Source organism: Sinohyriopsis cumingii, chromosome 6, assembly GCF_028554795.1.
Source record: "Sinohyriopsis cumingii isolate HCF-2022 chromosome 6, ASM2855479v2, whole genome shotgun sequence".
Taxonomy (NCBI): domain Eukaryota; kingdom Metazoa; phylum Mollusca; class Bivalvia; order Unionida; family Unionidae; genus Sinohyriopsis; species Sinohyriopsis cumingii.
This window is the reverse complement of record NC_142966.1, coordinates 82,735,584-82,879,762: the sequence shown is the minus strand read 5'-3', so window position 1 is coordinate 82,879,762 and position 144,179 is coordinate 82,735,584. Positions and strand designations below refer to the sequence as shown.

The window sequence follows — 144,179 nt, the reverse complement described above, 5'->3', positions numbered from 1 at the left end:
TCGATAATAGCTCTGCTTCTTTATACCTGCTGTCGATATCGACAATGGTCAGGACATATTTGTATGTTACTCCGTCGACGGTATCGTGAGGAAGAAACATCAGATCCGCTTGATGGACTTCGTTGGGGACACTGACGGTGAAACTCGCGTATGGTATTTTTTTAGGTGGAGGGAGATATATTTGCCAAATTGCCTGTTTTGATAGCCACGATTCAGCGATGGATTGTTTTACCGATGCGGCTTTGGCGAGTTTGGCGATCGCTGATTTTCCTCGCCAGAATCCTCGCGGAGAGGAATATATCTGCTCCATATTATTTACCAGCGCCGAATACTAATTTGCCTTTCATCGCGCCTTTGATCAGCCAGGATGCTAATTTCTCTTTGAATTTTTTGTTGGGAATCGCGTCTAATGCGTGAATTAGCTTGATATCAGCAAGATGCCTTTGTTGTAAATCTCCGCTGCGATATGCGAGGTCGTGGTCATAACAAGCTCCATCGATGACGTTTATCAGATTTTCACCTTGCTTTGGTTGTTTATTATTATCGAGTCTGATATCGAGCCTTGTTCCGGGTCCGCAATAATTATATCGTGGTAGATGCTTCTCTCCGGGATATTTCGCCCAGGGTAACCCAGGTAGATTTTTCATGGAGGCTGCGATATCTCCTCCGGTTCTAGTTTTTTTTTACAAATCTGAACTTGCGTGTCTTACAAGCTTCGCATTCTCCTGCGATCGCATTCCTGTTGTTGCGTGTGACGATTTCGGTCGGATTTATCGTAGCTGTGTGTGTGCGACACTTAACACAATATAGATCCATGTATTTTAGTAACATGAATGTAATTGATTTTTCAGCCACGAAGCGACGCGAACAAGTGAAACATCATGCTGCATTACCGAATTCGATTAGAATGATAATCATTGGTCCATCGGGATCAGGTAAAACACAATTATTGCTAAATTTGATTATGCGATGGCTGAAATGGGATAAATTATATTTGGTTGCACCATCCGTGGACGATCAGCGTTGTTACCAAGTGCTAAAGGAATTTAGTGACAATACCGATGAGGGCACGATCGAATTCATCACGGATATCAACGAAGCTCCTTCCGTAGATAATTTGGACGGTGACACTAATAATCTTGTTGTATTCGACGATGTTATGCTGGAAAAGCAGACCAACCCGGCTAGAATATTTTCGCGTGGCAGACACAAGAATACCGATGTTATTTACGTAACACAGAGATATACGCAGATTCCAAAGGTGATCAGGGACAATTGCAACATTTTATCCGTGTTCAATGGCGTAGATACACACACGCTGAGAAATATCCATCAGACCTGGTGCAACGGTGACATGGATATAAATAAATTTAAAAATTTGTTCAGCCGCGCTCAGTCAACGCCGCATGGTTTCATCACGATAAATCTGCATGATCCACGTAGTCGGTATCGTATCGGTCTTGATCAAATTTATTCATGAAAAAAGCAGCCCACGCGTGACAACAAAAAACAAAAAATTATTCCACATAATTTATTTCCTGTCTCGGATACTATATTTTATGACACACTCGGTATACCTACCTGATGCATTGAGTCTGGAATGCGCGAAAATTAGATCTCGTGGAAGGCTTTATTTTTGCTTTCTGGGCCTTCTACGGAGAAAGTTCGCGTAGGAGCGTTTATTTTGCTTGGAAAAAATGGTCTGTTAAACTTCCCTGCTGCTTGCTAGCTGAGATGATATCGTGTTTACATACAACAATTACGTCAGACAAATAGATAGTTTAAGCATTTTATTTTCATGCGGATGTCCTTAGCATTAAATTACGCTACATTTGTAATATTCCAAATGTGAGATCTGTTATCACATTTGTAAAATATTTATTCTACATTTGTGAAGGTTATGATCGTGTTAAGTATATCTAGTACAATTTATAACTGAATTGAATCAAATACATAACAAAACATTCGTTGAGGCCGATGTTATGCGTACTCTTGTATGCGTTTTAATAATCACTTTTAAGTTAATGCTGTTTCGCGCTTTTTCTTAAATCTTAATACGCCGATTGAAGGAAGTGGTCAGTTTGGTTAAAAGTGTATCATGTATTGGTTTTATTTTTGGGGGTGGGTTGAGTGGGGTATATTTCTCATTTTACTATTATTTTAGCATATAACGTATCTTTGGTTTGAGTTAGCCTTATGTGCATATATTAAACATGCATTTAGCTCAGTCCTCCATCAGTAAGTGTCTTTAGAGTAAAACCATTATATATATATATATATATATATATATATATATATATATATATATATATATATATATATATATATATATATATATAACATGAACTAAGTTTAACTTTTGTTCCTTGAAATCAGGCGTACGTCAGTCCATATTCTAATTTGTGTCTAGTTACAAAAGGCCCCCTTCAAAGTACAAAACGTCATGAATAGTTTTTGTCTGTTTTAAATAACGATATTGTGTGAACACAATTGTACGCAAAAGGTACACAACCAAATTGTTTAAAAGAAAACTCATGTCTTTAGTGTTCATAAAATAATCATGTTCTCGTTCTGGAATTACTTCAATGACATATATTTGTGAAAAATGAAGCTTCAGCTGTCATGAAAGGGAGCAGTTTGGTTAAACAGTCAATGTATTTTTTTCAGGCGACAGAAGAAACGTAAAGAAGACGACATCCACATTTCTGATTTACAGAATAGGCTGACAAATCATCTGTATGGAGATACTGAAGTATGTTCGATAGACGAACAACATCAAGAAATAAAGGATGTATCATTGATGGATAATAGCAATGAGTTGGCAACAAGGTCTAAAGAGCAGCAGTACACCGTCGTTATCAAGGTCAAGAACGTGAAAATGTCTAATGCATTCGACGGTACAGCAATGGAGGCGGGTGATAGAAAGGCAGCGGTTGAAACCTCAAATTACGATATAATAAACGATGAATTGGAACAAACTTATTCTCTGCCAGGCAAAAACAAGAAAGATACCTCAAGAGTCCCTGAAAGAGCAAATAAATATGGCGACGTTTCCGTTGACGATTATGACAAAATTGAGTTCGAGATGAAAGGCGCAATTAAATCTTCCAATTATGCCACTGTACAGGCAGTGGAAGGAAAGATAGGAGACAAAACATATTCACATGTATCCAACCAATTAAAATCTGTCACCACAGCTAGAGTTACTGCCAATGAGTATTCCCATTGTAAAGTCAATAGTAACGATATGATAACAAATGATGATGATTACTCTCATGTAGACCTTGACGGGGACTGTAACAAAAATCCAGCAGCAAACACCAAGGAAGAAGATGATTCGTATAACCACATTCCCTTTGAGGATACTAAACATCCAATGATACATGAAAAGGCAGTAATTCTTGAGAAAGAACCCGAATCGTAGAAAAATCCCCCAACATGCTTAGATGACAAGTCACTGGACCCGGAGAGCAAAACCTGCCCCTTGAAAAATGGAGATACTGGAGTATGTTCGATAGACGAACAACATCAAGGAATAAAGGCTGTATCATTGATGGATAATAGCAATGAGTTGGCAACAAAGTCTAAAGAGCAGCAGTACACCGACGTTGTCAAGGTCAAGAACGTTACAATGTCTGATGCATTCGACGGTACAGCAAATACAAATTCGGAGTCGAGAAGACCAAATGTACTGCTCAATACACCCATTAATTCCGACTAAGACTTATAAATATATTTATACGTTTGTGACGGAAAGTATGGACCCATAGTTGTCAGTTATATACAGCCAAAGATACAAATAGCCAGAGTATCTCCAACTGTCTCATGCCTACACATGTAGGATTTCATTTTCTTCAACAAGTATACGCTTTTGTAAATAAGACAAATATTCCGGTTGTTCACTCTCATTTTATTGTATGCTGGAATAAGGCAGTAGAGAATCTGCTGCTGCATCTCCCCTTCCCTGCCCCATGAATCCACCTCCGCTTTCAAGTGACCCTTGTCACCTGTTAAAAGTAGGAATACAAGTGTGACCCTGTAACCCATGGTGACAATGTTTCCGTAAGATGACTAAATAAACAACAACACGAATATACAAAACAAACTATAAAATGTATCGTATCATCATCAGCATGAAATTATGACATTGACCTTCATATCCAAATATTAATGAGACATCTATTACTATCAGTAATCGGGGCCCATAGTGGCCGAGTGGTCTTGTGCGCTCACCGTCACGGATCACTGCCATCTCACCTCTGTCGGCGTGAGTTCGAGTCTCGGATTCGGCTAATGTGGTTATGTGAGAAAGTTTGCCAGTAGCTTCTCGTCGGTCGGTGGTTCTTTCCGGGGTTTCCCGGGTTCTTCCTCCATTTATACTGGCCGCCATGTATAGCCTATCTTATGCTGAAAAATGGCGTTAAACCCTACAACAACAACAACTATCAGTAATAGTAGAGAGAAAATATAGAGTGACAAAGAAAAGAATGGCAATTGAAGTAGTTTGTATTCGGATTGTAATAATGGCAAGACAATGGTGATGATAACACTAAAGTAACACAAATACATTTTGTAGCGCGATCTTGTGCTGGCATGAAATCATTGAAGTAATTGCTACATGTTTCAACCATAGTCGATCCAACTCCTCCAGTACGGTTGAAAACGATGAAATATCCCTTGTTTTATCCCAAATGTGTGCCAGCGATTATCATCATCCTCGTCGTCGTCATCGTCATCATCATAATCATCGTCGTCGTCATTTTTATATAACTTGAAATCAATATTTTGTAACCAGAATTTTCTTGATTGCAGACATTGAATAAGCTAAGAACATTTAGAGCTACTTGTTTAGACACCATTTTACCCTTTGCTAAATTATGAAAAAAAGGTTAAAAAATTTCTTACAATGAAATGTCGCATGAAACATTTGTAGTATTCATAAGATATGCATTATAAACGGCTTATTTTTTTTTATCCAAGATAAGTATATTAGATTAGCTCCAGGCCCAAATTCATCCAACTTCTCATGTTATAGAACCAGTCTTTACTGAAAAAACTATTTAAAAAACCCAAATCCCTCAGTTATTCTATATCACCTTATCGCATGAGTCACAACTTCAAATTTGGCAGAAATATTACACGAAAAGTAGTTTCCACGATATTACTCATCAAATTTTATAGAACCTTCTGAGCCTTGAAGGTAAAGAATTTGAGGTAATGACTTCATATCACCTATTAACCAACATTAATCGAAAATATGAAGAAAAAGTAAAACCTGTTCCAAGAGAAGTAGAATCTAACAAGCAATCATGGGACGATATTCCCATTTCTTCTTTTCATTGGATCAGAAAGTTAATAATTAACATTTAAATGTCTACCCATTCATACTAGACCCTTTAATTAAATATGTATGGGATATGATAAATGCATCTGGGTCCACCAATGAGTAAGTCTTCCAGTGCAGCTCCGTTCATTCCAATGAAATGTTTATGTATTTTGGAAAGGAAACACAAAAGTAATCAGGATCATGTTTATTGTGTTTGTTTGCGTTGCTAAAAAGCAGGATATCGATAAAATAAAATATCGTAGTTACTCTGAGCCTTGAAAACTGGTACATTAAATCTGCTTGAATTTGCCTTTGTTAATAGTAAAATAGCAATGCAAACTTGATGAAACAAAGTGCAGTAGCCCTTTTCGGTAACCTAATAATAATAATAATAATAATAATGAGGACTTTGTATAGCGCCTAATCTTTAGAAGCTCTAAGCGCTTTACAACATTAGACAACACCTATAAGATAAAAAACATATAATGATATGATTACAAAAACAAACGACATGAAATTAGAAAACATTAAAAATCGTGCTCAGAATATTTAAGGTAGGAAACATTATTAGGTCTTTACGTTTGTTCTTGCAGTCGAAATAAGTGAGTTTTGAGAGCCCTCTTGAATGGGATCACTGTGTCTTTGTGTCTACGTTCAGTGGGCAATTCATTCCACGTTGCTGGGCCCTGGTATGCAAAAGAACGATGTCCATATGACTTTGTTTTCATACTTGGAATAATGAGTATACGATTGTCAGAAGAGGAGAGTAAGTATCTTGCTGGTGTTTACACATGGGTGAGGTCGGATAGGTATGTTGGACTAGAGTCCGACAGTGAAACGTAGCACAGAGAACAAATTTTGTGTTTGATTCTGGATCGAATGGATAGCCATTGTAGGGTACAGAGCAGCGGGGAGGTGTGCTCTGATCGTGGTACTCTAAGTATGATCCGAGCAGCTGTGTTTTGAACTTTTTGAAGTTTCTGGAGCAGATATTGAGATGAACCAGACAGAAGTGAGTTACAATAGTCCAGTCTTGAAAGTACTAATGAACAAACAAGTGTTTTAGTGGCATCAACTGAAAGATATTTGCGAATTGAGCTGATACGTCACAATTCAAGATATGCAGCCTTGCATATGTTCATGACATGTTGGTGCAGTGTGAGAGTACTGTCCAGAGTAACACCTAGGTTTCGTACGGATTGTGTGAATCTAATGTTGGTGTTGCTGATATTTATTGTTTGAGGTAAAGGATGTGAATGAGAAAGTCTTTGTGTTGTGATCAGAATGGCCTCAGTTTTATCATCATTCATCTGCAGCTTGTTACATATCATCCATGATTTCACATCAGAAATGCACCTCTCTACACCTTGAATGGTAGCATCAACTTCAGTTGGGTGGCTAGATTTGTATATTTGGGTGTCATCAGCGTACAATTAGTGAGACACTGGATGATGATCTATGACACTATAGGGCGACTGAGTGTACAGAATGAAGAGAACAGGTCCAAGAACAGACCCCTGTGGAACACCACAACATAGATTAACTTGGCTGGAGTGTATTCCATTTGCAGATTCAATTTTTATCATGTAGCAGCAGAGAGGGCGAACAGACCATAGAATTCCGACAAACAAATAAAACAAACAAAAAAAAATAAAAACGTAGAAGGTCCAGATTTTCACAAATAAACGTTTCCTGGGAGGTTTTTATTTTTTGTTGAAACCAACCCCATCAATAAAACCCTATCGAAAAGGTGGCTGAAAAATAAAGTACTCTACGTGTTTATTTATTTTTTTGTTTAATTACTGGACGACCAACATTGGTAGGTGACCTCTCTGCTGCTATTAATTAAAAGATTGTTATATTAAAAATAAATGGTACATCCAGAATCGCATACTGCAAGAATAGCACGAGAACGATTAGAAGCAATTAAAAAATTTCTTCCCGTGCGAGATTCATTTAGAAAACATCTACAAGCGCAACAAGAAGCACAAGTTGAGTACGAAGAAGACACTAAAAAACTGTTTAAGCCCGTCACTGCAGCTACTGAACAAGTTACAACAGTCATCAAAGAGGATCTTCTTCCGGTATCAAAACAAACAGCAGAACAAGCTGAAAAAATAGCAAGAAGAACTAAACAAACAAAGAAGATTTTACGAGATCTTCCACCTGGCATAGCCAGGGAAATAGCTGCGGCTCAACCTCCACCTGTTGGTGAGGAAATACTTGAAAGTATTGGAAAACTTCGTGCTGAAGTCGCCGACGTGCAAAAAGAACATACACCTAAACCAAAACCAATAAAAGAAAACGTGGAATTGATTGCAAGATTTAAGGAAGGTTTTGTCGAAGATATTAGAAATACTAAAAAAGAAAAACTACCTGTAAAAATATTAATTAGTATATTTAATAAATCTAGCATTTTAAAACCTCGTCATGAAAAAGTAAGTGATGATAATCTTATTAAATGGATATATCGTGTATACAGAAATAAAAAACAAGCTAGAGATGATGATTTGGAATATAGAAATCTTGATGAAGAAGTAAAAAGACTTTATAGAGAACAAATAAAACAACTAGAACAAGAAAAATTCTCCCAGTATCAACTTCCTCCACCTTTACAACGTAAACAAATTTCTGCGCCGGCAATGTCATTTACGCCGGTAGATACACCACCTGAATTTCAAAAAAATGACCCCCCGGTCATCACTGAAGTACTTGCTCCGGTAAAGCAACCACCAGTATTTAAAACACCTCAAGATGAACCTAAAACAGGATCTGGTTTATGTCCTGATAATATCATCAATGACGTGTCACGGTTAGAGGTTCTCATAGGAGGAAAACGTGCCGGAAATAATTCACCAGAAATAATTAATGAAGCATCTGATATTTGTCGGCGATTATTTCAGGGTGGTATCATGGATATCGGCGTTTACCGAGAACTTATCGATGAACTTGCTGATGACTAGTTGTTAGATAAATGGTAAATTAAAAAAGATGATCATACATAATAATCATCGCAAACCTGTACAGGTCAGAGCGGTAAACTCACGATTACCAATCTACAGAGCTACTTACGGAGATGGACTTGGTGATGTTGTGCGGGGATTATTTACAAGGATAGCTCCAAAAGCAATACCTGTTGCAAAACAATTATCGATGAAAGCTATTGATATTGTTCGTGATAAAGCTCCTGGAGCAATTGTCAATGTTGCTGGTAAGGCGTTCTCGGCGATCAAAGAAAGACTAGCACGATTATTGCGACGAAAACAACAATCACCGGTGAAACTGGCAAGTACTGAAATTATGCCAGCAGATGTCAGCAGAATAATAAATCAGGCTGCAAATCAAAAACTAGCGGCGATATCTGAAGAAGCAGAAAAAAATATAAAAGCAAATTTAATAGCAGGAAGCGGTCTTCGTCGACGATGATCATCATTTGAAAAATGGTAACTATAATAAAAATGTTCAGGCGCGAATCAGACCCAGCATTTGATATGGAGGCACCTGTCCTTAAGTACGAATCTATACGTGATTATCAGTTTTATTCTTATGACGCAAGACAACCAAATCAGCGGGGGAGAATCGAATTACAGGTTCATGATACAAGTAGATATTTCTTGCCGGCTGAGGCATTTATTGAAGTAGAAGGTAGACTTGTAACGAATGTTGTAGCTAATACGCCGTATGCTGCTAATTTACGTGTTGGTTTTGTCAACAACGGAATTATGGCGTTGTTTGATAGCGCCACATACATGACTGATGGAAAAAATGTTGAATCAATTCAGAAGGATGTTGATGTTGCTACAACAATAATTGGTCTGGCGAGATATTCCGACGACATTACAAGATCGGCTGGTCCAACAATGATGTTTGCCAAGGATATTACCAACAACGCTGATCATGTTCAGTATACCAAAATACAGACACCTCGAGATACTGCATCTGATCCACAACCAGTTGATTTTGAACACGCAGACAGACCAGGTGCTGCTTTTGATATTATAGGAAGCGTTAATGCGACTTACAACCTAGGATTTGCAGCACGCCGAGCAGCGCTGTTAGGAAATGATAGAAATTTTTCGTGTGCAATTCCATTATCTCACATCTTTGGATTTTGCAGAAATGTTAGAAAGGTCATCTTTGGAGCTAAACACACAATTGTGCTCGTAAGAAAAGGTGATGATAATGATGCAATCTGGCGAGGTGCTGGTGTTGCTGATGGTAAAGTAAATATATCAAAACTTTCACTGTGGATGCCAGTAATGACTCCATCTATTACTGAGGAACAAAAATTACTTTCTTTTATGGATCAAGGCGGTAAATCATTGCTATCATGGTTAACAGTAACCACAGATGTTATTCAAAGTAATGTTAATGGTTTATTTACATGGCATATAGCATCACAGCAAGGTGTTTCTACACCACGACATATTTTTATTGCGCTGCAAAATAATGACCGGACGAATAATCAAGAACGTTCACATATGATATTTAACAATCTTGGAGTTAATGAAGTTTTCTTACGGATAAATGGACATCAAGAACCAGCCGAGGATATATTGTTAAATTTTGATCAAAATCATGTAGCGCGCGCATATCATCGTTTAATGTCATTCATGGGACGTGATCAAAATATAGATACTGGTTTGCAAATATCACAATTAGATTTTACAGGTCTATATCCGATTTATTATTTTTCACTAGAACATCTTGATTTATCCAAACAATCTGTCGTTGATATACACTTTCGAGCTCGTGTTACTAACCCACCAGGTGCTGGTGCCTTCTACAGAGCAATCGCGGTCGTACTTAGCGATAAAGCCATATTACTTGAAGGCGGTAGTGGTCGAATGAGGGTCGTTGATGCAACGGTGGAAAATCTTTAATCGCGTTATTTAGAAAAATATATTTTATATAAAAATGTCGTATGGTCATGTTAATGTTACTCTGACTCCTGGTCAGGTAAAAAAGCTTCAATCAAAAACCGCCAACAAATGCGGAACTAAAATATCACTAAAACGAGATCAAATTGGTGGTGGTCCAAACAAATTATCGTTGACAAACAATCAGATTAAACATTTTAATAAAGCCCAAGATCAAAAACTGGAGTTCAATTTCATCTTTCCCCGAGCGCCATCAAAGACATGGTTAAAACGGGTGGTATATTTCCACTTCTTGCGGCTATACCTGCATTACTTGCGGCAAAGATAGCCTCGCTACCTGCATTAGCCGCCGCTGCTGCACCAGCATTAGCAGGAGCTGCTGCAATGGGCGCTGCTGGAGCGTTAGGTAAGGCCGCAGTAAAGAAAGCAACTGGAAGTGGATACAAAAAAAATGGACGCGGTCTAAGATTACCCGGATCTCGTTGGGGGAGAGGTCTGAGGCTTCCACGTTAGATACTTCAGCATCAAATTTTGATTTACTTGATGCTGCTAAAAAAATTAAAAATAAAAAACTTCAGAGGTGTTTTCATGCGAGATCAATTACCAAAACAACCAAACAAACTCGAAACAGGTATTATTAATCTCGATGAACGTTCTGGACCCGGTACTCATTGGGTATCATACGCGGTTGATCCACGTGGAATCGTTTATTTTGATTCGTATGGGTTAGCTCCACCTGCTGAATTTATCAAGTATGTCGCACCACTCCACACGAAAGTTTGGTATTCAACGCTACCCACACAAACAATGACAGATCCGCCAATATGCGGCCGTGAAGTAATTAATGTACTCGACGCTATATCAAAACCATCCAAACCACCACATAAAGTCGTGCATGATTATACAAGTAACAGATTCGTTTCGCGTAAAGCGTCTTAAACAACATGTCTTATTATAATGGTTGATATTTACGGAAGAAGATCTTCACGCGTTAAGAACAAAACCGGCGATGTTGATCTGTCGAAGTATGCGACTAAGGATGACCTCGCTGATATTATGAACCTGGCTGGAGTTGACCCAGATGAAGTTGTTATTTTTCAAGATCGATATGGTAAACTAAAAACGAGCAATATTAAATGGAATGATATAGAGTACTCGGTGCAGCTACAGATAATATTCCTGTGTTTACTGACGGCGGCAGAATCAGAGATTCGAGTGTATCATTTACAACCATCAGAGATGAAATTGGAAGAAGCGTTGCTAATCGTGTGAAAAATACCGGCGACACAATGACGGGTGAACTCAGCATGAACGGAAACAAAATAGTAGTTTTAAGAGATCCAACATCCGACGAAGATGCTGCAACGAAAAAGTATGTTGACATTAGCTATGGTACAGTAGATAATAAATTATCCACATTACGGCCTGAGTATGACGTTCACGTGGGCGCTTTTGGAAGATTTCGCAGAAACCATCAAAGAACCACAGAAGAATTCCAAATATCCAAATATTAATGAGACATATATTACTATCAGTAATAGTACAGAGAAAATATAGAATTACAATGAAAAGAATGGCGATTGAAGTGGATTGTATTCGGATTTTAATAATGGGAAGACAATGGTGATGATAACACTAAAGTAACAAAAATACATTTTGTAACGCAATCATGTGCTGGCATGAAGTCATTGAAGTAATTGCTGCATGTTGCAACCATAGCCGATCCAGATCCATCGTCATCATCGTCGTCGTCATCGTCATCATTATTATCATCGTCGTCGTTTTTATTTAACTTGAAGTCAATATTTTGTAACCAGAATTTTCTTGATTGCAGACATTGAATAAGCTAAGAACATTTAGAGATACTTGTTTAGACACCATTTTACCTATTGCTAAATTATGAAAATAAGGTTAAACCAATCTTTACTGAAAAAACTATTTAAAAAAACCCAAATCCTTTAGTTCTTCTATATCACCTTATCGCATGAGTCACAACTTTCAAATTTGGCATACATATTACACGAAAAGTAGTTTCCGTGATATTACTTATAAAATTGTATAGAACCTTCTGAGCCTTGAAGGTCATGATTTTGAGGAAATGACTTCATAACATCTATTCACAACCATGGGTTTTACATGGACAAACATTAATTGAAAATTTGAAGAAAAAGCAAAATCTGTTCCCGTAGAAGTAAAATATAATAAGCAATCATGGGACGATATTCCCATTTTTTCTTTTTATTGGATCTGAAAGTTAATAATTAACATTTAAATGTCTACCCATTCATACTAGAGCCTTTAATTAAATATGTATTGGTTATGATAAATGCACCTGGGTCCACCAATGAGCGAGTCTTCTAGTGTATCTCGATTCATTCCAGTGGAATGGTTATATATTTTGCGTTTGGAAAGGAAACACAAATGTAATAAGGATGATGTTAATTTTGTTTGTTTGCGTTCTTAAAATGTCGTATATCGATAAAATAAAATATCATTCGTTACTCTCAGCCTTGAAAACTGGTACATTAAATCTGCTTGAGTTTACCTTTGTTAATATTAAAATAGCAATGCAAACTTGATGAAACAAAGTGCAATAGCCCTTTTCGATAACCCCTTAATCTGCCCTCCCTTTCTGAACTCTTCAGTGTATGGAGGTTGAGATAAGAACATTTCCGGTAGGTATTGCAGCTGGTCCACATTCATCAGTTGCATGATATAATGATATAACTGAAATTATTTTTCTCGTCATGGGCAAACGTTTCAATTGAACGCCCTAATAAATGCGAGATAAAGTAATTAACGGATAAATGTTAGGCACAATGGATACAATCATGTGTTAAAGGGTATGTATATCAGATGTGCAGATAATTGTAATTGAAATTTGAAAAGAAATGTAGTAGAAGAAGATAATTTGGAAATTAAATAAATAGTGAAACACAATTCCTTGGCAAATCAACGACAATAACAGTACAAACAAATAAAAAAGAATTAAAATTAAACTGAATGTTGAAATTATTATTTTATTCAAGGATGTCAATTATGAACCTTAATTAACGATTATGTTCTGCATTATGGATAAAGATTAGAATATGAATCTGCTTGTGAAATCCTATGTTGACCTTCCTTAATTAAACCAATGGCTTACAAACAAAAAAATTACTGTCCATTATGTACCTTATTTTCATAGGGCGAAAACATTACACTATAAAAAAAAGTTCGGCGATGAAGATTATTTTATGAGTTATTATTTCAATTTGCATACAACGACTGCGTACGTTCTCAAATGCTGACCTTACATACAATTATTAGCGTCAATTTTGAAATTAATTTTATTTCATTTAGTGAAAATGAAAAATGTATGCATCTGATTATTAAAAACTTATTTAGATTCTTTCCTCAATGAAAAAGTCCAAAACAAATAACACTAATTTTCATTGCTAATTTTATTTCCAATCATGTCAGTTTTACCATTGCGTATTTTATTTCCTTTGCATTCCATTAATCATTGCATATTTTAGTCGAACGGATCTATAATCGACTGATCACGTATCAAAGTTATTTTACAAACGGTGAACCGAATATTGTTTTATATGTGGGCACTTCTCCGTCCTTTAGCTCTGTTAAGGTATCGGCCTTTGAAGTGTCCCCTACATCCAATCGAAAATGTAAATAAAAAAATCTTGTTTCTGTATCCGATTGTTGTTCTGCAAAAAAAAATGCTTTGAAAAAAACAACATATTTATAATTTTGTTCAGGCGTTGCTGTTTTGATATTCGCATTTTATTACTTTACGATGGATTGCACTCACAAGGTCTCTGGATCTGGTCCTTTTGTTTTCTTTCCCAGTTCTTGTTTTGGACATACGTCTCCTCATAAACTAGGTTTTGTGGCTGGTTTCTATATAATGGTCCCTAAATTTCAGTGATTTTGGCCAAGAATTAATATAAAGTCCTGTGTATGTTATATGTGTATTCTATGTTGGTTTGATCATGCTATATCGTGTTTGTGTTAGGACTGACCATTTTATATATTTTAATTTGCATGTAACTTTTTAATTTACCTTTTGTATTACAGTAATTCTTTTTATATTGTGACGAGACCGCAGTTTTCTTATATTGTATTATATATATATATATATATATATATATATATATATATATATATATATATATATATATATGTAGAGAGAGAGAGAGAAATTTTCTGTTTTGCGTCGTTGTATACATATGTCTTTGAAGGGTTAGAAATCACTCAGCACTATGTCTTAGTTCACATAACTAAACACAAAATACTGGTAAAAACGGTAAAAACGATATCAGTTGTCTTCTTGCCCAGCGGCTTAGTTACCTACCTGATGTAGTAAATACCTAATGCGAGAGGGAGATAACTAGGTTAATGAAAGCGTAGATATGATTAGTTCCTTAACGGGACGCTTGTCATTCCATTTCCTAACCCAAATTGCATAGCAATGTATCAAGTTTTTGTTAATGATGATTCTTTGAGCAAGATTCACTCCTTGATTGGATGGTATTCCATTTCATTTCGTGAAGAAAACTACATAAAATGTATCCCTTTTTTGTTATTTTGTTTTTGCTGAATATTGTAGTAACTGACTTGCATGTGTAGTATTAAAGTTTGTCTCAAATATATTCTGTTATTATTAAGAATTTGAATTTACCATTATATGCTTAAACAATTACTAGGAATAAATTACACAAATAAAAGCCATGCTTCCTATTAGCCTTTTCACATTGTGAATGTTACCTTTTGGACCTCATACATTCGAAAAGTTAACAGAGAGATTGGCACATTGTTTCCTAGAAAAAAGCCAAGATTTCCAAATCATCCAAATTTCCCTCTTATAGGTATGCTGGTCATGCAAGCACATACCATTTTCGCAGCAAGCTCATTTTGTTGGAAAAACATATTTCAAAACATACGTTTAGTTTTCCTTTATCGTAAAATCATTTTAGGCTATTTTTCACAGAATATGTTTATTAATAAGGGAGGAAAATATTCGGCAAGTTAGCTTAAAAAGTCCTTGAAGAAATAACGATAAATGAGTTACGTGATCTTTTCAAAATCGAAATTTTAGGAAAGATTGAATTCAATTGCATATTTTTATGATGAGTTAGTCGCTGTAAACAAACATTTGCAAACAACTTACGATCTTTAAATAAGAACAAAATCAAAGAATAACAAATAAAATCACTTTTGACGAATGACTGCCTAAAACTTAATATATTTCCAAAAGGCTGTAGACGCAACGGCTAGTCAGGTACAATCTAAAGAAATGTTGTTTTGTAGGGTTTAACGCCATTTTTCAGCACACGCTATACATGGCGGCCAGTATTAATGGTGGAAGAAGAACCCGGAAAAAACCCGGAAAGAACCACCGACCCACGAGAAGCTACTGGCAAGCTTTCTCACATACCCACATTGGCCGAATCCAAGACTCGAACCCACGCAGACAGAGGTGAGATGGCAGTGATCCGTAACGGAGAGCGCTTTAGACCACTCGGCCACTCGGGGCCCCAATCTAAAGAAATGGATTGAGGGATATTTTATTGTACAAAAGAAACGTATATTTTCTTTTTTATTTGTACCATGTCTAATACAAACCTATCCGAAACACAACTGCGTATGAGAGAATTGAACTTCAATGATAACAAATGAAACAAATGCTTAATCTGACACTATCAAGTGAACAATTGATTTAAAGGTCAAGTGAATAATTCGAAATCGGTGAAACTAAATATAAACAAATACAACTACTACTAATAATAAAAATTACTGTGAATGACTTATAATTCATGTGATATAACAATGTATATTAGTGGCGGTAAGACGTAGCTGTTTGTAAATAAAAATTGCTAACGAATTAGAGTACAATCATCATTGGACTAAAATAATATATATTCCGGAACAAAGTCATCATTCACCAAAAGAGGCATAACAAATAAGGATTGTATTTTATGCTAGACTGTGAAGTACTGGAGTTCCCAAGTAAAATAGAAGTGCAAGATAATTGTGGCTGCCTCACGTCAAAACCAAATCAACCAACGCTCGAATATATTTGTCTTAATGTGTTATTTTATTAGGAACTGGGAAGGATAATTATGTAAATGTTTATATTTGCAGTGTGAATAATCACAAAAACGCAGCAGAACATAAACTGTAATAGCGAACATTGTGTGGGATTCAGTAAGAAATATGTTACTTCAATCTGTTGTATATACATCATGTTAGCCAATACGTTTGAGTATAAAATGAAAAGAAAATTTGCTTGTTAGGATTGAATAACGGATATATTTCACCTCGAATACAATTTGGTAATGCTGGATTATGTTTGACGGGCGGTTGCTCGCGTGTCGCTGAAATTTCAATTTATAATCATGCGTTTATATTGTGTTCGATGCTAGGCGATCACGGATACAACTACGCTAAGAGCAGCAAAAACGAAAACGTTTAGGCATCTGTGTAAACTGCGACATAAAAAATGTAAGTCAAGTGGTGGTAATATTGCTGTGGAGCTTTTAGGGCTAAGTATCCAAGGGAAAAACGTCTTCCGCTATATCATTACCGTTCTCCTGGAACACGATTTCATATCCGATATGCCGAAACAAATCAACGAAAACCAAGCGAATTTCCAGTGAATGAGATTGATCAAGCGTGCCACGCCCATACAAGTCGATAACAAAATAAAAACATGCGAGAAACGTTCGCCAACTGGTTGATAAGATCGGCTTTGGGTGGTCCATTAGCTGTGGGGGTTAGAAACTAATTGTCCGGTTATAATATAATGGAGTCGACTTATTATAGTGCAAGGATATTGTAAAGGTATATCCGCGGTTAACAAACTCGCCGTTGGCGCGGGTTTCTTGCGTGATGTTGATGCAGATTGGTTGTCCCGACAGGCAATATGGCAAATTTAACCACCACCACCTAAAACGATTCACCATGGACTGCCAACTGTCAGTACTCCTAACAAAGTTTCTCAGGCAGATATTTTGTTTTAACAACATGATACTATCACTAGCACACGCAAAATACAGACTCGTACATACAAATACGCGCTGACGTGTCGTCGAGGTTTCGAGCAGATACAAGTAAACGGAAACTCTATCAACCGGGCCGTCTGGTGGTCTACGATGGCCAATATTGCTACAGGTTGATCCAGAGAAAGAATTCCGTGGCGCAGTATCATCGCTGATGAAACAACATAACGTTAAATTCAGACGCGGACATGCCGCCATACATCGCGATTAGGCAATCGTTGAACGATTTAATCAAACACTTGCTCAGCGATTTTTTGGACATCAGTCCGCCCAGGAATTACTGAGGAAAGAGAGATATCGCGAAAGCGTTGCGAGACTACCTCACGTGCTAGCCGCGTGAAACAGCGAAGTTACAAGTGCAGCTCCTATGAAAACCTTTGATGTCATCGGGACAAAACACTACAGGTTAAGCGGCGCGTTTCGCCAGCGAGACTGGAGCTGGACAGCAACGTGTCGGTCAGGTATTTATAAGAACCCGGTGAACTTGAAGGTAGTAGAAAAAGGAGCAACTGATCCTGTCTAAAGTGAAACCAACATTTCTAGCGTCGTGGAATCTACTAGTAGGAATGCAATATACAGACTAGAATATGTGTCTCCTCAGTGTAGATTTATCCGTGAACAATCCGTGAACAATTACAAGTAATTCCTGAAACATTACCACAAAGGTTGGATTAGCCTTGCAAAGGACACTTCCTCCTCTACGTCGTTTACATTCAAGACACGTCAGCGCGAATTTTCGCATGTGTAGCCGAGAACACTATCTAATCTGCCCACGGTGAATTGTCTTTCGTCATTAGGAAAATATTTCCACAACATTATTGTGTTACAGCAGGCGCAGTTATTATTTTGTCTTTGCTTCAGCGCCATGATAAATTCTGGATCAAGATCAACCTGCGTTTATTTTTGTGTCATCTTGCTGAGAGACAGTTACATTTTTCTTTACCGTGCCAGGGATTGGCACGAGGGGGACTGGCCATCTGCTAGACTCTTGTGCATTGTGGTTGATTATACACCATCTTGGAATTGTCGTAGACAATTGTTTGTATCTGAAACATTGCTGTAGCTCGAGATTCTGCCAAATATACTAAATTTCACTATTCGATATCATCGTCGTCAATCTCAATATTGGTATCTGAGAGTGTTAGTGTCTGCTATGAATGAATTGTTATTGCATATCGTAGAGTACAGAACGATGGTTGTACATAAGCCTGCTGGGAAACAACAACTATGTCATTAAGAACGAGGTTTTCCTGCTGCATAGATTACGTTACTGGAATATTAACGAGAATATTATGGCGACGAGTATCCGATGAACGATAACGTACTGGAACTGCCAACGTTAATTTTTTCCTTATGAATTTCAAATGATATTGGCTGATTTGAATCACGAAACATTTTTAAGGACGCAACATTCAGACTATTTGGGCGGTCATTGATTGCTGTTTCTGGAATAACACTGCGCATTATCTAACATAGAATCTTGTCTGGCTGAAGTCTAATCCACACTGTCAGCTCTCGTAATGATTCATCGCTAGGGGGTGATCTATCAACATTTACTCGTAAACGTCAACGTGATCTCGAAGCCATTTATTTGGCGATTCTCTTGTAATCGGAGATGGTTGCCCACGAACGCCATGAATTTTTTTGCTGGGCGTCAGGAGTAGCTGTAGGCATTATTGCAAAACAATTATTCAATAATTCATCTATGTCGAATTGTGAATCGACGATGGTATATTTTAGCGCTATCTTTTTGTATCTTATGGAGAGGTAGCACACAATAATTAAACGACAATTCCGATTCTAGATTACTCTGAAACAGCCAGATTGAGACTGTCTGGCGCTTACTAATATTATAAAGTTCCTCAAAAATATTGCAGTGGTAAAAACTAGCAGTTTTTTCGGCGGAAATTTTGTTACACGTGCTGTCCAAGCATGAGCGTTTTGGTCAATTATCACTGAAGGGGCGCATTTACTGCGATAGTTGCCGCAGATGTGCACAACCTCGTAGGGTATTGTTTATACTACTATCGGAAACTTTAATCGCTTTTCCAAAACTGCGATGTCTTCCATGCGGGCTCCACTGTCGTTAACACGCTCTGTTGATTCGTTCATTTTGTATTCTTGATTCTGTTAATCCTTTTCCTCGTCGGGCATTCATAAGATGTTGTCTGACCCGCTGAGCTACACAATTAAGAAACCAGTTAGTATCGTTTGAAGAGCATGAATATTGGACTCGTTTGAGCCATAAAGTACGTAAGCAACATCAGTATTAGGATATCACTTTTCATGATATGGCCTATTGATGCCTGTCAGCATTCCCGGTGCAGAACATTTTTTTCTGCAACGACGATATGCAGTCCACGTCTTCGTGATTGTTAAACAGCTTATCCTGGATGATGCATGTTGGGACATCCACACCATCGTCTTCAACAATAAATTTAATTCTACATAAATAACTTGTATGACCAGCTACACGATCAGTAATCATCCCCCGGGTTGGTCATTCATTGTAGCATCAATTAAAATACTGTCGTGATCTATCCGGAACGTTAACCAAACATAAGCTGCACCGTCCCGCTTGAACTCGTCCTTGGCCATTCCGATATATTCGTGTAATTGTAAATGAAAAGTCGTGCATTTTTTTTATATTCTACTTTATCAAAATGAAACCTGTCTGCATCTGGTTTAATCATAGATAATCTTGCAAACTCTTCCCTCGTAGTTTCTAACGATTTAATCTGATTTCTCAAAATTTCTAGGTCAACTTTTGACTTAACAAGTGCTCGTCTAGCGTCGGTGAGATTATAACACTGTTCTTGCAATTGTTTTGCTACAGTCCATCTACCCATTGTACAATTAAGGCATGATGTTCTCTAATTAAACGTTATCCCGGAATATTATATAATAATGTCACGAGCACAAAATACTTGTAAGAGGCTTACACTTGGATCGACAACCCCATGTGGAAAATATTGCTGTAATGAGTTAAGAATATGATTTAGCGAGTGTCTGGCGTAGACACTTAGGGCCAAAACAGAGCATGAAATGAGGGATGGGGGTATTGGGAATGTCCGAACCTTGTGTTCAATGTAGTGATAAAAAATACTGAGCGCGAAAACGATATTATGTAAAAAGCCGTCATGAGCACGACGAGGTTAGAATAAAAGACGACACATATTATCTCGACAAAAAATCACAGATTTGTTCGCGAGAAAATCCAGGAAGAAATCGTGATCATAGTTTTAGTAATATGAAATTATTAATTGAGAAGTAAGTAACGTACTGCATTTTTTTTTAACCTCTGAACTTACAACGCCCGGACCTCGACAGGATTTTTACTGCTCTAACTATAACGTGGAATTACGCATTTAAGTTTAATGACCTGACAACATATAACTGTACAGAGATATTTTCATTAATTTTATTGGTCAGTGAACATTTTATCAAAACGCTAAACTGCACATCTGGTATGGTTTTAATTAGTCGCTGACATTGTGAGATAGGCCGATTTTATTTTATAACACTTGTAACAGACGCTAGTGTTATTGATTTGGCAATGTAATGTATATAGTCATCCATAAAAGACGTTATCGACCTAGAGTAGCTAAAGGTAGTAAATCCATGTGGGCTGTATGATTTATACCGCATTTAAGTTCAATTACCTGACCACACAGTAATTATACAGATATATTTTCATTAATATTACTGATAAGAGGGTATATATCAACACGATAAACTGCATACATTTTGTTTGAATCGGTCTCTAGCATAGTCAGATAGGCCGATGTTTCTTTTTATAAAAACTTGTAACTGACGCTAGTGTTATTGATTTGGCAATGGAATGTATAAAGTCACGCATAAAAGACTTGTTGTCAATCGATTTAGAGTGGCTTAAGTTATTAAATCCAGGTGGATCTCTAGCAGAGCGAGAACAACAAGAGAAGGATATAAAAAACAGAACTAAAATGAAAGAAATAAATATCCTTTATTGTGCTTATTACACACTGAAATTAGCAGAGATATCGGTGCAAGTATTTTTCCTTTTAGCTATTTTGTGATATTTAAAATTTGTCTGTCAAGAGTAATCAGTGCAAGTAGTTTTCCTAGAAGTTTAGAATGGTTGAGTAATCAATGCCAATATTTTTGCATTGAGCTCAGAAGGATGAGCAATCAATTTCTGTGGTTTTCTATTGATCTTGCATACAAGGCTCGGACTGTTCTTTTTGGCAACAAAGAAATCAACATTTTCCAAGGCCCGGATCGTACGCTCCCCCAAATGATCGGCTGCCCTCCTCCCGCTGCTGCCGCAAACACCGTGACCAAAAGTGATTAAACAGTTTATGCGTACTGCATATTGAAAATTTGCGTTTCATGTGCATAATTAATTTTAGAACAAGTTTTAATTCGCAGTTACTGAGCACAAACTTACTTTTACCTCCGACTGACTTTAAACCTTATGTAAATAGGCGTCACACATGTCTATTTTAAGAAAAACGTCGGCTGGTCTATCGTCTCAGTAAGAAATAATATTGGATGAGCTAATGTGTCCTTCAAAAAGCAAACAATCAATAATTATAATGCATATTAGGGTCTCATCCAGCGGACAAGAAACATACATAACTGTTGAATATAATATTTATGTTTGATGCACAAATTTAATTTCTACAGAAAAGTAAGCCGGATGCATACAATCAACTACCTGTTTTGGAATGGACCATACACTCATAAATAATCCACTTGCAGTTAAAACCAAGATGTCATTCTCATCGAACTATTGATAATGCCGACTGCATCATCAACATAACTAGACATAGGGCGTGGTATGGGTCACATGGGAAAATCATCTCATTTTAAAAATATGGTATTATGGGACTTACGGGATTTTAATGTTACTATGTCACACAGCTATCAGACTAAATGGTGATATAGGGCTTGTGGGACGGGACTCAACGTTAGAATTTAATGTTTAAAGATCAAAATAATTAATCTGGAAGGTATTATTGGCGTTATAGGAATGTAACATTATGGGCCACTATGGGTCATGTGGGAATTTAAGATGGTGGGCTGCTATAGGCTCTACTAGTAGTGAAGATGTTGATAATACTACATTCATGCTATTTCGCAACCAGACTATTGCAATGATAAACAGATGTATAAGGGGAGTGGATGGTAAGGGGTTTAGGTGGGTAGAATAATGAGGACTAACACCTAATGACGACCCATTATTCCTCTTGACCATTCAAAACATACCCTTTCAAACAATAATATAGAGAGGAAAGAATAGTCATCGGGTGATTACTAATACACCTCTATGTTGTCACACAGACTCCTTAGCAAACATAACATCACACAGTCACCAATAAAGTGGAAGGGAAGTATAGAAGCTACCCTTTACTTACACGCTAATGCATCCACACCTACATCATATTACTCGTGCATTCAAACAGACCAAAGAAAGCGAGAAAGAGTATTTCATGTTTTGATTTTTAGAATACAAGCGCAGAGAAATGCATCATATATACATGCATATATGCGTACGTGCGTACGTGCGTGCATGCGTACATACATACATACAAACATACATACATACATACATACATACATACATGCATACATACATACATACATACATGCATACATACATACATACATACATACATACATGCATACATATTTTGGCAATACTTTAAACCAAGATGGCCGTGAAAAAGACATTATAGATGACCATGAAAATGGAATTTTTTAATGACCACACGCTGGCCGTACTTCCCAGAATCAGCAAATACATCGAGTCACTGGTTTCAGCTTCAAATATTAATGGATACAGAAAGGTTATAGCAAGCATAGCTAGCCTCAAATGTCCAATACCCTCCTGGTCTAAAATATTCTAGTGCTGGCAGTGGTGGATGTTTCTGTAGCTTTTGCTGTTGTGGCAACATTAACCTTGGTGTAACATCTCAGATTGTTCTTGTTGGAGATGATGCTACTCAATCGGTTGGTGCACCAACGCAGTTCTTTCGGTCCCATCTAGTCTACTTTTATTTTTCATTTTCATCTCCCAGGACATCTTGTAGCAAATGTTTTGCTATTTTCGTTAAGTACGCACCACTTTGTTTCACAGATCTATGTCCACTTCGAAGACGATTTAACTCTTTCACCCGTTCCTGTAGGTGCTTCAGTCTATGCAGTGTACAAAAATCCTCGCTATTCACACTCGATCTTATTTTTGTCGACGATAAACGGCAAAATTAGCGAATGCACAGTTTTATATGCCAGAGACGAAGGTTTGAATCTAAATATGCCTATGTCTAATAGAGAAGACGGAACACATGTCAGTATGATTTGTTCGGACGTGAATACAAAACATCCTTTCAGAAATTCAAAGCAGATAAAATCACGAGAATGAAAGCTCATCCACGAATTAAAAATATGAGACAGAAAATGACCATGAACACACATTTATTAACACATTCAGAGTTTTTTTTATAAACAGTGCCTAATAAATCATAACCAAAATAATCAAGGCGGAAGAATAAGCTAGTCCACCGTCTTTAATTTTTAAACCCCACTCTCCCAAATAAATAAATAAAAACAGAAAAAAAACCACGTGTACAGATGAACTTATTGGTAGTGCTGGGATCGTTGTTGAGTGAGACCTTGGTTGCAGTTATAAATTATGGGTTTGTCTTGCAATGGACTCAAACTATTTTTTGCGCTAAAGAAAACAGATAACCATAATGAAAATAATGATAATTAAGTGAATGTTTGGAAACTTTTAAAACAACGTTGTACACAATATCACACCAAATATCTGCATGGCCATTAGTTCACTTGTTTCCACTGCTTCTATACAACTACATGACAAAAATATTGGATACATTAGTTTCTGAAACTCCACTCATTATAAATAGCTAAATATTTACTTTATGCTAGCTACCTGTGTTTGATTAAAGTCAAGAAGAACTGACCTTCAAAACGTCTGCGAACATTATTATGATACAAATAATTCAGCTCGTCTGAGATTTTTAGATACAATATTACTTTGTAAAAGTTTTACGTTTTTTGTACAGATGAACTCCAGCTGGATAATTTACAAAACTGTCATTCGTAAATGATCATAATGGTTCAGTTTGTTTTGTTTTGTCCTAAAAACATGGTGTATTCCCTTTTTCACTTCGCTGTTAACATCTACTTCAGTCCGTTATGAAAAAGACAAAACTAATTATTCACATTCAGTGTCCTCCGGAGTCAGAAGTATCTGGGAATTGTCAAGAGAGGTCTCCGAAACTTTCCGCTTTCTATTAGTGAATCTCATTTTCTTTGCTCGGACTTCAGGGAACTCTGATCTTGTTCAGGTGAACTAAGATTGCACAGCAACTGGTTTACGTCGTCTCTACAAGGGCATATTTCCTGTACAATAAAAACAATAGTATAAGTTCTCTAAGTTGATTAATGAATGTAAATAAAACATTATTTTCCATGGTTGTTGAAAGTAAATATAAAAGTGTGTTTTAAAACGCGGTTATAGAACTAATTATGATAACAGATGAAACTGTGATCCTGTCGGCAAAATTATTTTTTTCAATTAGGGCCAATTATAGAACAAGACTCTCCTCACTCCTGTTTCAACTTGGCCAAATTAACACTGTTCCCTCACGCCATTAACCTTTCCTTCCTCACACACAAACAGACACACATACACATACTCAATAACATACATTATTAAACATATTTTGTTCCTAAAGATTAAAATATTTTTTGTGTAATAAAACATGACAGAGCGCAGCTTAGTAGTTTTAAAGTTTAAAAACATGACTCTCGTCAAAGCTCCCTATAAAACTTTCAACCCTGTTGCATTGACGAATAGATTGATAAGAACTATTTCCTCGTTTCATATGCAAATGGAGGCATTTTTGAACGTTTGTTTTTGGGTTTCAGACTTTTTCTCCAACATCATATTGACATTTATTGACGTCTGTAATATTTAGTAAGTCATTAGGACACAATGCAAAAACAGAAAGTGTTGTACTGCCAGAAATTTGAAGATTTTTAAGGTATGCTGTTGATCGATGTTTGCGCATTTACCGGCGTTAATGTCACAGGTAAATGTTACCGGCGACATTGTATGTCATGTCTATGGTAAATGTCACTTGTGCTATTTTCGGGCGAGTGTGACCTTTACAGCAGTTGCGATGCTTTCTTTTCTGTTCTTCTGTAAAAGCGCTTGATTAGAAATTGTACTTGAACGAACACTGTGGAAAAGGTATCGTAATCAACCATTATGGACAGCTATCAGGTCTATGTCCTTTATAATTCTTGCTTTTTAACTGACGATAATATATTTTAATTCAATCAAATGTTAAAGGACACAAGTATGTAAGTTCATGTTTTTTCTTCGACTCTAGGATTGTCGAAACACTGTTAGTGTTTGCTTTGAAAGCCATAAGTGCTCAGCATTACTAACAGATCAGTCTAGTTTCCATCCCCAAGCTCTTTGACTGGAAATAGTAATCGATATTTTATAATTAATAACATTAGATTAGTTCACTAAATGCATAATGTAGGCAAATGAGATGAAGATTATCATCAAACATTGCCCTATATCAAATTACCTGACGTAAAGAATGAAATATTCCTAATAAATGAGAGAATGTTTGCAGCATCTTCAAAGAATCTGCAACGTTAAATTGTAGAGGATTTGCGTCTTAAGGACAATTACATCGAGTTTCCCATTTACAACACGCCCAGTTCCAAGTATCGAAAACTAACATTTGTTCGCAAAGTCAAGAAGAAGAAGCCATGCTATGAAATTGTCAGTGAAGGTAAAAATTAATGGTATGTTAGGAAACAAGTAACCAATGCCCACACTAATATGGGCCACGCTCTCTTAGAGCATGCCAAACCAATAGACCGTCGATACTTTATTATAGATATGATACAGAGAACATTATTGTTAAAACACTTGTCATTCTGTAGAAGCAAACAACCAAACCAATGTTTATTTACTTGCCCTACCACAGCAGAGTAAACTGATTGCAGTCATGTTTTACATTTACTATTTAATGCAGACTTGGAGGATTCTTAAGAATGAATAATTAGTCCTATAATGATGAGATCAGAAAAGACATGCTAAGGGAATGCAAGACAATATAAAAGAAGAGGGTTGTTCAGAAAACAAATGCGACCTTTACGTATAATCAATATATTGTAAGATGTATATCTTTTAAAAAGATGACCTAATTGTGGTGTCTGCAGATCATTAATGAGGGATTGTGTTTGCAATCATACATTATTTCCCTTTCGGACGAATGATTGTGTAGATTCTTTCTAAATGCAGAGGCTTTCAGAAGACGGAAGGTACCAATTAAGAGACCATGTTGTCACCTATAATCATTTAAATAAATATTAATTGAATCCATATGATCTTTTTCTGCACACTCCATTCAACAGTTTTAAAGAGAAGATATAATACATCTATACTCATAATTACGTAACATAAAGACAGCAATGGTACAGTTTGAATAAATTGATGAGCGGACACATTGCTATTTGAAAGATGTAATAATAAAATGTATTTCTTTATCAACGTTCGGTATCATTTATCTGTGTAAACTTTAACATTTATATATGCCCTTATAAATTCTCCCTTTGCCAATGCTCATCGTCTGAAGATCATATCATTATGAACAAAGCGATTTTACTGTAGAGCTTAAACCTGTTCTAGGAATGGGAGAAACGTAAAGCTTGTGCATGGACTTATATAAGAATATGAGGATCATTCAAAAGAATTCCTGAAACCAAAAATATATTTTTTATCAGATATTTGGAAATCACTATTTACCTCTCAGTCGATATTATTCAGAGTAGTAAAAATAATGCATTGTTTAAATAAAATAATTCTGAAGTTGTGACTTTGGTCCGAATATATTTCATTCTATGTGACATGGAGTTTTTGTTGTAAACCGTTTGTTTAATTTACTGTCCGCACAATCAAAAACAGGGATTTCTCACAGACATCGATAACAGAGATTTTCCCTAGTCATTTATGTTTATGAAATAGACAACACATTGACAAATACTCTTTTTCAAGTATGTTACCACTGTGTGGTACAGTTTTACAATAATGTCGTTGTATTAGCATTATATTGCAAAAGCATCCTGCACGATTTATTCCATTCCGGGCATTCGAGCTATACTTTGGGTTCAAATCATATATATGCCATTTCTCCTTTTCGTCGAAATTATAGAAACAGTGTTGGAGAATGTTCGATCGGGATAATTGGGAAGAAAATAATATCAATTTTATCTTTCAATTAAAAAAACTGTCCAGTATGTACGAGAGAGAGAGGGGGGTTGGGTTAGAAAGTGATAAAGAGGGAGGTTGACAGCAAACATACTAGTATTGCCTGTGCAGGTACATGAGTTGCCAAACAGTGAAAACATCGTTATTTATTGAGTTTTTTCTCAACATTGGGATAGCAGAAGAATACATTTTCCACAGATCACGTAAGACTAGTAGGTAGATCGTTTACGTGTTGCATTTTGTCCAAGATTGTAAGCAGTTAGTTTTTCAGGTGTAATAAACTCAATTCATACTGGATGCTTAATGCTGTCTAACATTTAAATGCTCAACGTTTGTTCCGGTGCATGCTACCACATGTTTTACATGTGAATTATTGGTTACCGTTGATCTACAAAATGTATCATTGTTGTATTTTACTCTTTTGCCAAATTATTGTCTATGCTTAAACCGTTTTCTTTCTGTTACATTGGTACAGTGATGATCGACATTTATCAAAATCTTTGGAGCAATGAGTTCGCTCCCGCAACGAGGTATGTTATATTATTTGAAATCGTAATATCTGAAGAAAAAAAAACATCGATAAATGGTCTTGTAATTTTACAGTTAACGCCAAAGACTTCGGACAAAGTGGCAATAATGGTCGCTAGTCACATATCGTTTGAGATAATAACAGTTGGTTAAATGTGAAAGCATGCAATCTTTCTTTAGATAAGCAACAAATTATTAGCCGTGAAAGAAGACGATCGCAGCATGACATTTATCAACAATATATGTTGTGGCATTCAGTACAAATTGAAGAGTTTATTCAAAGTTCTGAAAGCACTGAGCAATGACGAATATTGAATTTTATGACAAAGAACTCAGTAGGGACAACGATGTTAAAAATTTCATTGGCCACATTAGGAAAGTAAAATCAATTGAAAAATATTGTTTTCTTCATTATTCTGAACTTTCACAGGTTATTCATAATGTCTAGTATAATTTTTATTCGTGTGACCAACAATCAATCGAAATTAGGATAATCGAGTACCCAAATGAGCGTTCAAACTTAACATCGATATTGCTATACATGTGAGCGAGGATGGGTCATGCAATATAGTACGTCTTTAGAACAGATCGCTGCGATATAGTAAGTAATCCCTTGCTCGCTTGTTTTTCTAAGTAAAGGACTGCGACAAAAAATACTCTTAGGTTTTTCTTTGTCCAAATGTTTTTATCGAATACTCCATTTTAAGATCTATTATTCTTGTGGGCAAGCATCACATCAATTCCGGCTGTGAGAGTTGATAAGATGCGTTTGTCATCAGACTACATTAATAAGGATATGCTATACTTATGATAAGGATTTTATGAATACGGGCTTCCTTCTTTGCATGTATGATCCGGGGTGATGTTCACGCTCATAGTGTATGCAAACCCGGGGCGTTATGGTACATTTGTTCATATTTGTTCACATATATATTCACTCTTGTATCGTTCTCGGTAACGACAGAGCGTTATATTGCTGTTTGCTAGACGTCGCAGTTATTGACTGCATAATTTATAAAACCGGTAGACAAAAATATACACTTGCCAATTAATTTATCGAATGTTTCTATGTGGTACTAAGGGATACGCAATACAATTTATATACATAATATCAACTATATTCAACAGCGGATGTATGAGATATAATCTTCACTTACAGCTACCATTTGAACAAAGGTAGTCAATATGATGGCCATGAAAATATTCATCTGGATATTCCTTTTCTGCACATTGGAAGGTAAGTTTAATAGCATTAATAATACGATTAGTAATACAGTGGAATTTAGACTTTACAAATGAGAAGCTTTGGCATCACCAGTTTTAACGTACGGAAATTAACTTATATAATCTCACAGTGGAAGCAATGAAAGATAATTGGAGTACTAGATATGTATTTGCTATTTAGGACCATTAACAATGTTCTCGTCTTCAATGTTGACTTCAGTGATCTTCTGTGCAAGAATATCTCAATCCCATTGCCGGAATTAGACAGCGCATGTTGTTCTGGACTTAGAGAATATCTATTATTTTCTTCCGATGAACAAAACAGAAGGAACTGAGTTTATGGTTTGTTTGTGTATCTGTCAGAAGGGATACCTAAAGCAAATGTTAAAATTTAGTTCTACAAACAAATAATAAGCAAAAACTTGAGTGTTCTTCTGGTTTCTAAAATAAAGCAAAGATTTTCTATCAGACCGAAAAGGTTTTAGAATCATAACTAAAACAACTTCACAACCGCTTTCTTTCCAGAAACAAAAATGAACATGTACATCGATAGGTTATGTATTATTAGCATCTGAGCATATATATATATATACTCATATAGTGAAGGGCACCAATATAATCAAAAAGGTTAGAGTTGTAGTAAGTCAGTTAAGACATTTGAGCAATTGAAATGCAAAAGGACAGACATGGACCACTCAATGTTTTTTTAAAAAAAAAAAACAATATCCGACGCTACCTGAAGAACATAGTGATATTTGAGGGTTAAATCCCACCTATTTTGCTATTTTAGAATCAAATGAAAAATCTTGTATTCTCATAAGATGCACTTTATGTAGGTATTAAGGTGCAGAGATACTAAAGTATTCATTGACAAACAGGTAGTCATGAATACAATGTGTATGTGTGTGTGTATGTTTGATGTGGACTTTTAACGTAGCTTTAACAATTTTTCAGTCATATCGCTACGATGTCTGCCGTGTGGCAGTTTATAGTGATGTCTAGCACTGGGGCATCATGCCGCAGACATGTATCATGATGTCCCACCCAGTCACATTATCCTGACACAAGGCCAACCAGTCCTAACACTAACCTCTTAATGCTGAGCGCCAAGCGAGGGAGCTGTTAGCCCCATTTTTGTAAGTCTTTGGTATGACTCGATCAGGGATCGAACCCACGACCTCCCGCATCCGAGGCGGAAGCCCTAACCGCTAAGAAACCGGAGCGGTCTATGAATAAAATGATAACGCCCTACTTTGCTCAAGACTTAAATTTAGCTCTCTTTTTTATTAATCAAGTTATTGGGGCTCTACTGCATACATTTCGAAAGTAAATTAAATTCGTTTTCGTTTGACAAATTTCTAATTAATAAAGAGAACCATCAAGAGGTAAATGAAACATTCTTTACGAGAACCATATATAGCTCACTTGGGATCGAGTGAAATAACTGTAAAAGATAGTAATTTTGCAGGTTAAGCTTGGTTGGGAGATTTTTTCCATTTTGAATTAGACTCTATGTCCTCCCATGTATTATTTTGGGGGAGTGGACTATTTCTGCACCAAATATATAAACTTCTAGCCTCCATACCCAAAGAGAACATATGATATTAAATTATATTAACTGAAACAATTAGCCATCTTAAGGTAACACAAAAAAATATTTCTGGTTTGAAAATAAATCCAAGTCCCCCTCCTTCCAGACAAAATAACTTGTTTGTCCCTTAGCAGATAGCATTTTGTTCTCCACACTTATAACAATTGTAGAAAATGTAAATAATGTTTATTTTATTTGTAATGTTTGACTTAAACTGCACTTATAGATTTTTAAATATATTTGGTTGATATGGATGCATACGAAACAACATTAAGTAAAACATCTCACATATTAACATTTCTTGAACGTTTTCCAACATTAAATGAAGTGGATTTGTAGAAGGTGTGAAAGTTAGGTTTCTCACCTATCTGTCTAGGGGATCGAGATACACAAATTTGTATGCAGACTATGACATAATAAATATTACATACAATGCTTTCATAAAAATCTTACCTGTGTATGTGTTAGTGGGGACGTGAAAATATGTACTGTGGTACCTGGTTGCAATGGCGTTTTAATTGTTGCTATGGTAGCTCTCAAAACAAGAACTTGCCTGAAAATACTTATAGAATGTTTAACCAACTATAGTTATTTCTTTAGATGTTAAAGTCTGTTTTTGTTCCGTTACATATGATCTTAAACTTTGTCACTTCATTAGTTCATGCATTACAGTTTATATATATATATATATATATATATATATATATATATATATATATATATATATATATATATATATATATATATATATATATATATATAAAGAGAGAGAGAGAGAGAAAGAGAGAGAGAAGGTGAGAGAGAGAGAGAGAGAGAGAGAGAGAGAGAGAGGTGTGTGCCTGCCCATTAAATGTAAAATTCGTTCTTGGACAATATTAACAATTTACAGCTTAAGAGCCAGGGTCAACTTCACATCATCAGAGACACAACTTAAGCACTGTGTTAGACATACGTCTAATTTGTTTCCTCTTTCCCTTCAAACCTATATATTGTTTTCGAGTGGGTATATCAACACTCAACAGTTTCCAAGTTGTGACCCAGGGACAACATACATACTGGGACTATCCCCGGGCAAGACCAGAGACTGCAACCAAAATGTCCAAGGATATGTCATTGTCCTGGCAGTGAAGATGACACAAACCAGTTTTCAGATTTCCACCGCTAGCACTTCATATATTTAGATTTTTGTAGAAATATTAACCATCCATTTTAAACCACTGTGAATATCGAAAGACTACCCATGGCTATACTGCAAAGTTTCAAGTATGTGTCTTTAATATTGTAGGAGATACATTGCATCGCTGAAGGTGGGACATACAAACGTTTCAGGCAGGAGAAAATAATCCCACCTTTCGAAAAGGAGCATGTAGATAGAAGTCACTGTTTATATTTTTTTAACTTTAACTTTATCATCCTCAATGATAGTTATTAAACGATTTCATATATATATATATATATATATATATATATATATATAGAGAGAGAGAGAGAGAGAGAGAGAGAGAGAGAGAGAGGGAGAGAGAGAGACAGAGAAAGAGAGAGATATTAACCATCTGTTTGAAACCACTGTGAATATCCAAAGACCACCCATGGCTATACTGCAATGTTTCAAGTATGTGTCTTTAATATTGTAGGAAATACATTGCATCACTGACGGTGGGACATACAGACTTTTCAGGCAGGAGGAAATAATCCCACCTTTGGAAAAGGTGCATGTACATACAAGTCACTGTTATTGTTTTTTTTTAACTTTAACATTATCTTCCTCAATGATAGTTATTAAACGATTTCAAACGATATCAAAAATTTGAGAAAAACATAAAATTGGTTCTCAAATACACCTTTAATGAAGTAGCTTTTTCATGAAATGCAAACATAAAAAGCAAATTTACATACCTTTATTTCTTAGTATAATGATATTACTAAAACCTACACACAATACTACATCAGCAAGAATTCTTTAAAGAAAATTCAATACTAAGTTTACCTTAATAACAACTATAAACAACAGAAGCTCTGAATAAATCATTTTCTATCTATTAATATGATGAGACAAATGTCTTCCAATTTTTCATAAATTTTGCATTTTCCATTCAGTTGTCGTGAAAAAGAAAGGTTGTGAGGAATATGTAAGTAGTGAATGGGAAAAATGAAATGACACATAGCAACGTATGCACGTTGCAACTGAATAGTATTATTGTTATTATTGTTATTATTATTATTATTATTATTATTATTTCCTCCCCTTTTGTATTTGAAAAAAGTGAAAACATTTAACGTCTGTGGCTCTTGTATGAAACGGTCTGTAGGTGATTTTGTGGCATTGTAATAGCCGACTCCTTTATTACCAAGCAAGGAAATTTGACTTCTTCCTTACAGATGATAATTTTATGACACTCTTGCTTACTATGTATTCCAAAAATACAAATGTTAGCAAACAAGAAAACTTTATTTCTTCCCTACAGATGATACTTTTAAGATACTCTTGGTAACTATGTATTCAAAGAATGCAAATGTTGGCAAAGAAGAAAATTTGGTTTCTTCCTTACAGATGATAATTTTAAGATAATCATGGTTACTATGTATTCAAAGAATAACATGCTAGCAAACATGAAAATTTTATATTCTTCTTACAGTTGATAATGTTAAGATACTCTTGGTTACTACGTGTTCGAAGTGTAAAATGCATGCAAACTAGAAAATTTGATTTCTTCCTTGCAGAAGATAATTTAAGATACTCTTGATTACTATGTATTCGAAGAATACAAATGTTAGCAGCAGAAAAACATGATCTTTCCCTACATATGATAATTTTAAGATACTTTTGGTTACTATGTATTCGATGAATACAAATGATAGCAAGCAAGAAATTTTGATTTCTTCCTTACAGATGATAGTTTTAAGATACTCTTGGTTACTATTTATTCTAAGAATGCAAATGTTAGCAAACAAGAAAATTTGATTTCTTCCCTACAAATGATAATTTTAAGATATTCTTGGATTACTATGTGTTCATGGTATACAAATGTTAGCAGACAAGAAAATTTCATTTTTTTCCTTCAGATGATTTTTTTTAGATTCTGAATTATAATCTATATCATGCTACTGAATACCAACACTGCTTTACATGCAACGATTTATACGAAACACCACTTTCCTCTTTCTAATAACACAAATTTAAATGAATTTTGTAAACATAGACTAAAGCCATTCTTTGGAAACACTGTTGTCAAAGTATAAATATGATCATGGTAAAAATATACATAGAATCCTTTACTAAAACAGTTACACTGCTATAAGTGTTAAGTAATGTTTACAATGGGTCTATACAGACGAAATAGGTTTTGATTATAATACAGAAGAATCACTGGTAGGTCTATGATACGCTCGCATGAATAATTATGTTAAACGATGATTTTATGACACTCTGCTGAACTCATCTGCAGTCCGTACCATTCTCAGTAAAGTGTTGAGTAAAGCAATTGAAATGTGATTTAGCGGTAATATTTCTTTGAATTAAGCAATATTAATGACGTAAGAAACCGTTCTTGATTATGTAGATAGCATGCACTGCAGACATGCACTTAGTTAAAGGTCAAAATGATGAAAGTATAAATTTACAACTTCAGTCTCCACGCTAATTTTCAGTAAAGATACCTGTATTCATTATATTGAATACATATCCGTTTCTCTATCATTAATGTAAAATATCATTGTGATTTAAATTTGCTGCAAATATCGACTGGAAATTAAAATACTATCTTGGTTCTAGGGTATTGACAATTCAGCGTTTATAGTGGTTTTTGAAAATCCAATCTTTCTCTCATATCAACTTACTTTATGCCATTTTCATGTAGGTTTGAAGCGTCTATCTCCATTATATATTTTGTCCTGTCTTATATTTCTTCTTTCGTCGCCGTCTTCTTGATCCAAATAATCCCGTACGTACCTGCAGCATAAAAACTGAAACTTTGCAGAATCGTCCACATTTGTGACTATTCTTCTTGTTTTAAACTTACAACATTGACTTTATTAAACGCATGTAAACATTTTTCAAATTGTCCTCCATGTTCAATTCTACGTGCAACCTTTTCGTTTTATTGTAGTAACTAAGACGGTAACAACAATAATATAGCTTTCCCAACGCCTTGGAAAATCAGGATTAAAGATGCCCTTGATTACTTTGAGAAATTACTCTTGAAAACTTATTTTGCATGTAAATAGACGATTTATCTTTCATAAAATAACGAGAGAGGTGATATAAGAAGGAATAATCAATAAATAAATAATCAAAAGAGGAAAAGGAGAAGACTATAAACAAGATAAAGTATAAATAGAGAAGTAATATCAGAAGAAGAGAAAGTCAACAATGGATGGATTAGTAAAGAAACAAAATTTCACCAACCTCGCGAGGAAGCAACAGCAATACCGGAAATAATAAAATTAACAGGCTGCAATAATATTTGGTAATGCAATGTTTGTAAGATAGTGTACATTGGATATACAGTGTTAAAAGTCAAGAAGCCTATTGAAAAGGGGGTGGAAAAAAAATAAGACAATAATATTAACTAATATGAAAAGGTTATAAACTCATAAAAGTCCATATGTTCAATAGTAATAAACTGACAGCATTTATAAACTAAGGAATATGAAGTCAGTTTTTCCTTTTCATTCAGATTTGTATTTTCAGTCTGTTTTTCATTCTAGTTCGTTTTCTTTCAGCAAGGCAACGACAGGCGCCACCGTCTTATAATAGCCCTATCCTTCTTTTTCTCATCTTCGAATGTAAAGAAACTTTCCTAAAGCATTATTTACAATCCCTTTACAACGGTTGGGGTTGATCTGGGTCCGCCCTGCATCCTTACTCTTAGGGTAACTTGATAGATGTTCTTAGCACCAAAACTATTACTGTCGGATAGCCTTAACAATCTTACAGTGATGGTAGATTTCTCTTTTACATCGTACTGCCTTTAAAATGCAACTATTTTCATTAGTTTCAAAAGCGTGAAAAGAAATTGGGGTATCCATAATTTCACTCACACTTAAATAAAAGCTGATAATTAGCTGGATATACTGCATGCACTGACTAGTTCGCTCAGCCGGAAAAGATAAAAAGTGTTGGAAAATACAAGAATTAAAATTCAGTTTTCAATATATCTACATATATCTAGTTCCTCTCCTGAAATAGTCAATTTGCTGCAACAATTGTAGTAAAGAAGCATTCAATTATCTGTAATGACAGGACAAATGATCGAGAGCGGTCACTATCTACTAATCAGGCCACGATACTGAGAGTCCTCATTTATACATGTTTTGCAATCGTAGCTGATTTATTGTACAGTATATATTGTTCTGTTACAGTAAATCACCCTACTAAGTATAGTTCTTGTCTCCATATAAAACAAAATGTGTCATCTTCATCTGGGTGTTGTATAATCATTGTTTTCTAGGCGAGGACGCTAAGACAATTAACGGAATCGTTGGATTATTCATGGGTAATTATATATATGCATCACTATCGTACAAAATTTTCATTTTCATTGGAGAAGGTGAAATTGTAACGTACTGGTGCTGTAATTGATATTGATTATACTATTAATCCATGTATGAAAGACCCCTCAAACGGTCTCTAGCGGATAACCATGTGCTGAGCTTTCAAGATCACTGTTTCTTTGATAATTGGTATTTTCTGTCTTGGAAATATGGCAAGTGTTGTTATTAGTAGTGCAATGATATGCTAAATGAAAATCTCATTGTGTAGTAACGTGTGGATTGGTAAACGAGTCCTTCTGATTGGTAAGTGCATGATTTGTCATTTCTGATTGCCTGTAAATCTTTGATTCAGCTGGGGCACAATGGAGATGTTTAACAGTTAGAAGAAAACAGGTTTGACGTAACACATTTCTGGTTATTACTGAGCTTTCGGTAGTTTTGATAGAGTTATAAGTTTTGTTGCCAGTGATATGTACAGCTGGTTTGTCTGGAACATTGTTTTCTATTATGCATATATATTTTCCTCACGTTTAACTTTTAACAGCATTTAGAAGTCAAATTTGGCAAGTTTGCGTTCATGGCCTATTTTCCCTTGTGGCTTAAGCTTTCTTGCCACAACTGATGCCAGTAAAATTTTCATTTCTAAGTTATTTGTTTGTCTCCTCCAAGCAATATTTGGTAAATTTCTGATCGTGCCGGTGTTTGTTTGATTGTAAAACCCCTCCATCGAGCCAAGCAGAAGAAAACAATGGTGGTGTCCCTTGATAAAGTAGTTCCTACCGCCTGGACACCTTGACCTAGACCACCTAACTGGGACAACCGGACTGTGATATGAAAGGTAAGGTTAGCGAGAAAGCAAGATTTCTCTGTCGCATGGATGAGAAACTGGAGAAACTCTAGTATCTTCAAAGGAAATGTATATTAAGTTATAAATTCTGTATCACTAGGGATAATAACAATGAGTTGGCACCAAGGTCCAAAGGGCAACGGTATACCGTTGTTGTCAAGGCCGAGAAATAGAAATAGTCTAATGGAATCGACGGAGAAACAAAAGAAAATTTGGACTCGAGTAGACCAAATCTACTGATTAATACACTTAGTAATAATGACCACTGCCAATAGACTTATAATTATTTTTATCTGCTTGTCACAGGAAGTATGAAACCATATTTAGAAGATAAATAAACCCAAAGATAAATAATGGTGGCATCTCCAGCTGACTTTGGTCTGCAAATGTTGTCAGATACAAGGATGCGATTAAAATTCAGTTGGGCAGCCGTTAGGAAAAAAAGCGATTGGAAATTCTCTGGAAACAAAACAAAACAAAAGCAAGCAAATCGTTACACACATGCAAATCAACAAAACGTCTTTGAAGTAATTGATGACTGTTGTGCACGGTAATACAGACCCCTAACGTAGTTACACATGTTTTGTCTGTAAAATAAAGGTACATTGTACTCTTAGAAAACTTGATTGCCACACAAGTGAATTTTTACCTTCTGAATGCTAAATCGTTTTAGGAAATTTATTTGAGTACCACATAAACACACTGAAGTGTAAACTATTATACATGTGTACAGTTCTGTTAACTCGTTGTATTATGAAATTCTTTAACGCTGGAGAAGATAAAAAAAATGTGTTATTTGACTCTAATGTACGTCATAGTTAGGTTACAGTTTAACCATAGGTAAATCCACATTTTGTTATATGGAGTAAGATGATGCTTTTTAGAATAGCATATAAGTCACTTCGTCAATAATCATTGAATATCAATAGAATTAGCGGTTGTAACGAAAGAAAAATAGATGAAAAGATTAATGGATAGATACATCTACGGAAGACATCTGTTACGTAGTGGACTAAAATTGCGCTGATCAAATTCCATCTCTCAAGCTCGCTGTCTGTTGTGGGACTCTACCTGACTGCTTACATGTTTCTTACGTTAAACTTGGAAGTATGAATAGTTGGGTAGAATCTTTGTACTACTAATGCAAGGGAAGACAGACAGTTGAGCATGCCTTTTCCCAAAATTACTGGATATATATATACAATGCTATTTATCTCAAATCGTAACCCATATAATCACCATAAAAGTAAAATATATTACCCCCCAACCCACGTCTAGAATCCGTAACGAACTTTAATTTATTACCTTGATATGTTAAGAATATTAAGACATCATGAAAAGTTAGCAAAGCATAATTACTATATACTAGATGTATTCCATCGATGGTCTTTGGGGTTCATTTAGATCGTATGTATGACTGGGTTCAATGAAACTCAAAAGGAGGAAGTTTGTTAAATGTATAGATTTACTATTGGAGTGATTGGTTCCCTTCATACAAATATTCATTACAGGGATGAAATAGTCGGTAACATATTCACATAGAGATGAGGATATAATACTGATTGTTAGGATTTTGTTTCTATAAATAGTGTTAATTTTCTATTATCTGTTCTTACTTTAACATTTTCTCTAAACCTATATAAATTCCCTTTTAAACATTTCTTTTTAAAAACGTTAGCACTTTTATCTGCACACTCACCCCGAATTTTGTACCTATTGATAGGTACATTTAGACTGCGACCACTGTTAATATGTTGGAGTCTTGCTTACAAGCAGAAGCAGATCCAAAACTATCTTATGGGTTGTGGGGCAATGGGGAGAGGGTGGGGGTCAGGTACATAGACGGATATGCTTGATGTTCTGGTTGGTTCGCGCTTATTTTAGTTCATAATACTTTTGCGGGTGAGGGCTCGTTCCGTCTTCGCATCCTTCGTAACCGGACGATCCAAGCTTTATTTTGTGTATATTCTGAGCAAACAACCTAGGTGCTATTCATCATCCTATGTAATTGTAATTATTATAATATCATATGCATATTTTACTAATATGTAAAAGAACTCTTTATTGTATAAATATTTTTTCTTTCTGAGGGAAGGTGTTAATTATGTTTCATTTTTTATATGTGCTTAACTTTTGTCCATGATTGCATGTTGTAAACAGAATGTTTAGGTAGCTAACTATTGTCCGTTACTGTAGGTTGGAAACATAATGTTTACGTAGCAAGAGTTCAATACCAGTCTTGTTTACAATTAGACTATGATTTTACATTGCAGTGATTCATATTCTAGTGCGGGGTATGTCAAGTGAAAATAAGTATAAATAGGAATTTGATGAACACATAAATCATTTTTGTTCTATATCGGTCTGTTGGAATCCATGACCAGAATTTGAAGATATTCTGCTGACATCAGATATAATTCTAGATGAATTATTTATTTAAAATATTCATTACAATTACCAAAAGGGCTTGTTGACTTCTGGGATTTTTGTGAATTCATTCGAATGCTGTCTCGATTGCACCATTGTGTTATATCAGGATATTCATGACTATTCGATATCGTTTGAAACTTTCTCTATTTTATGTACTCGTGATCGGTTATTTAGGATTCACTGGGATTTAGTTCACAATTCTGAAATTTTCATTTTGTACTGTAGCGAAAAACCGAACTTCCTGATTTTTTCTAAAAGTGTTGGTTTCAATTCTTTCTGTTACATATTTGCTGACCTAGAGTCATGTTATTTCAACATGTTTAGCTCCCTGTTTCTGAGGAGTTATCAATAATAAATCTGTCAATTGTGAATATTATCCGCAACATCATCTCGGTACAGTTACATACGTTATGACGCATTCAGCATGTCTATATATACTGCTGGTGACATTCTAAGGATATATATATGATATAACATGTTTTCACATCTAAGAGATCCCGCTAAATCATGAAGACGATTACATAAAGTAAACCACATCACAACATAAACTATCTTAATAAGTCTTTTGTCAAGGTACCCAAATTATCATTATCGTGGTTGGAAAATTACACTCAATACATCATACTTTGAAGCTGATTTAGTTATATGATTTCTTATCTTGATATTTATTTATTTATTTATTATCGAAGTATGTAAAGAGCGAAATGAAAATTGTTGAACAATTTTAAAAACGACGAGAATCATGGAAAATGTAATAATTATTTTACTGAATATATTATGACGGTTAATTCGTTTGAGTATATTATTCTCAAATTTGTAAACATAATATATACTGCATGAGATAATAACTATAATAACTGTTTTTTTTTATCTAAATCTAATCTATTTGCATGCGTATAGAATCATTCACACGTGTATATAGCATAAGTATACTTCTAGGTAATAGTAGCGCGTTACATTTTTAGTGTGCAATATTTCACATGTAAAAACATACACACATTCAATTTAACGTTATTATACAAATCTTTTCTCTTCAGGATCAATGATCGTACGAGAACACCTAGCATATTGTAAGAGCATTATGTTGTATGATGTATTTATTCTATCAAGGACTTTCATACGATCGCCAATAGCAGCCGACCGAATACATCATCAAAGTAACATAAATGTGTACATTTACACAATTTGTACGTGACGGCTCTACATATTAAAGCAAGATAAATCTGTACATGTACACATTTTGCTCAAGTGTGTAGGTGACGGATCTACATATTAAAGTAAGAGAAAGTTGTACATGTACATGTTTTACTCAAATGTGTACGTGTACAAATCTTTCTAACCCGCAAGTAAAACCAATAACGACATTCCTTGTGCGGTAATAAATTAGAAACAACAATTCACCTTTCTGATAAGGACTTAACCTCTCGGTTTATTTATTTGTTTGTCTGAACCAGATTACACTGGTCTATGATAGCAAGAAAGCGGGAGAAAATCTGCATTCTGCTTTAATTGAAGGAAATTGCTTCATTTAATCTACAAGTGTTAACTATGAAAGTTAATTGGAGTACTAGAGAGGCATCTCCTATTGAGAACCATTAATACTATTTCCTCTCCCGTCTCAACTTAACGGATCTTTTGAACAAAAGTATATCAATCCCAATGCATGATATAGAAGATTGTGTATTTCGTTGTCACCTGGGGAATGTCTGTAAATGCATTCACCATAACCAAAAATAATTTAATTTATGCTATATTCGCCCATATCCTATACAAGGTACCTTAAAAATGTTGTATGTTACGTTTGAGGGCAAGTAATCAGTGTAAACTTCAGGAAATGGTTCTAGCACGCCAGTGCGGAGAAGTACGACGTACCAGTAAGAAATGTATTGTCGGTACGATCTTATCAGAAAGACGGAGTCCAGGGTCGGTACCGTACCGCTTCGAGTTTAAATCTACTTGCGCCACTGACTTTAGGGTTCGTACGTGATTGATCGAAACGGTGTTCAAAACACGACTGAAACACAAATCACATCATACGTCTTTACATTTATATATATATATATATATATATATATATATATATATATATATATATATATATATATATATATATATATATATATATATATATATATATATATATATATATATATATATATATAGGGATAGTTCTGGCTTTTAAAAGTTGTCGCCCAAACAATCGCCAACCTTAATATTTTGTCGCCAATTTTCAAAACATGTCGCCAGATCAAGTAGTGAATATTTTTGCCAAGTACATTAATGAATCTTGAAAAAGATGGGATGCTTATTAGTTTATTGACAACAAGCAATACAGCCATAATATCGCAAAATAAATCATTGCATGACTGTTTTGCACTACTTCCATTGTCACTGCATCCAGCATCACCGTTAATGCATAGATATGACTGTTGTCACCTGAAATAAATGCATTATCAAATGTAAAATATATACTTTCCTGAACCTACAAACACTCTCTCTCTCTCTCTCTCTTTCTCTCTTGTTTCCCAAACAATAGTTTTGTAAGGTACTTTAGTTAATGACATTTTAATACTAAGACCCTATGATCGTACAACTTGCAATGTAAGATAAGTGACGTATAATGCGACCGTTGATTTAATGCATTCAGGAATTAAAAGCCCCCCTGCCCCCCGCACCTTTTATGGCTAGCGTCACAAAGTTCATCTCCGTCAACCAGGAGTTCAGAAATGTATTTTTGCCACGCTTTACATGCTTTGCTAGAAGGGAATTGATTCCTAAATCCCAAGAATGATCACTGAATGCTGTAGATTTTTTCTCGACATGCAAACTAGATCTCCATTTTCACCAAAGAAACTTACATGAGTCAACACCTGGCATTAATGTACCGTATATATTAGCATTAATTACCATCATTAAATTAAAAGCAGGAATGAAGAAGCATGTCACAGTGCATATGTGCCCCCCAAAAAAACCTCATTCAGAGGGGGCGAATCCCACAACTTTTAGAAACCTCCAAATGCCGAAATAAGCCCTTTATAAAAACGCGTTGACGCTTTGTTGTAAACGTAATTGTCGCCGTTGTTGCTGCGTTTTTTTTGTCGTCGTCCCCAGAAGGGGCTAAATCCCACAACTTTTTAGAAGCCTCCAAACGCCGAAATGGAGTGCTAACACTACGCCGTTGTAAACGTAATTGTCGCCGTTGTTGTTGCGTTTTGATGTCGTCGCCCCCTCTGCTGCTGCAAATTGAAAATTTAAGTTAACAATAATGGCCAATTCCGCTAGATTAGCTCGAGAGCGACTCGCGGCAATAAAAAGTTTTCTTCCTGTACGAGAACGTGTAAAACAAAAAGTACAAGCGCGGCAATAAGTGCAGGAAGAATTTGCAATAGGTGCAGAACAGTTATTTAAACCCGTCACAACAGCTACTGAGAAAGCTGCGGCGGTCACCAAAGAAGCTTTACTGGGGGATCCAGCGGACAGAACAAAACCAGGTATTCTTCCAGTGCTAAAACAAACCGCCGAGCAGACTGAAAAAATTGCTACAAGAACTAAAACACAAAAAATCTTTTACAAGATCTTCCAACTGATATAGCTGCAGCTCAACCTCCGCCCACCGCCGAAGAAGGCGCTAAAGCTGCTGCACCCAAAGCAGCAAAAGAAAGTGTTGAACTGACTGCAAAATTTGATTTTATTAAACTCCTTAAGAACACACCAGAAGAAAACTTACCTGGATTGATATTAGCAGGTTTATATAACAAAGATAAAATTTTAAATCCAAAATATAAGTCCACAACTGATGACAATTTTGTTATATGGGTGTATCGTGTATACTATGACAAAAAGTCGATCAAATTAAACGATCCAAAATTTGCAAAACTTGTAAATGACATGCAGGTGCTTTACAAAGGTAAACAACCGCAAGATCCTCCACCTGCCTATTCACCGCCTAAGCAAACTTCGTCATGCAGAAAACAGATAAAAAAACACGAAGAAGGCCTAAAAATGCACCAGAGGGAATAGTAGTACCACACGTAGATGTGTCTGATCCATCTTCGCCGTTGCTAGCTGAAGGTGGTTTACCCCCTGCGAGTTTGGAAGAATATGATATATCTTCGTTACAATTTCTTCAGCGGCCCCCCGTGGCTTCGGAAGTTAATTCGTCTTCGCCGTCGTCAACTTGTTAGCAAAATAATAAATGAAAATGCAAATCGAAAACTAGCGTCGCTAAATGTACCTTCCAAAGAAATAGAAAAAAAATATAGCTTCAAGTTTAATAGCGGGAAGTGGTCTTCGTTTTAGATAATAATACATTACAATAAGACGTTTCAACGCGTATCCAACGTAGCATTTGATATGGATAAACCAGTCGGAAAGGATGAATCCTTGCGCGATTATCAATATTATTCCTATGACGCAAATACACCTAACGTGCGGGGAAGAATTGAATTTCAAATTCATGATACGAGTAGATATTTTCTACCTTGTGAAGCTTATATTGAAATTGTAGGTAGAATCGTAAAAGAGGATGATACTGGATATATAATAGGCGATCGTGTTGGTTTTGTTAATAATGGTGTGATGGCGTTATTTAGCAAAGCCACATATTCGATTGATGGAAAAGAGATTGAGTCGTGTTTAAACGATATCGACGTTACCACGGCAATACTTCGTCTTGCAAGATATTCTGATGATTACACAAGATCAGCTGGTCCAACAATGATGTTTGTAAAGGATACATCTGATCATCCCGAACGCAGAAATGTAACGATGAACGCGGCTGGGGATGCAGTTGCATCCATGAACGAAAATTTTAACTTGGGTTTTGCCGCGCGTCGAGCGATGCTAAACGGCAATAAAGAGTTTTCTTGTGCTATTCCACTATCTCATATTTTTGGATTTTGCAGAGATGTCCGAAAGGTTATATTTGGAGCTAAACATACAGCAGTACTCGATAGAAAAAACTCTGACAACGATGCAGTATGGCGAGAAATTGGAGTTGATCATGGTAAAGTAGTGTTAAGAAAATTATCTGTGTGGATGCCAACAATGACTCCATCAGTCACTGAATAACAACGGTTACTTTCTTTTATGGATCAAGGTGGAAAATCATTGTTATCATGGTCAGCAATGACAAAAGATAGCACTGCTGTTAACGCCGCTGGACTGTTTACGTGGCAATTGGGATCACAACAGGGAGTGTCAGCAGCGCGACATATATTTATCGCGTTTCAGGTAAATTCTAGAATAAATAACCAAGAAGCAAATCCACATTTGGAGTTTCTGAGGTTTCGCTAAGAATAAACGGCATCAAGAATCTGCTGAGGACATTAATCTAAATTTTGAACAAAATGATGCTGTACGGGCATATTATCGATTGATGTCTTATGATGGCGTGATCAAAACGTTGACACTGGGTTGCACATATCCCAGCGTGATTTTGCAACGTTGTATCCGATCTATTACTTTTCGTTGGAACATTTGGATTTATTCAGAAAATCTGTCGTTGATGTAGTTATTCGGGCTCGCCTAGCTCGAAAACCAGCAGCAGTAGCTGGTCCACCAGCAGTTCCTGGAGGTGCTAGAGCAATTGCTGTTATACTCAGCGATAAAGCAATGTTACTTGAAGGTGTTGGTGGTCGAATGAGAGTCCTTGATGTACTAGTGGAAAACATGTAGACAATTAGATCAATCACATTAATTCTAAAATTGTCATACAGTCACGTTAATGTCACTTTGACTCCTGGTCAGGCCAAGAAATTACAATCGAAGAACGCGAGCATATGCGGGACAAAAATAACTTTAAAACATGATCAGATTACTGGCGGTCCAAACAAATTATAGCTGACTAAAAGACAACTTAATCATTTCAATAAAGCGAAACAAGCGAAAACTGGAACTCAACTTGTTTTTCGTCCAGCCGCGGTCAAAAACATGGTTAAAACCGGTGGTATATTTCCTCTTCTCGCAGCAATACCAGCATTGATAGCTGCTGCCGCCCCAGCTGTTGTCAAAGCCGCCGCGCTAGGTGCTGTTGGAACCGCTGCTGGAATGGCACTTAAAAAAGCGACAGGGAAAGGATACCAAAAAGAAGGACGCTGGTTAAGACTTCCAGGAACTCCACCATCATGGTACCCAAAACGGTTTTGAAAACACAAAGTGTTTTAGACATCACACCGATGTCCAATTTTGATTTGCTTGATGCAGTCAAATAATTAAATATAAAAAAAAAACTTCAGAGGTGTCTTTATGCGAGATCAATTACCAGCACAACCGAAAAACCCAGAAACTGGAATGATTAACCTTGATAACCGCGACGGACCTGGAACTCAATGGGTTGCTTATGCAATTGATCCGCGTGGGATTATTTATTTTGACTCGTACGGGCTAGCGCCGCCAGTTGAATTCCTCAAATATACAAAAAACATCACACTGTGAAAGACAGGGACGAAAATTTGGCACTCAACGCTGCCAACACAAACACTGACCGATCCTCCGATATGTGGTCGTGAAGTATTAAATGTTCTCGATGCGATATCAGCGTCAACCAAACCACCTCACAAAGTCGTGCACGAGTATACCACGGGTCGATTTAAACAGTTTCCTATCAAATAATGGTTGATATTTACGGAAGATCTCTTCACAACAGAAAAGTGAAGCGCACCGACGTGGATTTATCAAAATATGCGACCAAAGATGAAATCGATAATCTTTTAAGTCTGACCGGGATAGACCCAGATGAGGTTTTATTTTTCAGGACCGACACGGAAAATTAAAAACCAGTGATATCAAATGGCATGAAATAATTCGTAGGGTTATTGAAGCTACTCCGGGTAACATCCCTATGTTCACTGATAGCGGGAAAATCAGAGATTCGCAGCGCTTCGAGATGATACGCAAAAAGCTGCAGGGGAACGAGTAAAAAAGACCGGTGATACAATGACACGTGAACTGAGCATGAACGGTAACAAAATAGTGGTTTCAAGAGTTCCAACATCCCCGGAAGATGCCGCAAAAAAACAATATATTGACGCTATTGACGGTAAACTAATCACGTTGCGGGCCGAGTATGATGTTCATGTAAACGCGTTTGCAAGACTTCGAAGAAACTTTCAAAAAGCCGATGATTCCACGGATAAGTTCTTTGGAACTCCTCCCGTCATCGATATAAAGCTTTTTGATATCAAGACCAACATTGACACCGTCAAACAAACACAGCAAGATATCGTAGCGGGGATTCCTGAGATCGTTAAAAAAACCAGTTTGATTAAAATCTCATCTGGAGTTACTCCCGGGCATATTACCAATATAGTATACACAGTATCATCTGGATTTGCAACATGGTCTAAACAAAACAACACCATCAAATATACAGCAACAGTCACTGGAGCGTATATACTGTCTGTATTCAGTGCCGCTAAATTTGAAATCTTCACAACGTATCGCTGGTGATATTCCACCGACAAGTATTCCGGGGTCATGAATATCATATTAAACAAGGGAACCGAAGAGTCATTTATACTGGAATCCGCCGACAAGAAATTAACCGCAACATCCTACTGGTGGTGTTTGGAATTCGTAGCTGCAACGACTCAATTGGTTACTGCGTAAAATAATAAAATGGCATTAATAGCAGCATCAACGACTACACTGGATGCGCAACAATACAGATATGATCAAGTACGCGAATGGCAATCAGAGTTAAAAAATACCATCAACGAATGCACAGCAAAGGTAAAAAAATACAAACGGCGTGTAACCATGTTAGACACAATAGTGTATTCAGTGTCCGCGATAGTTGCATCCACAGGAGTATTATTATCAGCGCTAACACCAGTGACAACTGCAATCGCGGTCACAATTACATTTTCAACATCAACGACAATTGCAGGAGTTGCTAATATTATCCCGAAAAAAATCGTGTGCGCTAACAAAATTGCACGAATATGAAAAGTTAAACAGCGCGGCCACGAGCACCTACTCGAAATTGTCGTCGTTGATATCATCAAGTCTTGACGATACAACAATATCAGATTCCGAATTCGCGCAAATGACAAAGATGTATGAAGGCTACACCCAAAGTACAAAGTAGTTCGATTTGAAACGACAAAAGATAAATAATGACGGAATTACTTCAACAGATAGTCGCAAATACAAAACCGAAACGAACTTCAATGATAACTGTAACCTCATCTAAGCCAGAATTCAGTATTAATTTTCCAGCTGCGATTCCAGTAAGCGAGCTCGCGTTAGCACAATTACGAGTATATCACAGTTGGCTCAATATGAGATCAAAATCGTTCGGTGGATTGCCAGCAAATAATTCACTGGTATTTGCATATAAAAATAAACTGGAATGTCGTTGGGTTACCAACCGGGTCTTATCAAATCGAAGAAATCAATGAAGAATTACAACGTCGAATAAAAATATCACAACAAAGGAATATAAGATAGCAATAACTGTTTATGAGCCAACGCTGTCTTCTGCCATCGAAATAAGCACCCCAGACTACGCCGTGGATATATATCAGAGTTCGATCAGAACAGTGTTAGGATGGCCTGAAGTCGCTCCACCGGCACCGCCAATACCACCGGCGCCAATAAGGTCTGATTATGTCACTGACAAACAATCATATCACGGAATTATCTCAGCATATCAACTGCGCCTGGACAACATAAAAAGTGCAACGTTGGCTAGTAGGATTGGTTATGGTTACAGCGGGGATGAGATTCGGTGGTCATTTATTTATGAACAAGATCCCGGAGGAAGTGACGCTTTTGCTCTTGATCTACCAGATATTATTCTCTTTTTTAGAGAAATTAATGAGTTACATAAAACACAACTAGAGCAACTACGGCAGCTCTTCCAAGAACACCTTTTTGATATAACAAGTTCACGCAGTGAAATCATCACCCGGATTGAAATATTAAATCAACTTGCAGCCGACATGGAATATATTAACCAGCGAGTAATTCAGGCAACAATCAATTACGCTGGCGACCTCATTCACCTTAAGCAAAAATTTCTAGCTGCATATTCACTGACAGAAGCCACGTTGCCGAATTTTAAATTTCCCGGATATAACGCGCCCGAACTAAGAAAATCCGTCGCCGACCTCATCAATGAGTCCTTTGACGACATACTTGCACAACACAGGCGAACACTACCGGAGCCAACTATCCTCAGACACAATAACAGTCGGGTCAGCGATGGCCGGCATGTATCCCCGGGCATCGTAAATATAACAGAAGTGGTCGCGGTCAATCTTGTGTGTGATGTCATTGATGGCAGTTACAGCCCGGACAGGACAGTATCAAATCAAGCCCAGCAAGGATTTATTCTTTATTCATTTACTCCGAAAGATGTACCACCCGGATTTCTGATTGTGCAAGAATGGATCAATCCGGTCTATCTACGGTGTTTAAATCCGTGGCTGATAACAATAAATTTCGCGCTGACAGACCAACGCAGTCGCTTTCTTGATTTTCGAGGTGAAACACTACCTATTAGTCTGCTAGTGAAATCCTAAAGACTTTCAATCTTAAAAATATTTTATTTTATATATATTTTGTGCACACTGTCCGATTTGCTAACGTTGATACGGTGTTTACTAGTAAAAATCACAGAAATCGACCAATTTCTCAATTTTGATAGGGTGTTTACTAGTAACAATCACAAAAATCGACCAATTTCTCAATTTGGAAAGGTAATTTACTAGTAACAATCATGCGAATTTAGTAAAAAGCAAAAAAAATATATATTTATTTTTTTTTTTACTGAAAAATCGTTTACGATTTCACAATTAATCAAGCGAGTATTATATAATGTATCACCGTGTGAAATGTTTCATACATAACAAAGAACTTCTTGATGAAGCTGTCAGTGTTGGAAAAGTTACCCTTGAAAAAAGAATTGTTGATGATCACGGCAATGACGATTTTATACTGACTGATGCGCAACTACAGCGACTAAAAAAAGATCATATTGTGATCGTGCATTGCAGTATACATCAAATTTTAGAATATATACGCGTATTTAGATCTTAGATTAGATTTATATGTACCACCACATACATATTTTCGTGTATGACAAACAAGCGCTCGAGCAAGCAGTTAGGGCTGCATTTGCACAAGAAGAAATTAACGTTAAATTCATTATTGACGAATACGGAGACGAAGACTTCTTACTAACAAAGCAACAGTTAGATAGTCTCAGACGCGAGCATATTATTTCAATTGTGTGCGACAGAGATCAAATTCTCAATTATGCACACTCCTGCATTAAACCCCATCGACTAAGGAAAAAAATTATCTAACTCGGACTGATGCAAGTAAAAAAAGTGATATTTTTTTACTTTCAATTTCATTTCCAAGTACTTGACTTCTAGGTGTCCTTGATGATCAAATCAAAGTGAGATATTTACTTCCTTGATGATCAAATCCTTGACTTTGTCAAAGTGAGATATTTACTTCCTTGATTTCGTCAGCTTTGATTTCGCCAGCCTTGATTTCAGCGGATATACAATTCTTTAATCTTCTTACACGAGTATTTATTATCTTCCTTGTTTCATAATATTTTCAATTGCACGAGACAATGAAACAAATTCATTTATTTGTGCTTCTTCTACTGCAGCCAGTGATTTATACAAATTGGCCTGGATCGTCTTTATGAATCGGTACTGAGCAGGAAGAATATAACGCCCTGCGCATTTAGCTTCATGTAGTGATTCAAAATCAGACATAATTGTTTCAGGATTTAGTGATATATTAAATCCGCGCTCTTCTAATTTTTTAATAGCAACAATCACATCATTAATATTTTCGTAATTCATATATAATATTATTTATTTAAAAGAAAAAAATGCACACCACATCTCTTTGAGTCTCTAGCTTATCAAATGATAGGCTGCCAAACTCAGGAGCGGAAACACAACCCCCACGTGATCCCCTAACCTGTCAAATAACAGTCTAGAGAACCCGTGTTTGCGAAAGACGAGACATTCCCCATGTTGAACCTCTAGAGAACCCAAATGATATGCTAGCAGGTTCATATAGGGACAGTACAACATATAGTATTTACATGTATTTACATTTGTAAAGCTTCTAAAGTGCCACCGCATCTTAGCAAGCTTACAGTAGGACAGTACAACATATAGTATTTACACTATTTACATTTGTAAACTCCTAAAATGCTACCGCATCTTAGCAAGCTTACAGTAGGACAGTACATCATATAATATTTACATGTATTTACATTTGCAAAGCTTCTAAAGTGCCACCGCATCTGAGCAAGCTTACAGTAGGACATAGTATTTACATGTATTTACAGTAGGACATAGTATAGTATCTAAGGACGGCACAGACAGATACGGGGTTATATTCTACGCTCAACAAAGTTGCACACCCTCCCCCAAAATCAATCCCGCGGAGTGCAAAATGTCACCCCGTCAGGGTGATAAAGCGGGAAAGTTGTGCAACTTTGTTGGGTTTCGAAACCCCGTACATAATTAGGACGCTATAGTATATAACCCGACTGATACTTGGAAGTTCAAAAATAGCTCACTCGGTTTTTCGTACTTATTTTCCTAAACATAATCGCAGAAAAAATACAGATGAACCATAAAACCAAACGAATGTCATAAAATAAGGATTTTATCTGTGAAAAAATATTATTTATTGTACAACCGCCCGTGTGATAGTATTTGATAAGTCACATTGACGAAGTCAAAGGGGAAGTAATTGGAGACCGTGCTACCTGTACACGGAAAATTGTTTACCTGTTGCGCAGGGGGAGTAATTGTATCATTGACTTTTACACAGTCGCTGTAGAGTTATCTCCATCTACATAAGAAAATATGATCCAGCTATCAAGCTTGTATGAAAATGATGATTTGATTATTTTTTCTGATACACGTTGAACAGAACGCGGGTTAATGCCGAAATACTTGGCAGCTGAGTTCATCGACTGAAATATTTTCTCTTCTCAGGTACTTATGTTGAAAGATCTGACAGCTCTTCTTGCAACGCTCTTAAATTTACCGGTACTTCCTCGTGCAGAATTCTCACTCTGCGTGATGGCTTGTAGATTAGATAATCCATTATTAAGTCTTTGTCCATGAATGTGATCAATTACAAGACCGTCTTCGATCTTCTCCAAGAAACACTCGAACACGAACCTGTGATTATAATAGCTTTTATCCCCAGCAACAGTAAATCTAAGATAACCAGAAGTATTAACAACACCAACTGGTTTTTTCAATCTACAGTGCCTAACTATCCCCTCACGATTCGCTTCGTAATTCTTAATGATAGGATGTGGGACAAATTCTTGGCTCATTTATATAATAATGTATTTGTCTAATTTATAATTTGTCTGAAAACTCAGTTATATAATCACGCTCGCATTTTAGCGCAACGTCGTTATTTTTTTTTTTGTTATAATATCGCTTAAGTTCACGTTTCTTTTTCCTTCGCAACTTGCACATAACTGTGTTTTACTCCTGACCCCAACACCACATTGCAGACACGGTATTGGTCCTAAACTTCCCCTTCGGACGCTTTGGGAATGTGTCCCGCAGAATTCTTTTCTGCAGGATTTATTACAAGGAATTACGGATCCAACTTGAAGCCACTTGCATTTTTTCATTATATATAATATTTCTTATTTAAATGTTCGTCTTAAATATAATATGGAGGAGTTTGAAAGATTATCTGCCATTGGCACCGGGAAAGCTTCTAGATTCGATCTTGACAGACTAACTCCTGACTCGCGGAGACGGGCCCTGACTGATCTGTTTAATATTATCAGAAATGCCAAAATAGAATTTCGTAACGACGGTGCATCTCACGTATGGTCCACATTTAAAATTATACGCGACATTGACAGAGTCAATGTTGACGAAGTCATTGATGCTACAATGAATGATGCACGAGCGAAAACAATTATTGATTATCTTAATCAGAAATATTTTTTCAGAATAAAATTTATTGTGCAAGCAGATTCCGATACGTGGATTATCCGTGACAAAAATGACCCTGTCCTTGCTAATGGGAAAACCATTCTGTTAAGTAAAGATTCCAAACTAGGAATGCTGACTGGGATTGATAAACCATATTACGCTCGAGCGTATCCTGTGACCGCGGTCATTTATGGAATCTATCCGATAAAAAAAAAAAATCAATAAACTCACCCCAATGAGATTGTCAAGGCTGAATTGTGTAGCCGAGCGAGTAATGGAACATGTTAAAAATGCGATGCGCGGAAACGGTCTAACTGATCTAAGACGTTCCAAGATAGCAGCGTGGGCTGAAAAAGTCAAGGATACAGGAGCATCAATAAACGATGTTGCCGAGCTAGAAAAAGCATTAAGATTTCCCATAACCGTAACAACGATAACAGAGGAAGTATTATACAAATCGAAATATAATCGATACGGAGCTTCAATAAATATCATTGATCATAACGCTCACGTTTGGACTAACGCAGTTACGATATTTCCACGGGATCGTGTTGTGCAATATTATTCGGGAAATATATTTGATTTTATTAAACAAATAAGTAAAAACGACCCTGTGTCGATGTGGTTGTTTAAAAGTTCCGAAAATGGCGAGTGTGATCAATTTGTAAGACCCAGCGGTGAATTATACCGGACGGAATCTCTGCAACAGCAAATGAAAAAACTCGCAGAGAAATTTGTGAAAATCGAAGATTTTAAAAACACTGAGCAGTTATTAACTAATTGTTTTACAGTTCCGAGTGTTGCCGCTCACACCGCCAGAGAAGAAAATTCGTGGAGACAACACGAAGTGAGTTTCAATAAATATCATTGATCATAACGCTCACGTTTGGACTAACGCAGTTACGATATTTCCGCGGGATTGTGTTGTGAAATATTATTCGGGAAATATATTTGATTTTATTAAAAAATAAGTAAAAACGACCCTGTGTCGATGTGGTTGTTTAAAAGTTCCGAAGATGGCGAGTATGATCAATTTGTAAGACCCAGCGGTGAATTATACCGGACGGAATCTCTGCAACAGCAAATGAAAAAACTCGCAGAGAAATTTGTGAAAATCGAAGATTTTAAAAACACCGAGCAGTTATTAACTAATTGTTTTACAGTTCCGAGTGTTGCCGCTCACACCGCCAGAGAAGAAAATTCGTGGAGACAACACGAAGTGAGTTTCAATAAATATCATTGATCATAACGCTCACGTTTGGTGTAACGCAGTTACGATATTTCCGCGGGATTGTGTTGTGAAATATTATTCGGGAAATATATTTGATTTTATTAAAAAATAAGTAAAAACGACCCTGTGTCGATGTGGTTGTTTAAAAGTTCCGAAGATGGCGAGTATGATCAATTTGTAAGACCCAGCGGTGAATTATACCGGACGGAATCTCTGCAACAGCAAATGAAAAAACTCGCAGAGAAATTTGTGAAAATCGAAGATTTTAAAAACACTGAGCAGTTATTAACTAATTGTTTTACAGTTCCGAGTGTTGCCGCTCACACCGCCAGAGAAGAAAATTCGTGGAGACCAACACGAAGTGAGTTTCTCGAAGACATACAATTGAGTTGTGTCGAGTATGGACACGGCGGTTTGTGGAATACCAAGTATGACCACAGCGAGATGATTTCCGTGGATATGATTGAGTGTTATCCGGGAAGCTTTCTTGGAATGGGCGAGTGTAACGAATACTTTAAAAGATTTGGACTTCCCACGAACTCGATGACACGAGTTGCTATAAACGGTCCTTTACCCGATTTTTCCCTGACAGGATTTGCTCGTTTGACGTCGTTTGAATTTGCTGAAAACCTGCATCCGTGCTGTTATGTTTGGTTTGGCAGACACTTTAGTGAAAAGCGCTGGGCACCAATAGTGCTATTGCGATATATGCTTGACAGCCGAATACTGGTATCGTTGACTGTCAGTGAAGCAATCATATCATATCGACCGCAGACTTTGGTTTGGTTACCAACACCTGAGCGTATCAGTCTCGATGAAGTCATTGAAGAGTATGCAGGAGAGAGTCCAAATGCTCCCATGGATGTCATTGTCGGTGAGGCTTCTAAAGTTCTTAAGATTAAACTCAGCAATAGTAAAAAAACAGCAAAGGATCTCGGGAGTAGAATAATCGGTAAATTTACTCAAGGTGGCGCATATGATCATAAACTACATCACTCACGATTGATTATCGATGACGCTGAATTAAATTTTATAATTGCTGATACCATTGCGAGAAATATATTTTGCAATCGGGAGAACGCGCTCTTGTCCGACGGGAAAAAGTTAGGCACAATTGTAAGTTATATTAATGGAGAATTACCTCAATACACACATTTAAGATCTTCGATGCTGGCTTATGTTTCTATAAATTTGCTATCAATGATAAATCGATTTCCCGACACTGCAGTTAGAGTTGCAACGGATTCATTTTATATCAATAAAGGATATTTAGAATCACTGGCTGTAGGCAACGATGAATCATGGAGTTCGTGGAGAATAAAAAAGGAGATGCTACATGGATATTGTGAATCCGCTGATGTTGAAATTAAGGATAATTATTGCAAATCAGAATTATCAGAAATGTCGAACGTACCATATGTGTATGATCCAATCACCAGACACAAAACCGTCTATTTGAACGGACCGGGTGGGTTTGGTAAGACAAATCGAGCGATTGAATTATTTCGAAATTCAGATATGATTGTGCTAACACCTACACACAGACTCGCCAGAGAGATGAAACAACGAGGAGTTAATTCTTGTACTTGTCTTGGCTTTTTCAAATACAGCGGTGGTGTATGGACTCCAGATCGAATGGGAACAAAACATACTCCTGAGAAAGTAATCTGGGACGAAACAGACACAGTGTCGTTAGATATATTAAAATTGTTCCTGGATTGGCTGCTAACAAAAAAAACAGCTGTGATAATGTGCGGCGATCACGGTCAGACACCACCTTTTGTTGGGACTTCTCCGCATTTATGGTTAAAAGATTTTGTTGATTATTATGAAGAAGTGTCTGATGATCATAGAGCACTTGATGCAACTTTGAAGGAGTTTAAAACATTAATCAGATTGCAACCGAATAAAATTCAATGTAAAATCATGCGCGAGATAATTCCTGAACCTTCAATGAGCAACTTTTGGAAAACGTGGAAACCAGACGATTTGATAGTGGCAAGTAGAAAGATAGTCAGAGACACACTTCAACAGCAGTTATTTGAATTACAACAAGAAAAGTTTCCAATGTTGCCAACGCCGCTGTGTTATAGACCAGCTGATACGCGGTTACAGAATATAGATGTTGATATACCAGGACAGACCGAGAAACAGAATTTAGTATTGAATGATATTGTGCTAGTTGACATTGATGCTGCTAAAGACGCACTGCGCATGAGTAAATCCCCGTGGACGCTAGGATACGCAATGACGATACATTCATCTCAAGGACTAACTATCAGTGATACAACTGTCTGGATCGTTGATGATCGAATCGAATGGTCAAACTTGGTTTACGTATATGTGTCCAGAGTCAGAAGAATATCTCAACCGCGAAGAATTGTCTTGGAAGAGTCAATAGATGATAATAATAAAAACAACAGTGACATAAAAAGAAAAAAATTAGCCGGTTACAAACAGAGTGACAAAAAAAATAATCGCGATTTCGACCTTGATGTTGAATTTATTAACGCGTTGAAACAACAGCAGAATAATCACTGTGCGAGCTGTAATTGTATAATGTTGTGGTGTAATAAAAATCCAAGACAATTCACCGTAGACAGAAAAGATCACAGTCGCGGTCGTACACGCGATAATGTGATGCTGACCTGTCTTTAGTGTAATCGAAGTCGTGGTGCTAGTTAAGTGATCGGGGTGGTAATTGTGTGTTCTCGGGAATTACTTGTAATTGTTCACGTGTGAATCCACGTTGAGGAGCAGTTGAATCCAGCCTGTAGATTGCTGGTCTACCAGTATATCTAGTTATGTTAGATATCTTGTGTGTGGTAATACTCCAGATGGGTTCAGTCGCTCTTTTTTTACCACGTTCAAGTTCACCTGGTTCATATAAACATCTCACAGTGACATTACCCAGTATTGGTCGTGCTGAAAACCCACGTCGTTGTACAGGTATATGTTTTTTAGTGACCGCGATGGCAGGTTCATGTTGGTTGTTCGAATAGTTTCATTATTTAATGCAGCTATCACGCTTGGTAATCTTGCAACCCATTCACGCGATCTCTTGTCCTGAATGAATTTCTTCGCGTATTGATATCCAAAAAACCGCTCAGCAAGTGTTCGATTAAATCGCTCAACAATTGCCTCATCACGGTGAATTGCAGTATGTCCTCGCCTGATGGCGACATTATGTTGCTTCATCAGTGATGATACTGCACCCTGAAATTCTTTACCAGGATCAACTTGTAGCAGCTGTGGCCATCGTAGACCACCTCGTTGATAAATTCGTTCAAACGCAGAAGCATCCTCAGATGCTGTTTTAGTCGTTAACGGTTCCGCATCTTTGTATCTACTTGCAGCATCAACTACAGTTAACGCCTAATTGTATGTTCGGCAACGAATGGTATCATGTGGTAGAAATAATATATCTGCTTGATGAACTTCATTTGGCACACTAACATCAAAATGTGCAAAACGAATTTGTTTAGGACGCGGTAGATAAATTTGCCATATTGCTTGTTTGGATAACCAATCTGCTGCAGTATCACGTGTAACCGCTGCCGCGCTGGCAAGCTTGCCGACTGCTGCGCTATCTCTCCAGTATCCTCTTGGGGAATAATAAATCGACTCCATTATAATTAATTACCAGCGCCTAATACAAGCTTAGATTTCATCGCAGATTTTATTAACCAGCTAGCTAACTTTTCTTTGAAAGATTTATCAGTGATGGAATTTAACGTGTGAATTAATTTTACATCCGCGAGATGGCGCTGTTGCAAATCCTTATTTCGGTAAGCTCCATCATGAACATGACATGCTTTGTCGATAGCATTTATCGGATACTCACCTGGATTGGGCTGATTTAAGGCATCAAGCCTGATATCAAGTCAGGTTCCAGGACCACAGTAATTATATCCTGGAAGATGCTTTCTCCTGGGTATTTAGCCCACGGAGCTCCTGGTAATTTTCCTAACTTGGCTGCAATATCACCTCCTTTGTTTTTACTTGACTTTGATTTTGGCTTTGATTTTGGTGCTGACTTTGGTTTTGGCTTTGGTTTTGGCGCTGACTTTGGTTTTGACTTGTCGCCGGGAATAAATTTAAATTTCTTTGTACCACATCGTTCACACTTGCCTGTAAGCGCAGATCTGTTATTTTTTGTTGCAGTGGTTGTTATGTCTGCAGTTGGGGTACGTGCTCTACATTTCACACAATATAAATCCATATTCTTTTATAATATATCTAATGGAGATCACTGACTTTTCAGCTACAAAACGACGAGAACCAGTTAAGCATAAATCGGTGATACCAAATTCATTTCGAATGATAATTATAGGCCCATCTGGGAGTGGTAAGACGCAGTTGTTACTTAATTTAATAATGAAGTGGATGAAGTGGGATAAGTTGTATTTGGTAGCGCCATCTGTGGACGATCAGCGATGCTACAGCATGTTAAAAGATTTTAATGAAAATGCAAAATCATTAAACGACGGTGATGATGTTGTTGAATTTATTACTAATATTGATGAATCACCAAGTAGCGATGATATTGATCGGATAATTAACAATTTAGTCGTGTACGACGATGTGATGTTGGACAAACAATCAAATCCTGCCAGGATATTCTCACGCGGCAGACATAAAAACTTGGATGTGATTTTTGTAACTCAACGATATACACAAATCCCGAAAGTGATCAGGGACAACTGTAATATTCTTGCGCTGTTCAACGGCGTTGACACACACACGTTACGAAATATACATCAGACTTGGTGCAGCGGCGATATGGATATAAATAAGTTTAAACATTTCTTTAGTCGTGCTCAGGCAAAACCACATGGGTTTGTAACGATAAATTTACATGATCCTCGAACACGGTATCAAGTCGGATTAGATACAATTTTTGGATAGAAAGAGGCAGAGGGGGCGACGACAACAAAACGCAGCAACAACGGCGACAATTACTTTTACAACGGCGTAGGGTTAGCCCTCCATTTCGGCATTTGGAGGCTTCTAAAAAGTTGTGGGATTTAGCCCCTTCTGGGGACGACGACAACAAAAACGCAGCAACAGCGGCGACGATTACGTTTACAACAAAGCGTCAACGCGTTTTTATAAAGGGCTTATTTCGGCATTTGGAGGCTTCTAAAAGTTGTGGGATTCGCCCCCTCTGCTGCTATATGTTATTTAGTAAGCAGTGATATATGCATATATGAATGAACAATGAAGAAATAAGGTGGGATATAAAATGTGGGAAATAGTTATCACATTTATGGTAGCTTGAGTCCAAACTTGAACTTTTAACATAAATTCACACCCATTATAGGCATTGTTAGTTATAACAAGAAAGGGCATTGTTTATTTGTAATCAATTGCTAGTGCTTTCACTCATTGTAGAACAGGCGGTTTCTTTGAAGTATGTCGAAGATGCTTGAGTCTAATCTTTAGCAATTGTGCAGTTTGGGCACAGCTGACCAGAATATGACATGGGGGCACATTGCGGAGGGGGAATAACGCACTCCACAAGGAGAAACGGCGAGAATTTCACGTGTATTGGACCTGACAAATCGGCGAATATTTTTGTGAAAACGATGCTTAAATTTGCCGCAAAAAACTTCCCGATGGTAGGTCCCAGTCTGCGCGTTTTCGGATTCAATCTCCCAACATGGTTTTTGAAAAGATCTATATTTTGCATGACATGCTGGAATAACTGTACGGTATTAACTAAATGTATTGAACGACTATTTGAATTCTTTGGAAATCTTTCTGTACATTTGAAAGTTCAACACAGAAGGGGCATATTTCGTTGGAATGTATTCAGATTTCTTGAAACTATTGGAATTGAAAGGACTTTTAGGAAACAGGAATCCATTCGCCATGCTGTAAGTTAATTTAATTCTTCCACTCCTATATTTTAAGATATGAATTATTTTCAACTATGCAAAATTTGTTTGTTTTGCTATATCTTGTTGCATAAAGTCCCTGGAGTCGTAACACGGGATTAATGGCAAAAGTAAAAGATCAATGAGCAAAATTACCCCGCCTGGATTCATGTTTGATGACACACCCCTTCTTCAAAATATCACAGCCAGTTATAAATGAATTGACGACTTGTGCCTTGATACATATATCACAGAACATCTGCTTTAACTTTGTATCATATCTCAGCCACATACGCCCAAGTTTCAAGCTGTCGAGAAATTTTCATGAACTTCTGACCCGTTCATCATGATGTGGTGTTGCACTTGAAGCATTACTACCATCACTACATGTAGATGATGTTGGACACTCAGGTATAAAATCAGGTTCAGGGACTATTGTCTGATGAATTTGTTAACTTACTCTTAGGATGAGACGATGAACACGCAATGGTAAACTTTCGTTTACCTATGATAAAGTTGCACTGTTGACAGTATAAAATTTTGATTGCGATTTTTTCCATTTGCTTTGTATTTATGCAAAACAATCGGTACTTAAAAAATAACCAGTTTTCTCTGAAGTTTCAGAAAACTATTTTATTGGTACATTAGAAAAAAAACAGAATGATTAGCCGTAATTCAAGTAATTGTAGCTGTTTCTATTCGCGTCTTCAGAGGTCGGTCGATTGTAGGTATTGTCGGGGAGCATGACTGAGCGTATCACATCATACAGTACTCAGGCCAGATGTCAACATAAGCGGATTATGCTGTAACAATGCACTGTAAAGATGGGTTTGTCAATACGAACAAAGGATTTGTTCATGCAACATATATATTCTAGTGCATTGTGTAACCGAATTTGTGACTTCCTTTCGTGGCCCCTTTGAATGTCTCCACTCCAGATCCATGACTCTATGCACACATAAAGAACCAAAAAGGTTGTCCCCCCAAAAATAGGCCAGATGATATATTTTGTCGCCAATAAGGAAACACACACACACACACACACACACACACACACACACACACACACATATATATAATATATATATATATATATATATATATATATATATATATATATATATATATAACACGTCGCTGGGTTATGTATTAGTGTGCAAAAAAATTAAGACATTTCCCTCCAATTCTGGGTAATGTTCCCAAATTATAAGAATCAGTATGATTCGTCTGTTGAGCCCATGTCCGGATTTGATTAAAGAGGAAATTATATTCTTTTCATGAATTGCAATTAATACTGGAAATATTTAAAACTATTTGCTTTAAAAATTTCTGATTATAGTTTGAATACTACCAATGACAATAGAAACTCCGAAACTTGTTGCTGGCCTTTAAGATCTTTAGTGACGACACGAGATATCGTATTTAATGGGATGGGCTACCATTCCATTAACACAATGAAAGTCGGAATATCATGATGAAAAGCCAAACAGTGAGGAAGGAGAAACTGATTTTATTTCTTGAAACCACCATTGACAGTGCATGGTCTGAAGAACAAAACTGCATTTAAAACCCGTGAGACCCCCTTTCCTCATGTAGTACCTAATCATCTTTAAACAAAAACGCCACACTGACAAATTTAGTTAGTTTTTAATCTTAAAAAAACAGAAAAAACAACAATATATTATTAAAATTTTACGCACAAACAATCAGTCCTAGTGTACTGTTTAAAACGGCAATCTAGTAACATACGAACTTAGCGATAGTTAATTACATATAAAGGTTCAAATATAACCTGTTTCTTTCAACATTGTCTAGAAAATGATTACATCGTAAGTAAATTCAATAAAAGTGCATCACATTTATACTTTTAATCCATGATGTTTCTGAGAATATTACGCATGCATTGCGTATATACTTTAATACAGCATTTACGAACCGTCCCATACTCTATATGCTGTAAGGTGATACACAGCGATAAACGAGTTCCTTTTCATACAAGTCAATACCCTTCTAAGAGGCAGAGATTATGCAGATGAAGTCGAGGTTAGATAGCGCCTACATGTTTGCATTTATTCACATTTCATGTGCATAATAAAGACAAAGACGGACATTCGCTATCATTCTCCATTACCGAGTTTACTTTCACACATTTCTGGATTAAATACAATGAATTGCGTTTAATAGATAAAATCTATTAAAATGAGTTTAATAGATAATTGCACGAATCGAACAAAATCATAGGCTTTAATTGCTATATGTTACCGTAAGGACGATGCGGCCTAACAAATAGGGGCCCCGAGTGGCCGAGTGGTCTTCGTTACGGATCACTGCCATCTCACCTCTGTCTGCGGCGGTTCGAGTCAAAGATTCAGCCAATGTGGGCATGTGAGAAAGCTTGCCAGTAGCTTCTCGTGGGTCGGTGGTTCTTTCCGGGGTTTTCCGGGTTCTTCCTCCACCATTAATACTGGCCGCCATGTATAGCCTATCGTGCTGAAAAATGGCGTTAAACCCCACAACAACAACAACAACAAAAAGCCTAACAAATAATATAACGAAAAACGGAAGTTTACATCTCCATGGGATTCACCACCTCTGATTAGTCTAAAAGCGTTGCGTAGTTGTTAGCATGGTGCTTATACATGCAATATAATGAATTTGTTTAATGCATAACAGGCGCAACAAAAGTGTAGTAACCAAGAAAATGTTTGAAAATATCATTTTATAAGGAAGTATGATCAGTCTATATGATTACTAAATTTCCATCTAATTTCATTCTTTGAATCTCAAGCCCATTGTTTTGTTTACTCGAATGACATTGCTTAATTTAAGGTATACCTTACAACACGTGTGGTCGAAAGAGACACCAGTTGGATTTAGCTTCCTGTTAAGAAGAGGTCTATTCTCTGTAGTATAAATCAAAACTGCGTGAGAGCGTATGATGCATACTGAACATATCAGAATTTGTATGACCCGTACAAACATAACAAACACCCTCAACAGTGGATGAAAAGAATAAGATCTTCACTTTTTATTAGCATTCGCGTGATGACGATAAATATGGCAGTGATGAAGCAATTCATTTGGATATACATTTCTTACACGTTAGGGAGTAATTATTATAAAATAAATGATCTTCAAAGTTTAGATTAGACGTCAATTGAAATGCCTTCACCGCGTTAATATTAATTGATTTTCTGGTTTAATTATCACATACACATCTAGAGATACAAGGATTGCGGTTTGGGATTCACCTTTTTACAAAGTTTTGACACACGTATCACAAAATAATGCATAAATAGAGAGAGAGAGAGAGAGAGAGAGAGAGAGAGAGAGAGAGAGGGAGAGAGAGAGAGATTGTAAAAGTTTAGCTGATTTGATTAAGAGAGAAAAAACAAAAGATTTAGTATACATTATTTTCTGATACATGGTCAAAGCAACCTGACATGGTTTGTACACGATATGTTGGTAACTGTCTCAAGAGACAACTCGCTATACCTAATCACATTTAAGTGTGCTTCACTATATTAATATTGATATACATATCTCCTATGTCGGAGAGGTACAAACACGATCCTGTACCTGTCAATGGAATAGCCTGGTGTTAATCACACACAAGTGATTTTCTTTCAACCCTTTCACGCATGTTTGTAAATATGCATATTTATTATTTTAGGCTAAAGTATCCTTAGTTTAATCCAGATAAAATGAAATGCAAGATCTTATCAAATCTGTTCCGATTATAAGTTTAATATCCTCAAGAATAGGCAGTTCTTTTGAATACTGCACGTAATTCTACACACACACACACACACACACACATTGAAATTTCCATGTTCGTAATAATCAGGGGCAGTATGACGACGAATATTATTTAACATTATACTCTTGGTTTTCATTATTGTTCCCGGACCACATTATAAACATTGTTACTTTATTACATTCAGCTGAGGATGCATTGATATCTTGTTACAAGTTATTTATCCCAAATATAACCCTTTCACCTTTAGCGTGAATTTAACTTTGAGACTACATTGTTACATTGTTAGAAGCTATTGAACTCGGGTAGAACTGTTAATGTGAGATACCTTAGGTGTCTACGTGAATTTAACATTAAGTCCCTATTTTGGTCAGTGTTTATTCGTTTTATAGACGACATATAAATTAGTGCTGTACTATCCAATACTCATTGATCAATATCACAAACAAGAGGAGAGGAGTGGTGATGCATACAAATACTTTCATACACACATATATACTGTCACACGACTCAAAATGAATGTTAAAGTGTTTTTCTGTGCAATTTTATGACACAAAATGTTTCTGAAGCTTTTGTTGCACGTGAACAGATATAGCCATGGAGACAAAAACATAAAACAACAGATTGTAAATGGTTTTGTGTAATATGACTTCTTAAGAGACACCGGTGACTTTGAAAAGGGCCATTGGTGTGGTCAATATATATATGTATATATATATATATATATATATATATATATATATATATATATATATATATATATATATATATATATATATAGATAGATAGATAGATAGATAGATAGATAGATGTGTGTGTGTGTGTGTATGTGTGTGTGCGTGTGTGTGTGTGTGTTTGTGTGTGTAGTCTACAGAACTATCCAAATCGAATCAGAAGTTCCAACGATCAAAACTCGGGTAAAATATTTCAGTCATGGAAATATCCAATCAAATTGCCTGAGACGGTATGGCGTCATTTTATTATCAGAAGGACATGCTGGACCATCCTAATATTATTCATCCTTATAGGCAAGCACACAATATAGCATCGTTGAGGGTAGAGAGATTGAGTTTTTGTCATCAATAAACAACGACATACACGCAATAAACATGTTTTTTCAGTCATCATTTGTCAATAGTAACCGCTCCTCCCGAGCGGGCTCCGCAAGGTACATGTCTTTTTCAGACGGATGTACAAAATCAGTGAGGGATTAATAAAGATGGTTAGCCTCACTATTCCAATCCTCCGCTTGAGGGACTAGAAGTTCATCTCTATGATGTGTTCGTGCTTGTTACAGTGTCTACATCTCTAGCTGCATTTCCCAGTCTCAGTCTTCGTGCTTTGCCCCCTCCAAATCCTCAATATCGTCGCTGCTGCTCATTCCTTTATCTTCATTCTACTCCCTCATACCTCTTTCGTTTTGTTCCTTCATCAAATCCTTTATCGGCTCTTCTGCAATCTTGTACTAGATTAGCGTTCATTTAACTTGTCTCCTATTTGCAACGATCCCCATGCCTTGAACACAACATTGTAAATTCTTGACGTTGTCCAAATGAATGGTGGTTTCCAAACATCTTACACTGTTTTTGTTAAAGTCATTTTGCTTTTTGTTAAATTCATGAAAAAAACTCCTCTTATTTAACGATGGACAGCCAATGAACGCCTTAGTAATTCCAATGAATTATTTAAATGAATAATTACTTTGGAATTATATCTTAACCAATTTCGAACTCTGGTCATGGATTCCCATAAACTGCTATAAAACAGGAATGGAGTATTAATTATCATGACCCCATATATACATACCCCCGAATGACCTACAACGCAATATAATATTCTGGAAAACTAATCAGCCTAATGGAAAATTCACTAAATCTTACATACGCTACCCCAGGCTTTGAATACAAATGCTATTAAATATCTTCTTTACCATTTGCAATCATGGACAAAAATGAGGTATCCAAATCTTCATTCCCAATGGCGTGTTACCATAAGATCCAATGGTACAAGTGTGATGTCTTTACTAGAAAAGCGTCATCAACTCATCACTCTCCCTAAACGAGGTCAGCAAACGATTCTTATAAAGGGGGTGCCAGTACTGACACAGGTCAAATCATCAGGGTGGAAATCCTCATCTTTGAATGAGCATTTTCCATTTTTGTTTTATCAGAATCTTAATTTTCACCATCTGACCTAGGACGTACCTTTATTTTCCTAATTGTGTTTTCTGTATCTTGGACAATGCACCGTTCCATTGAAAACATTTATATAACATTTACACACGATATCAGTGTTTCGTTTAGACACCCTTTGATTGATTAGTTTTCGCATCGGAGCATTGGATTTGATCAGCTATGTTTTAGCTACACTAGAAGGGAGTCTCTATTCTCCCGAAAACCACTTCTTGGGACGACGGTTTGAGCTATGTCAAATAGTTTTTGTCAGGAGGATAATCCTGAAAATGTGTGATGGAATTCGTCCACACCACTGATTACCGGGACGTAGTGTTAGATTGCGTTAAGGTACTACTGTTGTTCTTAACGAACTAGATCTTGCCAGTCTTTGTTTGACGAAATCCAGTAACCTTGGTTACATGGTCTTTCTGTCTTGTGCGTTTGTCGTAGGAGCGTCCGTTATATTGGCTACAGCTGTAGCGGCTAGGGAGTAGAAGAAGACGTCGACATAGTAGAATTTCGTTGGAGACGGGTCTTCATTTTTTGATCAAATTGGTAAACTGTGGTTCTAAAGCAGACTTGGCAATAATCATCATGAACAGAGAGGTGACAGGAGAGAGGGTCGAGTAACGAATTTGTTGTGAAATAGCCCTCTTGTTAGCAACAGTACCTCTCTTTCTTGTAGAAAATGTATTTTTGGGGAGGTTTGCTTCTTATTGTAACAGTGTGAATTTATTGTACCATTTGTCTTCTTTTTGGTCTGACACTATGGTGGCTAGACTTCGATATTCCTTTTTGAACTTAGAAGCGAACAAATAATGACACTCCCCTAAGAGCCACTTATACCTTGTTTCAAAAGGACGCGTTGCTTTGGTTTGATTATAGAATATTGAATCAACTAACTGTGACAGGCTACTTATGTTTTCCACAACACATTTTTTTATGTGGAATGTGAAATATGTCTTGTAGTAATTAACGTGTTGTAAAAATAAACCATTGTAGCATTTGTTTGAGACTAACTTATAACAAATGTTAGTGTGCCCGCATTTGTGAAATTTTTTGTGATTAATAGTATAATGGTAAGAGGATGAGATCGAAAGGAAGTCATTTTGAATTCTATTGAAAAGAAAACCGTCGATGATTTGACAATATTTTATGCAGACAAAATGAAGAAAGTATCGTGTTTATGAGGAAAGCATTCTCGATAAGAATCGTGAAATAAATCCGTGTGAAATCTCGGATAGTCAGGAATGGTGGGTTTAAATAGATGAGGAAATACGCATGTGGCGATTGCGCACGCTTTTCATAGGATTAATATATCTAAAATGTTCCTAATTGTTTGACCGACACTTGTAGTTTTGGACGTTTAAACAGTATCGCATAACCGATATTGATAATGGTGATGCAGTAACCATTAATTAGATTTTATGTATTGTAGATTATACTTGCACTTTGATGATGTCCTTGTAAATCAAAGTTTAATATATTCCTCGTCTTCTCCTAACACGCCATCTGAGATGCCAAGATGATTCGGACTAAAGTCGTACACGATTCCTTTTGATTTTCTTTTAGACACAATTTAGACCTTTTTCTTGAACCACTACACCATACATTGTGGAGAATAATGGAGCAATTGTGGTTTGTGTTCGATCCCATGTTTGACAAAATGGCTTTTCCTTGAACCACTTGTCCATCAATGAACATGTTAAAGGGATGTAGACGATATGACAGTGCCTTCCACGGCACAGCAACAGAAAAAGAACCAAAGTCAGTGGAGACATCCAACAGAGAAATACAGTGATAGAAAGAGGAAGAAAATTTACTTTGGTGAAGTGTTTTGACATTTCCTTGCGATTTTTATTCAAAGAGAATATACCCCAAAAGGTATGTTTGTCTTTGTCTTGATTTACTTTTTTCCTATTTATGATAAGATAACAAACACACACACACACACACACACACACACACACACACACACAGACAGAAATACCCACATTATAATGGAGGGATTAAAATTTTTATCTGATTTTTGTTTGCAACTGTCTTTCACTGCCAAATCTGACTCCTGCTGCTGTAGTAAGGGCGGATGTTGCTGCTGATTATGCTGATGTCGTCTAAGTGTTGAAGGTCTATAAGTAATGGATAGTGAATATCACTATATGTTTGGTTTGTTTAAAGAAATATGATACATTTTTTTAGGAATGTGAACTTCAAGAAAATGTCTTGTAGCAAAGAAACCGTTTTGTTTTCACTTTTTTGCTTCTTCTCACTGTTTAAAGTTTTCATCTTCTCATCTTATTGCTTTATTTGTTCCTCTTGTTCTTGTGGTTGCAAACATCTATCCAACTTGTCCTTTTGTTTTTGTTTTCTGGTAATGATGGTTACTGAAGTAAAGGTGATACTACAGCTGGCAAATTTTCTTGCAGAGAAGATAAGAAATTGCACGAAGACAAATTGAAGTCATTCTCTTCTGGACGAATACGTGCTACAGCAGCTACGGTAATATTAATATTAGTAGCAGTAGTAGTAGTAGTAGCAGTAGCAGCAGCAGTCGGCCTATCGTCCCAATGTTCATTTCATCCATATGTATGAACTTGAACTCTCTTCAGCACAGCTACATCGGAACATCGTATATATTTTGAATGTCGTCACGCGTCCGCTGTATTCTTATGGAAGATAGACGTTATGCCCTGAATGAATTATGTACAGAATTCTGACAGGTACATCTTGCTTGTATGTTTCGATTCGGTCCACTAGAGTTGGTCCACTATATCCTTTGTTCTCAGGACAACTCAGCAAGATGCGAATACAAGTCGACCATCATTTCCAGCAAGCTGCTTACTCCAGACTACTTGAAATATCATCAAAACATCACTAGAGTCACACACTCCATAGATACAGCTATTGGAAGAGACGAATCTATGTGGAAAGACCAATCACCACAACGGCCTTTTCAGAGCCACATAAACCTCTTCAGAAAGAGAGATACTACTCAAAGTCATTGCCCACATGTATAATGTAAACATGTTTGTGTATGTCGATCTCCAACCGAAAAAATCTTAAAACAGTTTTGTGTGAAAAACTGTGTACCTAAACACTGCTATCCTCTGATTTGGCGCGCAGTAATAGTATGCTTGTATGTTTGTAAGCATAGTAAACTACTCGTGCCCTCTTGAGTGTGATAGTATGTTTGTGCGATTCCATATTCCCTGCTGTTACATCCTACCTTTTGTCCTGGATATGAGGTGTTGGGTTTGGTCACTGCACACGGCATGTTGGATAGTATTGTGCGGGGTTTAGATACTATCAAAATATATCAGTACTTGTATATAACTAGGTCTTGAATAGTAGATTAGAAAGTGCTGGATAGTATTTCACTAAATATTGGATAGTAAATCACTATTTCACTTCTCCATCTATAAATTCATACACAGTTTTCAACTAGAAGAGTAATCCTAAATTCATATACATTCTCAATCTATCCCCATTGTGAACCTACGGCGTAATGTTAATTCTCGTAGTTACCAGGGTATTCCCACATATCTACTCCCATTTGAGGTCAATAATGCCATCTGCACAAGGTGATATCGACAGCATAAGTATCAGCTTTATGGCCTTAGTGTTAACTTTACTTTGTCAACATAACGCTCCTTATTCACCATATCTCGCCACATTACTACTGATGTCATCGAGATTATGCTTTGCAAGACGAGATGCAAACTGCGTGGGTAACTTGACTGCAATCGTTTCTCTAACCTACAGCGTATAATCACAATGTGTGCCTTTACGTATCTTAATGTCATTCGGGGCTACTATATTGTTACTGTGACATCTACAGCTTTAACCGAATAACACTTACTTGCTACTATCTCAAACTATTAGCGTTAAAGGTATTTACATTCGATGTATATCTGTATTGTTTAGAACCAGTAACACATGAAAGTTTCCTCTCGAATGTCTTTTTATGGTATCCACTTACTGAGCATATATCAAGCTCATTTTTAGAATTAGCAGGTGGAACATTCTGCCGTGGAGCTGAGGAATGTATGTATATTTTGTTTCTGCATGACCTTCATATTCAAGCTGTTCATTTTAAGATAGTCCTGCATACCGGTACTAGGTGGTATGTATACGCAAATAGACGTTGTAAAATACTGTTAAGCCCATTCAACTGACATAAATATAATGGGGTATTGTGCAACGTATAGCAAAATACAGTTCTGTATTAGACCGAATGGTTTTTAAAAGTGATTTAGATATGTCATATGTCCTCTTTCTTGAAACAAAATTGTAAAATGCATCACTGGATAATGTATTGTTTCAAGAAGATTAAACTCTTGACTCGCAATGTTGGTAATATGGCTGATTGAGAAGAATCATTATGATTCGCTAGTTAAGTTACTGCTGGTTTGACAAAGAAAGAGAATATATTCCTCTCATGTATGAACTGTACATGCCCCCAAGCCAATCTATCAATGATCGAATTTGCAGACGTACGACCTAAGCTAGATTTAAATAAAGAGGAACATTTATTTCGATTAGGTCACACAGTTAGAGGCAGGACAACAATATGCAATTAGGTGAGGGTTCATTTCCTATTGCCGAGCGAGCTTGGTCCATCCATAATTGGGGATGATCCTATAGCCAAGTACTTTATGTTGATATCTCATACACCAGCCCCAGCACAAGCTGATCTTGAAGTGAGAGTGACACCCTGTGTTCCGAATTGTGCTTCTTACATTTAAGTAATACAGATGTTGTAATTTTTTTATCTTTGTTCCATTCAGTGATATCGTGTGAGTGGTCCATTGCTTGTTTGGTTCAAAGCTCGTACCTCCTCCTCACTAGAACCTGTAAGGTGGTTTCCATTCCCTGATCCTTTGCAAGCTTGAACTTGGGTCCGTACTCTCTTCTCACTAGACATAAAGCATTGTTTATTTATGTATTACTTGTTATTAAGTTATAAATTTAAGAAGTGACTTTTGCCATAGTATATTCATTTATCCTCTTATGCTGAAAAATGTGTATGCAAGTGTTGATATTGCAGGCCCATTTTCATGTGAGGAATGGCATATCTATGTCAAAATATTGAGTTGTTATCCAATACATTATTACACATTTTACAATAGATCATAGCCTAAATTGTTTAAGTTTTTGCAAACATTTTGATCATAATCCAGAATGAATTATTTGGGGATAGGATAGGGGTGGGTGGGGGTCGGGTGGATTTGGAGAAACAAAATCCGCAATGTGTATGGGAATTTCGACAACAAATCTTTCTAAAATTACAATGAAAATAAAATAATTAAGTGTCTAAATGGGAATATTTATGTATGTTGTTTGCCTGTTTGTATTCAGAATTTAATGAGTGTTTAGAAAATTAGTAGAAAAGGGAGATAATTATATTGCAGTTCTAGTAAACATGTAGTAATTCTGTTTGTTAACAGTGTGTGAAGAGTTCAAATGCATTATATATGCAAGTAGGTTATCTAGTCATTCACTAGGACGGGAAAACAATTATATCACAGCATTAGTTCCGTGTGGTACGATTGGTGTATTTTAGACAGTAATCCTTTTAGAAATAATCCATTAGGCATCAAACGTTTATTCATTTCCGTTTAGAATTAATCCATGATATATTATTAGAGTATTATGTCATCATTTTCTTTTTTTATTTCTTTGAGTATAGCCGTTTTCAAGCATCAGTTTCCGTAATAAATTGCTATGTCGTTTGCCTTGGAAATCTATTTTGTTTCTAAACTAGTAAATGATTATTTTCATATTGTTAACAACTATTGCGTTTTGAGTTAATAGTTTTCGTTTCTCCTCTTGGTACCAATATGTAGTCTTCTCCGTCATCTTGAAGAAACATTAATTCAGTTTAAAACAATCTTGGGTAACAGTTCTTCTTGTGCGGGTCTCTTTCCGATGAATTTAACCCTTTGGTATAATTCGTTTTTCAGGTATTTTCTCAATGGTTTCGTCGCTTGTTTCCTGTTTGTTACTGCTGTTTCCATTTTAATTTTTTACTTGACGATTTCTTTTCCTATTATTTTCCTCTTGTATTTGCCTTTTCTGATATTATTTTCCTTGCTTCAATTATTTGTTTGTGTAATTGTGTTTCTCGGTAGATTTTGAGCTTGTAAATATTTTCTTGATGCGTATTATTGTTTCTTGTGTGGTATACTTGGTTTGTTTCTTCAACTTCTCTTGTTTAAGTATCCTGTTTTCTTCTTCGTGTATTACTTGGTTTGTTTCATCAACTTAACTTGATTCATAGGTAAGTGTTCATTTCCTATTGCTAGTGAGCTTGATCCATCCATAATTGGGGGATGATCCTATGTCATATTAGAGCACTGGACATAAAATATGGGCGATGGTGCTTTTACGTGGGAACGAATTATAACTGTCTAATTTGTTTGATGACTTTGGTGTTAATGAACGTAATTATGTTTTTAAAAAACAAAAGGAAAATATATTATCATTCATACAATATGGGATTCGGAGAGAAACACTTTTTTATGTTTAGTTTATAGTTATAAATTTGTGTAGAAATAATTGTATCTTTATATTTCAAAATCTTACAACTCCAGTGGATTTGTGCCTTAAGCTGCGTGTTAATTTGGTTCCCTTAAATGTAGAGCCTTTAATTCTACTTTGTTCCGACCTTCCTTCTATTGGAGGTAAGGAAATGAGAGCATGGTGGAGTGAGGTAGAGTGGATGGATGTGTGTGTGTGCGTGTTTGTGTGAGAGAAGAGATATAGAGAGAGGAATATTATTAGTATTATCTTATCCCGACCCCCAATGTCCAGGTGGTCTAAAGCGCTCGCCTTTACCGATCATTGCCATCTCACCTCTGTCTGTGTGGGTATGTGAGAAAGCTTGGCAGTATGCCTCCCGGGGATGATTGTTCTTCCCGTGAATTTCCGGGTTCTTTTACGACAAGTTTTAGTGGTCGCACTGTATGATATACTAAACATCCGATTCATCGTAATGTTGCAGGATAAAAGTATAGTTTCTCTGGAAACTACCTTCATCCGTTTTTAAACATATGAACATTGCAAAAATCATGAAAGGAAATAAATCACAAAACAAAAGAAAAACGTTTCTTTCGTATTAAAAGGTTATTTGTGTATTGTGTCCTTCAATCACAGGATTCACTGGAGCAATGCAGTACGTTTCAAGGAGTGAAGAAGCGAAAGGGAGGTAAAAAGGGGAAAGTCATATAATGAAGGTAAATATTTATTATCTTATATGCGTAATATTTTATGTCACCATTTTGAATTTATGTCACCAATTTGAAGAGTATGTGTGCTTTTGTTAATTTTATTGAATTGAAAATAATTTGTCATAGCCGTGGGTATCCCCACTTTAAAGAACAAATAGTCGAAGCAATGGTGCGCATTTCAATCGTATCAGTTGCTTGTCTTGCAGTCTTTTCTTTGCTCGTTAGTCGGCAAAAGTGTTATGATTATATTTTATCGCAGATATTTTGATATTCTTGTATGTTATCGGTCACGCACGCGTAAACAAAACTAGCAGATAAAAATTATAACACACTTAAATATCACGTCAATATCAAAGTTTCTTACGCACAACGCCTTGGATCGATCTGTAAAAACTGCTTACTCAGGCAAGCAAAGACACAAGGCAATGTCAGGCAAATACACAAAGTAATGGAAGACAAATTACACAAAGCAATGGTAGGCAAGAACTAATCAACGGCACGATACACAAGCAACGACAAAGACACATGCAACGGCAGACAAAGGCATAAAGCAATATCGGGCAAAGACAAAACGAACAACAGGCAAAGACACGAGCAACGGCAGACAAATACACAAGCAAGGGCAAGCATAGACACAAACAACGGCAAACAAAGACGCAATGACTATGGCACTGCTGCAGAGAGAGCCCTTTGATGTACAATCAAACTGAAAGCAGTCCACGGACTACAATAGGTCTAGAAACCATCCTACAGGGGTGCGGAAAGTATTTCGAAGAATTCGAGAACAAAAGACATAGATCGTCGATATTCTACGTTGTCCATTTGCAACCAACATTGGCGTGTCCTACTATAGATCCATAGTCCGTGCTTGTCCTTCAACAACTACGGCAGGGAAATATTTTGCAAGAAGATATGAGCATAGGGTTTGTTTAGGGACACGATAAATTGACAGACATACATATACAAACCATTTTGTATGTAAAAAAAACAATCATTTTTGGGCAATAGAGAATACACATCTGAAAAGGGCCATTTAACTTTCTTCTACATTCTCTAACCCCTTCTTCTTCTCCACCGGCACCTCGTCTTCTCCAGTGCATTTTTCTTCTTTTTCTCATCTTTGTCCTCCTCCTTTTCCTCTTTTTTCCACGTCTCATTTTCTTCTTCTTTCATTAATTTCTCATTGTAAGCTTCAACCTGTTCCTTTTCCTTCTTGTCATCCTTTTTCTCTTTTTCCTGTTTTATCATTTACTTTAGTCATTATTTTGTTTTCGTCAAATTATTTATCTCCTTCTTGACTCTGTGTAGGTTATAACATTCATATTCCACCCTTAATAACATCTCTTTTACCATCTCTAATTCATTAACCACCTCTTGCAACTTGTGCATTTTGTCCACTTGATTGCTCGCTATCGTTGACTCTTCAATGTTAAATGGCGCGAACTAACTTAACTTAGCTTGAATTTACGTCGATTTTGCAAAAAAGGCATGCGCGACGAGTTTATGCCCGCAAAGCGTGCTAATTAATTAATCGTAGGAGGGGAACAGAGCCACACCTCCTACACGTTTATGCTCGCATAGTGAGCTGATTAATTTAGTACGAGTCGTAGGACAATTATGTCCCACTCGATTCGTATGTAAGCTCTGGTGAGTTGGAATCGACCCAACACGCACTCACCGTGAAAAGATAATCGTGAAGGGTGGAAATGAGCCCCACTCCATCACGCGTGTATGCACAGGTTACTTTAATTATTGTATCCGAACGAGGAAGGCAGGTGGGGAGGAAGTGATGCGCCCACGTCCAGCGAAGGCACACTAATTATCCATTGTATAATTTTGATCCCAGGTTACCGAAAGGTAAAAACTTCGTACTTCCACAATTTTGGTTTAAAAAACAATTGTGCTGCTATAAGAGAGTAGTTATACAAAGGCGATGGCTTAAATAATATATTTTATCATTTTGGGTAGAAGTTATGTATTTTTCTATCGTTAATATTTCGGGTGAAATCGAACAGTGTTATTTTTCCGCATTGTGCGGAGGTGTCTAATGGCAGGGTTTTTGCCACTTTATGTTGTTTAATTTGAGGTCTTCATGACTATTATCTATTTAGATGCCACATTCTGCAGCTGGGCCTAGTGGTCTTGGATGTTAAACCACTTTATACCCTTTTTAGAGGCCTTAATAAAAGTCCTAATTTATTTAGTTGTCGCATTGTGCAGCTGGGCCTGATAGTCATGAGTTATGACCACATTATAATACTAAGGTTTGGGTTCTATATAACTGTATATTATAAGATTAAAGTAATAAGTAACTGATGGATTATAGCATGTATTTTTATAAATATTTCAGTGTTATTTCTTTATCGTTTAGATAGCCATCACCACCTGCGAGAGTGAGAGTTAGAGTAGTATGTTGTATACAAGATTATTGTATACAGCATGTTGTAGACAAGATTATTAATATCGTTAATATTGCTTATTATTACTGCTCTTATATTGCTATACTGATTAGTGGGGTTTCCTTTCCTATGTTACCTAATGAATTATTATTACTGTGTCGACATGGAACCTGTTCCTATTGTCATTGCTAGGTCGAAGGCACACAGCCACAGCATGGCACAGGGGACACATCCATGTGTCTCGATTGGTATAGGGTCCGCCGTATGCTCATCGGTATGACACTACTACCTATGCGGCTGGTCTCCATCATTTCCTATACCTTTTGATGCACTTGTTATACCCCCTTACAAGGCCAATGCGCTGCTCCCAATCGCCTTTTTCGAAAACTGCATAATTTTTATGGGTTACCTTTGTATTACATATTGATTTGGATAGTTAAGTGGGGCTTCTGTTACATTGCATTGCTTATTAATTTATGATTATCGCTATTTGCATTGAAATGATGGGGGGGGGGGTATAATGAATGAGGAAAATTAGATTGCCCCTTTTTTCCCAATGTCTTTAAAAATTTAATGATATTATGGTTGTTAGGCCCATATTTGGGTTAGATATTTCTAGAAACAACCCGATAATCTATTGGTGTTCCTATTTTTGTATGATTTTCCTTAAATTCTTTCCTATGTAAATTATGCCTGGGGCAGATATTAAACACGTGGTTTAGGTTTTCTGGAGTCCGGCAATATGGACAGTTTATATTTCCAATGTTATTGGTCGTCAGATATTTTCCAAAGCTGCTAACTAGTTTTGCTTTCCCCGTTCTTATTATGTTAATGATTTTTGGATCATCATTATTTACTAATTTGGGGGCCTAATATTCCTTCTAACTTCACTTTGAATGGAGTACAGTTTTTTTTATTTGATAGTGCTCATCCATTCTTGTTGCCATTTGGTATCTATTTTCTTTCTGATGATATGCTATATTTCGTACACACTGTATATGAACGGTACAGGGTCTGGGTCCTGTAGTTTATGTTTGTTAACTTGATCTGCCTTTTTATTGCCAACTATCCCAATATGTGATGGGATCCAGAAGAATTCCACTGTTCAGTGGTTTTCTTCTAGGCCTTTTAGGATATAAAGGGTTTCCTTTATTAACTTGTCTCTGGTATTGGACTCACCTATTTCAATTGCTCTAAAAACGCTTAAGGAATCACTAATGGTCACCATTTTGTCAATATTGTTATGTTTGATTCATTTTAATGATGATATTAAGGCGCAGAGCTTAGCAGTGTATATAGACCGGTTATCCGGTAGTCGGGCTCCTAGTTCAATATCTTTTTCAGGTATGACTGCTGCTACAGATGTTCTTTATGGTGCTGCTGTTTTAAGGCTGTCAGTATAGACCTTGAGGAATCCAATGTATTTGTCTTCTATTTCTCCTACGACTTGAACCTTTATTTCATTTGGGAGATCATGTTTGGGGCCATATGTAGTAGCTTGAGTATTGACAATTGCTGCATTGCATCTCCATTGTTTCTTGTCAGGGTATTAGATTTTTTTCTGCCTGAATGGTTTCAATGCCTAAAGTTGCAGTTGGATCGTGTATCTTTTCCCCTCTGGTATATTGGGGACTAGTTTGCGCCTGAAAGGGATATTGCAATTTGATATAGTATTTTTAGTGGGGTGTGGGCTGGAATGCATGGATATCTGGATGGCATATCTCAGTATAAGTTTTTGTGTTCTTAGCTTCTCTAACTAAGATCTGGAGTTCTCCTCTGGATATGGATTGGAGTACTCTTGTGCATATTATTAGAGCCTACTACTGAATGCTATCTAATTTCTGCAATAGACTTGGGCTTACTGAGGCATAATCCTGGCTTCCATAGTCCATATTTGATGTTATGAGGGCTCTGTATAGCATTATGAGTGTTATTTGGTTAGTTCCCACGTGGTACCTTTGGTCTAAGGTTCATCTTCGTATTAGATCTGTAATATGATGGTTCCATGTTAGGTGTTCATCAAAGTACATACCTAGGAACTTGGATATTTTGACGAAAATTATCTGGGTGTTTTCTATAAATAATTTTGGGTAGTCGAGTTTTCTTTGTGCTCGGGGTGAAAACATGACCGGTACGGTTTTCCAGTGGGATATTTTAAAGCTTCATTTTTGTTGGTCCATCGACCTATTTGGTTTAGACCTTCTTGAATATGTCTGATAACCCTACGATGGTCGGGTCTCCTGTTTTCCATGTCCCGCTGTCATCAGCAAATTTGGAAAGATCTAACTTTTTTTTCCTAGTTCAGAGTTTGATCTAAATCATTAACAATGATGTTGAATAGGTTGGGCTACGAACCTTTCATTGAGGGGTACCGTTTTCCAGTGGAATTATATCGGAGTATTCATTCCCTATTCTTATTTTGATTTTCCTTCCGGTGAGAAAGTCATTTATCCAGCAATGAATGCAACTCGTCATTACGTAATGATTTAGGTTTGCAATAAGGCCCTTGGTCCATAAATGGTCAAAAGCTTTGTCTAGGTCAAGGAAGACAGCAATGAGATGGCGATCTTTCTTCCTTTTGGCATTAAAGACCAGTTTGATGCTAGTTTCAAGTCTAAATATTTGATCTGTAGTGGACCATTTATTTCGGAAACCGCTCTGATTTGCATATAACAGGTTGGTACGTTCTAGGTATAGTTTTAGCCTGTTTTTATCATTGTTGCTATGATTTTGCATATGTTTTCTGTTAGGGAGATTGGTCTGTACGCATTGATATTTGCAGGGTCTTTGCTCGGCTTAGGGATTGTGATTACGATTGCCTGTTTCAAGTTGTTGGGGATTTGGCATTTTTCACATATTGCATTAAGCAGATCAAGGAATATAGGTTCAAAAGTGTCTGAAATAATTTGACAGATTTCGTAACCCAATTGATCTTTTCCCGGCGAGGTCCTTTTCTTTTTCTCAGTGCTGTTTTCCATTCTAAGTTATTGACATTTTCATTTAATGGGGATGTATTTTGTTCTAAGTCTGTAAATAGAATGGGTAATTTTTCTTCTACTTGCTTGCGGTGCTCTTGGAACTCCTTGGTATGGTTTGCTCTCTGATGGAGATTACTCCTGATAGTTTTGGGATGCTTGGTTTTGGGTTTCGTTTGATTGCCTTAATCATATCCCAGACTTTTTGCATTGCATTTAATGTTGCGTTTGTGCAGAAGTTTTGTCAGGTTTTTTCCTTGACACTGCTAGTAATTATCTTGGCTTCCTTTTCTTTGCTTATGTATATCAAGAAATCATTGGATCGACCAGTGTGCTTGAAATTGGCGCGAATGACGAACGCTAAGCTTTTATGCCTCGAGCAGGGACGTATAGGAAAACATCCCCTTACACTAACTACTAATATCTTATACAAAACAATCCAAAGATATAGTAATGATGACCTAAAATAAACTATTTTTACATTTTGTTTTATAAACCACTACATTATTACCATCAAATGACTTAATACCAACACAGGGCAGAGAAGGGAGGATTTAAAAAAAAAAAAAAACAACACAAACTCTCACCTACAAATTACTAAACCTACTAACACACACTATCACATCAGCAAAGTGTGTAAGTGTTTATAGTCACACTACTCAACGTTCACACAAAACAAACACTCATTAGTGAAGGGACAATGGTCTTGTTAAAGGAAAAAAGACACACACGCATGTTATTGGCAACTTGATCAGTCTCTCTTTTCTAGAGATCTGGTTAGCCCAGAGAAGGGTTATTTTAGGGGGGAACTTTAACTGCACCTGGTCAATGCCCGCACCTTTCAGGTCGGGCACCACAGACACAACGCTGACTCTACTCCTGCTCCCAATTGACACTAACTGTTTGGAGTGCAGATGAGTGTTGAGTGGCTTCAGATCCCCCAATCTTCAGTTTGTGGGATTCTGAAGTTTCTCTCTCTCACTACTCTGCGTCATGCTTGTGGATGGATGCTGTGGCCTCCTTACTTCCTGTGGACGCTGAGGTTCCCGTTCTTGCCGCTGTCTCCCAAATGTTTCATCCCCATTTGCAATCTGGGGGACAACGGCTCTTGGTGGTTGTCGCTGACATTGTGATAATGGCGATGGTGTCCTCACCACTGGTTTCACTTCACAGCTCTGTCTCATGATGAGGAGAGGCAAGCTTGATCTCTTCTCGTCTTTCTTTTTCTTCTCCTCGCCTTCTTATATCTTGCCTGATTCTTCTATTGCCTCCATCGCTTGTTCGTATATGAGTCAAGGGGCATATTCCAGGTTCATTTGGAGTTCCAGTAATTTTGTGATTTTGCTCATGTTCTTGAAGCTGACTAGTCAGACCAGACTGACGAGCGCACCGCTTTATATACCTGAAGCACGGACGTGAAAGAACACTTACACAAAAACTAACAATGCACACCACACCACAACCAAAACATGGACTGCGCGGAACTAAAAGAAACACTCACTTGCACTTTTTACCAACAAACCCAGTCTATTACATCAAATACATATAACCCTAGAGCAAACACACTCACTGTCCTACGAAGTCAGGGAAACGAAGTGTTTATAGACACACCTTTATCCCTTGATTTATAATCTTCCTAACATACCAAAACACAAATTCAGATAAATTTGGCAATATAGTAATATCTGTTTTCAAGGGTTTTGGGAGTGGCACTGAAAAGGGCTGTTTCGTTTCTTATGGATTTCGCCAATCACTCTCTCTCTCTCTCTGTTAACGCCTAGGCTTATGTACCCGCCTCGCTGCAGACCTTCACACGGGATCTGACCTGCTTCTGTGGAAGGAGAAGGAGGACTCCTTGTGTCCACACAACAGTCTACAAAAACCTCTTTCTGACACCTGCTGTTGTTGTTGCTGTTGTTTGCTTTCTCTGCTGCTGTTTCTGCTGCCTGTATCTCTGTCCACATTTCCTCTTCTTGCTTCACTTCTCCTCTAAAGCTCTCGTCTATTAGTCTTGCACTACTGTAAGCATCCTGATGTTCTCTATTTCTCCCGGCTTTCGCATCAGATTTTGCCTGACACGATGTAAATTGATATGGGCTTCGTTCAGCTTAGCTAATTTTGAAGACATGTTGACGAGCCAACAATGGATGGCCATAATGGCGACCGCCCCACTTTATATTTCTCAAGCGCGGACACGTTAGAATAAATCTTTTACGTTTGTTTGATAGGAGCGTTATAGCACACCTAAACTAGAGGGATAAAGAAAAAGAGAATAAGCATATTTATACACTATTCGTTTTTTATAAAACAACCGATAGACAATCATTTTTTTCATAATACAACATTTTTATTCAATGAAGAAACAACCAACAAATAAATAACAATCAATACAATATCAACAAATTTTTTCTTCAAACATCAACTTACTTACATAGTTGACAACGTCGTTAAGTCAAGTTAGACTTCCACTGATTGAGGTCATGAGACCACTACGTTTCCTGCGCACTACGTTTCCTACCTAAAGACATGTGATATTCATAATGGTCACAAAACTATCTGCTGACTTTATCATCGTTTCTTGAAGAGTCACGATCAAAATATATCACTAAATGTTCTAATGGATATCCAAGACTTTGTTCATGAAGAAAATACACACAATATTGACCACACACCATGGAATATGCGCCTTGTAATGTCACATTATTGAAGCGTGTCGTCTTTGCATTTCTTCTCATAGTGTCGATGATGTCGTGTTCCAAAGGCGGTAATCCATACGAATCAAAATACACCACACGGTCATCGTGGGGAAAGTAGACGGCTACCCAGTGGGTTACTGGGAGATGACTGTCGTCAGTGTTGATGACATATGCTTGATGGTCTTTAGGTTTGCGATGAGGAAGTTCGCTTTGAACACACACCACAGGTTTCCAAGACAAGGTGTACGAACTGTTTTTCAAAAGATAATAAAATTCCCAGGTATACATTTTTTAATTTTGTCTTCTTTCACATTTAATGATAAGTTATCATTTCAATGCTGACTTTTTTGCTTGAAAATCTCTCTGGAGTAAACTGCTGATTGAGCGATTTGATGCGTTGGATCTCCAGAGTGGTCATTGGAGGGAAGGAGTAGTCACGCAAGTCTTTATACCATTGATGCAGGTCGAGTACCCAAGCTTCATCCAGATACTCGTCCATTGTTTCATCTTGGCTCATCTTTGAATTTGATTGGGATGATCGTTTTGACATCCTGTTTGTGGGTCAACGCTGTAATTTTGTTCCCGGCAGGTGTCTAGCAAAACAGGACACTAAATGTTCTTCTGTTCTTCTTGTTCTGGCCATCGTGTCATCACCATGCCCTCTTCGTCTTTGTTCTTTACGGGGAGTGGTTCTATGTCCAAGATATTCTCGGTCCTCATCTCCAAAGCGACCCATCGCGCAACGAGTCTTCCATAGCTTCTAATCGTCTAGAATTACTTCTCTCAAACTGTTGATTTCTATCGTATTGTCGAATTCAGCATACAGGATGACGTACACCGTGTTGGGTAGAGCTGTAGTAAGCTGACGTTCCACACAAAATTAACCGGATTTTATAGGGGGGAAAAGTCCCTCGTCGCTGCCTTGGCTAGGAGTCAAATCAAAAACCCACAAAGCGTAACATCCTGCACAATTGTTGTACGAAATGCCGTGACTGCTGTTGGTCCTTAAATATATGGCGGCTTCGTACGACCCTCAAGTGATTCATCTGCTCAAAGTTCGGTTCGAAAGTTCTGGTACACAAGGTCTTGCCATCTCGACTGACAGTTTATACTGCTTAAACTCGAAAGGATTGGCAGTGATGGCGCCTTTGAGGGCTTCATTGCTGACGATACCAACAATTAATTGTTCGGGTAACTGTCCTTGGAACATATGATCTTCTATCTTGGATTGGAATGCAGCGGCAATGGTGAAGGTATTTACTTCCTCTCGTCGTATCGGATCCATGGTGGTCGTTCTGCTCAAAGTGTGACTGTTGTCGTTCCCACTTTAGGTAACATTTGCACGCATCGCACGTAGAGTCTGGCTTCTTGGATGATGGTTTTAGAACTCGTTGCCATCAGCCATGGAAAACGGTACTGCTCCGATTCAGTCTCAGGCGGATATCAACACATTTCAGCAAATACTTGCCTTGCAACCACATGTCCAAATGCAAAAGATACATCAGTTCTAAACTTCGCCCTTGCAGGATTTACACTTGACGGTTGACAAATCCTCATCAATCGTAGTGCTGTTGAACTTGGTGGCGACCGTGCGTCAGGTTTTCATACCACACAAGTATCCAGATGAGTCTATTTTGCTTCTTTTCCGCACGTAAAGAGATTTTCTAGGTACGCTTGCTAATGTTACGTATCCATGCTGCCGCTGGCCAGTTTGTTATTCACTTACAAATCCACTTCGCTGAACAAGGAATGCATGCAGTTTTTGACCGGAGCTACTCTGGCATCAATAGGTAGACCGGGATAGTCGCCCATTTTTTGAACTTTGACTTTCAGGTACAAGTAACTGCTATTGAGATCGATGTAATGTAAGGGGCTGACCTTTGATTTCAAATTCGATAAGAGCTGACGGGATGAAATTCTACCCACTGGGATTCTTGCATCGTCATCACGGTGTGTGGCATAGCAAACAGATCCAGTTATGGCTTGAAACATTCGCAAAACTCTCGGTGCATCATGTTTACTCTCTGTTTTTAATAATCAAAAACGTCTAATTCTCTGACGGTTCTTCTTTTCTTCGTCTTTCTGGTTACGTTTGTGTGAAGTCCTCTGGAGGGACGTCTTTTCCGTTGTCTCTATCTTGTCCTTGCTGTGGCGTGAGTGAAGAAGGACTATCTGACTCGGCAGCGTGCAGTGCATGTGCTTTCTCGTCGTCCCAAGATGTCTTTGCCAGTTTGAAGCAAGACATTTTGCCTGCTCTCAAGATGGCTTCTTTGGGATTTTGATTGTCGATGATAACATTTTGGAAAAATTCTTTTCCGTGCTTCAAAGCGGCATCTTTCAAAGAGTGCAATCCTCGTGTCACATCGGTTACAAGACGCATACTTTTCCATATCTCATAACCCATATCATCGCTATCGAGTGACTTCTCTGTACAAAGAATACATGACTTACATGTCGTTAGAGAATCTTTTTTGAAAATAGAGTTTGACCGTGACTTTCCCTTTCGAGAGGGGAATATTTTGTCCCAGAGCTCCTATTATTCCAATGTTAACACTGTCAAAAAACGACTCGCTGACGGGTAATTAATGAGGATGTACAAATTCGCGGTGAACGTGATAGGTGTTTCCACTTTCTTCGTTGGCAGTCACGACAGAATCCACTTTGAAAGGAATGACTCGCAGTAAGGGTGAGGATGTGTGTCCCGCCACGTTGTACTCAACCACATCGGAGTATACAAAGATCAAATTATATCCTTGGTTAAATTCTACTGGGTGACGAAATAACTTCGACTGAAGATGCTGATGTCAGGGGAAACCTGAAAAATATATGCGTTGATCTTGTCTCCACCCAACATATCAAACAAACTGGGATTAAAAAGCGATGGACAACGTTTGGGAATCCGTGAACATCATCAGCAGCCGATGAGCCACTTTATGGTACTCGGTCGTGATACTTCGTTTCGTTTGTCCAGCGCTTTGCCAAACTAAGTGTTAAAAAACTGACAATCGTGACCACCAGATGTTGACCGTTAAAAAATAGCCTGTCGGAATTTTCATCTCATCGATGTTCATGGGAGAATTGATTTTTGATTCGTAAAATCAATGATCGTTGACATCCAAATGTTCTCGTACTTGTGTATTCCGGATTTCGACCCAAAACTTTGTTTGATTTTAGGTGATGTATAGGATTTGTGTGCGATGAATAATTTCGACCAAAGCCAGTTCCCAAAGCGCTTCATAATCCTGTTGGGTAACCTGAGGTAATTTGGCCGTGAAACAGTACAAAGAATTGTGGGGAAACACATCTATGGAACAATCACGGGGTAAAGTTAAGTAAAATTGGTTATTCATAATTCTGCTGTCCGAGGAGTCACTCGAGCTCAAAGGAGTATCCAAAAGAGGGTTATTGTTGTTGTGGTGAATGATGGGAGGGTGACTGGCATTGTTTGAAAGGTTCCCGTTGTTACCGATGTAGTTTTTCAGGTAAAGATTGGGTAGATGGTACCCAATGCACCTGCTCAGTAAAATAGTCCACACTTATTTGTCTTCGTGTTGAAAACTCTCGTTTCTTCAATTCTTTTGGAAAGCTTGGGTCAGAAATTCGGTGCCTTTGTCGGTTTTTCATCGAAGATGGTGACAACCACTTTCTTTCAACGCCAGTTTCAGGGCTCGCACTAACTCAGAGCTCGATTTGAAATGCAAAGGTACGACCCAGGCAAATTTGGAAAAGTGTCGATGACACAAAACAACAATTTGTAGTCACTATTGTAGGTGGCCAAATGAGAGACATCGGTTAAATCGAAATGCCATTGATGATCGATACCCTCCATTCGGGTGCGACTTCTGGAAAAGTTTCATCGAATAGGTCTGTTTAAATGCAGGCTAACAAATTCTTCATCAGGACTCTCTCTCTCTCTCTCTTTAATAAGTCACCCACTGTTTACTGATGCTACTTTGGTTTGTGTGGGGTGGTGGTTTGGAAATTGCTTTAGGTGTCCACGGGAGTGGAAGTCGAAGGTAGTGATGGCAGTGATGGTTGCAATGGGATGACTTTTGTCTTGCTTTCTTTTCACTCCTGCTTTCCCTTCTTTCTTTTTCACTTCTGTCGAATGAGGAGTTGACATCACCTTTTTAACCAAAGCTTTGAGTACTTCTCTTTGAGGAGTGGGGGAAGCGGTCAACAAGGACGCTACAATCTTATTAGAGACTGAGGCGCTGACGTCGTTTGAAGGACTTCTCGTGCGTCTTCTTTCTCGGGTATCCACGTGGCTGCGTCTGTCTTGGTTACTGTGGGTGATGGCCATGAACCTTTTCATCAGGGTCAAAAAATCTTTCACAGTCGGTCAAGTTGTTTCGACTAAAGCTTTCTGGTGAATGAGTTGAAGACGTTTTAAAAATTGGCCGTACCGTTGCTATTTTTCTGTTTCTGACAAACCACTAAGATCCATCAACGAATGCAACTATTGTTGTAACTGGGACATCTCGGTCATATGAGGATTAGGAGGTAAATGCGGGGTTTGTTGTTCTTGCCAACGATGGATTTCCGTCCATTTTTTCCGTCAGATTCCAAAGTACACGTATGAGATCTTTTCACCCAAGAGGTCCCTTTTATCCTCTTGGTTTATTATATCTTGGACCACTGGACGAATGATGAGCTCCAATGAGTCCTGAAATCATTCTTCCCAGTACTTCTTTCACCCAGGATCCTAACAACAGGGACACAATTCCTACGTGTTGCACCAACATCTTTTTCTTTTGACGCACGAAGACTTTCTTTTGAACCATTTAGCAAAGAACGTGTCGATGCATGGCTAAGTGTTTTTTTCTGGTTTCTAGACAAAGGTATAGTTCCTATCAAGACATCCAGGCAACATTCACACACGGTATCGACGACGTCTTTCGATGATATTTGAATGAGTTGTTTTCGCATGGGTGGAAGGGACTTGGACAGGGCGGACAACACATCCCAATGTTTGGGCTAAACGAGGAGTAAGCCCTTTCCATTTCTTTCCTTTTGGGACAGAAGACGGATGGTTTCTTGGGGGCGACATCTTTATTCGTTCCTGAGCACACACACAATACACTCACGTTGAAGACTTGGAACACGTACGTGAATCTTATTTTTGGGATGTGCATTTTTGGAGTAGGTCTAAGGTCTTTAGTCCAGTCTTTGTGACGAACTCTTGTACTATGGCATCGTCAAAAACAGATCCTCCCCTTTGGCTGCTGCATTTTTTCTTTGGACGATTGGGTCTTTTCTTCGATGAACGATGTTGGACTAGACGCTCTTTTGGATGTTGAATCAAAGGACGAGACTGTTCTTTTCTTTTTCCTTTTTGGACTGGAGAACAACGACGGTGGTGGTGTGCACTTCTGGCAGGTCCGGAGCACAAAACACTGATACCCAACGTCTAGCATGGGTCTTTTTATAGTGGAATGAATCGACACTGATTGTCCACTACGTCTTATGAACGTTATGACAGGCAACACTCGACGTTGAGGGCTTCGCAACGGACTAAATCGGGACAGTTCTTACTTGGATAAATCCAGTAAACTCTGCAACATGCCCGATTACTCTTGGACTAAGATTTTAGGGGAGGTTACTTTGTTAGCAGCTGCCGCTCACACTAAAGAGGGTCTTTTCTTGGAACGTTTCTTTTTCTGGGGATGGCACCTGGTCTTGACACTACAGCCTTTTTTCTTCTGGGCACGTTTTTGCTAGGGAGGAGTATTATTTTTCTTGGGGTAACTTTTGGGGCATTGGGGTCCTATTTTAAGAGCGAGCGAATGATGACACCTCATAGAGAATCGCTACCTCCAAGTTTCAAAATTATTTGCTTTTTGGTTTGAGTGTCGATGTGGGGATCTGCTAGTTACTTCAAGGCTAGTTTGTTTCTGTCAAAAAAGCGTTTGGTTTGATGAGGGATGTGAATGAATCCTTGAAGTAATTGACGTGCTGTCAAAGTAACCCATCGTACGACTTCTCTGAGACTGGTTTCTAAGACATGAGCGCGTATTTATGGATTTGTTTCGCGACTGATGCTATACAAGGGACGAATCAATTTGACGGGAAGATGAGACTGAAGTGACGTCATGATAACGATGTGTGAGACAAACGTAAAGCGTCAGAGGTTTTTATCATTTTTTTTTGTCACATTGACGGGGACGTGTACACGATAGGCCCTCCGTCTTCACACCAGTTGTGAAACAGATGGGTACGAAATCGCAAATAATCGGGGGCAGTGGGTTTTAAATCCACGAGTAAATAGACGTGCATTTTTGAGTGGCATCGTCGTACTCATGAATCAGTCAAGGAGTTCCTAACTGTTTTGATAACACTGAGCACTGGGACTGATGGTGCGATGGGCTTTACATTGTGGAAACAAATTTTGGGTGATATAAATGACTCTGGCATTACGTTGATGCCCATTTCGCGTAAACCAGCTTAATGTCATCTTCGTCTTCTCCTAACATGTCGTCGAAGATGACCAGATGTGTTTGACTAGAGTCAGACACAATCCCATCATCTTCGCGAGAAATGCCTTCCACAAAACGATGAAATCTCCTTGACTTTCTCGCAGGAGTCTGTACGCCGATTGCCGTTTTTTGCAATACCACGCGATACATTGAGGTGGACAATCAATCAAATTACATTTTTGCTCCATCAAATGTTTGACAAATTCGGTTTGCCGTAACCACTGGGTCCAGCAATGTTGCAGGGAAGGCGAGGATACAAGGCCTCCCAACTGGCACGATCTAATGTTTGTCGATGACTTTGAAAGTCGAGGAAGAGGTAGAAGAGACAGCAGAGTTAGCCATATAGCAAAGGTAATCCCAATTTTAAAACTAAAATAGACAAGTTTAGTGTTTGATACCTTTTTAAGGACCCATTTATTCTAAACTTTAAAATTGGACACGAAAAAAAAGACATAAAAACCAAACGGTTAAGTACCTTGATACATTACACATGAAAACGATCAAAGTGGAATATAAACAAGTCTCTGTACAACATGGGCGACGAAGGTGTGGTGTCCAAGGGACACTTGGTAATGTTCTCGGAGTCTCTACACTAGACACAATATCACAGGTGTCGTCCTGGAATGACCTTTCATACTGTGTCGATGTCATTGATGGTCCTGTCCTGAATGGGTTGACTTTCCTTAGTGTCGGGTTCTTCTCGCACTGTGAATAACATGGGTTTAAAGGTTATATTTTTCTCTTGGACATTTGATTTCCTTAACACAAATATTTGGCATACTGAGCCACTTCTTTCGTCATCGAAACCAAACGTTTCCAGTCACTTACATCTTGCAAGTGAGGGTTTCAGTCACAAGCTTTACACACATCTTCGTAAGCATCCTCAGTGGCTAAAAGTTGACAAATCTTTTTTCCCATAGAAGTAGATAAGTATCGAGATGAAAGCGCAACGTTTTAACAGAATGAGTCTCTCGTATACATTTAAAGGAACCACCCTCATATTTTGGTGGTAGATACTGATCGCAAAGAGTCAACAAGGAATCGGCTGGTAAACGAAATCCCAGAAAGGATGTCACTAAGACACACAACACACGACGTCTCCAATTTAAAGGAAACGTTTCTTGTAAAAGTATTGGTAATCCTTCACAGTCTGAATAGTGTTATTGACTTCATTCGATGGAATATGTTGTATCACTACTGATAAAGGTTTTTATACCCTCTTTTTCTCGGAGGTAATAGATGTACGTTTCACACAAATCGGATCGTACTTCATTGGCGAATCCAAAAAGTGTAATCACTAAATCAAACATCACACATCGTACAGAATTTTCCTCTACAGGCAATATTCGTTAATGAAAAAGATTTTTGTACTCTATAAGTCGTCCTCTGGAAGTCTCTGTAGTAAGGACACCTTGTAAGTAGGATGAGTATCAACCAAAGACTTTTTCCAAAGGTCTACATACGATTTGGTGTGTGGGTAAACGTACAATCTTGTGAGGTTCGTAGGTCGACACTTTAAAATGTTGATCCTCTCCGGATTGCAAGACTTCTTTCAATACGCCAAAGTTCACTACTTGATTGATGCAGAGTCAAGCCTTTCACTTTATGCTTGGTGTATACTTCTCCTCGTTAGTCTCGGTATTCGTAGCCGTAATATTTTGGACCGCCACTAGCAAAACTTAGAATCTTGCCGTCGGGGTGCTCGTCCGTCCAGGCTTCTGAACGGTCTCCTCTGATGTCAGGGTGACGGTGCACAATGCGATCGATGTAGATGTAACTGTCCGTGTCAAAATACGGCACACGATCTCCTAATTTATATAAAGCTTCGTGCAATTTTAAACGAGCATGGACAGTCAAGTAGGCTGCAATGATGACATTTCCAAATCCTCGGCCTGTAGAAACTCAAGTTCTTCTTCATAATTGACTAAGATCAAGTCTTAACGAACGACGTCCACGTGTTTCATGTATTTGGTGTTGTCGTGAATCATCTGGAAGTAGCAGAAAGGTTCTGTCAAATACTCCGTCTTCGGTAAACACGGACGTTGTGCCATTTTACCCCACAAATAATTCAACAACACTTTGGCACACGATCGCCTTCTTTCGTGTTTCTGTGCGTGGTCTAAAGTGATGCCTTCCTGCTCCATGTATTTATGTTTGAATTTTGTTTGATCTTCGGGAGTTTGACACCAGGAAGGATAGCCGCTGGCTTCTTGTTTCGGTTTCAAAAAGGCATCCACGTAGTCCGAGAAAAATCCTTTGCGAATTTCGTCACCCTTGTGACGCTGTTCTGTCTTGAGAAAGTGGAAAATGTCGTACACTTCTAACAACTGGTATCTCAGGTCCAGAGCTTTAGACAATCCCACGCTGACCCACATTCCTGTCAATGTACGTTCCTTATGAGTGTGATGACAAGATTCATCTTGGTTACAACTTTTGGCACAATTACAGCACAATGAAAAATAAGTTTTCCTTGGCAATGGTGAGGTACAACGAGATGGTACAAGTTCGTGGGAGGCAAGATTTTACGTTTAATCAATCCTTCGCATTGCCGAATGTTTATCCGCGTCGATGTATTACGTCAGCAATTGCAGGTGCCCTGCTGAAAAGTGACGATATTTACACACGTAAGGATACAGCGAACACACGTCCAGATATATGATTTCTTCTCCTTTCTCCTCGTTGGCGTGGTACAGAAAACAGGTGGCATTTGTCAGTCCTCTATACAAATTATCTCGTGGGTTCAGAATGTCCACCAGCTTGTAACTTTCCACGATACGTTTAAACTCGGGATCGGGTTTCAAACTGTGATCGTACCCGTGTTCCCACATTTCCACCACTTAGTATCCTTACTGTTCTAACTTTAAGCGGCGCTGGAAAGTGGTCTCGTACAAGTCTTCCATGGTATGTTGTTAAAAGTGTACCGCTGATGTTAGCATATCGGACATCCGTGAAAGAAGCAACCGTTAAACTGGTACATGATCTTGGGGTTTTCTAAGTCCCAGCCATCCGCCGAAAACGTTCCGATGGTCTTTTCGCCTCCTTTGTTTCGGGCATGTTGGATCCATTTGTCTTCCTTGTCACACAAGTGATGCAACCAGCACAGAGCTTTCACCGAGTATTGACGTTTCACAAAATTGGTTGTTTGAGGGCCTATGACAGCCATGTGTCTTCTCCGGCATGAATATTTTGCGGTACACTAAGGAACAAGCTTTGGCTACGGTGCATGCTTTTTCCAAAGGATCGATCCCTCCGTGTTCCATGAACAATTATTAAACTTTTCCACAGCATCGCCATACAATGTCCACGACGGGTGACATTACTTTAACATTTCTTCCTGAAAGTCAAAGGGGTCCGACACGTTAGTTTGGTACCAAGCGTAGAAAGTTTCTCGTTGTTCGATGAGAATGTTGTCGGGGTCGTAGTAGTGAGCACCAGGCAAATGTTGCTGAACGACATATTGGTTGGCTTCGGTATTGAATAAGTGCGGAAAGAAGCCTTTGGCCATTTGTATCATTCCAAATGTTTTAGGCATTCGGCTCAACGGCATAGCCAAGTATCTCATCGAATCTTTAAACTGCACTTGTCCCACCTGCATCGAAATGAGTTTGGCTCCGTTCAAGGTGACTTTAGGACGTTCGGTGCTTTGTTCCGTATAGTATTTTAGAAGAAACTCTCCATCGTATTGCGAGAAATTGTTAGCCTCCATAATGTTCGATATCCTCTTGGCTCCACATCTCGTCGATAGAATCTAAGATCCATCGAGCGAAATCTGCTAACGTGTTTGGTGTTTGAAATATTTTTTTCAAGTTCACCAGGAATCTTGCTACAGTGGAGACAATGGCAAAACATAGGATCTCGGATGCACTTCTCTCACGCTCGATGAGCTACGCATAAATTAGGAATGAGAATAACAGTCTCTTCCATGCATTCGAAATCGAAAAAGATGAAATTTCTTTTCTTCTGGTCATCTTCTCCCTTCTTCTACCGTTTTAGCTGGTAGTTTTGAATGCAGCATTTGTGTTCCAAGTCAAAAAATTTGGTGACAAATGTGGCATCGTTTCTTTCCTGGACAAATGTTTGACGTGGCATTGTTGCTACGTATAATTTGTCCATAAGTTGGAACACAATCTCGGGAGTTGACATGCACTTTCTTTTCTTCTGTGAACTTTGCGTCTTCAGATGTTGTTGGTAACAGGCTGGGCTGACATAAGTTCGCTGACAGTCTGGGCAATCCACTCGTTCTTGTCCGTCGCCAAGACAGGGTTTACAGGCCAAACGTCTCTTACGTGTCGATCCACAATGCTTGTGTTGCTCTCGATTTTTATACCCATAGTCACATTTCTGACAATAATAAATGCGGTAATACTGGTAATGGCATCGAAATGTTCATCGTGATGATAGACGTGAATGTATTTTCCGTCTTTAAAATGTTTGCCTCGAAACAACAGAGGTCCACGCATTTCTTGAGGGTGCACTTTTAATGTCTAGAGTGGAGCCAAGACGTCTTGCATTTTTTGCATTTCATGAATACCACAGAGTGTGTCTTTGGATAGGCCAGGTTGCAGTAACAGGATTTCTGCTTCATTTCGTTGCTTAGTTCGGTCCGATCGTTGAGTAGTTTGCCAGGCTCTTTTCCATCCTGCCGTGTCGTTCTTAACGCATATGTTTGTCCTACGACGATGGAACGGACTAAACACATTTTGTCTTGAGTGTTGTTAATTTGAATGAGCTACGCTTGATACTGTGAAGGTTGTCCACCAATAACACTTTTCTGCGTTGTTCGGTCCCCTTGAGAAGAGCAACGTGGGTCATATACAGTGTTGCTTTTCATCGGTGATGTGAAATTGTTCGTTGGAATTGGAATTGTTGTCTCGGCTAGGTACACCAACTGGAATTGTTGTCAGGGCTATGCCGATAGTAACCATTGTCTCTTGTGGTGCAAGCAAAGTGATTTCTATAAGATTACATTCAATAACACGTGTCTATTTGGAGCTGCTAGCAGTGGCGCAAATCAGTCTTAACACGATCAGTAAACTATTTGGTCGCGATCGAGATAGTGTTGGCGGAAATGGAAAATCACCGACAACTCCAAGCCCAAATACAAAATCGTGCGTTTTTTGATTAACAGACAGCATAGGTCAAGTCATTTGTCTTTAAAAACAAACAAGATATATAAATGCCAAAAACTTACAGACACTTTCTGCCACAAATGTTTAAAGATGTACATCGCTTGCTCAGCTCTGTTCCTACAAAGGAAGTCCAAAAACGATATGGAATAAGCTCAACCAGATTATATCAGATATGGAATGCTCTCAAATATTGCCATGATGTAAAATCATATGACATCAGTACAAAAGATTTACAGCTTATAATTAATAACATTATGTCCATCGAACAAGAAACTACCAAATATTAGTTACGATATATATATTTAATGATAATGGGATGCAATGGAATAGAAAGGAAAAAAAAAGGTGGAAAAAGGACTATGTGTGATTTGGATTTTTAACGTAGCTTTGAAAACAATATCAGTCATATCACTACGATGTTCGCACTGTTGCAGGTCTTTGTGATCTCTAGCAAAGGAACATCATGCCGCAGACATGTAGCATGATGTCCCACCCAGTCACATTATCCTGGCACCAGACTGACCAGTCCTATCACTAAACTCTTAAGGCTGAGCGCCAAGCGAGGCAGCTGTTAGTACCATTTTTATAAGTCTTTGATATGAATTGGCCGGGGTTCGAAGCTGCGACATCCCGCATCTGAGGCGGACTCTCTAACCTTGGCCACATGAGCGGTCTGGAAGAAGGACTATCACAACTCCTCAAAGTTGCAAATATTACAGCAGAATCCTCAAACTGTGTATAAAAAATTGTGGAATATACCCTTTAACAACGACATCGAGAAGGAGGCAAACATATAGCAGAAGAAATGATATATTATATCAAAGTCATAATGGAGTTTCAGAAGTATAGGAAATGTCCGTACGATTAATAATAAAACAGTAGTGGTGACAATGACAGTATTGCTTGGGTCACCGGACATTTTGGATTATTACTCAAAATATTCAGTTGTTAGAATAAGTTATTCTGACCCAGTACAGATTAAATTAAAATAGCTTATCTCTCTTTTAATTTTAACGCATGTAAGATAGACCTTTATTTGATAAAATATGCTTCAGTTGTAATCGCACAGCATGCTTTGTATAGCTGGAAGTATCAATCGATCCAGTACTGGCTGCCTAGCGGTCTTTGATGTATACAGATACAGTACACAGTAACAAAATGGTGCTAATCTTCGATGGGGTTGTACATAGTATGAGTAGTGCAAATCTGACTGGTTTTTTGTTTCATTTTGCTCTTTAATTATCTGATATGCGTCATGAGCCTGTATCCCTCATGATTGGTACCTGCCGTGGATTGTAAATAGGTTGCGTAAAAAGCATACAGCTGTTACGTGTATCAGGATTCAAACTAGTGAGAAGGTGGCAAAACACGCAAACTAATACTACTAATTACCATGTGTAGCCATACAGACTCATCATGTAAAGCACATGTTAATCAATGTTTATCGAATACATTTTACCCTAAACATTTCCATATGGCTGACTAATTTAAATCTAGTCCCATTTAACCCACACCATGGTTGCCTAATTCGTGTTTCCACAGGTTCCATAAACATTTTGCAGTCTAATATTGATTTCTTTTTTTATTCTAATTCATTTGTCCCTATTTAAGATCATCTTTGCTAGCCAAGGATCAGATAATCCTATCTACTTAACCACCGCATTCAATCAAAATTAAGTTGTTCAAATTGGAACACTGTTCCTACATGATTGAGTCAAGGGCGGCACATAACTTGAATGGACTGATAAATAAACCATTTTCCAGTGCCGGTCCGTGTTTGCACAAGTTCCTTTCACTCAAATACAACTGTAATGGCTTCCCTCTGGTATATATCATGCCTTCGATGTTAAACTTACAGTGTATACCTTTTAGGTCAATTGCCTTTAACGTTATCGGCCAATGTACAATGCACCACGATATTGGTTAGTTGGCATATCATGCTAAGGGAGGCAACTCATGAAAGCCAATAGATGTCGCTAGGACAAAACACCGATATGGCTGTTCGATCCGCCAAGGTGTAGATAGGGTTATCGGAACCTTGGCTAGCGACGATGATTTAAGGTAGGATTTCCCGCCATTTAGCACATGCTATACATTCTACCTGACAATTTAACAAAAATGCCATATTCTTCAAGAACCTAATAAATCAAAAATTTTACTGACTTGATAATTGCTGAATTATAAACGTACTGCCAACATATACGAAACAGTTTTAAACAATTTTAAAGGGGACACCGTCAAGCTCGGCTATACTCCACATAATCCCACCAATGGACACATTATTTTACACTGTTACTATTTCTGACCTGAAAGATTTGTCCTAAACATATTGTTTCTAGACATTTCAATATGGCGGCTTAATGTTAATTACCTGTTAGAGGCTAGATCCCAGATTGACATAGAATATCCATTTGACTCCAAAGTGGTCCCCTATCCTATCGATGTATACTAACTGATATAATAATTGATAGGTAATTGTGAATGCAAGCATATAATCAGCGCAAATAGACATGATGTCTTGTTGTGCAATCTCAATTTCTTATTCTCGTTTTCGTTAGGGACTGTAGTTAAAACAAGTATTCCAATTTTTACATTTTAACTTCATAGTCCATATTCCATCTGAATATGAGTTTAAATTAATGCCACTTGAATTACATATGAGCTAAGTTATGTAGGAAAGCATTGACTTCAATTTATTTGAATCTCACCGTTGCAAAAATGTTATTGTGTCTCATCAGTCTGTGAATAAACATGTTCATAAAACGCCTAATTATATGCTGATACACCTCAATAATGTGCTAATTATAAAGTCATTATTGAATACAATTCAAGACAATGCTTGCAGAAGTGTTTTGAATCTGAAGTGAAAACGTACGATATACAGATTAGAGGAAGCAAAATATTACCAATAAAAGAAGGCGATCGTGACATTTGTGTCCAAGTTTGATTTGGGTTGAGCACTAGTATTAACTGGGGTTTGTGATAAAAGATTTTGAAATCACCGGGCTCTGACGAATTGTATCGAACACAGTTCAATAATGACAACATTGCAAACTATTGTATTCACATCAGTTCGTAAAATAAAAATAACCCGCGAAACTCCCAATAATTGAAAAAAAAATTAAAATAGAAAACAAAAGGACGAGCCCCCCAAAAAACATATGAACATTTTTTTGTCTTTCGTTACTCTGTGCTTACATAGGTTAGTCATAGTGTCCAGTATGCCTAACGTTTAGCCTGAAACAAAATCAATGATCAGTAGAAAAACGAAGTCCCCATCAGACCTTTTAAAATTTAACATCGATATTTTTATACATGTGAACGAAGATGGGTCATAACCAAGCATATGCGTTTAGACCTGATCGCTAACATAAAGTAGGTAAAACCCCTGCTCGAATGATTTATAGTTAGCTTATTGTGAAGTAAACCCCCTGCTCGAAAGTTTTATAAGTAATTTATTAAGACAAAGATTTTTTTCTCTTTTCGGTCGTATTTATCGCGTGTACCATTTTAAGATTTATTACAATGGCGGGAAATCACTACTTCAGTTCCGGTTGTTGAGATTCATTTGTCATCCGACTACACTAGTAAGGATATGTTACACTTATGATAATGATAGTTAGGGTTGTATTACACTGACGGATTTTCCTATTAACATACATGATCCGGTATACTCTTTACTGTCCTATTGTATTTGAATATAGCAGTTTTGTTAGAACAGTGCATATCTGCACACATATAGAATTACTCGAACAAGTGTACGACATACGCATACTCTTCGGTAACAGCAGCATGTTACATTTTTGTTTGCTAGACGTCGCAGTTATTTACCGAACAATTTACAAAACAGGTAGTAAGGACCAGCCTTGGGTCCCGCGCTTCAATTAAGAAACCAAAATCAGGGATACTGCAGCAACTCCACCGGTCGAGCACCGCTGCAAGCGAGGCGCATTGGACCGCGCAAGATTTAAGGTTGGGCCTGCCGGTAGTCAAATATACCCATATCCAATTTAACTTCCTCGTAAAAAAAAATATAGGTTATACCTTGTGCAAAAAATATCGTACGAGAACACGGAATATATTGTATATTGTGAGAAAAGAAGACGCTATGTGTGTGTATATATATATATATATATATATATATATATATATATATAATACCAACCACCAGACATATGGATAGGATCTACACTTATCATAAACATTAAAGCAGCGGTAATCAAAATGGTGGCCATGAAAATATTCTTTGGATATATATTTTTAGACATTAACAGTAAAGTTCAATAGTAAAACGAACATTAGTATATACTTGTAGATTTTAGATTAGCCAATAATGAAACGCCTTGACATCGCCAGCTTTAAAGGATATACATTATATCATAATTTATTCCACCAATAGAGACACATTTTCTGTTTAGGACCATTACTAATGTCTTCCTCTACGGTGTCAAATAAAGCGATCTTCTGAAAACAATTTATTATAACCTCATTCAGGAATTAGCAGATGGCACATTTTATTGTGGATTGAATGTAAATTTTACCCAAACAACAATCAGAAGGAATTCATCTAAGCTTATTTTGCGTATTTGGCATACAAGATACCTGCCAAAATGTTTAATGAATACCTCTGAAACCAGATAATGAAAGTAAACTTCGGTACTATGATGTTATCTAAATATAAAAATATGATTTTTTTATCGGTCTGAATAGTATTTAAAGTGTTTACAATGAACATCGGCTGCCTTTCTAGAAACACACAATGCAGAATACATAACTAGTTTATGTATTATTGTGTAAAAAATCATCGATTTCTTGATAAGTTTCCAAAATGTTAAGAATCAATATTCTTCGTCTTTTGAATTCTTGTGTGGATTAGTAACTTGCCAAAATTATATGAATGAGTATGCTTGGTCTTTTGAATCTGTGTCTGGATTTGACTAAACAATAAATCATATTCTTATCACGAATTGCGATTTCTGCTAGTCAACAGGAATTATTTAGAGATATTTACTTAAGAAATGTTGGTTGTAGTATAAATTATACCAATGATAATATAAATTCAGCGAGGAAGCCTATTTATCAGTGTTCGAATTGCAGACACACGGTGCAAACTGTTGAAATCACAACTCAAAACAAGGTTTGTTTTTATTATTCAAAAGAATAAAGTTCAGATAACCGTTCGTGTATGTGTATAAAGAGTAGAGTAGTGTGTCATTTGTGGCAATGATATTATTGTGTTGGTTGGTTTGTGTGTCATTTCGATCATTCCAACCTTCTTTTGGTTCTTTCTAACTGGGTCATACTTGCCTTCCACGACCTACAAACACCAGTTCTTCGCAAACGGAATACCGACTGGCAGGAAAGACAGGAATGTCTCTGTTCGGATGTTATTTGTTTTACCTTTGGAGATCACTGCGCCACCTAGTATCGATATAACCTTATTAATTTATATATGCATGAGGGCTTTTGAATCTGTTCTTTCCATTCTACATGTGGAGTTAAGGTATTCTGCTTGATCTAAGCGCAATTTCTCGTTAGCTCTTTCTCTGACCAAAAATTATTATGTTCGGTCATCATGACTATCGAGCATGGGAGACGAAAGGGGCAGTTTGATTTAGTTGTTTATAGAGACCTGTTGCTAAAACTCAGCCATTCGTGTAAGCGTGATAGTAAGCCTCCAGCCGCCCAGATGCGGGCTACAAAATCCTCCAGTTCTATCCCGTTTATTATGCTAACAGCATGGTGCTCAGTTATCTGTCGGAACGTCTTTGTCGTCATTGCAGCGGAGGATGAGTTTAATATCTTTTTAACTGTAGCAGGACGAGCGGCGCGCAAGCGGGAGTTGACGCATGTGTGAAGATCGTGTTCTTCGGTGTGTAAAACGAATGAAGCTTACGGTCAAATATAATTATAATATGAAATATTTATCGCTAAAAATCTATTCGTATCGTAAATGCTCCTGTTCGCTGTTCATGAGTCAATACAAGCTTGTCTAGAGCCCACACCTCACCAAATATCTAGACACATTCTGCATAGGGCGTGTACGCATGGGTGATATCTGCCTCGCAGCTGATCTCCCTTTACACGCGTATGAACTCGTATCAGAAGAGTTCAACTGTATACAAATCAACAATATGTTTTAATTTGAAACGCCACCTCATTCAAGACCTATCAGGCTCAGAATATTCAGGCTCACGGTTATATATGTCATGTCGCTTTTCAAACACTTATCCTTTTGGGTGAGTGTGGCTTTTTGCAGACACACCTCACACTCCACAAGAACCACCCTATACTCTACATGTAAATTGTCTAGCACCATTAATTAATAATTTAGGAGGGTGTAGTAACATTGGATTCAGATCTAAATAATTCATAATCGGATTGCTGACTGTTTCTCGTTTAATTAGGTACAATGTTACCTGTGCTTTCCACTGCTAAACTGATTCTGTATGTGCACTTACTCGACTTTGATTTTTATTTTACTGGAACGTCAAAATTATTGTTTTCATTACCGATGAGAGGCTATTGATCAAGGTGACTTTTATCGTTACCCATCTTTAGGGACATTTATCTCGAAATAACGCAAATAACCCATTTTTATTGCTCGGACAGTTTGTACTCCAGTTAAAGAAACGTTAACAGCAGTTCGTGGAACTACCCCGACCCTAACCAACCAGCATGTCTTTTCGAATATTTACGAACCACCTTTCCTGTTAGTTCATGCTACAGCGCGCCTACTGCTGTACCTACAGCTGATACATCCTAACGACTGTGGGAAATTGCAGCATGACAAAACCATAACCATTGCGACCCAATGTAAGGCATAAAAACCAGGATATTATTTTTATATTGCTGTTTCTTTCTAATGACGAATTAAATTCAGTTTTATATAGCCATATGTTGGTACCCACTAATTATGAATATCTCTGTGTATCACAGTATATAATCGTACTGCGCTTGTTGTCATGATGTAGGCCATCTGTTTTGACGTTCATATTTAGGTTAGATATACAAGTACTAAATTGCCCTCAGGCAGAAATAATTGATGACAACCCCATTCTTCGTGAAGAAGAAGAAATTGCAGTTAGGTCACTAAAGAAAGAAATGGCAGCCGACGTTGACAACATGCCAGCTAAGCTCATTCAAGCAGGAGGAGAAGAGATAGTCACAGTCCTATCAACAATCTGCAACTAGATATAGCAGACAGGAGAATGGCCTCCCACATGGACTCATTCCTTGGTCATCGTGCTCCCCAAGAAAGGAAACCTATATATATGCCAAAACTGCGGAACCATCAGTCTGATCAGTCACCCGAGCAAAGTCATGCCGAAGATAATTCTCAACAGACTAAAGCCTAAAGCAGAGAAAATTATTGATGAAGAGCAAGCAGGCTTCAGAGCAGGAAGAAGTACCACAGAACAAATCTTCAATCTCAGACTCCTTTGCGAGAAATACCTTCAGAATCAGCAAAATCTATACCACGTCTGTATATATTACAAGAAGGCCTTTGATAGGGTATGGCATGCAGCTTTATGTGCAACTATGATGAAGTACCACATCAGCTTAAATCTGGTGAAGGTTGTTGAGCACCTCTATGACAAAGCCACCAGTGCTATCCTCATCAATGGCAGCATAGGAGATTGGCTTCGAACAACAGTTGGAGTCAGACAGGGATGTATACTGTCACCTACACGTTTCAACATTTTCCTGGAAAAGATCATGGAGGATGCTTTGCATGACCAAAAGGGTACTGCCAGCATCGGTGGAAGAACAATTACCAGCCTTCGCTTTGTAGATGACATTGATGGTTTAGCAGGAGATAAAAAGGAACTGTCTGAGTTGGTTGAGCGCCTCGACACAACTCCACAGCATACGGTATGGGGATTAGCGCCAAACAAAAACCCAAACTGATAACAAACAACACCGATGGCATCAGGACAGAAATAAAGCTCAGTGGACAGAAGCTGGAAAGAGTCACGGGCGTCAAGTATTTGGGATCAATCATCACAGATGTCATAGATGATGACTTCAAACCAGAACAATTTTGCAGGATTGCCCAGACAACAGCAGAAATAACAAGGTTGAGACTAATATGGAAATATACCAATAGTGCTTTGGATTACAAAATAAAGCTGATGTGCTCCATTGTCATATCCATCTTTTTCTATACTTGTGAAACATGGACACTCACATCGGATCTACAAAGAAGGTTTCAAACCGGGAGATCTTGTGCATCTCATACATTGACCGTGTAGACAACGAAGAAGTCCACAACAGGATCCAACGAGCCATCGGATCCTATAAAGGCCTCTTCACCACTGTAAAAAAGCGCAAAATGAAGTGATACGGTCATGTATCAAGATGATATGGCAAAAACAATCTTGCAAGGCACTGTGCGAGGGTGCCGAAGAAGAGGAAGACAGAAAGAAAGGTGGGAGGAAAACAGTAAGAAGTGGACAGGCATGGGAATTGGAGATTCCCAAAGGGTAGTAGAGAACAGAGAAAGATGGAGAGAATTAGTTGTACAGTCAACTGTGGTACCCCAACGACCTCTTCGGTTAAGGGTTGATGATGATGATGACGATGCAAGGATGCGTTTTTGAGACAGCAAAAGTCTTGCTTAAATGGAACCTCTTTTGTATCTTCTTGATTCTTTGCTGTATAAGGTATAAATGTTAGCATGATGGTATGGAAAATGTCATTTTCCTCTCAAAACAAAACCTGTCAATTGGACTGTATTAGTTTGCCGTTGCTACACACAAGCAAATATAAACAGAGAGACAACCAGTAACATTTCTAATACAGAGAAGAAATCGAATCAGATCATCTCCCTGCGCACATGATACAGGATATTAACTTTTTAATATTATGTATATATCAGATCATTTTAGGTAGAATCCTGTAAACGAGTTTACATTGGCAGTAGTTATTGAAATAACGTACAAGTTGGATGAGGTGATATAGAATAATAAGTACCATATTTAATATTTCTCTGCAAAGCGGTTTGCTATATATTATTGTTAAGAAGCCAGAGGTGTACGTAAAGGTAGATAGAATACAATAAATATCCCATCACTGCATTAAAAAGAGGTTTTAAAAGACGAAATGTAATATTTTGATTTGTCATTCAGACAAAAGTAATTATTTGCCAGAAAATAGTTTAAATATATTTTGTCGAATAGCCTCAACCAGCTAATTATCTGTCTGCCAAGATTACTTCTTCCACTGTCATTGTAGTGCGTATATTTCTGCACAATAGCTGGTGGAATGGCAAAGCTGCTTTTTATTCGAACACTTCAAATGTACCTCTATTGGCTGAACAGTCAATCACTTGCTTAACATTCCAAACCACTCCTGAATATCGTGAACCAATTGCATTCTGCTTTCCGAAATCTTCGATTCAAGTTATTGTAAAACATCATAGCACTTGTTGGGTTTAAGTATTATTTGACGTAATAAAAGGCGAAGCATATAGTTTCAATGACAAACGATATGGCCAACGAAACATTCAGCGATCTTTGGTAACTTTTTTAATGCGTTGCATGTTCTGTGTATAATAATTTACTTCATCGAATGTACACGTATTGCTTTTATTCATAGTTTCTTCATCTACTTGTCCTTCTAAAGGTCCAGAGTAGACGGTATGTTTGGAGTTGATAACCTTACATGTGCTACTTAACTGATATTTGATATTCATGTATATTCTGAATATAATGCAACTGTCTTCGTGATTTATATGGTTATATTGTCATTGATGGGGTCGGTTATAATTACTTTCCTGCCTTTAAGATCTTTAGTGATGGCACGATATATCGTATTCAGTCCAGTAGGTTACGAGTCCTTTCACACTGTACGAGTGTGAAGACTTTAAAAACGTCTTCATGATGAAAAGCCAAGTAGTGTGAGATGAGATATTTATTTTATTTCTCGAATCTACATTAAAAATGAAGAAAACGAAAACGTATATATATATATATATATATATATATATATATATATATATATATATATATATATATATGTATATATATATATATATATATATTTCCAAAAGGGCTCGGTGATTTCCTAAAGTCCTTGATTGATTTCATTTATATTTGAAATTTAGCATTACTTGGTTGAAGATTTACTTATGTTTCCTAACCTCCTAATTGATTTAGTTCATGCAATGGTTGAGTTGATATAAAATTATGACAATTCATTCTGAGCCATATCTTCATGTCCCATTTAACTTGTTGTGAGCATCACAATCATAGCATGTTTGCATTACGTTTTTGTTCGTTTATTAGCTCATGTTGTATTAATTTACTTAAAATTGTTAATTCTTGATTGCATTTGCTTATTAAGTTATTAGGTTAAATTCTTGCTCAGTCTTTGACCTTGATCATTCGCTTAAATTCTTTCTAAGTCTTTGACCTTGATGTTGAGTTGAAGGTCACATACATGCTTCGATGGTGGGTTCCACATGCAAAGTAGGAACTTCTTTTATGTTGTTGCTTCGGTATGAGAAATGTTGCAGTGTAAAGTAACTTGGTCCATACTGAAAATAAATTTGACTAACGTCTGTTGTAAAATATGTAGCAAGTAAGTTTACAAAATAGTTAGCACCATCTTACGTTCACTATGATGCATTATCATAATATTACACATCCATAAGTATTTCGTTATCTACCTTTTCTACAACATCAAGTAAAATTTGTATAGGTAGGCATTGTATTGCGTTTCATTTTGTGTCATTTGAGTGTTTTCTTTTATACTGTGTCCATCAGCAGGAGGGGTTAGGTCACCCAACCTTTCCATTTTTTTGGGGGGGGGGGAGGGGAAAGGAGGCAACAATCCCACCGCCGGAAAAATCCCCTCCTACCGTCCTGACGTTGGAAATGTCGATTTCTTTGTTGCCAAATCCAATCAGAGTCTTCCCTGTAAGCCTGGTTAGCACCAAAAGCATACATAATTAACTAGAAAAAGGAGATGACCACGCTCACCTGCACGATGTTTCATATACTATTTTGCGGGTAATTGTTATATTTATTGTTATAATTGTTTATTTGTAATCAAGCACGACCAACATCCTAAGTAAACACAGGGTGTGAAACGAACACCTTATTGGGTTGTGGGCGGGAGACCAGGCAAGTTTCACCTTGGTTAAGTTATGTTCTTTACCATTACCCATTCATTGATATTCAAACATCTCAGCCGATCTCAGTCAATAATACAACGGGGCGTATTTTAAACGTGATTTGACTTAATTGCAGCTGTAACCCCAAATAAAATAATTTTGTTTACAGACGCCAAAAAATTGTCGGCGCGGATTCGAACCCAAACAAAGTTTCGAATTGGCGACCTCAGGCCGCTGTCCTGACCTATAGAATATATATATTGGAAGTAATATATCAAGATAACCACGGTGTCACTAATACAACGGGGCGTGCTTTAAATCTATGAATTATTAATACATTTGTGATTTATAAGTACAATCGGACTAGATCGGCTCCAAACATGACTGTTTTCCTTCATGTAACGGGCATATGTGATTCCGCTATGTTTAATTGCCGCTATTTAAAAACTTTTATACCACTGTGATCTAATCTCTTGGCATCCGTCCGTCTACGGGAGACGAAGGTGTAGTTCCAGAGTCAGTTGTTGTTTTTCTTTCTAGCTCTCTTTTCAGCTTGCTTTATGCTCCTGTCTTCCTTGACTTTCTGAACTCCCTGCCTGACAGCTAGGCGCCATATGGAACGGTCGTTAGCACAACTCTCCTAGTCGTTGACGTTGATGTTGGCCGTCTACATGTCCTTGCGAACATATTTATCGCGCAGACGTGGTCGTGCAGTCTGTCGTGCGCCTTCTAACTCCACGAATAACAGGTCCTTAGGAATGCGGCCTGGGTCCATTCTCTTGACATTGCCGAGCCAGCGAGGGCGCCTCTCGGTGACAATGGATAACATGTTCTTCATGTTGGCGCGTTCCAGAACCTCTGTATTGGGTACCGTGTCCTGCCACTGGATGTGCAGAATGCGCCGCAGGCATCTCGGGTGGAAACATTTGAATTTCCTCTCGTGTCTTGCATAGGTGGTCCATGTTTCGCTGCTGTAGAGGGGTGTGCTGAGCACACAGGCCTAATGGACGCGCAGTTTGGTCTTCTAAGTGAAGCTGGGGTTGTTCTAGACCCTCTGGTTCAGTCTGTAGCCTTCTTGATGCCCTCATACATTCCTCTTGGATCCACGGTGTCGGTATCTGTCTGTATACTGGGGCAGAGGTATAGCCAGTAGGTGTTGTCACAGCGGCGGACGGTCTACTCGGCGTTGTTCCTGACAGTCCTGAGGGCTTATAGTGTACTGTGATTTAATATGGATAAGATACATTATCGATTTTCTCTTCCATGAATTGCGTCACTAAGCAATAAAATATGTGTACAAGGCTAAGAAATGTGTTAGTTATAGGTGTTTGAAACGGAATACATCACAGAAAAATCCAGTGTTATTATGGACATTATTGTAGACAAGGGCTCTGGTTGGGCGATATTAAAATACGTTGCATTACTAAATATACTGAAATATTACCGCTTCGATATAGCTGAAAATATCTTGATTGTTTTTAATTCACGTTTTTCTTTTGTGCTTTTAAAGTATGCGGGTAATTTTATTTTACATTATTTACTCTGTACTGAATTTGAATGAATATCAAAATATTTTTCAGCAGCCTATATTGGTACAAATATTTTTTTCGTCTGTCTGGATAGAAAATCTTTAATCTATGATTTCATTGTCGGTAGGAAATCTATGATTTATACGAAGACAATCTTTGGCATCCTGTATTCTGGCCTCGTGGTCCTCATGACGAATTTTATCAAAGCATCGTTTAAAGGCTCTTTATTTTCTCCCCCCCCCACACACACATTGAATGCAAAGTCTGAACATTTCCCCCACGCCCACAACGCATTTAACGCACGGGTTTGGTCTTATATTTAATCGCCAAACACTCGCTAATTCAGACGCACAATACTAATAACAACAATTGTTTCTGCATGAGGTTTTCAATCCGATCAAATCATAAGCCACTTACAAATATATTTTTGCTCGTGGTTTAGTTGTATACTATTCCGTGATAATATTAAATTAGAGAAAAAATTGCCTAAATTATAAAGTGGGTAAGTTGACTGTAGAAAAACAATAGCAAGAGCAGCATCATAATTTTACCGGTGTTAGATGAGACCTTGATAGGTCAAAAATCGAATTTGCGAAATCAGATTAAATTGTTAGAAACTACGAGCGAAGAGTTTGCAAGATTATCTATGATTAAATCAGCTGCGCCCAGGTTTGATTTTGAAAGAGTAGATCATAAGAAAAAACACCCACTATTTGATTTGCAATTACACGAACACTTCAGAATGGCCGAGGATGAATTTAAGCGTGACGTTGCAGCTCATGTTTCGTCAACGTTCCGGATAGATTTCGACGGTATTTACATTGATGCTGTAATGAATGACTAACGGGTAGCGATGATTATTGATCATTTAGATGATGATAAAAGGTATTTATTTAGAATTAAATTTATTGTCGAACAGGATGCCAGGATGGTCCAACATGGATTATCTGGGATAAACTCGACCCTGTTCAACAATCACGAGCACGTGGCCAGCATATCACCGTTGCAGATAAAATTATAAGCATTGCTATATTATGGAAAATCATATTCTACCACTGCTGAAGTTTATTAACTTTATCGTTTAAACGAGCCCAATATTATTACTCAGAAACAGATGCCAACTGGTATCTTAAATTAGTCGACTTCAACGTTAATGTGTGGACGGCAAGCATAACAAAAGTTTCGCTAACAAAAACTACTGGATCGTCCAACGGTAATATTTTTGAGGAAATTAATAATATTAGCAAAAACGATCCTGTATCGGTCAGGCTGTTTCAAAATGATCTAGAATCGGATTCAAGATCCACTGGATCCCGGTTTGATCGGGTAAACATTATCTCGAAGAATCTCCATGATCAGATGAAACGGGAGGCGCAAAAATACACTGACGACACGAATGTCGCAGAGGAATTGCTGAATAACAGTTTCACAATCTCATCTGTGGTTTCCCGTGTCACCAAATAAAAACATTCATGGCGCCCAACAATTCGGGGACTTTTCGATGACATATCGTGTTCATGTATTGAATTAAGCCTTTGGAATACTAAACATGATGCCATTGATGTAATTTGAGTTGATATGGTGGCTTGTTACCCTGCTAAATTTCTTGTGAGCCGTATGTTTCACGATTTGGTCATCCAAAACAAGAGATGACCAGAAGACTCTTTTTATTTTAGCATGTAAAAAATAGAGGTTTTAAAAACCCTCCAATGACGCACACCAACAACACCGACTCAACTCAACTCGTTGGCGTCGTTTGTGAATAAAAAATGAATGAATACGTAATTATTCTACATTTGCAGATTATAAACCTCATCGTGTCTATTGCCACAACGATAAATTATCACAACCGTTATAGGCATGGTGGTTCTGGTAAAACAGTACGCGAGTCAGAAATAAAACAGAGGGGTATTAACGCCAGTACTTATCATAACTTCTTTTGATGCAAGAAATATGCGTGAACAACAACTCGAATGGGTGAGAAACATTGTCCTAAAATCATCATCTGGGATGAAATATGTAATGTGTCCAAGAAAACCTTAATAGCGTTCTCGATAGGCTGTCTACGAAATCAACGACGATTATTATGTGCGGCGATCAAGAACAACCTCCTCCAATTACAGGAGAATCGCCACAGAACCTGATAAAGAAAATATGTCGAGTATTACGATGAAGTGTTGATAAATTCAATGTGAGAGATAATTCGCTGTGCAATTCCAGAAACGTGAATCAATGACTTCTGAAACTTATGGCGCCCAAATGATATTATAGTCGCATGCAAAAAATATATTTCGCGATTCACTTCAGCGTAGGTTATTTGAACTTCAAAGGGAAAGATTTCCCACGTTGTCAGTGTTACTGTGTTATCGTTCAGTGGATAATGTTCGGAAGAATATTCTCGTTGATATTCCAGCAAAAGGGGACCAATCAAACGCACTTTCTTAATGATATCGTTGATGTTCCCGTGGAGGTTGTTGAGCAGGCTCTAGCACAACCATTATGGTGGACTCTAGGATATGAAACAACAATTCACTCCTCAGGGACTAACAATCTCAGATACTGTACTTGGTAAGTAAAATGATCAAATTTAGTGAATCTGGCAGTATCGAGAGTTACAAAAATGTCTCAGCTGCAGAAGATGGTCTCGAACAGCAATCAATCTCAGGTGGGATCCACCACTAAACTTCCTGGTACGGTAAAGAAAAAATAAGCTGGCTATCAGCGAGATGACAAAACAAAACCGCGAGTTTCATCTTGATGCTGAATATATAATGAAGCTGAAGCAGCGACAAAATAATCACTGTGTTTACTTTAACACAATGATGTTGTTGGAATATTTCCCTAATAACGTAAGACATTTGCAGGGGACAAAATCAATAGTAGTCTCTGTCGCACACGCGAAAATGTCGCGCTGATATGTCTTGACTGTAGCCGACGTCAAGAGGCTAGTGTCCTTTACTCGCGCGAATCTAACCTACTGTGAACAGTGTATTTTCAGGAATTACTTGTAATTGTTCAAAGTCAAATCCATGCTGAAGACCTGCCGAATCTGGTCTGAACATTGCGGGCCTACCCGGAGATCTTACTAAGTTTAAAATTTTATGTGTGGTTACACTCCAGAGTGGATCGGTTGCTCTTTTCATAACACCTTCAGGTTCACCAGTTTCATATAAATACCTAACTGACGCGATGCTGACCAGCACCGATCTCGCTGATAGGTCGCATCGCTTAGTCGGTATGTCTTCACGATTGCATCCCGGATTTCATAGTAATTTTACGCGTGACGTAGTTGTTTAACGCGGCTATCACGTGCGGTAGCCTCGCAACCCATTCACGAGATCTGTCCTTGCTCAGTAATTCCTGGGTATACTGATGTCTAAACAATCGCTAAGCAAGAGTTCGATTAAAAAAAGTTGAATGATTGCGTGATCAATATGTATTGCGGAGTGTTTCAACGTTATGTTGTTGTATCAATGATGTTACCCGGCTAAGAAATTCTTTGCTAGGATCAACCTGTAGCAATAGTGACCAGCGCAGGCTGCCAGAAGGCCCAGGTCCACGCGAATAAATTTGTTCAAAATGGGGCCAAGACTTCAGTTGTTGTTTTAGTCGATAGCGGTTCTGCTTACTTGCTTCTACTTGCAACGACGACAACCATCAACGCGTATTGGTATTTACTAGTCTGTCGTTTCCGTGATGTATTTATAACGTCGTGTGGTGAAACGAAATATTTTCTGATGAACAGTGTTGGAGTGTTACATCAAACCGTCCATGTTGAATCGTTTTAGGCGGCCGATAAACTTGCCATATTTCCTGTCGGGAAAACCAATATGCGACAACACCACGCAAGACACCTGCGGCATAAGCGACTTTGCTAATCGCTACTGTATCTTTCCAGTATCCTCTTGGACTATAATAAATACATTCCATTTTTAATTACCGGACAATTAATTGCCAGTCCCTACGGCTAAATTACCCCTGATCGCCGATCTTATCAACCACTTGGCCAGAGATTTTCGCATATTTTTATTTTTTATCGACTTCAACGTATGAATCAACTTGACATCAGCGATATGTCGCTATTGCATATAATTATTTTGATACGCGACGTCATGAGTATGGCACGCCTGATCAATCGCATTTACTGGAAATTAGCCTGGACTTTGCTTGATTTGCTGGGGTCAAATCTGATATCAAGTGGTGTTAAAGGACCACAGTAATTTTATCCCGGTAGATGTTTTTCATCAGGATATTTAGCCAGTGGAGTTCTTGGTAATGCCCCGAGTACCTCAATAATATCACCACCACTTAACGTCTCTCGAGATGCCACAAACTTGTATTTTTTATGCCGCATTTTACCTGTAAGTTCTGGCCTCGTTGTAGTTGCTCAAAGCGTAGTTGCACGAGTGACGGCCTTGCATTGAACAAAATATAGACTCGTGATTGTGAATAATACATAGTCCTACAATATGATCGTGACTGACTTTGCAGCAACACCCGAGCAAGCACCAATCAAGCATTATACAGCGTTACCAAACTATAACAGCCATTTATTATTGGTCCATCTAGGTCTGGTGAAACTCAATTGCTACTCATCCAAATAATGAGATTGCTCAAACGAGAAAAACTTTATTTTATAACGCCATCCGCTGACAACTAGCGATGTTTTAATATCCTCAATTAATTCAATAAAGCCTAGCTATACAGGTGGTGTTGAATTTATCATAAACATCAATGATGGACCGTCCGTTGCTGATCTTGATGGTAGTATTAATAATCTTGTGGTTTACGGTGATGTCATGCTTGACAAACGAATAAATCTAGCCAGAATATTTTCATGATGCAGATATAAAACACAGATATCATGCACGTTATGAAACGATATGTTAAGATCCTAAAGCGACCAGAGATGGCTATAATCTTTTGGTTATATTTAACGGCGTTGATTCTCATACACTGCAAAATATTCATCCGACTTGGTGTCCTGGCGACATTAATATAAATGAGGTTAAAAACTTCATTGCACATGCTCAAAGAACACATGATTTCATTACAATTAGTTCGCATGATACAGCAACACATTATTGCATTGGTCTCGATATAATCTTAAGTTGAAACACGCGCTGAGTCTCATTTTCTTAAAGAAATTTATTTGTTATGTAACGAACCAATAAAATATTAACACGATTATCTTTGAGATTGAAAAATGTCAATAAGATGGTCTCGCAGTTCATCTTGATGTTGAAACAATCAACTATGATTTTGAAATTATACATCAGCGACGGGAAGAGGGTAGATGTACATTACCGGCAGAATATAGATTTATCAAATTAATCCAACGCCAAATAGAATTGTCCCTGGATGTCTTACATGAGAGCGAAATTGCTAAATGTGTACTACTGGCAAGCGCCATTGAGAAAATCTGATCAGAACTGTCTCGCTAATATAAAACTCTAGATGATGTAGTCAGATAAGAAAACTTATTGTGGATTGCTTGCTTGTAATCGGAATCAAGGTCGTCCAGTGCTGAATCGTGACTTCAGAAACACGATGGATTATATAAAATATAACATATTGTTTCGCCGCACCGCTTGCATCCCCGCTACCCCACCACCAACGATATAGCTACCATCCACTGTGTCACAGACAAGATTTACATAAATCGTCGACGTAATATTAAATATACCCGGCGATACATGACGACTAGCTCCCGTTAGATCGTTATTATGTCGGAGATTATCTTTGGAGCCTCTTATTGTCTTCCATGCCGCAGAGTTTTTGCATATATTCATCATATATTTCATTGAGAGCCTGTTGTATTTTGTCAATGTCCAACACCGGTAGTTTGAAGTGGGAAATTGGTCTTAAAAAAGACAACAAATGCATTTTTGATTATTATGCCTTTTTCTATACTCATCTCAGTATCACCCTCGATAATGACTGATTCTATAATACATTTCTAAAATATTTCTGCATCAGATTTTATATGGTTCAGATATTGAACTGTCTCAGTAATTCTTGGTTTAAGATCATCATTTGGTTATTGAAACACATACTACTCAATCATTTTTCTCAGATCAGTTTGTTTATTTTTAGATTCCTGCACTATTCCATCAATGAGTAGTTTAAAATAATTACCAATCATATACACTGTACTTGTACCAATTTCTGGTTTCCTAGCCGACGGTCCATCAGTAAACCCAATCGGGAAATTTTATCACCGGTTCGGTTAAGCAATTGTGCAGCAAATAAATACCTTGTGTCTCCTCTCATGGGCGACCATATTATCTTTCCTTTTCTTTACTCTGAAAATTGTATGAATATTTGTTTGTCTGATAAATATCAGATCGTTGTGGTTGTGGTGGTTCATGGTTCAACAACCGCCGTACTACCAGCTGCCATCCTAACACGGTTCTGATCGATGACTTATATATGTAAACGGCGTAATTGGGAGTTGATATTTCAATGGCGGCACTCAGTGTTGGCTCATATGCTTCGCTAGTAATCTTTAATTATTTTCCTGTTATAGATTTAATTCTGCGCTGAAGTTCATCATTGATTTGCTCGATTTGATATGATCCTTTTGGAATTCCAACGACGTTTAAGTTGGGATCCTCCGGCCCTCCTTATTTTGATACGCGAATAGCAATTAAGTGTTAGTGTCCAGTCCACCAACTGATTTTGCTCTGATATTTGGCCACCTATATTAAAGTCGTAATTGTGCCAGTGCAGTCTCAAGTGACTGACTGGACTCTCCAGGTCCCATACGCGCTCTTATCGAAGTTGAAAAACCAATATCGATTTCCGGCTGCGTTGACGTCACTGATATTATTGTTTTAGTCCGCGATGTTGTGTTAGCGATAATCTGTTCCAGACGGGTATTTTCTTCTACAGTCATTATTATATTTTTACGGATTCAAAATGTGGATTTGGCAACGTTGGCGCCTGCAAAGTATCGCCGCTGACGTCAGTCTTGTGATACTGATAATAAATATCACTGATTGCAGCAAATTTACTATCTTGTATTACACCGTCTTTTAAACCAGTTTTACAATATCGATGATATATCTATAAATTCATGCGCCGCATCCTACATTATTTCTGTGAGCAATTGTAATTTCTTACCCGCACATGTTGATATTGTTGGTAGTAATATTAAGAATGCAAGCCGCGGCACCCAACAGCGATTCCAATCATCGGAGATATCACTTGCGTTGCTGATAATGTGCCGATTGACGTTGTTGCTTGAGCGTATATCCGTCCATACCTAATTCACCAGTCATTGTATTGCCGGTTTTAGCAACCGGTTTACAGACCTCGTTTCTCATATCATTTGTGATCGCTGCGATTGATACGCTTGAGTCTCTGATTTTCTCACTATCAGAAAATACCGGGATGTTATCGTTGGTCGCACCTAAAACTCGTCGGATTATATCGACCCACTTAATAATGGTTGTATTTCGCCGCCCATGTTGATTCTGAAAAACAACATCCCCGTCCAGGTCAACCCCGATGGGACTTATATCTACCATCATAAATTATTAACCTATTTAAAACGACCGCTAGCGTACTCGTGCACGACTTGATGCGGCGGCGCTTATCACATGGACACAACAGTTAGTACAGCAAGTACTTCTGGACAGCATATGGGTGGATCCGTTAATGTCTGTGTTAGTAATGCTGAACACCAGATGGAATTGCTACCGATTCCGCTGATAGATTGTAAAAATTCTTTCGGTGACGCCAATCCACACGAATCAAAATAAACAACACGTGGATCAACCGCGTATGGAACGCAAGGAGTACATGGGCCAGAACGGCAATCGAATTTAATGATACCAGTTTCAACACGGTTTGGTTGTTTAGGCTGCTAATCATGCATGAAAATTTCTCTGAAGTTTTTGATGTTTAATCGCCGAGCAGCATCAAGTAAATCAAAATTAGAATGGGGAGTTCACGGCCGTCAAAAACCTTTACCGTACGGCATCATGGTAATCTTCGACTCCTTTTATGTTTTTAAACCGTTTCCTGTTGCTTCTTCATACAATTCCAGGCACCGCGTCTATTTGCTTTTATTCAGCCGCAACGGCAAGAAGCGTTGATATCGCTGCTGGAAGTGGGAATATACCAAAAGTATTTGCTGTATCGTTGTCCCTTTCGCGGTAAGATCAAGCCGTACACCATTTGTTTGATTTCGTTGCGACATGGTAGTGTTTGTGCTGACGTTCAGTCAACGAAAGTACATTCGGGCCTTGCAATACCGTTGATTTCAGCAATAGTTTTGTTCCACAATTCTTCTTTGATGCCGATTGTAGCTTTCTAATCTGACAAGGTGTCAGGGCGTCATTGATGTGTTGGTCTAACATTATAATATTATGAATGATTTAATAATAATGTTAACGGCAAAATCATATATTTTCGACGGTGCATCAGCGACATTCATTCGTCTTTCGACACCTTCGAGCTGAATTGTTTTGTCCAATAATATGACAGCGATTTCTCTATAACCAACAGGACCCATTGTTATATCATTGACAATAGATTGCACGTGTATATCAATGACAGATTGTGTGAAAAATCTAGATGTTCCAATGAACAATATATATTATACATCGACGAAAAATCGCGCTGAATATCTGCAGACCAGTATCAATGTTTTAATCACGCCCCCATAAATCTTTCCGAACCATGATATGCCCTAGCTACGTTGTTATGTTCGACAGTCATTATTATGTCTTCTTGATGGTACCTGGTGTCCGCTTAGTATTAGCGAAATCGTAGACACCATTAAACGGTCAAACACCATGGGGTTTCCTTCCTAGTTTCCGATCATTCTATAACTTGAAATGCAAAGAATATATGATGTGGTGCTGCCATCCCCTGTTGAGATGTTATCTGCTATGCAAAGGAATGTGCTGTGCTGGTAAATGAGTCAGTGGTCATTGTAAACCATGACAGCGTTCACGTACCACCGCTATCCATGAAAGAGAGCAGTTGTTTTTTCTTCAGAGATTGATGCTGTCATCGTTGGCATCCATAATGCAAGTTTCGCTAGTTGCACTTTACCAGCAGCTGAAGCATTATCTAGAAAGTTTGCATCGTTGTCTGAGTTAGTCCACTTCTCGCTGATAAGTTTGCAGTTATATATTTTTCTATTTCGGCAGCTTGTTGTTTTCGTCATTCGTCATTGGCACGCTACTTATTTTAGTCGTTTATTCACAGCGTGATTTATTATTTTACTGACACTTGCTGCCCTCACCCAGGTGATGTGCAGTTTTACTAACTGAAACTGCGGTTTTCGTCGTATTAATCGTTGGAGTCTGTCTCGGATCGCTGAGATTACTTTACTAGCGACATCACCAACAGTGCCTATAGGTTTAGCACGAACAAAATCGACGGCTTTCATGCCTAATTGTTTTGCAATCAGTATTGCTTTTGTGGCTTTCCTTCTAAATAAACCTTGAACATCACCAATCTCATCTCCGATGATAAATGTATATATTGGTAATCGTGAATTTATCGTCCTGATCATTTCAGTCCACATTGATCATTGTGTATAATCATATTATTTTGTTATCGCCGATCTAATTGATCAATAGTAATCGTCGGTAATTTCATCGATTAGTGTGAGATATATCCTGGTATCCATGCAACCAGCGGTAAATAGCAGCTAACACCATTGATTATTTCGGGGAATTATTGACAGCTCATCTTCCACCAATCAAAATTTCTAATCAATCAACATCACAGAGTACGTTATTGGGACAAAGTTTATCGTAAATCACCGATCGCCAGTAGCAAGGCCACTCCCGGCTGCTTCTTCAAGTAATTGGTCGTGCGGATCTGGTTGTGGTTCCAGTGCGTTGCTGGGGCTCATTTGACGACACAACTTCTTTTTTTTCTTTCTTATTTCAGGTCTAGTTTTTACAACTGACTTTCTCCTTTCTTCTACTAATTTTTGAAGTTTACGTCCCAATTCTTCCTGATCTTCTTTCGTTTTCTGCTCTGCTTTTTCAGCATATTCTTCTACTACTTGGTAAAGATATTATGTTTTTTTGTATCATCATTAGCCCTGATTTGCTGAATATCAAAAGCAGCTGTTAGACCCGTCAGCGGATATACTAAAAATGCACTTCAAAATCAGCAAACGTGGCGACGAGTCAGACCCATCATGTTTTATTTTTGCGCCCAACGGAGACCGTATCGGGGCGTACTGGGTGTTATTATTCTTGTCTTGGTTGTGTGGCTGTTCGGTTTTAAAAAAATTTGGTTGTCGCCCAGGTCTGATCATCAGCCGCGACCCTGCTGCTATCCTAACATGTGAACAACAAGCATTAATATGTTGTTTATATACAACAATGTACATAAAGCATTTAGGGAACAGTTACTAAACTGGTTCAGCGTCCAGCCAATAACTCTCATTGTATAGTTTTCAAATGTGTATTTAACAATAAAGACATGTTAAGTACAGATTTTAGAAATGATTTTCTCCACTATCCATCCAGTAACTTCCGGGCTAGGAGAACTGACAAGAGGGGTAGGGAGCTAGATCAGCAACTGAAAGTAAGAAGCTAGGATTGCGGTTTTATTGTAGCTTTACGTCATGTTTAATTTATCGTCTGTCTACTGTCGAATGCATCAGACCTATTTTTTATTTGCCAACTGAATAAAAATGAAAATAGTTTCTCGGTTGTCTGTATGTCATGCCACAATTTAATCCGAATTTCTGGAAAGGAAGATAACTGCATTTATGTTTTGTGTTTCAGAAACATTTGTCTTTCTCTGGGATCTAACAGTACATCCAGCTGATGTCTTGGCTTGTTATGTAAATCAAACCGCATGTGGGTTCTACAGTATGAACTGTATTAACGGTCACCGAATAAAAGTGGAGAGCCTTCAATACGGTCTAAGTGTTAAAACAGGAACGTCTTGCCAAAATGGCGTACGTCTTACTTGTACAGATGAGAAATATACATGTTGTAACAATGATTATGATCACTGCATCGTAGATTTTCCTGAACTTCGTGCACAGTCGGTGAGAAATCTTTGTTCAGACAAACCTTTGTGTGGACCCATTCCTGCCGATCCGACACAGTTTACTACATCAGATGCCTGTAAAGGAATCAACGTTTTCTATATTATTGTTAACTATACCTGTTTGCTCGGTAAGTAAACTTACGTGTGTGGAAGGGAGATCAACAACATCGCCACTTGCTATTGTTTTTAATATTAGAAATTTTCCTTAGTCTGACAGGTGACTAAATTCATATCGTGAGTAGATGATATCAATAAGTACATTGTCTGTTCTGAAATGCTCTACTATATATGGTAAATTTGATAGTTAATGCTTTTTATCTTTTTAAATTAGTTTTATATTTTGTGAAAGTGAAAGTAATCTGCATCATTCAATACAATATTTGAATATGTATGTATATAGGGTCAACAGACTATGTACTCCAGACGTGATATGTTATGATGTTATTCAAATTTCACCACGAAGTGACAATCTTCTACTTTCTGATACCCTAGAAGTCAAATCATGTACGTCATGTAATATCAAATACATGCTTTCCTATATTTGTAGAAAATGCTTATCACGATACAAGTATGTAATAACAAATACACGCATTCATATATTTATTTAAAAAATGCCCCTCACGATGCAAGTAATGAGTATAATCATGTTTGACAGGCCCAGACAAAGTAATGAATACTCATAATAGATATGCGGCCAATTTCTTCCTACAAATTATGTGAGTTAAATATTCCGTTTAAAAAATTCAATAAAATACTGTCATTCAATTATAATTATTGATCGCTGTACCGTACGTCACCATAAACCCAACTTACATTTTCAGGCAGAGGTTTTGAAACTTGTATATCATATTACTTGTCATATATCAGATTTAAGTGCCTTTTTATTTATATCGTACTCAAATGTATGTTGAAAGATGTAAATTTGAATATATATTTTATTACATCAACTTTGGCATTGGTATTACCCTATATACAAGGACTTAGTTTCCACTGGTTTCTCGCCAACCCCCACCCTTACCCCCAGATCTATATAATCTGCTCATTCTCATCCAACTGTTTGCTCCATCCGACTGGTGTGCATTTCTCTACAAGGTGATTAAATGACATATTTTACGTTTTAAAGTGAAATTCTGGACATATATCCCAAGGGTGGAAAATTGGTAATGTCTGTGATTCAGAGTCGTTTTGATTCACTTTATAACACAGTAGCATATACATTTCTTTTTTTCAGTAGGATTTGAAATTTTCTGGCGTAACAGCACATTATATCAAAAGGTTAACATACGAAAACTAATATAAAAGGGGGATTAAAATTCTCAAAACTTAATAACGGTAACAAATGAACACCATATTTATACAAGTTTTTAATTGCTAAAAATCAGATCAGGACAAAAACAAATTGAACACATGCGTTGTAAACCGAATAAATATGTCAGTCGTAAAGAGTTTGTAAATTATTATGAAACGATTTTAAAGGTATGCTATTTAATTAGTAGTTGCGTCAAATATACAAATGGAGCAGAAACCTAGCTAATCCATTACACTAGTTTATAAAGTTTTCTTTTTAAAGCGACGTATGGCTTTATTTCAGATAATATTTTAAGTTTATATACTTGCAAAATACAAAATATTCTCTTTTTTGACATGTGGGAATACTTTGTTATAAACTAAATCCAAAAAGCCTTAAAATACAGACAACATAAATTATTTTGCAAGCAATTTTCGAAATAATATGAGGATTATAAAAATACAGTTTTGGTCAGTCAACTGGACCGAAGCTTGACAAACCATAACCTGACCTCACTATACGGCATCTGCCCGAACGTAAGTCTACATCATAATTAACCTAATTGCTAACGTTTTCTTTTGTACCGTAGATTAACATTAATGCAAATGTTGCTTTCGTTTTCCTTAACTTTTATATTTACATTTTGTAGCTAAAAAAGTCGACATGGATAAAGGGTATCTCTTTTGTCTTGTCGCCTCTAGCGAATCTCTAAACCTTCAAAATATAAAAGGTCTACTCTGCTGACGTTTGACTCCTGGTATACACTTATGGAGTTGAAATCGTGATTTTTGAGTCGCTTTTCTACCGGACAGTCATAATTATAATGCCTTGGTTAAACGTGACGGAGGGCGCGGTGTAAATTATATGGTAAAAATATCAAAATCATTTTCATGTAATGCCACAGAGAAGAAAACCTGATAACATCGTGTATTTCTTTATCCAATATATTCCTTTAACGAGATCCCATTATGCGCTTGTGTTCTTACACAACCCTGACTTTTGCGTAGGAAACAAACATGATATTTGTGCCTTTCAAGAAATGATAGAGAACACAATAAAATCGCAACAAAAATAAGAATTCCAAACCACATATAAACTTAACCAGGAATATTCATGAAAAATTAAAATTCAGTTTTATTCACAAATTTTAAGACGAACAAGTTTTAATGTTTCTACTGAGTTGTAGCAAGATCGCGAAAAATAAATCTTAAAAATATACCATGAAATAAATTCTTTCAAATTTCTTTTTCTTTAAAAAGAAAAAAAATATAAGGGCATTTTGAATACCACTGCATGTCCATATTTATATTGGACAGAATCCGATTCTAAGACAAAAATTGCAAGTTATTGCTAAAACTTGTAATAAATGTTTTGCGTTAACACAAAAGAATGCTTCTGTCTACCATCTATTTCGTGCAAAACTGCAGTCACACTTTATTATGTTTCAATGGTGGAGACGAAAAGTAAATAAGCAGAATGATAGTAGCATGTTCGCTAACTTAAACCAAACGTTATTTTATTAACTGTTGCAATTATCGGTCAAAAAGTGACGAAGAAAGCTTACCAGTTTAGCTCATTGTTTACTTCTGCCATTCATTTCACGTATAGAAACTTAACAGTCTGAAAATAGTTGGATTCTTGCACAGACTGAATGCAAATGAATCCAAAGTAATCTTTTTATTTGCACAGTGCACACACTCTGGTCTCACTTGACAGTTTTTTTGCTGAATTTTCATCCGGCAATGAGCTGTTGCAGACAAATGAGAATAATATTACGTGATAAATTTAAAAAAAATCAACTAATGATTTTTATAGAAAGTATGCTTGTATTCAGGTTAATTTCTTCCTCAACTGGTGGCTTTTATGCTGAACCGATAATGCCATCAACCCCTCTTTTTAACATTTATTGTTGACAGCAAAGTGCTATTTTGAATAATTTCCTGCTAAAATATTCAGCAAATGTCTTTCGCATGCTTAAGGTTAACTAGCATATTAGCAAACGTTTTATCAACCCTTAACCATCTCAATTTAAGATATTTACCTATAGATCTGTAGCAGTCATACGTGAATAGGTAAGCCAAGGCAGCTGTTCATTTGCAGCCCAAGTCATTCATTTGATCTCCAATGCTAGTCAAACTGTGATAGGCAGTCACAAAACACGAACACCTATTTTCTAGTCTAACTTAAAATAAATGTAAACCACTTTACATGATTAGCTTATGTGTGAATTTATAAACCCTAGGCTTATGAAAATGAGGCTCATGCCTTCTACTCTAAACATTAAGGGGTATCAAAATACGAAACTATCCAGTAAGACCTAACTTACTATCGCCTGTTCAGAATTTTGCAAACAAAGTCGCACTCCGAGTTTCGTTCATGTTCATTTCAGTCAAAATCACACTAAAGAAATCCAATGATATCTTGCCATGTAGTGGTCATGTAGCAGTAACCGATTTGAGAGGCATAGATTCCTTCATTGTTTAAAACACAAGGATATACCAATTATTGTGTTCATTCGTAGGCTCTGAATGGATTAATTATTTGTCTTGGTAAAATATGTCTGCAGCAATCAGTAGAATCCTTTCCAAAATTATGTTGTCATCTGTTCTACTTCAGTTTCGTTAAGTTTAAGCGCCTGATACAGCAAAGGAGAACAGTTCTGATTTATACTGCCTAACGGATGATAAGGCAGTAACGTGTTCTCAAAGATTTGATTAATTAAGTCTACACGACGCAAAATGAAACAATTACCCATATTGTGCCACTTTCAGTTGGCCGAAACATTCCCTCTTGCTTTCCCTTGCTAGCTGTTTTGCTAGCTATCAAATCATCATCTATATCTGACTCACTATTGCATTGAATTTTATTTGTTCTATTGTGTAATAAATGTTTAAATTATATCATTGTTGATTGATACATTGAAAAGGACAAACAATGAATCCTTGGATCTTCTTAGACTCCCACAAGATTGTTCATCTTTTTAAATCAAGTCTCGTGGTAAAATAAACTCTCCTTCTCCACCTACATATACATTATAACCTAGCATTCAACTAGCATTTGTTATTGTTACACGCAAGTGGTGTCACTCCAAGGTGAATAAAACATATTCTGCATGAGCCTGGCTTTGATAATTCAAGGTCATCAGACAACATTGGTTGTCAGCAGGAAGGTTCTTAAACACGCATATACTGCAGTAATAATTTCGTTAATCACCGAATGCCCAAAAAACACAGCATTCAAGTGCATGCTTGCATGGTTTTCTATTATTTTATATTTGTATAATTTATTAGTAAACATTTCCGAGCCGAATATTAATACTTCAAGCTTTGAAATATAAATCAAGAACCAAACACTCAGCAGAAAGAAGTATTCCTATCTTATATTGCTAACATGGTATTGCGAAAAACATCCAGACAATTCTTAAAAAATAAAAAACGGCACATATTACAAAATTAATTCATTTGGTCATAAGGCTCGTGAAAACTGTACATTATGACGTCTACTCATAGAAATTGGTAAATTACACAGGTCGACAAACATCTTCCAACTGACTCCCCAAACAAATAACCACTGAAAGCTGATAAAACTGATAAGAGGGCACAAATACAAATAGCATATATCCAAGGTGTATTACTGTATTTGTTACTGAAGATGTATCAACAGATCTTCATCACTACACTAAACTTTTTTGCCTAGAATATGTTTATCATACTACTTTCCACGATGTATGGTGCTGCCGAAACAGCGGGTGGTGCTGGTTCTATTTTGTACATATGCCCTAAGAAACAAAAGGTATATCTTGATTTTGTAATTAAATGTAGCTATTTTTTTTGTTAATCCGTCAATGTGTCTTATTGTATTGCTTCAAAATAGTTTAGAAAAGAAATATGTCATCTGAGAACAGTTTTCTCAAACATTCCATGGTACCATTAGAGTAATTGTTATGTCTGCTGAAGGACCCTAAACCTTTCGAAGGTTTTTGGTTAAGTGAAACTTCGATGTAGCAGAGCAGCAGAGAGGGTGAACATACCTTTTGCTGAAACGTTATTTCTGAAAACTAAAGCTTCCTACGAAAATGAAAAATATAAGATCAATAACGCCAAACCGAAGCCTCTAACAAAAACCGCGAGTTTCTCTAATTGGGTTAGTTTATTTTGTTACTTTATCTTTGTCGTTCGTGTTTTTTAAAGTTTGTATGTGCATTCGTTTACCCGCCGGCCGTTTCACTGTGGTCCCACCCTCTCTGCTGCTTTAATGTGTGAGTAATTAAATCATTATTATATCAATAATGGAATCTTACACTAGCAGATTAGCTCGAGAAAGATTAGAAGCAATTAGAAGATATCTTTCTGTTCGTGATGCTGTCAAACGAAAACTGCAAGAAAGACAAGAAGCACAAGTTGAATATGCAGAAGGTACTGAACAATTATTTAAACCTGTTACAACGTTTACTGAAAGAGTTGCAGAAGCTGCTGAAGGTGTTCTTCCGGCATTAAAACAAACAGCTGAGCAAGTTGAATAGATAGCAAGAAGAACTAAACAAACAAAAATGATTTTAAGAGATCTTCCAACTGAAATAGCTGCTGCTCAACCTCCTGGCAGAGAAGAATAAAAACTTCAAGGTATTGATGAAATAAAAAAAGATCTTATACCAAAACATAAAGTAAGAAAAGAAAATCTTGCATTGATTAATAAATTTAGATAATAATAAAGAAATTTTTACAGAGAAAGAATTACATAGTACTGCAGCGTTGGGTGTTCTTCGAAAGTCTGAACTTTTAAAGACTGAATATATTAGCGTACATTTGTATAACTTTCCTAAATGGATATATCGTATATATTACAACAAAAAACAGGCTAGAAATGATTATCTTAAATATAGAGAATATATTGAAAAAGTAAAAATTTGTATGCGGATTTACGTAAACAACAATCTCAACTTGAGCCACAAATTCCTCAACCTGAACCACAAAAACCACAAATTCCTCAATCCAAAATTCGTGAGCCACACATTTTAGAAACAACCTTAACCACTATCTTTTAAACTATAATCTCCTACTAAACCACACATTTTCAACCACAATCTCTACAAATAATTATTATTAAGAATAAATTTACGACTAAGGGATTAGGTAGCATCGTGAAATCAGATACAAAGAGGCACTAAATATTACCGTACATGGATACCATCAAACAGAAAATTATGCGAAACCGGAATATATTGATTCTTGGACAAAAGATGATTGGGTTAAAGATGTATATTCCATATTTACTAATAAACTTGCTGAAGATGATGGCCACATATTTTAATAAATTTAAAGATTGTGTAAAACGAGAAAAGAAAAAGAAGATCCTCCTGGTTTTGTTGCAAGTGGTTTTTCTAATCAAGGAAGCAACCTTATTACTTCTCTTGACAGTATTCTTTCCGATGTTGAACGATTAAACATTCTGATCGGAGGAAAACGTGCAGGATATAATTCTCAAGATATTATTAATAAAACATCTGATATTTGCGGAAGATTCTTTACAGGCGGTATCATGGATATTATTGTTTATCGATCTCTCATTAATGAAATTAGTGATGAATATTACAGCGATTCGAAACAATTAATCAACTTGTATTTGAAAAAATGATCGTACAAAATTGATCAGTTACTAGCAACAAACTGCATACATGTTGTTGTTGTTATAGGCTCAGCCTGTAATATTTATGGTAGTAAACTCTCGATTGCAAACGTAGAAAGCGATTTCCGGAGATGGACTTGGTGATGTTGTTCAAGGTTTATTTAAGTGAATAACTCCAAAAGCAATACCGATTGCAAAACAATCAGGAATGAAAGCTATTGACGCTATTCGCGATAAAGGTATCAGTGCTGTTGGTAATGTTGCCGGTAAAGCATTTTCATCAATCAAAGAAAGATTAGATCGATTAGTGCGAAGAAAACCACAGCCAGTAAAATTACCCAGTATTGAAGTTATGCCTGCAAATATCAGTAAAATAATAAATCAAGCTGCCCATCAAAAATTTGCAGAGCTGGCTGTTAATGAAATCGTTCCTGAAAAATTGATTGATGAATTTATGCCGGTAAATGCAAGTTTTATTTCAGGAAGTGGTCTCGTGTTAGACAATAACAATTATAATAAAAATGTTTAAGCATATGTTCGATCCAGCAATTGATAGGGACGCACCAGTTCTTTAAGATGAATCTATACGCGATTATCAATATTATTCTTATGAAGCACGAATACTAAGTCGGCGAGGACGAATTGAGATACAAGTTCAAGATAAAAGCAGATATTTCTTACCTGCTGAAGCAATTTTTGAGGTAGAGGTAGAGCTTGTAACAGACGTTGTTGCTAATACACCATATGGAGCTAATGATTTGGTTGGTTGTGTTAACAACGGTATTATGGCGTTGTTTGACAGCGCTACGTACATGATTGATGGAAGAAATATTAAAACAGTTCAAAAAGATGCTGATGTTGCTACAACAATATTAAATTTGGCTAGCTATTCAGATGACTATACAAGATCAGCTGGTCCGTCAGTGGTGTTTGCTAAAGATAACACTGATCATCTGAAAGTGACCAGTATACCATAAGACATCCAAGAGAGCATGCTGGTGTTAATAACGCTGATATTGAAGACATGATTAATAATGCAAACCAAATTATACCCTAGGATTTGCTATACGTAAATCATTGTTATACGGTGATGCCAGTCATGACTCCAACAATTGGTGACGAAGAAAGATGAATTAGTTTTATTAATTCAGGCGGAAAATCATTATTATCATGGCTGACAGTAACTACCGATAACACTCAAAATAACATTGCTTGGTTATTTACATGGCATATTGCATCATAACAAGGAGTTTCTGCACCAACCCATATTTATCGTTTTGAAAAATGCTGAACGACCAAATAATCAAGAACGTAGTCATGATATTTGACAATTTTAATGTTAGTGAAGTTTCTTTCCGGATAAATGGACATCAGGAAGCATCTGAAGACATAACGTTAAATTTTTTAAATAACTATGTAGCACGTGCATATCATCGTTTAATGACATTTATGGGACGTAATCAAAATATAGGTACTGGTTTACAAATGTCACAATTAGATTTTAGAAATCTGTATCCGATCTTTTATTTTTCGTTGGAGCATATAGAATCATTCAAACAATCTGTCGTTGATATTTATTTTAAATCTCGCGTGAATCCAGCTGGTGGTGATAATTATAGAGCAATTGCAGTTATACTCGGCGATAAAGCAATGCCACTTGAAGGCACTGGCGGGCGAATGCGAGTTGTTGATGCACATCGGAAAAATGTAATTAAAGTGCTCACGATATTTATAATGTCATATCATCATGTTAGTGTCAGTCTGACTCCTGGTCTAATTAAAAAGCTTCAATCGAATTCAGCAAAGAACTGTGGAATGAAAATATCACAAACAAAATCAGATCACAGGTGGTCAAAATAAACTATGATTGTCAGAACGTCAACTCAGGCATTTCAATGACGCCAAAACAATCAAAAACAGGCGTTAAACTCAATCTTTTTGCTGGTGCAGTCAAAGAATCAATTAAAACAGGCGGTATATTTCCATTCCTTGCAACTATACCAGCGATAATAGCCGCTGAAGCCCCAGTTGTTGCAAAAGCAACTACACTTGGTGCTGCTGGAACTGCTGCTGGGATGACATTAAAGAAAACAACAGGACAAGGATTTTAAAAAATGGGGAAGGGGTCTAAGATTACCAGGAACTCCTTATACGAAACAGGTCTGAGACTTCCAGGAGCACTTCGTTAATCTTGCCAATGTCAAATTTTGATTTGCTTGATGCTGCTAAATATTAAGTATAAAAATTTCATAGATGTTTTTATGCGTAACCAATTACCAAAACTACCAAACCATACTGAAACCCGGTGTTATTATATCAATGATATTAGATAATATTCGTGGCTCAGTCCAAACATCCGGTGATACAGTGACTGATTAATTCATTATGTCTAATAATAAAATTACAATTACTGACCATGGAGAACCAGATTCAGACATTGACTATGTAACGAAGAAATGCATCCTTCCAATAATGAACTCGTTAGTTTCAGTTAATAATTAAGTAACTTAATTTAGAACTGAATACACTAATTATGCACATTTGTTTACGAGTTTTCGTAGGAACATAAACACATCCATTTTTGAATTTTTGGGAAGTCTACCAGCCATTGATATTAAACTCTCCGACATAAAAATTACCGACAAGTCAGTATATACAGTAGCGTCTGGACAAGCATTATGGTCACCATTTAATAAATCTATCAAACATCGCGCTGAGTTTACCGGTATATAAAGGTTCTCAGTACTTGGTGTTAAAACATTTATAATATCTATCACAATTTCACGGCGTTATCCACTAAATGGATCCTCTGGATCTATGTTAGTGATGTTGGAACAAAACGACGAGGAAACATTTAGTGTGGAACCCGAAGAAAAAAACACGGCTTGATATATTATTGGTGTCTTGAATTAGTAGTAAATCTACACCTACTTAAAATATAATGAGCTCCCCAATAAATGGTCAACGTTTTAGATATAATGAGCTACGTGAATACAAAAAAAACAAAACGTAAAAAATATCGTTGACGAGTATACAGTAAAAGTAAAAGAATATCGCAGCCGTTTCGTTGTTGTTGACATAACTGTATATTCGGCGTCTGCAGTTATTGCTGGAACCGGCGTGTTGATATCAACAATAACAATAACATCACCGGCAGTTGTAACAATTTGTGTTTTAGCTGCAACAACAATTTCTGGAATTCTTAATATCATCGCAAAATAATGTGTACATGCACAAATGCAAAATTTCATCATTATATAATAAAATTGCACACAGCGACGCCAGCATGCTCCAAATTATCCTCGTTATTATAATCAAGTCTAAGTGACGGAAAAATGTCAGATTTTGATTTCACAAAGATGATTAAAATTTACAAGAAAGTTATGACTTTGGTAGAATACACGCATGATTTAGAACATAGGGATTTAAATAATAATGTCAACTCCGAACGACCTACTTCATCAGATTGTCGTTAATACAACTCCGTTAAAAATCACGATAATATCAGTGAGCTCAACTAATCCAGAACTTAGTCAACTTTCCATCTGCAATTCCAGCGAAAGAAATAAGCTAGCACAATTACAATTATATTACAGCTGGCCAAATATCAGATCAAAATCAGTTTTTTGATTACCAGCAAAAAATTCGCTTGTATTTGCAAATAAATATAAAGATGATGGAACTCACGATTGGCAAGTTGTCGGAATTGCAAGAGGTAGTTATCATATTGAACAAATCAATGATTAATTCCGGCGCAGAATCAAGTCTAAAAGAGGAAAATAATCAAAAATAGCTGTCACTGTTCATGAACCAACATTATCAGAAGCGATTGAAATAAATTCACCAGATTATACTGTAGATATTTATCAATCATCGATCCGATCAGTGTTAGGCTGGCCTGAGGTTCCTCCAGATTATAAAAACCACCAGAACCAAACTAAAATGGATTCCTCACAGATGAAAAAAATGTATAACAACTCCAAAATATCAAGAAGAAGAATTTTCATTATACCCTGATCTTCAACATTTCTATTCTTTTCTATGGTCAAATCAGGAGGAGGATTTTATACTGTTCGAGACAAAATATTCAAATTATTAACTGATAAAATTAGAAATGAAGATATAACTATGTCTATATCATTAGTAAATATATTTAAAAAAATACATTCTGGAATATCCTAATGATGATCTAAAAAAAGAAAATCATTGAAACAATACAACATTTAAATCAAGTTTTATCAGATCTTGACGATATTAATCAAAATCGTGTTTAAATTATAACTCATGCAGGTATTGGATTGGAAAAAGGAAGAAAATAAACTTATAAAGAAATATTTATCTGTTATCATAGATTAACTGAAGCAGCATTACCAACGTTTGTAATACCAGGATTCGAAACCGACGGACTAAAAAGAACACTGAACAACATTATCAATAAATATTTTCCACAAATTGTTGAGTTATGGAAAAAGGAACCCCACCATCAGTAAGTCTAGGACATAACAATAATACGCACGGTGAAGGTCGTCATATTTCACCAGAATTGTTAATATAACTTCACCAGTCGCAGTTAATCTTGTATGAGACGTAATTGATGACAGCTATTAATATTAATTTATGTGTAAGATCATAGTGATTTTCAATCAAGGATTATAACATAATTTATTTTTATTGATTCTCGGTAAATAGTACATAAATAAGGAAAATAAAAAAATAAACAATTGCATAATAAAATGATTAAAAAGTCAAGGATAAATCTAGCCACGAAAGGAACCCCAGTTGCCATAACTTTCATTATCACTACTTTCACAATCCCCCTTAGCAACGTTGTTACTACTTTGACTTTTACAATCACTTTCACTTTCACGATCTGGCATATTCTTTTTCAACTGCTTCACGCACGTGTTAATAATTTTGTCTTTTCATATTCCTGAGCTAATTCTGATCTCATTTTATCAATTGCACGTGAGACAGATACGAACTTTTTAACCGAAACCAAAGACTGGAACATAGTCAGTTGGATTTGCTTAATGAAGATATATTTTGCTGATAGTATATATTTATGTTCAAATTTTCATGCCTGTAATAATTCAAAATCACAAAAAGTTCTTTTTCAGGATCAAGCTGAATTTTTATACCATCATTTTTAACTTTTAATTGCAGAACTAATATCATTAATATTTTCGTAGTTCATTATACATATCATATTTCTCAACCAAGACGAGATAATACAATTGCGTAGTATAGCTCAAACACAACATCCAGATTCCTAAATTAATATTTCCCTTACCTCTGTTCACTCCGGAATGCACTTACAGACTAACTGTGAGAGAGCGATTATCTGTCTTTTATAATCATGAATACGCCCAAGCATAATACTCCAGAAAATACGTCTTGAAATTCCCGAACAGAAATACGTGGTAAATGACACATTTTTGGAAATTCCCAAGCCATTCTGGAAAATACGTTTAGAAATCTCCCGTAATTTTATGTGGGCGAATGTTCCAGAAAATCACGTGATAGAGTTATTTTTGGAAATCCCGTCATTTCTGGAATATTCTGCGTGGGCGTATTCATGACTATAACAAACACAGAATCGCTTTCTCCCAGTCAGTATGGAAGTTTATTCGGGAGGTACCAGAGATAAGTGAAATATTTTCTTAAACTGAGTTGTGTTAATTATCACATAGATGGTTAAATTATTGTATATTCGTATATAATTAGTTTACGATCACACAATAAAAATCTCAATTAATCGTATAAATATTACGCTGTAATAAGCGAGGTAACTAATGAATTGCTTTGCCGGAGAGAGTTTTAGCTTGAAAGAGTTATCTCCCTTCAACAATAATGAAAAATTATATTCTGTTTATATTTCTTAGAGAAAGCAGATCTGGTAATATTATTTGTGACGCGCTGAATCGAAGGCTTGCAAATATCAAAAGATTTGCCAGCTGCATAAATTGAACGAAATATTATTTCTTCACAAGTTTATACATTTGTAGATACAACTGCTCTAGCGATCTTAATACTACGGCCAGTATTTAAAACTTTATAATTTTGATTCTGTGTAATGGCTCGTAAATTATCAAAAGAGTTATTGAGTTTTTGAAATTAATATGATCGATCACAAGACCGTCTTCGATTACAACCAGAAAACATTAGTAAATAAATTTATGAGAGGCATATTTTATTCCCATCAATACCAAGGATCAGATAACCAGTATTAGTGACAAAACTGACTGGCTTTTTAGTCGATAGTTTCTGATTATATCATCACGAGATGCTTCATAATTCTTGATGATAGGATGTTTCACAAATTCTTTTTGCTCCATTTATATAAATATTATTTTTTTAAATGATTACTTGTCTAACTGATTATTTGAAATCTGGCTAGATAATCTTCATTATTATCAGTGCTGTTTTATATCAGAATACATTTTCATTTCTTTGTTTTATTACCACCACATTGCACACACAACCGAGTTTTTCTTCTAACCCCAACACCACATTTCAAACACGGTTTAGGTCCTAAACCTTCTCTTCGTACACTTTGTAAGTAAAGTCCATATAATACGTGTACACAATCTTTGTTAAAAGGAGTTGTAGAGGCTGTCACAGGCCATTTGAATTTATTCTTTTTTGGATGTCATTATATATATATATATATATATATATATATATATATATATATATATATATATATATATATATATATATATATATTCGTCTTAATTATAATATGGAAGAGTTATTATCAGCGATGAAGATTAAACTTTCTGAATATAGATTCGGTCTTAATATAAGACCCCCTGACCCACGAAGACGACCTCTGGTTGAAACGACGGAAACTCTGATTAAAAGTATTTGTAATGCTGGAAAAGAATTTCGCATAGATGGCGCAACTCGTGTGTGGTGAACATTTAAAATCATACGCTACACCGATGGTGTCGATGCTACAATGAACGACCAACGGGAGACAACGATTATTAATTATCGCGACAATCAAAGATATTGTTTTAGAGTAATGTTTATTAAGGAAGTAGACAATACTTGGATTTTCAGTGACAAAAGTGGCCCGGTCCTTCATAATGAAAAACTCGCCTTATTAAGTAAACTTTCCAAGCCGTGAATGTTGACTGTATTTACTAACTGTATTGTGAAAGAGCATATCCTGTAACAGCAGTTATTTATGCCATTTATCCCCGGAATGATAAACCCAGCGTTCATGATCTAAAACCGATGAAATTTTCGAAAATAACTTGTGTAGCGGAACGCGTAACGGAACGTTTTACAAACGCGATACGTGAAACAGATCAGCGATGTGAAACAATACATAAATGGGCTGAATCAGTCAACATAAAAGGAGTACTGGGCAGTAAAGATTGGTGTTTGGTAGTATATTTAAGGTGACGATCAAATAAAATGTTGCCTATTTTATCAATACATTTCCTTTTCTCCTTGTTAACGTTTCAGCATGGCAGCCTTAATGTTCATTTTCCCATGTCCCCTAGAACCTATCATTTAAAACTTACGGATGTATTTTAGATACGATTTTCCCTTTTCTTAAGATAGTTTGTGATCACGGCATACTATTGCTTATTTCTTCTTTCCATGGAATTGCCATACTAATGTTAATTTACTTTGTATCCATAGGGTCATGCTAATGTTAATCCTATTGACGTTTAACATGGAACTCCCATTTTCCCTTAGGGTTATATTTTTTAAGATGGAGGCCATAATGTTAATTCCCATTGTCCTCCGATGGTAATTTTATCACGATATCGTGGCCGGTTACTACCTCAGTACACAGGATAGTTAATATGATAAGCGGATCACTGACATATAATTAGACTCATGTATTCTATCTAACCTATGCTTAGTCATTATCACATCCATAACAAGCCTTGTGTTTATGGCATCTTTACTTTAAGACACATGAAAAAGAGCCAGGAATATATGCGTAGATGGAGAGATTCCAAATACGAGTTACAAGTCTGCATCGTTCACGCGGCTTTACACCATAATTCACAGAATGTACTATAACCTCATAAACTAAACAAACTTACATTGTTATTATTGATGCCGATATCGGTCGTATTTATATTATCTTATGCTTATGTTCTAGATCTAAATGTTGCTATATATCATATTTCATTTCTGAAATGTTACATTATTAAACCTGTAAAAAAAGTTGCGCCTATATTTACATTGCTATGGATATTGATGTTTGGAGTGTCTATACTTATTAATATATACTCATGTTCGAAAGTGTTATTCTAAACATTTGCTTGAAGGTAATCAAATTAAACAAGAACATGAAAGTCAAGTATCACTTCAGTTTTATTAATCATGTAGCTTTGCCACTGTCTCATACCTTAACTCTGTTCACCAAATAAATGATACAATCTTCATCTTATGGCACTGATCACAATCATTAAGAGGGTTACAATATAACTATATAATCTTCTTAAGGCCTTGGATAAGCAGGAGTAACGATGAAAATGTTGCTAAAATAAATTACTCTTTCAAACATTGCAAATATATGTGTGTGTGTTTGTGTGACTTGGAAATTTAACTTGCTTTAACAATGTTTCAGTCATATCGCTACGATGCCTGCAGTGTGACAGTTTATAGTGATGTCTAGCGCTGGGTCATCATATCCCAGACATGTAGCATGATGTCCCACCCAGTCACATTATCCTGACACCAAGGCGACCAGTCCTAAGACTAACCTCTTAATGCTGAGCTCCAAGCGAGGAAGCTGTTAGTACCATTTTTGTACGTCTTTGGTATGACACAGCCGGGGATCGAATCCATGAACTTCCGCATCCGAGGCGGAAGCTCTAACCACTAGGCCACCAGAGCGGTCAATTGCAAATATAAATAGACGATGTATCTTTCGTAAAGAATGAGAGAGGAGAAAGAAAAAACACTAAATAATTAAATGGAACAAATGAGTAGAGAAAGAAAATAACAAAGGAAAAAACGATAACGAATAAAAGATGATGCTAGACGCGTTAGCAACGAAACAAAATGGCACTGACCTCATGAGGAAGCATCAACAATAATTTATGAAAAAGAGATTGTCACATATTTCCGTAAAGCACTGTGCACTGGGCATATAGCATGTGAAAAGTCAATACGCGTATTCCTGAAGTGAGTGAAAAAGGAAAAGTGGGATAATAATGACTAAGCAATATCAAAGGTCCTAAACCCATATAAAGTCAGGTATTTCAATAGTAACACACTGGCAGTATTTTTAAAGTAATTGAAACGAAGTCGGTTTTTTCCATTCTCATTTAGTTTGTCTCAACAAAGCAATAAAAGTCGCCTACTTCTTTCTGAACAAATCTCTTACAACCTTATCTTGCGAAAGACCTGGTAGTGAAAAGTATCCACTTTGTTTGCGGGGTCTGAGGTTCTTGGAGATAAATTTCTTTAATGTTTGCTATGCAATTCTTCCTTACTGCACCAGGACTCCCCCCCCTCCCACACAAAGTCCACTGTCTGCCCCACGTTTCTAGTTTTAACCGCTATTTGTCGCATCCTACAATTTGTTTTCTAAAGATGACAGAACGGTGTCATTGAAGATTGTGAATCGAACATAACATAATTCTATTCTCGACTCAGCTTGGGAGACATGTTTGTTAACTGACGTATATTCAACCCTGATGATACTGACATTAGGTGACATACAGTTATATCACTTGGTAAACTGTTTCCTAATATCTGAATCCTTCTCACATTTTAAGACATTTTCACATACACAATTCGCCTAAGACGAAATTTAGGTATCCAAAACTCCGCTCACAGTTGATGACAACTATTGTGAAACTGTAAGTACTATATACAGAGACTCGTTCGCGGCACTCGGAACCTCATACCATTATCAGTTGGAAAATACAAGAATTAAAGTTCAGTGTTCATATATATCTAGTTCCTCGCATAAAATAGTCTACTTACTGCCCAAGTTGTGGCTAAATTGCATTAAATTTTTAATGAGAAACGATTGAGAGCCCTCGTTATCCATTGAATATGCACCATATCATGAGTCTTCTTTTGAGGAAAAATCTGTAATTATAATTAATCCTGCATTAAATTGTTTACTTAAATTAGAAAAAGGCATCATGTTACTAGTACATGGTGTACAATATATTATTCTATTACAGACAGACACGCTCACATTGCGCCATATGCTTCTTTTCTCCAGATACCGACAAATTGTGTTATGCTTTTTTGGAGTTAGGAGAATAAAGTATTGTGTGAACTCCAATGTGTAGGCCATGATGGTTATGATTATAAAGGGAATCTGAAGACATTTGAAATAAATTTTCTCACGTATTTTTATATATATTTTGCAGGCAAAATTGAGGACGTGACCTCTGTACCAACGGTCATTGGGGTGGTCATAGCAGTGTTAATTGTGATAGCGGTAATCGTTGCAGCTATAATTATATTCAAATGGTACAATACTTTAACACACACGTTTTTGAACAAATCTTATAATACCCTTTTTGCTAGCTGAGATGATATCGTTTCTACAAACAACAATTACGTCACACAAATATATTTTTAAGCATTTTATTTTTATGCGGTTGTCCTTAGCATTAAATTACGTTACATTTGTAATATTCTAAAGGTGAGATCTGTTATCATATGTTTCAGAAACATATTTATTCTACATTTGTGAAGGTTATGATTGTGTTAAGTATATCTTGTACAATTTATAAATGAATCGAAATCAAATACATAACAAAACATTCCTTGAGGCTGATGTTATCCGTACTCTTGTATGCATTTTAATGATCACTTTTAAGTTAATGCTCTTTCGTGTTTTCTTCTTAAATGTTAATGCGACGATTGAAAGAAGTGGTCAGTTTGATTAAAAGTTTATTGGTTTTGTTTTTGATTTGGGTTTTTGATGGTGGGATGGGTGGGGTATATTTCTCCCATTACTAATTTTTATCATATAACTTATATTGGGTTTGAGTTAGCCTTTTGTGCATATATTAAAACATGCATTTAGCTCACAGTCCTCCATATGCAAGTGTCTTCTAACTAAAACCAAATTCTTTAAAAGAAAAATCCTGTCTTAAGTGTTCATAAAATAATTATGTTCTCGTTCTGGAATTACTTCAGTGACATATATTCGTGAAAAATGAAGCTTCAGCTGTCATGAAAGGGAGAAGATTGGTTACACAATCAATGTATTTTTTCAGGCGACAGAAGAGACGTAAAGAAGACGGCACCCACATTTCTGATTTACCGAAAGGGTTGACAATTCATATGTATGGGAGTTCCATGGAGGCGGGTGATAGCAATGCAGCGGTTGAAACCTCAAATTACGATATAACAAACGATGAATCGGTACAAACTTATTCTGTGCCACGCAAAAACAAGAAAGATACCACAAGAGTCCCTGAAATAGCAAAGAAATATGGCGACGTTTCCGTTGACGATTATGACAAAATTGAGTTCGAGATGAAAGGCGCAATTAAAGCTTCCAGTTATGCCACTTTACCGGCCGTGGAAGGAAATATAGAAGACAATACATATTCACATGCATCCAACCAATTAAATTATGTCACCACAGCTAGAGTTACTGCCAATGAGTATTCTCATTGTAAAGTCAATAATAAGGATATGCTAACAAATGATGATGTTTACTCACATATAGACCTTGAAGGGGACTGTAAGAAAAATCCAGCAGCAAACACCAAGGAAGAAGATGATTCGTATAACCACATCCACTTTGAGGATACTAAACATCCAATGACACATGAAAAAGCAGTAATTCTTGAGAAAGAATCCGAATCGTAGAAATATCCCCCAACATGCTTAGGTGACAAGTCACTTGACCCGGAGAGCAAAACCTACCCCTTGAAAATTGGAGATAATGGAGTATGTTCGATAGACGAACAACATCAAGGAATAAAGGCTGTATCATTGATGGATAATAGCAATGAGTTGGCAACAAGGTTTAAAGAGCAGCAGTACACCGCCATTTTCAAGGTCAAGAACGTGAAAATGTCTAATGGATTTGACGTTAAATGAAATAATAATTCGGAGTCGAGAAGACCAAATGAACTGCTCAATACAGCCGTTAGTTGCGACTAATACTTTTAAATATTTGTATACGTTTGTGACGGAAGGTATGGACCCATAGTTATCAGTTATATACAGTCAAAGATACAAATAGCCAGAGTATCTCCAACTGACTCATACCTACATATGTAAGATTTCATTTGCTTCAACAAGTATACGCTTTTGTAAATAAGACAAATGTTCCGGTTGTTCACTCTCATTTTATTTTATGCTTGGATAAGGCAGTAGAGAATCCGCTACTGCATCTTCCCTTCCCTGACCCATGAATTCACCTCCGCTTTCAAGTGACCCTTCTCACTTCTTAGAAATAGGAATACAAGTGTGACCCTGTAACCCATGGTGACAATGTTTCCGTAAGATGACTAAAGAAACAACAACACAAAAATATAAAACAAACTATAAAATGACCTTCATATCCAAATATTAATGAGACATCTATTACTATCAGTAATATTACAGAGATTTTATAGAATGACAATGAAAAGAATGGCGATTGAAATGGGTTGTATTCGGATTTAAACAATGGGAAGACAATGGTGATGATAACACTAAAGTAACAAAAATACATTTTGTAGCTCAATCATGTGCTGGCATGAAACCATTGAAGTAATTGCTGCATGTTTCAACTATAGCTCATCCAGCTCCAGTACGGTCAAAAACGATGAAATGTCCCTTGTTTTATTCCAAATGTGTGCCAGCAATTATCATCATCGTCGTCATCGTCATCATCGTCGTCGTCATCGTGATCATCATAATCATCGTCGTCGTCGTTTTTATTTAACTTCAAGTCAATATTTTGTAACCCGAATTTTCTCGATTGCAGACATTGAAAAAGCTAAGAACATTTAGAGCTACTTGTTTAGATACCATTTTACCCTTTGCTAAATTATGAAAATAATGTTAAAAAATTTCTTACAATGAAATGATACATGAAAAATTTTTAGTATTCAGAAGATATGTTTTATAAACGGCTTATTTTTCTTATCCAAGATAATTATATTAAATTAGCTCCAGGTCCAAGTTCATCCAACATCTTAAGTTATAGACCAGCCTTTACTGAAAAAAAATATATATTAAAAAAAATAAATCTCTCCGTTCTTCTATACCACCTTATGGCAGGAGTCACAACTTTCAAATTTGGCAGAAATATTACACGAAAAGTAGTTTCCACGATATTACTTATCAAATTGTATAGAACCTTCTGAGCCTTGAAGGTCATGAATTTGAGGTAATTACCTTTATCATCTATTCACAAACATGGGTTTTACATGGACAAACATTAATCGAAAATTTGAAGAAAAAGTTAAACCTGTTCCCAGAGAAGTAGAATCCAACAAGCAATCATGGGACGGTATTTCCATTTCTTCTTTTCACTGGATGTGAAAGTTAATAATTAACATTTAAATGCTTACCCATTCATACTAGACCCTTTAATTAAATATGTATTGGTTATGATAAATGCGCCTGGGTCCACAAAGGAATGAGTCTTCTAGTGCAGCTCGATTCATTCCAATGAAATGTTTTATGTATTTTGCGTTTAGAAAGGAAACACAAAAGTAATAAGAATCATGTTAATTTTGTTTGTTTGCGTTGTTAAAAAGCAATATATCAATAAAATAAAATATCATAGTTACTCTGAGCCTCGAAAATTATTACATTAAATCCGCCTGAGTTTGCCTTTGTTAGTATTAAAAAAGCAATGCAAACTTGAAGAAACAAAGTGCAATAGCTCATAATCTGCCCTCCCTTTCTGAACTCTTCAGTGTATAGAGGCTGAGCTAAGAGCATTTCCAGTAGGTATTGCAGCTGGTTGACATTCGTCGGTTGTATGATAGAATGATATAACTGAAATTATTTTTCTAATCATGGGCAAACATTTCAATAGAACGTCATAATAAATTCGCGATAAAGTAATTAACGGATAAATGTTAGACAATGGATACAATCATGCGTTAAAGGGTATGTATATCAGATGTGCAGATAATTGTAATTGAAATTTGAAGAAAAAGGATGTGGAAGAAGAAGATAATTTGGAAATAAAATAAATAGTGAAACAATTCCATGGCAAATCAACGACAACAAAAACACCCAAAAAAAAAAAAACGAATTAAAATTAAACTGAATGTTGAAATTATTATTTTATTCAAGGATGTCAATTATGAACCTTCATTCACGATTATGTGTTGCATTATGGATACAGATTAGAATATGAATCTGTTTGTGAAATCCTTATATTGACCTTTCTTAATTAAGGCAATGAATTACAAACAAAAAAATATTGTCCATTGTGTACCTTATTTTCATGGGGCGAAAACTTTACACTATAAAAAAGTTCGGCGATGAACATTATGTTATGAGTTATTATTTCAATTTGCATAAAACGACTGCGTACTTTCTCAAATGCTCACGTTACATACAGTTTGTAGCGTCAATTTTGAAATTAATTCTATTTCATGTAGTGAAAATGAAAAATGTATGCATCTGATTATTAAAGACTTATTTTGATCCTTTTCTCAATGATACAGTCCAAAACAAACAAAAATAATTTTCATTGCTAATTTTATTTCCATTCCAGTCAGTTTTACCATTGCGTATTTTATTTCCTTTACATTCATTTTATTCATTTCGTATTTTAGTCGTAGGGATCTATAATCGACTGATCACGTATCAAAGTTTTTTTGCAAACGGTGAACCGAATACTGTTTTATTTGTGGGCACTTCTCCGTCCTTTAGCTACGTTAAGGTATCGGTCTTTAAAGTGTCCCCCTACATCCAATAAAAAATTTTAATTTTTTTTCTTGTTTCTGTATCCCCCATAGAATATGCAATTGTTTTTCTGTAAATAAAATAAAATCTACCTGGGGAAAAAAAACAACGTATTATCATTTTTGATCAGGTGTTGCTGTTTCGATATTCGCATTTTATTATTTTATGGTGGGTTGCACACACAAGGTCCCTGGAGCTGGTCCTTTTGTTTTCTTTTCCAGTTTATTTTTTGACATACTTCTCTCCTCAGAGACTTGGTCTTGTGGCTGGTTTCTATATAATGGTCCCTATGTTTCAGTGATTTTGGCCAAGAATCAATATAAAGTCCTGTGTATGTTATATGTGTATTCTATATTGGTCTAGTCATGCTATATCGTGTTTGTGTTAGGACTGACCATTTTATATATATTTTAATTTGCATGTAACATGTTTATTTACTTTTTGTATTACAGTAATTCTTTTTATATAGTGACGAGACCGCAGTTTTCGTATATAGTATTATATATATATATATATATATATATATATATATATATATATATATATATATATATATATATATATATCTGTGTGTAGAGAGAGAGAGAATATTTCTATTTTGCGTCGTTGTATACATATGTATCTGAGGGGTTAGAAATCACTCAGCAGTTTGTCTTGGTTAACATAACTAAATACAAAACGGTAGAAACGATATAAGTTGTCTTCTTCCCCAGCGGCTTAGTTACCTACGTGATGGAGTAAATACCTAATACGAGAGGGAGATAACTAGGTTAATGAAAGCGGAGATATGATTAGGTCCTTGATGGGACGTTTGTAATTTTATTTCCTAAATTTTCTTTGAATATTATAATAACTGACTAGCATCTGTAATATGTGTCCGAGTTTATTGGTATTGAAATAGCAATGAGAATTTATAGGGAACAAAGTATATAATGCTGCAATATTCACTCCTTGATCCTTGATCGGATGGTATTCCATTTCATTTCGTGAAGAAAATTACATAAAATGTATCCCTTTTTTGTTAATTTTTTGTGTGAATATTGTAGTAACTGACTTGCATGTGTAGTATTAAAGTTTGTCTCAAATATCTTCTGTTATTATTAAGAATTTGATTTTACCATTACATGCTTGAACAATTACTAGCAATTAATGACACAAATAAAAGCCATGCTTCCTATTAGCCTAGTCACATTGTGAATGTCATCTTTTGTACAAATATTCATACCCTCAAAATAAAGGCATTATCTTTTAAACTTTTAATGTATACCTCATACATTCCAAAAATTAACAGAAAGATTGGCACATTGTTTCCCAGAAAAAAAAGCCAAAATTTCCAAAGCATCAAAATTTCCTTCTTATAGGATTGTTTGTCATGCAAGCACATAAAATTTTCATAGCAAGATCATTTTGTTGGAAAAATATATTTCCAAACATACGTTTAGTTTTCTTTTTTTGTAAAATCATTTTAAGCTCTTTTCCACAGAATATATTTATTAGTAAGGGAGGAAAAGATTCGGCAAGTTAGCTTAAAACGTTCTTGAAGACATAACGTTAAATGATTTACGTGGTCTTTTCAAAATCGGAGTTTTAGAAAAGATTGGATTCAATTGCATATTTTTGTGATGCGTTAGTCGTTCTAAAAAAATATTTACCAACAACTTACGATCATTAAATAACAACAAAATCAAAGAATAACAAATAAAATCTATCCGTTATAAAACTTAACTATATTATCCCTTCCTTTCTGTAGATGACAAGATATTTTAGGATATAAACTTTTTCCGACAAATAAAATTGCATTTTTTGTATACAAGTGGTGTTTGCCATACACATGTTGAATAATACCAAAGTAATTTCGAAATAATACATTTATAATACAGTAAAAATATACAAAAAAGCCCATCATCTTAAAAGCTTTTAAACTGTTCAATCCTTCCTTGTAAACTAATGAAGCTTCCGGTTTTTCCACTGCCACAGTTACGTTATGCAGTTCTGTGAAAATCACTCAAAACACCACTTGAATCATACCATACGAGAAAAGCACTTACGATGTGCTATGGGATTAAAAGAGTGTGAATAATTGTTTTTAATGCGAAGTCATGTTGATTTCTGTCAGCTTCTACTAGCCCTCACGTTAGGTGCGTACAACTTTCCTATACTTGATGTATGAGTTCACATTTGATATATTATATAAAAAATACACACCTGTAGTATCTAGCTAAAATCAAAGAAAACTAATTTTGAGAAAGACAACTGCTATCTCATACTAAATACAGCTGATAAGCAAATTGTTTTAAAGGTTTTTTTCATTAATTAAAATATCTTCGTGTCACCACGAACAGCTGTTAATATTTCTGAATAACTGTTTTGATGAATGACTGCCGTAAAAAGAGTATATTTCCATAAGGCTGTAGTAGCTATGCCTAGTCAGGTGCAATCTATATTAATGGATTCAGGGATATTTGGTTGTACAACAGAGACGTATATTTTCTTATGTATTTGTACCACGTCCAATACAAATTATGGGGGACGTGGAACTATTTAAAACCTTGCAATGCTAAGAATCAAATCTATCAGAAACACAACTGCATACGAGAGATGATAACAAATGAAACAAATGCTTAACCTGACATTATCAAGTGAACAATTGATTTAAAGGTCAAGTGAATAATTCGAAACTGGGGGGCCTAAACATAAACAAATACAACTGCTCCTAATAATACAAATTACTGCGATAGACTTATAATTCATGTGATATAACAATGTATATTAGTGGCGGTAAGACATAGTTTTATGTAAATGAAAAATCCTAACGAATTAGAATACAATCATCTTTTGACTAGGAAAATATATATTCCTGAAAAAAGTCATCATTCACCAATACAGGTAGAACAAACAAGGATTGTATTTTATGCTAGGCCGTGAAGTACTGGATTTGCCAAGTAAAATAGAAGTGCAAGATAATTGTTGTTACCTCATGTCAAAACCAAATCAACCAACGCTCGAATATATTTGTCTTAATGTGCTATTTTAGTTGGAATTGGAAAGATAATTATGTAAATGTTTATATTTGCAGTGTGAATAATCACAAAAACGCAGCGGAACATAAACTGTAATAGCGAACATTGTGTGGGATTCAGTAAGAAATATGTTACTTCAATCTGTTGTACAGTAGTACATCCTGTTAGCCAATATGTTTGAGTATAAAATGAAAAGAAAATGTGCTTGTTACGAGCGAATAACGGATTTATTTAATCTGGAATACAAATTGGTAAAGCTGGATGATGTTTGACGGGCGGTTGCTCGTGTGCCGCTGAAAAGTGAATCACGTTCATATTCATAAAAATATATATTATTTATTATCATGAGTCTGTATTGTGTTCAATGCAAGGCGGTCACGGATACAACTACGCTAAAAGCAACAAAGACGAGAACGTGTAGGCAACTGTGTAAAATGCGGCATGCAAAAATGTAAGTTTGTGGAGTCTCTCGAGACGTTAAGAGGTGGTGATATTGCTGTGAAGCTTCTTGGGCTAAGTATCCAAGGGAAAAACATCTTCCGCGATATCATTACCGTGGTCCTGGAACATAATTTGATATCAGATATGCTGAAACAAATCAACGATAACCAAGGAATTTCCAGTGAATGAGATTGATCAAGCGTGCCACGTCCATGATGTCGTGCATACAAATAAAGATCTGCAAGAATGACGTATCGCTGATGTCAAGTTGATTCAACCGCAGAAGTCATAACAAAATAAAAAAAATGGGAGCATCGTTCGCCGACTGGTTGATAAGATCAGATTTAGGTGGTCAGTTAGCCGTGGGGACTAGAAACTAATTGTTCGGTTATTAATATAATGGAGTCGACTTATTATAGCCCAAGAGAATATTGGAAAGTTATATCCGCAATTAACATATTCGCTGTTGACGCGGGTTTCTTGCGTGATGTTCATGCAGATTGGTTGTCGCAACAGGCAATATGGCAAATTATTCACTACCACTAAAACGATTCAACGTGGACGTCTAGCTGTCAGCACTCTTAACAAAGTTTCTGAGACAGATATTTTGTTTTCACTGGCACACGCAAAATACAGACTCGTGCATACAAATACGCGCTGACGTGTCGTCGAGGTTGAGTAGATACAAGTAAGCGGAAACTCTATCAACTAAAACGGCAACTGAAGTCTCTGACGCATTTGTACGAAATTATTCCCGAGTACCTGGGCCGTCTGGTGGCCTTTGATGGCCAAGATTGCTACAGGTTGATGCAGGGAAAGAATTTCGTGGCGCATTATCATCACTGATGAAACAACATAACGTTAAAATCAGACGCGGACATGCCGACACAAATCGCGATTAGGCAATAGTTGAACGATTTAATCAAACACTTGCTCAGCGAATTTTTGGACATCAGTCCGCCCAGGAATTACTGAGGAAAGAGAGATAGCGCGAAAGCGTTGCGAGACTACCTCACGTGCTAGATGCGTTAAACATCGAAGTCACAAGTGGAACTGCTATGAAAACCGTTGATGGCATGGCGACAAAACACATACCCGCTAAGCGGCGCGTTTCGCCGGTGAGACTGGAGCTGGACAGCAACGTGTCGGTCAGGAATTCAGAAGGAACTGTTGAATTTGAAGGTAGTAGAAAAAGAAGCAACTGATCATGTCTAGAGTGAAACCACCATTTCTAGCGTCGCGAGATCTACTAGTAGGAATGCAATCTACAATCTAGATTATGTGTCTCCTCAGTGTAGATTTGTCCGTGGACAATTGCAAGTAATTCTTGAAATATTACCACAAGTCTGGATTAGCGCTAGCAAAGGACACTTCCTCCTCGACGCCGTTTACATTCAAGACACGTCAGCGCGAATTTTCACATATGTAGCCGAGAACACTATCGATTCTGTCCACGGTGAATTGTGTTTCGTCATTAGGAAATATTTCCGCAACTTTATTGTGTTACATCAGGCGCAGTTATTATTTTGTCTTTGCTTCAGCGCCATGATACATTCCGGATTTAGATCAACCTGCTTTTATTTTTGTGTCATCTCGCTGAAAGACAGTTACATTTTTCTTTTCCGTGCCAGGGATTGGCAAGAGGGTGACTGGCCATCTGCTAGGCTCTTTTGCATTGAGGTTGATTATAAACCATCTTGGAATTGTCGTAGACATTTGTTTGTATCTGAAACATTGCTGTAGCTCGAGATCCTGCCAATTACACTATATTTCACCATTCAACATCATCATCGTCAATCCCTATATTGGTATCTGAGATTGTTAGTCCCTGCTATGAATGAATTGCTATTTCATATCGTAGAGTACAGAACGATGGTTGTGCATAGGCCTGCAAACAACATCTATGTCATTAGGAATGAGGTTTTTCTGCTGAGTAGGTCACGTTACTGGAATATTAACGAGAATATTATGGCGACGAGTATCCTATGAACGATAACATACTGGAACTACCAACGTTAATTTTTTCCTTACGAATTTAAAATGATCTTGGCTGATGTGAATCACGAAACATTTTTCAGGACTCAACATTCATATTATTTGGGCTCCAAAAGTTCCAGGGTTATTGACTGCTGTTTCTGGAATAACACTGCGCATTATCTCACCTAGAATCTTGTCTGGCTGAAAACTAATCCACACTGTCAGTTCTCGTATTGATTCATCGCTGGCCCGTGATCTATCAACATTTGCTTGTAAATGTCAACTTGATCTCGAAGCCGTTTATCTGGCAATTCTCCTGTAAACGGAGGTGGTCGCCCATGAATGCCGGAAATTTGTTTTGATTCTAACCAACCAAGAAATATTTTCTAACATTTGTTGGACACAGGAGATACTTCTTCCAAAAAGATGATTTGGGTAATATTCGTTTTTCACCTATTCGTGTTGGTGTCTACGCACCTTCCTTCCATCGAAAGAAGCTGAGGTAAGTGAAAGACATAGAACCCCTTTATTTCATCTCTTTGGCAAGCCGGTGTGTTGGGGTTAGCACTAACATATCGGAATTTCTCTTTTGTTCTAATGCACAAGTGATTATACCAGAACCACCAGAACCATTCAAATAAAATGATTATGTCGTGTAATACGATCATTTACTGATGGCGCCGATGAC

At 36.9% G+C, this 144,179-nt stretch overlaps 2 protein-coding genes across 3 annotated transcripts in view; both read left to right on the top strand.

The window, feature by feature from the left end:
• LOC149797335 (uncharacterized) overlaps window positions 1–12,707 on the top strand; it is a 51,950-nt gene extending 39,243 nt beyond the window's left edge. The window contains exon 5 of the mRNA XM_089962059.1: window positions 2,668–12,707. Coding sequence (XP_089818185.1) covers window positions 2,668–3,424 — 757 coding nt within the window. The 3' untranslated portion in view covers window positions 3,425–12,707. The remainder of the gene's footprint in view (window positions 1–2,667) is intronic.
• Window positions 12,708–29,003: 16,296 nt separating this feature from the next.
• LOC149797334 (uncharacterized) lies at window positions 29,004–138,605 on the top strand. Of its 2 annotated transcripts, none has more exons than XM_089962057.1 (4): window positions 29,004–29,332; window positions 115,996–116,394; window positions 133,544–133,646; window positions 134,402–138,605. In XM_089962057.1, exons 1-4 carry the CDS (start codon window positions 29,281–29,283, stop codon window positions 135,000–135,002), a joined length of 1,155 nt encoding a protein of 384 aa, XP_089818183.1. In that variant the 5' UTR covers window positions 29,004–29,280; the 3' UTR covers window positions 135,003–138,605. The 2 variants fall into 2 exon arrangements, with proteins under 2 accessions (XP_089818183.1, XP_089818184.1); XM_089962058.1 differs by lacking the exon at window positions 29,004–29,332 and adding an exon at window positions 72,837–72,912 and having other exon boundaries at window positions 134,402–138,604.
• Window positions 138,606–144,179: the final 5,574 nt, after the last annotated feature.

Bases quoted from the DNA above. Each gene is read 5' to 3' on its own strand.
- LOC149797334 (XM_089962057.1), top strand. From the start codon at position 29,281: ATGATGGCCATGAAAATATTCATCTGGATATTCCTTTTCTGCACATTG. The intron at 29,333-115,995 runs GTAAGTTTAATA...TTTGTGTTTCAG, and splicing joins CCTTTTCTGCACATTGGAAG to AAACATTTGTCTTTCTCTGG. The intron at 116,395-133,543 runs GTAAGTAAACTT...TATATTTTGCAG, and splicing joins TAACTATACCTGTTTGCTCG to GCAAAATTGAGGACGTGACC.